We start from the raw sequence: 144,179 nt of genomic DNA, 5'->3' as shown, positions 1-144,179 counted from the left end.
TCAACTATTTATTTGTACATTCCCAGTCTTTATTACAGAATTTTTGCACATCCTTTTTCAGTTCCTTGAACATATTGAAAATTTCTGTTTTGAAATCATTGTCCTGTGTATCAACTGTGTTGTTTCTCTCAGAGAACGTTACCATAGGGGTACTAAGTTTTGGAACATATTGTCTTGTTATTCATGTTGTGTTTTTGCAGTGTGACCTAGGAACCTGGAGTCAGTTTCTTTGTATGGATAACAGGTCTCACCTTTAAAGACAGGGTGTTAGGATTTTTGTTTTCTGTTATCCCAACTTGTCAGGCTGTGGTCCAGCTGAATATCACCTGGGGTTCATCTATGGGCAATGCTATGTTTATATGTAAATAGATGTCAGAAATAGTCTCAACCCAGCCAGGGTTAGGTACAAATTCTGAGCCCAGGAGCAAAACTTCTTTTTATATATTTTTTTTAAAATTTTTTTTTATTAATCACAGGTTGTTTACTTTGTATCCCAGCCGTAGCCCCTTCCCTCATTCCCTCCCAATCCTACCCTCCTTCCCTCATCTCCTCCCTGCTCCTTTCCAAGTCCACTTCTAGGAGAGGTCCTCCTCCCCTTCCACCTGACCCTAGCTTATCAGGTATCTCTAGGATTGGGTGCCATGTCCTCCTCTGTGGCCTAGTAAGACTGTTCCTCCCTCGGGGTGGGGAGAGGTAAAGGATCCAGTCATTGAATTCATGTCAGAAATAGTTCTTGTTCCCCTAACTAGGGAACCCACTTGGTTACTGAGCTACCATGGGCTACATCCAAGCAGGAGTTCTAGGTTATATCCATACATGGTCCTTGGTTGGAGAAAGTCTCATAGAGGGTCCCGTGCCCTGATATATTTTGTCCTTATGGAGCTCCTGTTCTCTTCAGGTCATACTAACTCCCCCTTCTTTCATATGATTCTCTGCACTCTGCCCAAGGTTTGGTTATGAGTCTCTGCATCTGCTTTGATACACTGCTAGATAGAGTCTTTCAGAGGCCCTCTGCAGTAGGCTTTTGTCCTGTTACCTGTTTTCTTCTACTTCCCCTGTCCACCCCATTTGTCTTTCTAACTGAGGATTGATCATCTCATTCCGGGTCCTCTATCTTCTTTAGGTGAACAAATTTTAGTATGTTTATCCTATCTTATAGGTCTATATAAGTGAGTATATACCATGTGTGTCTTTCTGCTCCTGGGATACCTCACTCAGGATGATCTTTTCTAGATCCCACCATTTGCCAGCAAATTTCATGATTTCCTTTTTTTAATTGCTGAGTAATATTCCATTGTGTAGATGTACCATACTTTCTGTATCCATTCCTCAGTTAATAGACATTTGGTTTGTTTCCAGGTTCTAGCTATTATGAATAAACCTGCTACAAACATGGTTGAGCAAATGTCCTTGTTTTGTACTTGAGCCTCTTTTGGATATATGCCTAGGAGTGGCATAGCTGGATCTTGAGGAAGCACTAACCCTAATTGTCTGAGAAAGCGCCAGATTGATTTCCAAAGTGGTTGTACCAGTTTACATTCCCACCAGCAATGGAGGAGGGTTCCCAATTCTCCACAACTTCTCCAGCATGTGTTGTCACTTGAGTTTTTAACCTTTGCCATTCTGATGGGTGTAAGGTGGAAATCTCAGGGTCATTTTGATTTGCATCTCTCTGATGGCTAAGGACTTGAGCATCTCTTTAGGCATTTCTCTGCCATTCCATATTCCTCTACAGAGAATTCTCTGTGTAGGAGCAAAACTTCTTTAGCTAGAACATTCTCACTGCTGATTTTCAGAAATCTGTAGAGGGCTCACCATATTCTATAGATGGTCCTTGAATGGCAGGGGTTGGGATTACAGTGAGAGTGTTTGGTGATTTTGGGATGTGGGGCTCAGCATGCTACACCATTCTCGTCTAAGAGATGTTGGAAGCCAATCTAAGGGTCCCTACCCATGATGGTGAGAGGACGGTGTAGGACACTATAAAATCCATTGTGTCCTGGTGGGTGGTGTGGTAGATGGACAGACAGACAGGTAGGGCGACTAGCTTTGGAGGTCCCTACCAAGGGTTAGGGACTCACAGGATGTCATGCAGTCTACAGGAAAAAGAGCAGTGGGTAAACCAAAGTTGTTTGTTTGTTTTAATGGTCATACTTTAGGAATGCTCAGAGCATTATTCTAAAAAAAAAAGAAAAAACAAAAACAAAAACAAAACCTGCCTTTCCTGAATTAGCTATATTTCAGATTGGTGCAAGGCTGTACCATATGAAAGGAATAGTCCAGAGAAGAAACTAAGAAATATTACCATCTTGTAGCACTTAGAGGAATCAAGGGACCCGAGGCATGGTCAGCAATGGCTGCTTCCTCACAAAGAGAGAGAGAGAGAGAGAGAGAGAGAGAGAGAACCAGCTACAGAGGGCTCCAGACACTATGCCAACTATGAAGTGCTCCTGACAATCATAAAAAAAAAAAACAAGACTGACAATGAGGACATGTTCTGCAAACTCTTCTTCTGCAAATTGTAGTTTGCAAGAACCAAACAAAGCCTCATTAAATGTATTAAATGTCACCACAGTAAGATAGACAGACAGACTATCTTCACTCTCCGATGCAGGCACACGCAGCCATGCACAGCTTTGTATGTGATGCTGGGAAGTCACACTTAAGTCCCCTCCCTTGCAGAGCAAGTGTTCATGTGCACTAAACCATCACCGTAGGCTGAGAGTTCCCGAGTCTTTTGAGGAGTTCTGCTGTAAAGGGAACGGGAAGGAATACTGGCAATTCAAGCCAAATAGAATTTTTCTTAAGATGGGAGAAATTAGAAAATGATGGGAGGGAACCTGCGGCGAGCAATGATATGAGGCTGTAGGGCAGAACTTCTGGAGAAGAGTTCAGAGAGCAAGCATTGGTGGATTTTCTGCACAAATACCAGCCCGACACAATCGCTGGCTCCAGAAGAGACAAGAGCTGGTGTCCTGCTGGCACATGCATCACGTGGTATAGAACATGGGTGGCTGTGGACTATCCACTCTAAATGGTTGTGTCTGATGTCTCTCTGGAGTCAAAAACTGAGAACAGGAATCGGGAATCAGGTACAATAGCCCAGAAAGGAAGACAAAGGTATAAAAGTCATCCATGTGAGTGGAGCAAGCAGGAGCTCAACCTACAGAACACAAGTAGGATCTCAGGACCATATCTCTTCACCTCCTCTATAATGTTGCAATAAGAACTCAGATGAGTAACACCTAGAAAGCCCTTAGATGAATGCCTGATAGAGTGAGGGCACAATAACCATCTATTTGTTTTTCTTTCAATTTCCAAATTCCTTCAGACTCCAAGAATTGTAACTAGTCTATCATCAGAATTTTGAGTGAAGTGCTACCTTCTCTCTCTTATATACATGCTGAAATGAACCACAGGAAACAGCTCCTTTGTTTCACAACCAACAGAGACTTTACCTGCCAAGAACATCTTGCAACACTCTGGGAGGAACCATCCCTGGCAAGCGTCCCTCTGCTGGCAGCAGGCCGGAGCCTGACAGGAGCAATCTGTGTCCTCTAGAAGGGGGAGCCCTTTTAGACAGGTGGCTCTTTTGTTACTGATACCACGTCTGCCTGGGGATGTCATCAGGACCTGGTGTGGGGTACTAAGATCATACTTCTGAGTGTTTTAAAGTGGAAGTGCATGTACTACAAAGAAGAGGCAACAAGCAACCACCTGTGTGTAGATTCAGGGAATTCTGTGCAGGGCTCCCTTACGATGAAGTGCTAGCTGTGAAGATGGAGGTGGGACTTGAGATGTAGCCCAGTAGATGGGATGTTTGTCTGGTATATGCTTGAAGCTCTGAGTCCAGTTCCCAGCTCTGTATAAAGTAGAAGTGGAATGTTTCTATAATCTAAGCATTTGGGAGGTGGAGGTATGAGATTCAAAGGTCAAGGTTTTCCTCAGCTACTGTGGAGTTTGAGATCAGCCTGGAATTCATGAGACCCTGTCTGAAAAATAAAAAACAAGATGAACATGAATCACCCATACAGATAAAGAAGTCGGATGCCTGGGGAGGTATTGGGGATACTGATGAAAAGTACTGAACCAGCAATCCAAAGGTGCCTAATGTGATCCTTGCTCTGCCATAATGCATCAAAGTACCCTGTACTTTTCAGGTGCCTCTTGTACACATGAGTATAAAGAAGAAAAAGAAGGAGGAGGAGGAGGAGGAGGAGGGGGAAGAGGAGGAGGAGGAGAAGGAGAAGGAGGAGAAGGAGGAGAAGGAGAAGGAGAAAGAGAAGGAAAAAGAAGGAGAAGGAGGAAGAGGAGGAGGAGGAGGAAGAGGAGAAGAAGGAGAAGGAGAAGGAGAAGGAGGAGAAGGAGAAGGAGAAGGAGAAGGAGAAGGAGAAGGAGAAGGAGAAGGAGAAGGAGAAGGAGAAGGAGAAGGAGAAGGAGAAGGAGAAGGAGAAGGAGGAGAAGAAATAGTCCCCAAGTTTCCAAAGTCTGTATCCCAAAAGAAAAAGAGAGACTAGAAGAGCGCTTTTACAGCTCAAATACTAGGTGAATTTGTTCTCTAGGAGCTATAGTAATGACTGGCTTGGCAAAATGTGTCCACTGGTACAATAGTGGCATGAGTATTATGGGAGTAACCAAACACATTCTGGTTTGTCGTAAAATTTGCTCCACAAGATGGAAGCCACACCTGACACTGTTATTGGGACCAATGTCCTACAGCCAGACAGGTCATAGGGGAAATCCTATTACTAGTATTCTTTTAAGTGGAAATAGTATTAAACCAACTCCTATGACTTATCATTATAACCATAGATTAATACATCTCTCCTAATTCATGAGAGAAGCTTCTATTTGCAGTAGATGCTGATTGACACAGATTCCCACAACTGCCCAAGATGCAAAAATAAGAGACTGTGAATAGATACTGCACCTCCTCCTCCCAAAGTTCAAGAATCATCTCAGAAAAGAGAGTGCGAAGAGTTTTCAAGCCAAAGGTAGTGGATGGCCACAAGAAAAGAATATCATTTAGACACAGCAGGGCAACTGCACAGAGGAACTCACAGTTGCTGTGACAGCATTCTCAAGCCCAAGCCAGATGAAATCTCAGCATGGAGAGGAAGGAAATAGGCTTGAAGTCCTACCCCCATCTGAGGAGCTATTGGCTAAGAGAGGAAGAGGCAGTTTTCTCTAAAAGTAGTGCTTCTGCTAAATCAACCGTGCTCACATATCTCAAATATTTGGGCAACACAAATTTGTCTTGATGGATTTAATTTTTTAAAGGGACACAAACTTAAGTGGTTCGAGAAGGGAGTGAACCTGGAAAGATTAGAGGGGGTAGATACAATCAAAAGACAATGTTCAAAATTCTCAAAGAACTAATAAAGTATTTTTCAATAATATGGAATTGTCATAGTGGGGCCAATGAGTTAAGAACTGCTGGAGGAGGAGAGGCATGTCGGGAAGTCTGCCGATAGCACCTACCACAGGTGCCGGTCGGGAGTGACAATCTGTTCTAAGGGATTCGCTACAAGTCGCAATGGCTCTAGACAACCAAATTTCAGTGTAATGATCCAGTCGTGAAACTCAGGATGCAAAGAGTACTTAGCCTTAAGTCTTAAGTGTTGGGAGGATGCGCAATTGATGGAAACAGAGAGGGCAGTAGACATCAGGAGCAGGAAAGCGGTTACTTAGGGATAGCAGTAATGAAATGTGGATCAAAATGAACACTTAAACACGCACAGTGGTGAGTGTGTTACACACATTCACCCACTAAATCTTCTCAGTTACTGTTGAGAGGTACTACTCGTTCTCTTGTAAAGTCAGAGAGGCAGACATGGAAAGGTCAGGTGGCTTTTTCTACTTAGTCATCACTGTTTTCACTCATTGGCCCTCAACAAAATTGACCCCAGGCACAACTTGATAAATTAATTTATGTTCCATTCTTGATCTTAAGGGAATTTTTTTTTTCAAAAAGAAAGGCTAAGGTTCCCAGATATTAAACTGATAAGAAATCCAAGCAGAAGAGACAGAAAATAAAATGGAGTAAGGGGGATAAGAATAATTAAATATATGTCCTAGGATGCCTTTAAAGGATTTTAGCCTGGTCATTAGTATTCTGCTTAGATGGTGCAATAAGAAAGGAAAGATGCACTAGGTGAAATGGTATGTGCCTTTAACCCCAGCACTCAGAAGACAGAGGCAGTTGGATCTGTGAGTTAGAGGTCTACATTGTGAGTTCCAGAACAGCCATGGCTACATAGAGAGAGACTTTGTCTCAAAAAGGATGAGGGGGAGGAAGAATGGAAGCCAGGCATGTTAGTGCATGGTAAAGCAGGAATGTTACCAGGTGAAGGCCAGACTGGGCTACAGAGATCCCCTGTCTCAACAGGAAGAATAAGAGGTCAAAGGGCCATCACAGAGGAAAGAAGTAGATGAAAATAATGTTTTTAAGAAAATTGATATGATTATGGATAGACAGAATCTCATGGTCAAAACATTAGGAAAAACTTAATTTTTCTAAAGGATTTATGGGGACTGAAAGTGTGAAGCTAGGAAGTCACTGGTACCCAAGGTAATTCAGTGGATATTCTAGAAAAGCTGCCAATCAATACTTTCTAGGCCTTCCCTCCATGTTCCAAAGAGAACGGAGAGCCTACAGCAACAACTGGTCAATAGGTATATGAATACACCCTGGCCCAGCCACTGCCCGTAATTCAGCACACTACTCTATCAGGGGCTACGTGTATGGGAGGGTTAGCTAAGCAGAGAGACCCCAGTTTAAGAAAGGAAAATCGAAAAGGAGTGTCAAAGCTCATTAAGTTGAGTCTCACAGAGGTAGACACATGGATGCCAACATTTAAAAGAGCTCTGTGGAGCTGGAGAGATGACTCAGTGTTCAAGAGCAGTGGCTTCTCTTCCGTGGGACTGAGGTTCGATTCATAGCCCTCTATGGCAGCTCACAACCCTCTGGAACTCTAATCCTCTCTTCTGGCTTCCAAAGGCACTGCACACACGTGGTGCACAGACATACATGCAGACAAAACACTCATACACATCAAACGAAACTTATCTTAATTTAAAAATAAAAGAGCTATGCTTTAGGAAGAAAGAAACTGGTGCAATCGGTTTTGAATGGCCTGGGTTTGAGATGAAAAAACATCCAAAAGATGCTGTTGGACAGGCAGATCTGCAGTATAGGTCAGGACTTCACAGAGGTGAGAGCTGAGCACTGAAATATGATCATCCATTTACTGAACATGTGCCTGTTACAACATGTGTTAGTTATGGCATCTGTTACTGTGAAGAGACACTATGACCACAGAAACTTTTATACAGGACAACTTTTAATTGACGGCTGGCTTACAGTTAGGAGGATTAGTCCATAGTTCATGGTGGAAACACACTGGCATGTAGGCAGACATGGTGCTGGAGAAGCTGCTGAGAGTTCTACATCAGGACCTGAAAGAAGCAGAAAGAGAGCTACACTGAAATGGCTTGAGCTTCTGAAACCTCAAAGCCTGCCCCCAGTCACACACTTCCTCCAACAACACTTCCTCCTGCCACACTTCCTCACGCCAGTCCCTGTGAGACTACCAGGGTCATTTTCACTCAGACCACCACACTGTGGTAGTAGCTCCTGAAGATATGGCTCTGTTCAACACAGCCTACACTCCACTGACCAAGGCCTTGAAAGTAAATGAGCCTTCCACAACCACCTCACTAATTTCCTTTTCTTTGTGTGACTGTTTAATGCAAAGAGGAAGGTTGAGGGGCTGAGGATATAGCTTAATCAGTAGAGTGTTTGCCTAGAGTGTACCAGAGTGTTATCTCAGCACAGAATAAACTAGGAACCCCAGTGTACTTCTAAGCCCAGTGCTCAAGAAATAGAGGCAGTAGGTTCAGGGTTCAAAGTCATCCTTGGCTACACAGTGAATCCAAAGCCAACATGGGAGACGTGAGACACTGCCTCAAAAATATTAAAAACATAATGAAAGAAGAAGGATGAGTTGGGAGAGGGGGAGCAACAAACCAAGAAGCCAACTGTGGTGGTGCATGCCTTTAATCCCAGGAAGAAGCAGAAGGATCTATATGACTTCGAGGCTATCCTGATCTACATAGCAAACTCCAGGACAGCCAAGACTACATAGAAGGATCTTGTCTGGAAGAAAAAACAAAACAAAACAAAACAAACAAACAAACAAACAAACAAAAAACAAACCAAGAGGTAGACAAGAAGATAAGACAGGAAAAATACCATCAGATAAGCAGCTGAGTGTCATTTCCTAGAAGCCAAAAGAAGACTGAATTTAGCAAAGATATTAGTGTCAAATCACCCCAGGCCATCACCCGAGGAAAAGTTCAACATTAGGCCTGCCATTGCTGACCTTCTAACAGGGCTTCTATCTCCACTGAGCAATGGAATCACCAAAACCACACAGATACCTAGGAACTGTCCCCATCATCTGACTTAGTTGAACAGGTGCTGGGATATAAGCATATGTGTTTTTTTTTTTCCCCTAGCCCAGGTTCTGTGCAGGGGGAGTTAAGAACTACTTTAAAGAAAGTGAGTGAAGCATCTGCTTGGTAGACCAGTTAGCTATTCCACAATGTGTACAAATTGCAAAACATCATGACATACAGAATAAATTCATGCTAGTTTTATTCAGCAACGTAAAATTCAATCATAGGAAGTTTGACATACTTGTTGAAAGCTAGCAATTCTGGAAAAAAATAGTAGAGAACAGAGAAGAAACAGAGAGGAGAGATTTTCAAAAGGGGCACTGAACATTCTTAACATCTGGCATAGAGTGGAGCCTGTCTCCTGTCTTACTGTGTGATTTAACCTTTTGGTGTCTTATCTGTGAAATCAGGATGAAAATACTTGCTGTGCCCAACTCACAGTTTCCTTGGGAGGTCAAGATGGGATAATAGATGTGAAAGTACTTTGAAAAAAAAAAAGGATTGAAGTGCTATAAAAATGTAAGATTTATATGGCTGTCAGTTTCTTTTCCCCAAAGATGGCCCTAAAGATAGTGATTATCAACTGTAAAGACCTGCGAGGAGCCAGCATCCCTTTCCACAAAGACAGTACCCTTTGATAAGTGCTCACAGCTACTATCTGAAGGTCTAACGCTGTTTACAACTCCTGCTTGTTCGCAGCTAGCCTCACATCCAATCTATAATAGATGCAGTCTCCAGAGTCCCAAAAATCCTGCTTAAAATGGCTAAAGAGACCAGCCACCTAATATGAAACTAAACAGAGCAAAGATTTTACTGTTATGAAAGTTTAAAAAGTAAACTAATGTTATGTGGTTTCCATTTAGTTGTTAATGGTGTACTCATAGAGAAAGGAGAGGCTGAGGATAAGGGACATGCGTGAGAGCAGGTAATGCTACAAGTCTAGTTCCCCAGGTAGGAGATAAGGGAGTATCCCAGATCTGAGCCAAAGTCACCATCAGAATTCAATGACTGCCTTGAGGTCTCCCTGAGTACCCAGGGATGTCCATCGCCACCACAGACGCCACGCTGGATCTACAATAACCAGATCAGAAGCCTTCTCAGTTACCTGCTCCCAGGGAACAGTGACACTGTCTGTGGTGGTTGCTGAGGCCCCACAGAAAGGTTTTCTTTAATGATAGATGACTATAGATGTTCAGGCTTGGATTACATCTTACTTTGGGTTTCATGTTGTCCTTAGATTTAAAAATATGTATTAGCAAATGGAGTTCTTTGTCGTAGATACAGAATATTTAATACTTGATTTTTTTTCCCTAACAACTTAAATCTAGAAATAAAAATAGGATGATGGATCAAGTCTCAACAAGGAGTTAAGACAGGTGTCCGGTAACCAGTGTGAGCATCTGAAGGAGGATCAGTTACCCCAACCCTCACCCACCCACCCTCCGATGCTGATGCTGGCTGTGTCTGCTCTACTCTGGTTACACTCAGGACGAAGGTGCTAACACATTCTTGATCTGCACACACCTCCTCTGCACTTCTCAGAGAGAAGTTCAGAGCCCCAAAGCCAGCCACTCCTTCATCCTATGCCACCTCCACAAGACCATAAAGCAATAGAATTTTGAAACAAAGCTATAGTGGATACTTCTCAGATTTTCATGGGTATTTTCATCCACTCAGGAGTCTTTCGTCTTGTTCGTGGATCTTCCGGGGAAAGTTTGTTACGAAGAAGGTGACCAGAGTCTCTCTAGGCACTCCATCCTTGGCTCATTACCTAGTGAAAAACATCCGTACTGAAGAAGCGCCTTTCACATTCCTGTATCTGCAGTTCAAGCTTCTCACATGGGAGGTAACCGAGATCGGTGTAAAAGGACTAATTTTGTAGTCACTCTAGCACTTAGGAAGTAGAGGCAGGAGGCTCAGGATTCAGGGTCATCGTTAGCTATACAGGGAGTTGAAGCCCAGCCTAAACTACATGATACTCTGTCTCAAAAATGAGTAAACAAAAAAATAGTTGAATAGTTTGTGGGGCATTAGAAAAGCTGGATGACCTTCACCGATGTTTTTCCCCATTTATGGAAAGAAATTTTTAAAAAATAATATATTTTTTGGCACTCCTAGAAATGGAATAGCAAGTCCACCAAATAGAAGATGGCATAGTTCATTTGTCTGGCTATTACTGAGGCTGAATATCTCGGTGTAAGGAAGTGTGGGACCACCAAGTCCCCTGTGAGCAGAGGACAAGAAGTCTCAGCCAAAGGTATGTGCTTAGCATGGCTACCCAAGCCCAAGGACGGGATGCTGAGCAGCTCCTCTCCAACAATCCTATTGTCTCCTCAGAGGAAGCAGCACTCATCAATAAACCAGCAAGCAGCAATGCACTTTTCAAAATTACATGGAAATTTTACCACTCTTATCCTGCTACAATAACAAGCAAACAAAATGGTTGTTTCTTTTCCCCGTTCTCAAAGACATGCAGTTGACAATTACAGTTTCAGAAGCACAAAGCAGGGGAGAAAAAAAAAAAAACCCTACCCCAAAACACACTATGAAAGGTAAAATTAGACTTCCTTTTAAACCCCACCCTCTCCCAGTCTCTCGGTAATGCTTCAACTGCTCTAACAGTGGGTGATTTTCTATGCCCGTTATGAAGAGACATAATAACTGAATAGCTTAGGACTTAACTGTAAGATTATTTTTCAAGTAGCTTATCCAAGTATAACTTAGCTTGCAAAAAAGAGTAATGGCTGCAAATATTTGAGAAGTCGAAACTCTATGCAAGAGCCTGGGAGATGAACACAATGGAACATAATAGTCCCTTCCAAATCATTTCCCAGGAACTAGAAAGAAAAAACAAATGCAGCCCTAAGACAGCATTCCAAATATATTTTATTTATTCAAGTGAAGTACTTGTATTCCTTTCACAGAGACCCTTCTGAGCTTTAAGGGAAGCATTTATCCAGAGGCACAAAATGAGCAGTCCTTCAGCTCCCAGAAAGACGTAATTGCTGAAAACATCTGAAATGTTAAAAGCCATGTAAAAGGTCTTTGTAGAGACACAGACAAAAAAAAGAAAAAAAAAAAAAAACTTGAAACGAGAATCATTTTAAGTGGCTCTCAGCATTTACCTGAGTAAATTAGACACATCCCACATGCCTGGGATGGTTGTAGTCCCCAAGGAGCTCACTGAGACCCTGAGAGTGGGAGGGAGCTTTCCTGTTCACTGTCTGCCCTTTCTTTGTTGTATACATGTGCGGGTATTAATGTTAACCTAATTTAGTGTAGTTACTTAATTTCATTACCCATGGCTTCTTCAGCAACTCAGACAGCTCCTGCATTCCAGGGGAGCTGTGACCTACCTCTCAGTCCAGGAGACCAGCATTTTCCCTGGCCTGGCCCTCAGGCAGGCAGGTAGAGGGCTCCCAGTTGCTTTCTACACTGAGCTGTGAGCCTGGGGAGTTGTGTTAACACTGGCTGTGTGAATGAATGGAAGATAATGTTTCCAGCCAACATCCCAGGATAGTTGGCCCATGCTCCAGCCCCACTTTGCCTTCTCCCAGTCCTAGAGAAGTCTTCAGAGGGAGCATTTTGGTCTTCTCTTGATTGCCTTCGCCTTCCCAGAGCTGCTACTGTATACATCTTCCCTTAAGAGCCTGGAGATGCCGTAACCAAGGTAGTTTACTCTCCTCCTGTGGGTCCTGGAATCCCAAGTCAACCAACTAGAAATACATCCCCCTGGAGCAAACTAACTACCAAGTTTCTGGACTCTCTGAGCTTTGGATCTTCCTTCTTAAAATGTTGAAAGCCATTACAGAAGCTCCAGGCGTATAATAGGATTACATTCCTATAAACTCATTATAAAATGAAGCTATCAGGGAGTTAAATGTATTTAAAGTGTTCAGACACATAACTGACTGGGCATCATAGCCTAGTCTAGGCTACCTCAAAACCACTCAGAGTGCCTCCATTAAGGCAAAATCAACCAACATGAAGCTTATTTTAGAATGAAGTATTGACTGCCTTCTGTGATTTATTGAATGTCTCACCTGTTCTCCCTATGACTGTGTCTGTCTAGGAGCTATGACTCCCACTCAACCCAAAGGAAGGCCAGCCTCAGAAACAAACCAGAACTCAATATACCAGAACTTGAATCCATATCACTCCCGTGCCATTGTAAAGCTGAAACCTACAAGCTGACCCAGGGTTGTTGGTATGTAGAATGGATACAATTTACCCTTGTTCATTCAAATGTTGATTTCTCTACCCCACTATCTGGTTTCAATCCATACATTGCATTGTGATGTTTATTCTAAGCATCACTTATCTCAAGTTTGTGTAAATATGCCACCATTTGTTCTCTGTATTGTCATTAAACAATCAGCCAGTGTTGAGCAATGGAGAGAATAGGGTGGGATATCGTGGTCTGGAGGGGAGGAGAAGGAAGCGAGTGGGAGGAGTTGGAGAGCAGAGAAGGGAGGAGAAGACTTGGAACCACCAGGAGAGATGAACCAGACCTAAGGTATGATTAAAAGCAAGTATAATGTGGGAAATCTAAATGGGAGGAAACTATGCGGGCTTGGAGGTTTAGGATGGAGTAATTATTGCCCAGCATTGTGCTCTAGGTTAACTAAATAAATCCTAGTCTCTGTGTGGTGATTTGGGCATATGGGTGGTTTAGGAATAACCACTGTTTAACTAAATGATAAATCAATAATAAATATTTATATTCAACTACACAGGATCAATCAGGAATCTTCTGTGTGTCCTCAAAGGAATGAACAGACATTGAACAAGGTCAGTAATGGAAATGCCTAGTACCATACCCCACATAGTTAGTGAGACAGAAATGTTAGGTGAATCACCAGAACCATCATATTCATTATTATGGGTAGTCATAGAAATAATTAGTTCCTGTTTCCAGCTTCCCTGAACTGCTCAAATCTCTAATGCTCCACTGTCCTAGCACTTACTTATAAACTGTGTGGCCTAGCAGAAACTTCATATCCAGAGGGGTTCACCTTAAGCAAATCTTTAAGCTCTGGTCTTGTCTGTGTCGGCATAACATCTTCCTTTAGAGCTCAAGTCCATAACCCTCCTGCCTAAGCCTCCCAAGAGAAGAGATCATGGGAATGTGCCACCACATCCACCTCTTTTTTCACCCACGAGGTAAAGACAGTTATACCTTTCTCAGCATTTAAACACAACGAAGAAAAAGCGGTTGGTGCTTAAGAGTTCTGCATATCTTAGCTGTTTCCAGTTTGCCCTAAAGAGACTCCTTGTCTCCCCCCCAACCTTTGTTTTCCTTTGGCTCAGCCCAGCTGTTCATGACTGCGCTGCCCGCTCCATCCGCATCTCTGAGAACCTCACGCATCTTTCCAAGCTTTTGTGACACTTTCTCTGACCTCAATAACTTTTCCTACCAATGAATTCATACAGTGCTTATCTTCTATATTGGAAAATTAGAGATGAAAACCAGAGGACACCAAGAACCTTCCTCCATGGTCACTGCTAGATTTATTACAAACCATGAGGTCAGTCAGTAGCATGCAAAAAAATTTCCAGTCACATGTTGCAGAGACCAGTTTTCCAGGTCTCTACCTGAGTCTCCTTCACCATGATCTCTGTGACATCCGGGTAGGCTCACTCACCATCCTTGAAGTCAACTCCTCCACGCTCATTCAGGAGTATTTCACAACAGAAATATGTTCTCGTTCACCGGCAAACAAAAATACAGAGTCAACCACGAATTGTGGCACACACCTGTAATCCCAGAGAGGGAGAGGCAGCTGGATCTCTGTGAGTTCAAGGACAGCCTGATCTACAAAGTGAGTCCAAGGCTACACAGAGAAACCCTGTCTCAAAAGGAACAACAACAACAACAACAAAAAAAAAACAAAAAAAACACTGAGCCTTTTGCTGTGTCAACAGGCTGGAAAGCCATCAAGCACATTTGGGGGTATCTATATAGGCAGCGATATCTACCTGTCTCCAGCTGCCTCTCCAGCCACTCAGAGAAAACTACAGTCATTGTTGTGTGCAAACTCCACACACTTCTGAGCAGCTCTGCCCTACAAGGAATACCTGCCAAGCTAGTGTGACCCCTAAGCTGTCCACAATCTGATTTAACTCTTTCTCTAGGCTCTTCTTTTGAGGTAACTCTCTCATGAGTTACTGCTTACTAGTAAACAGTAACTCTCTTTCTGTCCCAAAACCTATTATACTCTTTCCTTCCTTCCTCACATCTCTCTACCTGCGATTTCTTCCTGCCTACTATGGCTAGCCTGGAATTCAATATGTAGACCAGGCTAGCCTCAAACTCATAGAGATGCCTTGGCCTCCACCTCTAGTGGATCAAAGGTGTGAGCCATAATGCCGGGCTGGGAGCGGTCCCATTTTAAACTCCCACACTGGTTAGTTTTGTTTATACTTGAAGGCCCAACCAAAGGGGCTCAAGAGGTGGCTCAGTAATTAAGAGCGCAGGCTGCTCTTCCCGAGGTCTAAGGTTTGACTCCCAGCACCCATGTGACAGCTTACAAGTGGCTGTAACACCAGTCCCAGGGAATCTGATGCCTCCTTCTGTCCTCCATGGACGTTGCACACAGATCAGTGAGAGCCCCATTCTCAGATGAGCTCACTGTTGCCTGGCTTTTCACACAGCACTTCCTCAAGTGTCCATCCTTTCCCAAAAGGCAGTCAGCACCATGAGGTCATCTTGCTTAGCATTACTATGAATAGACTATGCATGTCATTTAGTGAACTGAGGAAAGGAAACATGAATGAATGAATGAATGAATGAATGAATGAATGAATGCTGGTATTTATAATAAAAAGCACCCTTTTTTCAAAGCTTTCCAATGACGTGGTGCCTGGAATTCACTCTGGGTGAAGACACACGGCATAACAAAATCATGTTTGCAAAATGTGGACAGGAGGAAGGCAATACTCTGACCGATGTAACAGCTCCCCTAGAAAAGTTTAAAACCAAAGTAGGCTTTATTTCTTCTTTTTGCCCCTTTACTTCTAAATAGAGAATGTTTCCAAAATAAAATTTTGAAACTTTGATAGGAACTAGTTGAAGTCTTGATTATTTTTAACTTACTAAAGAGCTCCAATCCCAGGCCTGAAAAATCCAGTATCCAGGAGCTGCAGTTGTTCTCTGAATTACCACCATCACGGTTAGAAGGTTCATAGAGCTCTGCTTAGCAGAATAGAATAACCTTTTAAATTTTATGTGGATTGAGTGTTTATCTGCACGGACAGCTGTGAACTACCTGCGTGCAGTGCCTGCTAGAAACCAGAGGAGGTCCCCTGGACTAGAATTACAGATAGTTGTGAGCAGCCATGTGGATGCTAGAAGTAAAATGTGTGTCCTCCAGGAAAGCAACAAGTGTTCTTAACTGCTGAGCCATCTCTCCAGCCTCTAGAACAAGTTTTAGAATTCGTCTGTTTAGTTGTTGTTGCTTTTTAAGACAGAGTCTCTTTCTGCATAGTCCAGGCTGTCCTGAAACTTGATCTGTAGACCCAGGCCTTGAACTCACACAAGTCCTAAGGCCTCCACTTCCCAAGTGCTGGGATTAAAGGCATGTGCCACCACAGTTGGCACCTAGAAAAACTCTTAAATCCAAGTGAGGTGAATTGCTATCCTATGTTCCAGGCATGATTCCTTAAGGAAAAGGGAGTCTCTTGATCTTTGCCATTTTCTGCAGGAAATTGCCCCTCCCCAGGTACATCATTCCCTATGCATTCTGTAACAGGACACTTAGTGAACGATGTTAAAACCTTTCCCCATTTGATTTGATTCACTCATATTCAATAGTCACAATTAGGCAAAGATGTCTAATTTCACTCCAATCCCCGACAGGTTTTATCTTGGTTCTGCAAATAAGCAGCCTGAAGCACAGAGAAGCTGATAACTCAGCCAATGCTGCAGAACAGAGGTGCCAGGAGTCACCCAGGAAGTCACTTGTGGCCACTCCCCCTCAGCCGCCTACCTATGCCACACCCCAGCCCATTCAATAAGCATTTTTCCAACATACACAATTTCTGGATAGTTGTCATAAGATCACATGGGCCTTTTGGCATTTTATACTCATGCAATTCTCTCTCCTAAAAATACTAGAGTGGTTATTTAGAATTAGGATTTATTCATCCTGTTTAGATGTCATGTTCTCACTCTGAAATGGCCCCTCCCCCCACTGCCTGGTTTTGAACTCTGGTTTGTTCGAAGGGGTTGGAGACCTCTGGGAGGTAGGCCTGGCTGGTAGAAGTAGGTGAATGAGGGCAGGAGCTGAAGGTTGCAAACAGTCTCTGATCTCACTGTTCTTGGATTCCTGATTTGCAGGGAAGCAAAACACCTCTAAGGCCATGAACCTGCTCACCATAGTGGAAGGAAACCTGAGCCGTGCGTGAGCCAAGGTAGGCCTTTTTTTCCTCTAGTTGTTTCTGTTGGGCTTTCCGACCATAACAACACAAAAGTCGCATACATCAAGCACACAGCACTCTTCTTTCGTATGTGTACATACGTTTATGTGGGTATATGCACATGTGCCTATGAGCGCTCGTACATGTGCTGTTCATGTGCATAAGTTCCAGAGGTTGACCTCAGGTGTCATCTTCAATCACTTACCATTTTAGGTTTTGAGATGGGCTCTCCCACTAAACCCAGAATTAACCCATTGGCTAAAACACCTGGCCAGTGAGCTCCAGGGACCCACCTGCCTCCTTGTTTCTCTTCCCTTCCTACTTAGCAGGGCGGCGCCCAGCTTTTGTGTGACGAGTAGAGATCTAGACTCAGTCCCTCATGCTTGCATGGCGGGCGCTTTGCCAAAAGAGCATTCTTCCAAGCCCCTGAATCCCTTTAAGGAACAAAACAAACAAACAAAACAGCCCCATGAGAAAAAGATTATCTGTGTCTTCTTGACCCTCATCCTCGTACTAGGTAGTCCCCTTCGTCACTGGCAACAGAAGTATCCTGTGTGTTGCTGATCACAGCCAGACATGTACGTGGTGAGAGACGTTGCCTGGACTTCAACATTTAACTAGCATTCCATCAAGAGGAGACAGTACTACAGAGGATATGGTCCTTGTCCTTTAGGAGTTCACAGCCCAAAAGGCCTCCTTTTTGGTGAATTTTCACTCCCGAAGGCAAAGCATACCATTAGGTGCTTCTACCTTCTTAAAGGCAAGAAGTCTCTGGGAGAAATCTCAACTTGTTTTATGGAAAAGCCTCTCTTTTTTTGTTGTTGTTGTTGTTGTTTGGTTTGTTTGTTTCTTTGTTCAGAGAGAAAGGGTTTTTCTGTGTATCCTTGGCTGTCCTGGACTCGCTTTGTAGATCAAGCTGGCCTAGAACTCATGGAGATCCACCTGCCTCTCTGAGTGCTGGGATTACAGACATGTGTCACCACCCTTGGATGGAAAAGGCTCTCAAAAGCCAACTTCTCACCTTGATCTTCTTTTAGTGGCGCTGACTGATCAAACCATGAGGTGAGGGAAGAAAAGAACATAATCTAACTGCAAAGAGCAAAGCTAAAGAAACAAGTGAGTTTCCTCAGAGCGTGTCTGAAATTGGACAACTTGCATTTCTAATGGATATTAAGATAGACAGCCTGTGCGTGTAAGTAGACAAAATGGTCAAGCAATTCAAAATGTATCTTCCTACCACCCTCCAGTCAAGCCCCTCTTACCTAGGTCTTAAGTCCTGCAAAACAAAACAAAACATTTTGTGCCTTTATAGCGGGTCTGGCTTCTGGGAACCTTAGGCCAGAACTCTCCCGGCCAGAAGGCTGGTCTAAGGAGTAAGCAAAAGAGTATCAATCAGGTCTAACTGTTAACTATCAGGTCAAGCCTGATACTGGGATCCATAAGCCAACCACTGAGAGGGACGTGAGGGACACAGTCACGCCTTCCACACTTACAGATCACCTTATACCCAACCTTTAGGGATAAGTCTATAAGTAAGGAGCACACGATGAGACAACTTCGAATATTATCCAGAATGTCTTCAAAGGCTGGCCCAGCTGCCATTTGGATCTTCCTTGTAGAGAGAGGCTGCAGCAGGTGCTGCCTGTGGGGCTCAGAGAGAAGCCTGATGGAGATAAGAAAGCTTTTAAATGTTTGCCTTGCTAAACACCATTCTCCTTGCATCTCTGAGAAGTACCCAGCTGGCGTTTACCCTCCACGGTAGCAAATCAGGTTATTTATCGTCCTATTTCGTGATGTATTTTATAAAGTAATGAATGGTTCATTAAACTAAGTTTGTGCATCTGTCTCCTGACAGCCACCTACTCGGCTGTACCCATAGCGGGTCCTGAAGGCCCTTGGGGTGGGCTCCAGCCTCAGCCTCCTACCCGTCCCCCACCCCCCATCCCGCCACTTCCCCTCCTGCCCTCCCTCCCCTGCACCCCTCCTCCTGGTTATTTAGGAGATTAGAGTTCATTAATTAAATCCTGTGCCTAGATCGAAGTGTAACACTATTCCAATCACATTTATCTTGCAGGCGGCAGCGGAGATGGCAACCTCGCTGGAAACGCGCGGGGGAGCCTGAGCCGGCAGCCGGGGACGCACTGCTCCTTGTGCTCCGTCGCCAGCCACGCCGCCGCGCAGACCCTCCATCTTCCTGCTCGGCTCCAGGCCAGGCTCGCCCCTGCCCCCGAGGTGGGGTGGGGGTGCGGCTCCCGCTTCCCCCCGGGGCTCCAGGTCGCTCCCCACCTCCGCGACTCAACTGCCTGGGTCCCCCCTCCCCCGCCACACACACACACTCACAAGCGCCCGCGAGCACACACGCACGCACACACACACTCACACGCTAGCGGGCTGCTGGCCGCTCAATGGACCGATTTCCCCGGTTTCCCTAAACCCAGCCTTAGCCCGGGATGAGAAATTGCAAAATGGCCCGAGTCGCCAGTGTGCTAGGGCTGGTCATGCTCAGCGTGGCCCTGCTGATTTTATCGCTCATCAGCTACGTGTCCCTGAAAAAGGAGAACATCTTCACCACTCCCAAGTACGCCAGCCCGGGGGCGCCCCGAATGTACATGTTCCACGCGGGATTCCGGTGAGTGTGGGCCTCTGTCTGAGCGCCCTCGGGTACCTCGGGTCGATGGTGTGTTGGGGGACCGCGAGGGAAGGCTTCTCGGTAACTGCGTGGACCTTTCACTCCTTTTTTTCTGCCTCTCCCTTCCTTCTCCACTTTATTTTTTATCCCAAAGTCCCTAAAAGCCTTGGTCCTAATCGATGTGATTGAATTTCTTCTAGTCTTCCTCTGCATCCCCTCCCCCATCTCAAAACTGGGGTGTGGGTGCTAAGAGCGGGAGGCGGTGTTTGAACGGCGGGAGGGGGCGTTGAACCCAGAGATGGGCAAAGGCGTGAGGTGGGCGCCCTGGCCGAGCACTGGCGGCGGACTCCGCAGGCCTGGCTGGGGCGGTCTAATGGCGCAGGCGCCGACTGCTCCGCCACCCCTCCCCTCCTCCCCGTTCTCCTCTAACGATGCGCAGGTTTATTCTCTTGAAGTCCCTGGGGGTCCTTCCTCGACCCTTCCCCCGCTGCCACCCGCCCCCTCCTCTCCTGGATTTCTGCAATTCCTCAGCCCCCGCGGGAAGCAAGCCTTGGGCCGAGGGCCGCCCACCCTTGCCCGATCGAAGTCACCGCGGGGCACAGCCCCGCACAGCTAAACCGGAGCCCAACCCCTACCTGTGCGGGCCAGGAGCTGTCCCCCGCACCGCCTGCTGCCTGGTGGGTGGCAGCCACAAGCTGCACCCTGTGGGCAAAGCTGGAAAAGCCAGGCCTGGGCAGGAGGGCTTGGCTGCAGGCGGCCTCTGGGGGTCTCCAACTAAAGGCCGAGGGGGAAATCAGACTTGGGCTCGGGAAGGAAAAGGTTAAGCCCGGAGCCGCCCCCACCCCCACCCCTTTCGCCAGAGTCTCGAATTTCCTCTGCCCTTTCTCCAAAAAAATCAATTCTCGGGGCTCGGGGGGTGGCTGGGTCCGGCCGGGCGGCGGCTGCTGTCCGCGGTGCTGACTCGTAGTCCCTGACGCGCGGCGGACTGCGGCCCTGCGCCGGGCTCCAACCCTCGCTGGCGGCGTGAGCGCCATCTTTCTTACTGTCTCTCCTGCACCGGGAGGGCTAGACAATGGGGGGAAAGTTTCCCCCTTTCGTGCCTTCCAACGGGTACGTGCAGGAGCAGAGAATGTGCCAAAGGAGAGGGGCCGTTGGGTGGGCCTGCCCGCGTGCCAGCTGCCCCCTCCGGTTGTTGCTGGAGCAGTCGCTCTGCTCCCTGGGTTCTCCCCGCTGAGGCCAGCACCTGTCTGAACTCATGCTCCTCTTCAGGTCACAGTTTGCGCTGAAGTTTCTAGACCCGTCATTTGTGCCCATTACGAATTCTCTCACCCACGAACTCCAAGAAAAACCTTCTAAGTGGACATTTAATCGGACAGCGTTTTTACGTCAAAGGTAGGATAGGAAGAGAGGTTTTTATTGTTGTTTTTCATTTCGAAACTCAATAAAACAAGCAGTATAAAAGCAAATCCAAAACTACCACCACACACACACACAAAGACACAACTCATTTCACCCCACCTTCGAGTGTAGGGGCTTTTTCCTCCTGGTCTAAAATCGAGAGGAGGTGATGAGTAGCCATCCCTCTCAAAGGCTTAAAGCGCCCTCTAAAAAGGAAGAATCAGGAAGGTCAGTACCCTTTGTAATTTGGCCTTCACTAAGCAGCATGATGTGAAGTCTGGGCTGCATCAAAGCTGTCTACGAAAAAGAAAAGGTTTCATTGCAAGCAGGTGATCTCTTGCTTCATAATGTAATTATATAACTTTATTGAAACACGGAAAATATAATGCAACCACATCACATCACTAGTGAAGATGTGGATATATATATATATATATATATATATATATATATATATATGTATGTAAACTTAATTTTGTTTTGGTTTTGCCTGTTTGCTTTTATTAAGCTTTTGCAGCTTTTAAAAAACTAACTTCACTCTTATTAATTGTGGTAGCCTGTTTTTACACGTGAGGAAGGTTTGTCTTTATTGTTTGGTTTTGTTTTAGGTGGGAGGAGAAGAAGGAAATTAAGTTTCGGTGACTTTGGTCTCAGGGCCTTAGACACCCCCTTCGCAGTAGGATTGTTATGCCACTAAATGCAGTGTGAGCCATCTAGTGTATTCATTAGGCCTGTGAATATTTACTTTACAAACCAGTAAGGGAGCTGTGTTTTTGCTCTAGCATTACTGTCATTGTACTTAAAAAAAAAAAAGAAAGAAAGAAAGAAATTATAATCTACTGGCAGAATCAAAACAAAAACACATGGTGTCCGAAAAATATTGTGGGTTATTTTTAATTGGTATCATAGGATGATGGCTACAATTTTTAAAGTATTTGTGCTTAATTATAAACTAGTTTGTGGCCATTAATTCTAAACCATGGAAGTGCTTTTCAGTGTTAGCCTTTGGGAATTTTCATCTAAATTTAATTTTGCAGACAGTACAGTTTTCATTGTAGAATGCTGTATACCAGTCCCCTAAACACACTGAACACCTCTGTAACTTGATTACAGGATTTTCCTGCACTGGGTGGCGTATTTCTAGTGGTCTATCAAAAGAACACTTCCTTCCCAAAACTTCCTGCTGTTCAATCCATTTCTCAGGAAATCTATGATTAATCTTAACAGTATCACTTTAAGTTGCCTCGTCACTGCTCTAAGAATTGTGCTGAAAACTGAAGTGACTGCACCAGCCTACACTGTAGTGGAATTTGAGAATATTTCTTTGCACCCTGCTGTTGTTTAAACAGAAGGCAAGGGTGTTTCAATTGGCTTTCTTGTCACTGGGGAACCTGCAGCAAAGTTGCACATGACTTGTCTCTTAACTATTTTAAGTGCCTGAGACTTTAGAAGAGGACAATTTCACAGAAAGCTCAATGTGAAATCAAACTGAAGTCAATTCTAAGTATCACTTTTCTCTTACCTTGTTTTTTTTTTTTCAGATTTCAAAGGCATTTTTTTTCTGAAGGATTACCTATATCCTGCTAAATTGTGATTCCATACAATCGAACAGAAAAAAAAATTATGCTTGATTATTCGGCATGCCTTAATGAGATTATCATCTCATTTCTATTAACTAACCATGCCCACTGCTCTTTCCATTTTTATATTTTAATAATAGATAGTACTGTGTCATGTACTGACCCGTATCTATTTAGTTTTTATTTGGACACCTGTAGTACTTGATATTTCTTGACCAGCACAGTCCAATAGCAAACAAGTAGTCCCTAGTTACAAACTCTAAGTGACCAATGCTTGTGAGTTAATGCGAGCTCTTTTAGGCCTGTGTAAATTGTCTCCCTGTATTTTCTAACAATTCTTGACATCTGCCTCCCCCTAATCAAATACACTCTTCTAATAGACCACAAAACCAAGAAATAGTAGCCAAAACTGTGCAGTGAATTTACTAGCATCCAAAGGTTACATTCTGAACTTGACTGAGATATATTGTCATGCCTGTGCATTACAAAGCAGGCTTCCCTATGGAGCCCACGAATATGAATGTGTACTTTTACTTGAATTGAATGTGCTTAAGATTCTTGTCTGAGCGAAATGGAAGCATAAGATGAAAACTTGGTTCTTTTGAATGGAAAGTATTTAATGAATCTTTTTTTATTTTAGGCAAGAAATTCTTCAGCATGTCGATGTAATAAAAAATTTTTCTTTGACCAAGAATAGTGTTCGGATCGGACAACTGATGCATTATGATTATTCCAGCCATAAATATGTTTTCTCCATTAGCAATAACTTCCGGTCCCTGCTTCCAGATGTGTCACCCATTATGAATAAGCGTTATAATATTTGTGCTGTGGTTGGAAACAGTGGAATCTTGACAGGGAGTCAGTGCGGACAAGAAATAGATAAATCAGATTTTGTTTTTCGATGCAACTTTGCCCCGACGGAAGCTTTCCAAAAAGATGTTGGAAGGAAAACCAACCTTACAACCTTCAACCCCAGCATCCTGGAAAAATATTACAACAATCTTTTAACCATTCAAGACCGTAACAACTTCTTCCTCAGTTTAAAAAAGCTTGATGGGGCCATTCTCTGGATCCCTGCGTTTTTCTTTCACACTTCTGCAACTGTAACCAGAACGTTAGTTGACTTTTTTGTTGAGCACAGAGGTCAGTTAAAAGTCCAGTTGGCTTGGCCTGGAAATATAATGCAACATGTCAACAGGTGTGTATATTTTATTCCATTTAACTCATACCCCACCAGATGGCAAATCAATATTGTAATCTCTTGGGCATGGGAGCCACCCAGCTCACTAGTTGTTGGCTTAGTTCTTGAGGACAAACTCTTATCTTTGTAATGAATGAAAGAATCATTCTAGTTAAAAAGTTCAGTTTATCACTAACTCGTGACCAAGTGCCAGATGAGAAGACTTTTCATCACTCATCCCTTTTTATTTTCTGTCCCCTTCTTAATGCATAGTCATGGAAATCACCATAAATCAAGAATTTCTCTTGTATAAATAGGTATATTCCTGTAACACCAGTGGCTAAGTTATTCAAAGCAATTTTTAAAGGAATTAGTAATTTTAAAAAGAAAAAAAAATCACAATTGACTTTACAGTGCCCTTTTTGATTAATGCTTAGGTGTTTATAGATTTGCAACATTTGGAACCCACTTGGATAAATCATAAATGACATGATCTGCTTTTATAATTAGATATTTGAGTATTTAAGGAGCTCATTGCTGTCCCTTATGGCTTGATAAGGAGTTTGGCTAGAGATGCAACATTTCCATATAGTCCAGTAGCATCCAGTTCTGGCTGTTTATCAGAATCACTGAAAAACAGCACTACTCCCTGGGATGTACTTGAAAGACTCTAACGTGGTGAGGGAGGCAAGGCCCAAGCACTTGGTGTTTTTACAACCCTTTAGAAGACTGTAATAAGCAGCCAGAAGTGAGACAATTATCCAGGGCATTTAAAAAGGAAAGAGTAATTGTAAAACTTTTTTTCTTTAACTCATCTGTGCATTGCCTCAACTCCCATGCCCTCCTATGTAAGGAACCTCAGGATCATACCGGAGGACAGATCTTATAAGTTCCAGTGGGTTCTGGAAGGCCTGATACCCACAGGTGCATGCTGTAATAGAGATTCCCTTCCTGTTGCTTCCTAAAATCTTCCAAATTTAAGATCTCTTTCGTTGAGCTTCCATTGAAGGAGAACTCATAGTCTAGTAAATTGGTGTGTCTCCAAAAGGAAGGGTAACTGTGTTGTTTATAGTCCGAGCTGGGACCTTTTCTTTGAGAAGATGGGTGTGGTGAATAATTATAACAAGGGTGACATACGTAAACTGGTGCCATTTCTGAGAATGTCAGAGATAACAGGAGACCCCAAAGTTTAACAGCTGAATACACAGAGTTTGTTTGTCCAAAGTTACTACTAAAAATGGGCAGAACCTCAATTTGAACCTAGGTCGTTTATCAACCTGTCCAAAATTATTTTGCTTTATCATTTTGCTTCTTTCTGCTCCATTTTTATGACATTTTAAATCTCATCTGGAAGGGAAAACAGGCCAACATAATGGGACTGGAAAGTGTATCTATCCATGAAACCTAAACAGTCTAGAAAAATCTAGCTAGCTCCCAGCCCTGCCTGTTGACTTATCTCCCTGAAACCTTCAGTATCGGCCACTGAATCTCTATGTACTTATTGTTCTCCAGGTACTGGAAAAACAAACACTTGTCACCCAAACGGCTGAGCACAGGTATTCTGATGTACACTCTTGCATCTGCAATATGTGAAGAGATCCACTTGTATGGATTCTGGCCTTTCGGATTTGACCCCAACACCAGGGAGGATCTTCCATACCATTACTATGACAAAAAAGGAACCAAATTTACCACCAAGTGGCAGGAGTCTCACCAGCTGCCTGCTGAGTTTCAGCTTCTCTATCGAATGCATGGCGAAGGGCTCACCAAGCTCACTCTGTCACACTGTGCCTAAGAACTCCAGGTGGAAAGTGCCAAATGGCTGTTTAAAAGTGCCCCCAAACCAAATTGAATAGTCTCCAGAATAGAACCCCAGAGACAACCTGGCAAAGCTTGTGTGCCACTCACAGGAAAAGATATCTTCTCTTCCTCTTTTGCACTGCTCTTTGACTGGTCTTAACAAATGTAGGACAGGTGCATTGAAGCCACATGAATTAGAGTTGATTGGTAAAGGTAATAATGCATTTGGAAGTATGCTGCACAGAGAATGGCTTGAAATAGTTCTGAGTTTGTATTTTAATAATAAACTGACTCCCATATGGATGAGGACCATGGCTCTCGTCTCTTCAGCTCTACGCCAATACAGTCCTCATAACCAGAGAGCTCTGGCCAACTGCAGCAGGATCTCTTTTGCCAGGGGGATCAGACTCTTCAAAAACAAAAAACTGTGGTTTGCAGATTGCATATCCTCCCTTTCTTTCTCTCTCTTTCTCTCTCTCCTTCCCTCTCTCCATACCTTCCTCCCTCTCTCCCTCTCCCTTACCCCCCTCTGTCATACACACACACACACACACACACACACACTCACACACACTTCCTGTTGCCCTACTAGCATTGGATTTAATAATCTGTTAGGAACAATTATGGGTTTGCTTTGCTTGTATGTGTTTGCATCTGTACTTGATGTGTTCAAGGCTCTGGGTAACTTTTGATATTTCCTGACAAACTGAAAAAATCATGATGACTTACTTCATGATGAATTCTATAGGAAATGCCTCTTTTCAAATTGTCACTTGTCCATCCTGTTGTTCTACAGGAGGGTGGTCCAGCTGGGTAGAGCAGCATATGCTCTTTTTTGTCACAAAGGAAGCCCACGGTGTGGGTGGCATTGCATCTGTTGGCATGAGTGCAATTGTGGCAGATTCTACAAGGGCCTTCTAGCTTAGGCCTTCTGCAGTCTCTAGGCTGGGCACTCTCTCAGAACAAAGAGGCATTGGGTGTCATTTAAAAGCCTGGGGACTATGAAGAGAAGGGAAGAAGAGTGTTTGCAAGTTATAGACCCTACCAAGTGTTGTGACCATTTGAGAAGCACAAGAGTTGGTGTGGAAGACAAGCTAGAGCTTTGGCCAGGCTGGCCATTAGTCACGTCAGCTCCTTTCTGTGACATCCCCACCAACACCACCTAGACATGCTTGCTTTCTTTGAGACAGCTATAGAAACTATTCTCTGTTCTACTGAAACCAAGTCTGTGCGCCTATACATTGAGCATTTGAAAAAGAAAAGCCTTTATGCAGTGGCAAGACGTGGTCCTAAATAACCTTTGGAATTTGAGATCAGTTGGCCATTGTTCTCATTCTTTCAGCTGTATCAGTAGAAATCCCATCTCAGGCTTTTACACTGAGTAGCACTTTGTTCTTCCAGTTCAACCCCAAGTCTGGCCAAGTTGATGTTAAATTTTAATAAGAGTTTCTTTCCTCTTTCCAAGTGCCTGTGGAGCACATTTGTTATATGTCCCAGAGGGGCAGCTCATCCCTTTCCAGAAATCTCATCTAGATCGCTCGCAGCGTTGTAAATAACTTTAAACCATTGCTACAGTTCGATCGTCAGCGCATGGCCCCTCTTTGGGAAGAAACAATCATGTCTAAGTGCAGCAAAGAAACACACAGTCCTTGTACTTGGGTACCACATGGTCCTGAAGCTTCGCTGTTCTTCTCAAAAAGCTATTCTATGTATTCCCAGATACAATCTAGTGAAAGAAGACCATTGAGATCCAAACACAATACCAACTGTGGCCCATCTTACTCCCTGTGAATGTCAATCGTTCAGACAGATGAGATAAGGGTAAATATTTTAAAATATGAATCATTAACTCTACAGAGAATAAGAAAATTAAAAGTATAAGCTATTTTTAAAACACTTTAAAATTCAATGGTAATTTCACGGGCATGCAAAGCGCACCACGGCCCATACTCTGTCACTTTAAACCACACCATGGCTGTGCCCTGTCACTTTAAAGAGCACAGGACACTGAGAATGATAACTGACAGAACTACGTCAGTTGTTGTCATGATTGAAAGGCCTGGCTATTGTTGAGCACTTAGTTCATCTGGTTGCAGCTAAGGGATATTAATGCCAAGATTATCCAGGGCAGGTTCTGATTCCAGAGCTTTAATCTCAATGTGCCCATTAGGTCTTACTAAATATAAATCCGGACTCTTTGCACTGGGAAAGATAAAATACCCAAAGATCAGAAGATCCCCAAGCTAGTTAATTATCCAGAGTCTTTTTAAATTTGATCTCATCAATAATGGTTGTGGAAGATTTTGTTTGTTTACAGCTATTTTTACCATCAGTTGTACCCTGAACCTGTTGCTCCAATGGTTTGGAAATGCAGCCACCAGCTTACCATACATTTTTCTTTTCTGTTTTTCAAGGCTATTTCAAAGTGTAAACCTGTGTAGCTGCTTTCAAGATGCTCCCTTATTAGAAAGGCAGGCAGAGCTTGTTGGTTTCCCCAGTCTCCAGGCTTGTAGACTCAAGCACAGTGGACAGAGAAGAGGGACAGCTGAGCTTCCTCTATGGGTGGTGCCATTCATACCTCTGCCCTTCTTGGTTGACCTCATTTAGTTGGATCTGGCTAGCATATTTCTTTTGTTAGAATATTCTCTCTCTCTCTCTCTCTCTCTCTCTCTCTCTCTCTCTCTCTTTGCCTGCTTCGAACAGAGAACACCGTCAGCTATGTGAATGAATTTCACTGTAAAGCCCCCAAGGATGTCTGAAAATAACTAATTAAGTAGCAGAGGAGAAAAGGAAATCACAAACCCCTAGTGGCCTGCACATTGCTACACCTTTGGTTTCATCAACTGTTCTGAGGGTCATTTTGATCCTGGGAAGACACAGTCATAGGCTGGTTGTCCTGACACCCAGAAATTTAGGGGTTGTGTGTGAATACAACAACTTGGGATCCAACCTAGGACCCTGAACATGATAGACAGGGTACCATCAGTCTGCATTTCTAGATGTGTTCCTGTTCTAAGTAACTTTAACCATATAAAAATGGTTTAGTGGTGCTTATGTTGAGCAGTGCCAACTATGACCACTGAACCATCTGTCTGTGATCATCTGTCTGTGATCTGAATATCAGACATGGGCTACAGCAAGGATGTACAAAGAAAGACCCCACTCAGTCACCCAGCCTCCTGATACCAATGCTGTCAGTACTGATGAATGTGAGTTCCCGGATAAAACTAATGTTACAGGGAATTCAATGAATGTAAGTAAATGCTTTCTAACTGCAGGCAAGGTACCAGACAGGCAGACAGTAACTCGTGGGCCCCACTGAAGCAGGAACCATGGAAAGGGAGGCTCCATTGAGTTCTTTAGCCCTTCTTGGCTTTACAAATATAAAAATTGAGATACAGAGACTAGAGCGATTATTTTTCCAAAAATTCACATAGGTGATTTTTGAAGAAGTTATATTTCTACACCTTAATCTTATCAGGATCAAAGATAAGCTCAAAAAAGGGAGAACAGTTTGGATCTAGAATCTTTGGAGCACAAACATAATGGAGAGAGGCCATAAGGGAAGAAGGGGGAAAGATTATTAAATGCACTTGCCTGGGTACACAGCAATAGAGGAGCCGCTTGGCCAGGACACAGCAGTCTGCTGAGAACCACCCACTCTCCCTTAAAATAAGACAATCCTCTTGTGAGATCATTGTCTGATAAATCCCAGCTCAGTTATTGATGGTACGTAGCTGACAGCTGAAATCGTCCCGGATAACGTGTTCATCTTAATAAAAATCTTGTTTTAACAGTATGTATGCACGATTTAGAAGCTGAAGGTTGGAAGTGGCTGTGTACTTCTCCTTGTGTATAATTTTCAGCAGGGGAGCCTGGAGTTAAGAAACGTTCTCCATGTCCCAAGCAATTTCAACAACAGGCTTTGAATTATTGTATTAGTTCAGTTTGCTAAGACAGTACAGAGCATAATGAGTAACTTCGGTGGTTCTTTGTTCCTTTCAAGCGACATTCTGAGAACTTTTCTGTAGAGTTCTAGGTCCTTCGGGCCTTCCTTCTCATAACTGAATGTATCAGACAAACATTTGCTTAGCTCTGCTACTTCCCAAATGGGTATAACTGACCTTTGACCAGAGGTGGGGCTGTGTGTGTGACTGAAGAGCTCTGATGGACTACCATTGGTGCTGGGAATTGAGGGCATCTTGGCCAGTCTGTCTAAGCCGCTTAATCTGTGGCCCACTTAATCAAGGCCACTGGTGAGCTGACACCAAGGACCAAAATGACTAACCCTGCCTCTCTCACACTCTGACTGCTTTGCCACATAAAGATAATGTTTCGAATGGGGAAAAGTTTTAGAATGTTATTATTTGTTACGTAATATGGCTGAACATTTATTTTTATTGTGACGATTTGTTAAAGATATGTGTGGTTGAATAGGTGTTTTAACCCTCGATGAAGCTCAGTCTCTTATTGTTAGAATCGATGAGGAGCCAGTTGCTGAGCAACTGACTCCAGTTTCAAGTGACAGTAGGGAGTGGGGGTGGGAATTAGGACCTGGTGGATGCCGATGATGTGTGAGCAACAATGTACATAATGAGGAACACCTTGAGATAGAATTCTTGCTCCTTGATCCACATCTCTGAATCATCCTATCCTGAGACAAATCCAACCTAAAAAGACTCCTGGATGGTTCTGATGAGGCCTATGGAAACTGAGAGCATATTTCACAGAAAAATACACCTATACCGCTTTGACCAGAGCATCCCTTGTGTACGTAGTATCAAATATTCCTTAAAGTTATTATGGCACATGAGAATATATACACAGCATTAATGATTCTGCCTGTCAACGTCTGGCCACACTGACCATCTGCTAATTTTCAAGTGTGTGGTAGTAATCTGTCAGTGTAGTCAAAACAGATACAAGCCAGCAGACAAAATGAGGAACGTACTTTTGTGGACTTTGCTCCAAGGCTAGTTCTTTTTATTCCACTATCTACCTTTCAAAGAGGCAAATCTTGAGTCATTCATCTTTGTAAATGGATAGACCAGAAAAACAAGTTAAATGATTCGTTCAGATTCAATTTGGGATTCATTCCCAGAGGCTAAAGTATGCCTCAGGTGGTCTGATCTTGGCCTCTGAGCAATGCCTCAATGGAGGAATGTTCCAATGTTGTGATATTTGAGCTAAAATGAAACCTGTCCCCCGAGCAGAAGAAACTCATAGAACTAAAACTCTAAGACCAATGCACTTAAGCAAAGCGGTCAGCCATTACTAGCTGTCTTGTTCCACCCCCTGCTGGATAACATGCCACCATCTTCAGGAGGTTCGAGGACATGTTTTTTCTCCCCACTGTCTACATAAGAAACTCTTGATCATCCCAATATGCAGGAGCACCTTTGATTTCCTTCTGTGAGACTGAGAAACAGTTTTACCTCTGCTGTGTAGCTAGGTGTCTGACAACTGCTTTGGTAAACTTCTGCGTTTCCACGTGTACGCAATCTCATCAGAACCAACGTCCAGCTGCTAGCTTAACGTCAGCCGGCTCAAACGTGCCCAGGTTCCCCAGAGCCAGCTTTGACATACGAGCTGGTTTCAGCATAGCACTGCCCGAACAACTCTGGATCGGCGAGTAGCTGGTAGGAGTGGCTTTGGGAGATATTCAAATGCCCCTTATCAACAAGACAGAAAATCTACCTTGGTCAGTTAGCTAATTTCTAGAAAAAGAGCATGTTATTGTGCCCTCTAGGTGAAAGCTCTGAAGTATCCAAATATTTCTTAGCCATGGGCTGATGGGAGTTTCTCCACCAGTCTTCATCTTAGAAGATTGTCATCCATGGTTTTCCTACTGTCAAGGAGTGACCTTCCAGGTGAACACTCTCTAATTTAATTGGCAGTGACAATCATGTTCAGATGAGTTTTTACTTGTCCACTTACTTGTACTCTTCCGGAAACAAAAAATTCACACGCATTCATCAAACTGCAAAGAAGCAGGCTAACAAGATAGTGTTCCTAGTCCCACGCATCTGCAAAAGATCCATGGCTCAAAGTCTGTAACACAGTGAGGGAATGCTCAGCCTTGTGCCTGGAGCTTGCACAAGTAAAAAGCTGAGCATCTCTCTAAGATCAAGTCAGAATAATTCAAAGACACTACTGCGTTTCAGACTTCTGCTGAGCGAACAAGATTGATAGAACAAGGTGCCATGTTCCACTCTCTTCTCAGCTTAGCTAACTCTGTCTGGCCTCTGAAAAAAAAATCCTACTGAACAGCATGCTGCCCTGTAGTTCTGTGGCACTGGGTAGCAGAGATGCTGTCCCTTCACACCATTAGTTATGAATGCACTCCTTATTGAGGATCAAGACATCAAAAACAGTGATGAGATACAGAACAAGTCTGGTTTGCAAAGTGAGAGGTTTTTTCTGATGGGAGTCATTCTTGGATGGCTTAATGAAATCCTTTGAAAGGCAATGATGGGAGAAAATGTACTTAATTCCTCAGATGGTGAATGACCGTAGATTTTCGTTCTGCACAGAGTGAATTAAAATTAGATCCCAAAGACCAAATCTACTTTGCTCACATAATGAAATATCCAGCCAGTCCCATAGTTATTTCTACACAGTAGATGTTTGAAACTCTTGTTGGACATTTCTGCATTATGTTTAAAAGGCTAACGCGTAACTGTTTTCTAGGAGTTTGATCTGTTTATTGTTTCTGAGACAGGGTCTCATTGTATAGCTAGGACTGGCCTGGGAGTTACTATACGGACATGAGGATGGCCTCTGTCTCGCAGAAATCCACCTGCCTCTGTCTTCTAAGTGCTGGAATTAAAGATGTGTGCCACAACTCTGGGCACAGTTTTCTGATTTTCTTATCATCACTGAAATGAGCTTGTTTCTTTGTACTGAGCAAGCTACATTTTGTTTCAAATGAGTCAGGTATGTGTTCAAGGGGATTTTCAGTCCTCCCAACAAATTGTCTGTTGGCATAATGAGTGTCATTAACTTCTGTCTCTTTTTCTGACCAGAGGAGAAGTCCATCGCTACTATCACAAAAAAAACTTGACAGGAAAACTCAATTTTATTATGAACATATTCATTGCTACACAGCCTCCCCCTTGTTAGATAAAAAGGTGCAGGAGAAAAATGGATAGACAGTGGGAATGAGGTTTGGCTACATGAAATTACTGAGGCACTTGCAAAACTCAGTAGTTTTTGTGACCTTTGAGCCATATTAGAAATTCTGTTGAGCCACATTTCAGAAATACAGTCGCACATGTGTATATGAACTGAGTTTTGCCACTAGAGCTCCGTCAGAGCCTATGGCCAGTTGAGATTTACTCATCAGGCATCAGTAACTGGCACTGAAACCCTCCCAGGTAGGACGGTGAGTGGTTCTCAACCTTCCTAAAGCTGTGAGCTTTGAAACAATTCCTCATGTGGCGGTGACCCCCTGGCCATAAAATTATTTTGTTGCTGCTATATAACTGTCATTTTGCTACTGTCATGAATTGTAATGTAAACATCCGTTGTGCAGAATATCTGATACGCAGTTCCTGTGAAAGGGTCTGTTGACCCCCAAGTTGAGAACCACTGACCTAGGAAAACCACATCAAAGGACCACAATGTGAGACCACCATCTCAAAGGAGCTTAACAGCACAGGAGGCTTCATGGATCTAGACCATTTCTGTTTCAACTGTAGGTCGGCATCCTCAATGCTGAGATTCTGAAGAGACATCTCTACCCAGCTAGAATTAAAGCCTTGGATTTCATGCTATGGTTGGAAATCCGGACAGTTCACTGTAAAAACATAAATTAGAAGTCAAGAAAGACAGAAGGACATGTGACAATTTCTCACACTTCACTTGTTTTGTTTTATTCTTTAGTTTCAGTATCATTTTAAGGAATGGAATAGAATGATGTAGAATAGAGTCCTTTATATTGTGATGATAAAACCAAAAGGTTAAAATGTGACAAAATGGTGAATGTAAGTTATTAAAGAAATAAGCGGGATGAACAAACATGCCAGGTGAAAACCTCTTGTTATTGTCATAGCAGCCCTTCCCCCACCCTCATTGACCTATTTGTTTTGGGAAGTGCCATTGTATGTGGAGACACTTTACCCCCACTCAACCACACTGGACATTTTATGGTCTTCGAAAGACATGGGGGGGGGCTTTACCAATCAGAGTCTCATTTGTCTTGTGGGAGGCACCCTTACCTGTCTTTGGAAAGAAGCTGCAAGACAATGAGGGCCACAGAGGCCTGAAAGAAGCCAGCACGTCTGGGCTGAGCACCATGTAAATATATCCTGCCTTCTAGGTGAGCAAGAATGACCATCTTTCACAGAGATAACTCTGTGTGTGTGTGGTGTGTGTGTGTGTTGTGACTGTACTTTGCGAAGAAAATACAAAAGTTTGCTTCGACAGCTTCCGAAATGTACTTGTTAAGTATGAATGTGCCTGCCTTGTTGCGCCATGTGTCAAACACAGTACTGGATGCATTGCTTTTAAATAAACTGTTTTGTTGTGCATTGGGAAAATGCTGCTCTCTGTCTCTGCCCCACTCAGAAGGCCCACACATCTACCAATGTTAGCCTATACCCACTCACATGTAAAACAAACGAATCCTCCCCTTTTCTTTCCCAGTGAGACCGTCTTCTGGCAGCTTCCAGGACAAGTCCACACAGGTAGGTCCTGCCTGTCTATAGCCATGAACCAACAGCGAATGCTAAAAATGCATATATGCATTTTCCCCATTGGGCCCTTAAATGATGTAACTACCAATAATAGTTTACTCCTGACAATTACATTCTATTTAATCAATGATCGAGTGAGCCACAAGTCTGAGGATGGAGCCCAGTGGACTGAACACTTACCTAGAGTTCACAAAGCCCTGGGTTCAATCTCAGGAATCACATAAATTAAATATGGTATCATAGTCCTATAATCACAGTGACCTGAAGGAAGCAGGAGTACCAGAAGGTTAAGGTCACACTTGGCTACATATTGAGTTCAAGGCCAACCTTAGCTATATTGAATCCTATAGAGAGATGAGGAGAGTCAAAGACAGACAGACAGAGAGGCAGGCAGGCAGGCTTAAGAGAGCAGAGAGACAGACAGACAGACAAAGTCAGAAAGAGATAGAGACACACACAGGAAGAGAGAGACAGACAGAGAAAGAGAGCATAGAGTGAGCCAGATTTGGTGGTGTATGCCTATAAATCCCAAAACTTAGAGGCAGAAAGTTCAGGATCTTAAGGTCATCCTGAACTACATGAGATCTCTCTCAAACATGAAAGAACTGGGTGAAAGGGCTCAGTAGCAGCACATTTGTTCAGTGTTCACACGACTTTGGGTTCAAGCTCCAAGAGACGGGAAGAGGGGGAGGAGGAAACAGCAAGAGGGGGAGGAGGAAACAGCAAGAAAGAGAAAAGAGAGGGGGAGGAAGGCAGAAGGAAACCAAAGAGAAAGGGAGTTGAGTACAAATGAGAAACACTTAAGAACTTGGTCCCTGCTACACCTAAAAATGACTCACAGCGAGAACTCAGGCTGACCCTCGGCCTTGTGCCTTCTACTCCTAGAATGCCATTAGATCACTCTTCGTAGCACTGTCACCATCAGCCTTTTCTCTCTTTGTGCTATTTTTCTCCTCTGTGATTTTTTTCCCATCATGAGAAATAATCCTTCCATTGTTTAGCTGTGTTTTGCACTGTGTTATAAGTTCTACCTTAGGTAAAGCGGGAACCATAGCCAGTCTTACTTATGCTATGGCCTTAGCGCTGAGAACAGTGCAAGGATCTCAGTAAGCTGCCAAGCAGTATCTACAGGATGCAGATAGGTGGATAGGTGCACAGCACAGTGTATGTGCGTTTCAACTCTTCTTTTATTATCTCCCTCTACATCTTTGTATCTGTACCACAGACACCACAAGCCCTGTGCTTTCTCAGACAGCACTGTGAGCTACACTCAACAAGAAAGAATAAAAGAAGGAAAGGATGATGGAGGGAGGGAGGGAAGGATAGAGAAAGGAGAAGAGAGAAAAGAGAACACAAAATTGGTAAAATTACAATGCCTGTCTTGAAGAAATCTAAAGTCTTGTTAGGGAAATGCCTCAATGTATCCCAGGGGTGTATTTGATCCTGGGTGGCTCAGAGGATGCTGGAAATGCAGGTAAAGTTACACAAGCTCAGCAGGCCTAACACACAGGAAGCAGAGGCACGGGTTACAAATTATAGACCTAGAATACATAGTGAGATCCTGTCTTGAGAGAGGAGGGATGTGAAGGTGGGGGAGAGAAAGGGTTAATTCAAGGGAAGATAATCGAAGTTTCAGAGCCCAAATGCAATATTCAGGGTTTTTATTTTCTGAAAATCATATTTGATGATTTCTCTCCTACCCTGCACGTATGCACACTCAGAAAGAGAAAGAGAGTAGATAGGGGAGGCGGGACAGTCCTAAGCAAAACATTTCACCAACTTCAGCGAAACATGAAATCGACATCAAGCTTATTGCAGACTCTCTGCCTGGGGCTGATTAGTACAAATTAAATTTTTTTAATGGAAATTTTTTTTCCTAAGAAAATGCATTGCCACCACTTGATCAAGACAAAGAGGACTTAAAATGAGAGAAATAATCTCATAAAACAACCAATCTGACCCTACGGCCCCCAGAGCAGGGAAGTAGTACATCTTTCAGCTTCCATCTAAATAAGTGTTGGGAGAGCCTGTGCTAGCTGGGCTTCCTCAGGGAGCAATCACGGAGCAGGGGCAACTGGTGCCAGCCTCAGCTGGGGCCACTGTAGGTGTGGGATTCCAGTGAGTCGGTGAGCTTAAAGACCACACTTTTGACACTAGCTCACCAGGAACTCCGGTTCTCTGTGAACTCCTTGATGCTCCATACTGGATGCAGGTGAAGAAACTGAGACTTGGCGGGGGATGGAGTGGGGTGTGGGGGACCTGACTGTCCCAAAGGTGCTGTTCTAACAAGCCACAATTGAAGCACTTTGTCAGCTCCCAGAGAAGGGGGAAAGAACTTGGCTTTTACGTCAATTCACAATTTTCCACTCCAGGTAAAAATACTTAAAGAAGCAGACTGCCTCCTTTTCTTATTTTACAGTGATTAAAAACATTAATGAAACAGTAGAGAATGGAGGCAGGCACAGGGATGTCTTCAAACTACTCAAACCTCGCCACTGCTTCCCTGAACATGTGTCTGTTATGTACCACATATACCCTATCTTTCCCGCCTTTCTAGTTTTATAAAATTATACCAAAAGCATCTTTCTACATTATTAAATATTGAAGGATAACTCTCAGAATGAGCATTAGAGCACTGTAACTTACTTAACCAATTCTCTGCTATTGCTTAAAATGTAAGTAATTCGTAAATTCTCATGGCTACAGACAATGCTCTGAAAAATGTTGGCTATTTCATTATTTCCTTGGAGTAAATTTTCAAGAACTTTAAGTTTTATGAGAAAAAAAAATGTTCAGGGTCTGGGGAGATAGCTTAGTCAGTAAAATTCTTGCCATACAATCATGAGGATCTGAGTTCAATTCCCGGAGCCCACACTGAAAAGCTTGGCATGGGGCCAGAAAGTTGGCTCAGCAGGTAACTGTACCAGCAGCCAAGCCTGTGGACCAGAGTTGGACTCCTGGGACCCACATGGTGGAAGAAGAAAGACAACTCCAGAAATTTGTCCTGTGATCTCCATGTGTGCAACACACACACACACACATACATAAAGACAATAAACAAATAAATAAAATTTAAGAAATAAAAATCTGGGCATGATTGCATGTGCCTATAACCCCAGTGGTAAGGAGGTGGCAACAGGAGGAAAACTTGGTCCTTGCTGACTAACCAGTCTAGCCAAACTGGCAAGCCCCGGACAATGAGAGACCCTGTCTCGAAAAACAAAATGGACAGCCCCTGGGGAATGATTCCTGAGGGTGACATCTGGCCTCCACATGCACACAAATGTCAAGCACACACGTGCACACACATTTACACCCTCCTACATTAAAACATAGGAGTGAACACACACACACACACACACACACACACCAATCTTTTCAGAGCCAGGCAGAAATGTTCAAATAGAGATTCAACAACCGAATTTCTAAATGTTCTCCTAGAAAACTTGTGAAAAAAAAGGTTAGAAGAAAATCATGCATTGTCACTGAATATAACTTTCTTTATGGAGAAATTATGAATCTCATATGCAAAACTCAAGTCAGTAGCTAAGCTATTGAAAGCTTCTTACGTTCAGTCCCTGTGTCTCTCTTTTACGAGCTGGGAGATCTTCACACACTCAAGGAAAAACTCATCTGTTTGGATCCTCATTACTAATCAAGTAAGAGGCGCCTGGATCATGGGGGGAAAGACAGTCCTTCAATACAATGATAGATAGTCCTTTTCTTTACTCTAAGAGTATGTTTATTGCTTGCTCCATCTACCAGCCTAATAATGCTTCCAGTTTACGTAAAGTCCAGGAAGTCGAGTGAAGAGGTTGAACTAAATGATCCACCTTGACGCTGTACAAAAGGTGCAGGCCAGCTGGCTTTGTGGAGCTTCTCTTAGTCCATAACACCAGTGCTGTGGGAGAGATGTGCTCTAACCAAATTTAAAATATAACATCGATTTTTCAAGGCAGACATTAAAACTAGCTAAAGCAGTCATCATAAAATCCCAACCGGCAATTTCTTTCATAAGGAAGGTAGATTTGCATCCAAAAAAATTAAAAACTTCAGTAACATGTTCGTCTGTGTGTGACGTGTAGCTTCTGTCAAGGCAACTCAACTCTGCTGTTTGGGCACAAAAGCAACCAGATATGATATAAGCAAATGACAGTGGCTGTGTTTCCATATCAGACAGCAACTAGATTCAGGCCACTGGGTCCTAATTTGACAACATCTACTTTAAATAACAAGCCCCTTACTATGTTAACTATTTAGTTTGATCATCATCACATTAGTTTGTAAAGGTGGCCATAATTAATTTCTACAGTCTTGGTGGCTTAAAACAACACACAGTGATGGAGGACAAATCTATGCAGTCACGGTATCGGCAGGTTGGCTCCTTTGAAGGCTCTGACTCGTAACTGTTGCATGTGCTTCACCCTTGGTATCCCTTGGCTTGTAAATGCAGACTTCTGCCTTCATCTTCTTCTCCAATGACTCACCACTGAGCTTAGACCTCAACTGAGTCTCAAGCTGCTTGCTCTGCGTAGTTTTGTCTTGACTCCTGTTATAAATAAAGTCACATTATGACATTTTAGGTAGACATGTTTTGAGTAGCTACAATTCAGTTGTGTACATCCACTTAAAATAAACACATACAAAGTCATTCAAGAACTCATAGAGAAAGTGAATAAATTGTAATAAATTAATTAATTAATTAAAAAGGGAGAAAAAAAAACTCATAGAGAGCCAGAGAATACAACCAAATGATGCACCCAGGCTCTGATACACTCCGTGTATGATTATTACCTTTCCAGGTAACACATCCTTCTACAGAAGCTCAGCGGGATTATTGGGTGGCAGAAGTTATTTCTTCAAATTAATTAGATTTCGCAGAGCTCTCCATTGTCTGTTGACAATAAATGGGTGTTCTTATAACGGACGCTGAAGCAAATCACACACCACCAAAAATCAACAAATTCTAAAGACATTCCTAGAAGACAAGATCTCATTTCCCACACCAAAGAGCCGGTCAGCGCCGGTGGTATTGATCTTGTGTGACTGAGTTCTCTGGCTGGGGTACATGCACAGGGTTTAACAGGAAAACACGTGGATGAGGAAAATATGAAAGTTGACCAACCTATGACACAAAGTGATAAGTTTAAAAGAAGTATCTAAACTGTTTCAGTGGACACATTTGTTCAACACCTTAAAGATCAATTTAAGACTCATTCTCATCTTTGCAGCAGATAGCACAGATATATAGATATAGATCGCAGCAACTTTAGTCACAAACACTAATATGTCTGATTTAGCTTCCTGAAACCTTGTGACCTAATCAGCAAACAGAGTCTATTGGGAAGAAAAGTGGAACTTCAGTTGGTGATCTCTTTCTAAAAAAAAAAAGAAAAAAAAGAAATAAAAAGAAAAAAGAAGAAAATAAAGAAAAAGAAAAAAACAGGCTACGTGGAAGTCAACAATGTGTAGCCAGGGAGAGGTCTATAGGAAATAGAGCACAACACTTGCTGCCTTCTTTTAGACACACTGTGTCTTTCAAAATGGAATGTCTGTAGGAAAGTTTTCACCATTCGAGCACGTCCAGAGCAGAATGACTGTGTGTAATGTGAAGCTCAGGGTGAGAAAATGGCCTACTCTTCATGCCAGTATCCAGGGGTATCCAGATGGGACATACATCACGTCACTTACCTGCCACCCTGGATGTCCATACTGTTTCATGGCTTTTCCTTGCTCATTCCTTGATCCACCTCTGAAAGACATTTTCCACTTGACAGATCTAGCAAACAAAAGAAGAGATAGTGGACGAGTTAAGTTCACAGAGCTTTTAGTATAGAAGAAAGGAGGTCGGATTTATCTAGGTACTATATAGAGACTCATGAATCACCTATTAGGGACAAGAGAATTGTCATTCACCCCATCTTTGTTGGTCCTTCTCAGTGGGTACCTGGACTTTCCATCATATGGGTGGGGTTCGCACTCTGATAACCTTTCTGAACAATCTGCAGTGTTCTAAATATTTGTGTGCCTTCCAACTCTTACGTTGGAAACCAATTTCCAATGAGATTAGAAAACGGGCCATTGGAAAGCCATTAGACCATCAGGTCAAAACCGTGACAGAGATTATTAAACGGACTCCCTGAGAACTGACTTGCCCCCTTTCAGTCCATGAGGACATAATTAAGTGTACAAGATATGAACCAACAACCTGCCAACCCTAATGTGAGACTCTCCAGGCACCAAGATGCCCATTGTTCATAAGCTATCAAGCCTACAGTATTTTCATACAGCAACTCAAACCCACTGCCATTCTTCTGAGGCTGCCGGGACACAGTCCATGTGTCAGAGAAAGCCTCCTGGTTCTCTTTCTTCTGTTTACGTAGACCTTTCTTCTATGTTCAGCCCAGAGTCCTTCCCCTTGCCAGCTCCCATGGCCATACCAATGTCCCTGCCCTTGTGCATGCAAGTTTAAGTAATCTCAGCTCCAGACCCTGCACTATTTTTGTAATGAGACTTTTTCTTCAATATGTGTAAGTTCTGGCAGAGTGTACCCCTCCAATAGTGTACCCCTCCAAACGCAAACACAGCTCCTAGGATGACTCACCCAACCCATCTTTTTTTAAAAAATGTTCGGCTATCACACTATCTGGTTGAGAACTAGAAATCTGTCATCCTTGGAGTGGGAATCCCAGGTGGCAAATGGGAGGTCACAGTTGGACGGGGGGGGGGAAGTGAGAGAAATAAACCAAGTTCCTGCAAGGCAAACAAGGAGCGCATCAGTACATTCTTCACTAAGTCACATTAAAAGGACATCCTCAGGAAGTTGAGTCATGGTTTTTCATTCCCAGTCATGCCTAAGTGAGCCACGCCTACTTCTGTTCTTAAAATCACTGACTGTTGGTGTTCGTTTATGATCAAAGCCTGGCCTTGATTATCTACATGAATAAAATTTCCTAGACTTCAAAATCTCAGAAAGAAATACAACCACAAGATGCAATCCATTCAGAAAGTGCTCCAAATTACAGCTCCCTACCCCAAATAAGCTTGCATTCTCCAGATAAATGTCCTCATCCTGATGTGGGATTGTTTGTCATGACATAAAAATTCACACATTGAGTGTATTCTTTATGTTTTCTGATTCACTGACTTTTAGTTCCTCTTGCTTTATGTTTCTGTTCTGTATTGTATAACTCCATGAACATTTGTTCCTTAAGGATAAGAACCACATCCCATAATCCTCTGTGCCCTTTGCTCTGACCCATCTAGAGTAGGCAGTGTTTGTTGACTGCACAGTTGCTCAGACTTAACCTGCATCTCTTCTTCAAGTCATATCTTAAGGTCCCTGCAAAAGCTATTCTTGGGTAGTCTCATTTATTTCATCAGAAAGCTGTTTCATATATGTTCAAGGCTGAGCTGGGAAGACAGAGGGTGTGGCCTAGAACACAAGCTTTTCATTGCTGTCAGAGTTAGGAGGGTTTACTTTTCATTGATTGGCCTTGTCTAAACCCAACCAGAGCACTCTGTTGTCCATCCTCAAAAGTAAAGTCCTCTAAAGAACTAGCAGGTGGTTATCATTTCATGGTGAAGCTGCCTTGCAGTAACACCTTGCATTAGGTAATGTTTTTATCTCAAAGTTCAGATATTAACATGTTAATTAACCATGGATACCTCTTTATATTTAAATTTTGGCACTATTCTGTAATTTTCTAAATTTTCACCAATTGAATTCATTTCTGCCATTTATAAAAAATATTATTATTATTATTATTATTATTATTAATCATTATTATTCTCTTTACAGCTCTCCCTAGTAAGGTTCATGGCTATATTCAGAATGCAATTAAAAGCATACTAAAATTTTCCTCAAGCCTTCACATAGGGCTCAGTCCCACCAGCAAGTGACTACCCTGACTGGGATCCAGAGTGGCATTCTTTAGCCAGAATATTAAGCAATCAGAGCTAAGAAAAGCCAACAGGTTGACACTATTTTATAGCTACACATGGGACTATCAGTCTCCACAGAGAATTTTCCATGAGGGCAATGTGGTTTTCCTCAGTCAATGGTTCATCATTAACACCCTACAGGGTCCCATATGTGGAACCAGCAATTCCCTAAGTCACAAGTAATTGGCACTTTGACACCTAATTCTGATCAGGGAAGGGAGAGGAAAATGGATACCCAGCATCCTTCCTTTCCTCCGTGTAGAAACAGCCAGGCATGGTGGAGCATGTTTTTAATCTCAGCACTGAAAAGCAGAAATAGGTAGATCTCTGTGAGTTCAAGGCCAACCTGGTTTATATAGCAAGCTCCAAGATAGCCATGACTACATAATAGAGAGGCCCTGTCTCTATTATGAGGAAGAAGAGGCAAGAAAAGAGAAACAAGATGGCAAGAGAGCACTCTCTAGGTGAACAGGTATCAAAGTACGTTCTTCCCAAATGGAAAGCCAAGGACTAGAAGCATGAAAAAGAATGTCAGGGCATGGGAGAGATGGCTCAGTGGTTAAGAGCACTGGTTGATCATCCAGAGGACCCAGGTTCTATTCCTAGCACCCACATAGCGGTTCACAACCATCTGTAACTCCAGTTACAACAGATCCGTGCTCTTTTCTAGCCTCCTCAGACACCAGGAACACATATGGTACAGATATATAGGAGGTAAAACTCCCATAAGCTTAAATTATTTCAAAGAAAAGAACTTCGGAAGCACATAGGAACAGTCTTACTTCAGAGTTTGTAAATGACAGAGGAGAGGCTGAAATCTAGGTTCCCTGTCTCTGGATCCTAGTCTGTTTTGCTGAAAACAACACAGAGCATCAGAAACAAAGATCATCTTCCTCCTGTATCCCCGGCAGCATCACCTCCTTCCACCTTTTGCTACTATGGCCCTCCAGGCACTTCTGAGGCCACCCCTGTGTTGGGATCCAGAGATCTCTGACTCCCTGGCTCCAGATCAAAAGGCAGCAGCTCAGAGTTGAAATACTCCCATCACGCTGTAATTTGTAATTCACATATCTATGTCACAGTAGCAGCAACAACGGGTTCCACTAAAACTTAGAACAAAAAGAAAAGAAGAACGCAAAGTAGATACCACTTAGCAATTAGGATCATTGGAGCTAATTCTGGTTCTTCTCTAAGAGAAGGCAATGGTGAGAAATATAGTGTTTTTGAGAAAGACGCTACAGTATACCACAGAGCTCTGAGAACAGGGTTACTAGGGTTACAGGGTTATCTAGGGCCACTGTTGGTCAGCTGTCAGCTGAAAGTCCCAAGTGCTTGGAAATCCCTGTGTCTCTGGCAAACTGGTAACAGTTGATTACCTCAGACAGAATTCAAATGATCCTTGAATCTGTATTGGAAATGAAGAACACCTTTATTTTCACTTGCTCCTTATTAAATTGACAAAATTTAAAAGTAGGCCACGACCAAACTGCACGCGATTAACAATATCTGTGACTTCACCACTGGTGAGGGCCCTACATATTTCTAAGTCACATTCAGTTGCCCCTGGCATCTTTTAATGGTATGCATGCTTTGAGTCTTGGAAATGAGTGCAAAGCTACCACTAGACCTTATTGACTACATTGAGAAAGCACACATTACTATATAGAAACCTAGTTATACACCATGTAATTACATTTAAAGAATTCCTGAGACGAAGTCTGGTGGCTTTACCAGAGTATCGTAGATGTAGACACACACACACACACACAAGGCTAAAGTAGCAGGCAGAACCTTATACTAACTTCCTAGTGATAACAGTGATAAAATTGTGTACTAAGTATTATGTTATAGGATATAAACCCATTACTCGTTTTATCCTCCCTAAACTTCCTATAAAGTGGTAGCTGAGTGTATGAACTTTATCAAGGAGACCTTGGGAAGTTAGCCAAATAAATCTAGCCCTCTCAGGGTAGGTCTGGTACCAGAATCCTCTTTCCTGGTTTTTAACATAGGATAGACCCCTTGGTGCACGCTGAAGGACACAGAAGTCCTACTTAGAAATACAAAAGTGGAAGTCTGGGACTAAAGAGTGCTGCTCAGACACAAGGGTCAGAGTTCACCTCCCCAGAAGCTACATAAATACCTGGTGAGTTTTGTGGCCTACCTGAAATGTCAGTGCTCCAAAGGTGGAGACAGGGGATCCCTGGAGGAAGGTGGCTAGCTAAGCTAACAATCCCATTATCCAGCTCTAGGTTCCATTGGAGACCCTTCCTCAACGAGCAAGGAAAGGAACAATGAAGAAAAGCTTCCAACATCAACCTAGGGAGACGTTAACAAAGATAAACACCCATACATACCCCCCCTCTGTCTCTCTCTCTCTCTCACACACACACACACACACACACACACACACACACTCACAGATGGGGGCAGGAGACAGATAGACAACAAACATACACACACATGCTCACACATACACAGACTCACACACTTTTTTTAGAGCAGAAAGCTTTCTCCTTCTCCAACTATCAAAGAGGCTATGTTTATTAGTCTATCTTTCTAACTATGCATAGGGTACCTATTTCTTCATCTAAATCTCACTTCCCCCCATAACCTTGGCCCCTAGGTAGCATTTTCCAGTAATCTTCCTAATACCCCCTGTTACTTCTGCTCTCTATTTATTTTTATATGCAGATGTGTATTATTCATTGGATATTCCCTGTGACTAAATTGCAGTTATCCGTCTATTTTAGTAATTTGGATCCCATCAACTTTGTGTTCTAATATTTTACAATGGTCGAAATCTTGTCACTTAGCACCCTTTCAGACCCTTTAAGGTTTTGGCAGTGACAAGGTAATTCTTATAGCTTACTGACTCTGTGACTCATAAACGTAGGGTAATTGTCTTCAACATTTGGGGAGAAGTGACTATTGTAAAGTAGGCCCATTATTTTCATATTATCAGAGCAACAGAAAGCAGAATCCATTTTTCATCCTGTTGAAAAATTAGCTTCATCACAATAGTTTTTAACCTAGAAATGTCAATATTAGAAAGTGTGAATTATTCTGCCAGTGTGGAAAACAGCGACCCATTGACTGCTGTGGGCCTTTATAGACTCCCTCACTAGCCTGCAAGCAGCTGTGATGAACCTAGCAAAGCATCAAATCAGACAGGATTTCTGTGAGGTTACCCAGAACACCCAGCTTCCAGATGCACAATGTTGGAGCATCACACAGGCACTGGATGTTCTTCAGACTCTTACTGAATAGGACAACTATTTGTTTCCTTACAACACTTCTCATGTCATTATCCCTTGAGCTTTATTTCACTCTTTAAAATGTCATAATTCAGACAGCATGCACTGATATGATCGCCCTATTTTTTTCCATAGAGAAAAGTCATCTTTTTCCATAAAGGGTCCTAAATCCCAGAAAAGTGACTGACAGTAGGCTCAGTAGGCAAGATGATGACGCTTGTCTCATTTCCTTTCCTGTTACTGTAATATGTACTCTGACAAAACCAACTTAGTAGAGAAAGGGTTTATGCTGGCTCAAAAACGTATTCCCTTACTCAAGGCTGCAGGGTCTTGAAGCAACTTGTCACAACCAATGCACAATCCAAAAGCTGAAATCAATAAAAGCTTGATGCTGCTCAGTTGCCTTTCTCAATGTATACAGTCCAGAATCCTAAGCGGGGAATGGCACCACCCACAGTGGATGGGCATTCTCACCTCAAATAGCACAGTCAAGCTAACCCCCCCCCCCCAGACATGTCCAAAGGCCCACCTGCCAGGTCATTCTCCAGTCTGTCAGGTTGACAGTCAACACTAACTCTCACAACACCCATTCACTGCTCTGAAGAGAGTTGTCCAGGCTACTGCAAAGTCTCCATTGGTTGTTAACGTGATTATTAACATTTTTCTGGAAGTATGGCATTTTCCTATACTTATAGGCTGAATTTCACCACCCATAGAAATATATGCACATTAAGTTTATATATACATGGTAAGCTTACATATCTCCAGTGTTCAGTTCATAAGCTTTGACACCCCATGCGTTATATAAAACATTTCACTTGGTCCTAAAATTGTTATCAGGTCCCCTTCAGTCTCTTCTTCTATCCTAGAGGAAGCATATTCTAATTTCCATACCCACAGGATATTTTATCTGTTCTTGAATGTTACATAAAAGAAATCTTGTGGTTTATGAACCTTGGAGGCTGAAAAGAGTAATTTTGTGTAAAATATGCTCAGTGAGAGCCTTACTTGAGAGAATGGTCCGCTCTACAGGGAAAAAGACTTTGCCAGGACATTACACCCACTTCCTCCTACTCCAGCTCCATGTAGGTTTCTTATCTCACCCAAGAGGAGAAAATATAATCAATAAGGATCAAGCCTTCAAGAAAATATTGGTTGCATTGCTACAAGAGAAGAGAGTAGTGGGTGGGAATGGTGGGAAGGAAAAAAAGCCAATGGAGAAAAACATGTGCCAGACATATATATGTGTGTGTGTGTGTGTGTGTGTGTGTGTGTGTGTGTGTATGTGTGTGTGTATTTGTGTGTGTGTGTTTGTGTGTGTGTGTGTGTGTGTGTGTGTGTATAATTGGAATGCCAGAAGAAAGAGAAATGATGGGAAAAGTATAAGAATATTATAATGATTGCTGAGAACCCTCCCCAAAATGAATGATACTAAATCAAAGATCCAGGAAGCTCAGAGAACATAATTTTGTTCAAATTTCTTTTTCAATGCTGAATTTTGTCCCTAGTTTTTCTGTCAGTGGCTGAGAGGGTACAAAGGCACCAACAATGACTGTAGCTTTGTCTACTAGATATCATAATATTCAAGTTCTTTCATCAGGTTGTAAGCACTTCTCGGAGTATCTTCTACACCTGCTAAATAAGTTAAACTTTTACCCTCATAATGCATTCCTCGGTATCTCTTAAAGGACACATAATGAAGGCTGGACCTTACTACTCTGTCTAGAATGCAGTTACATTTCTGTTGTAATAGTTTCTTTCCTAGCATTTTCTCTTGTCTTTTTGATGCTTTTCATCTCTCTCCTGGAATTCTCCACGTGTTCATACATGCTGTCCTCTTTGTTCATTCCTTTACTTACCAGGTATTTTAAAGACCCTGTCAATCACTCTACTAACTCTGGCCATTCTCTCTAATCCCATCACAGTTCTTTCTCTTTACCACAGATCACACTACCTTCTAAGCAGCTCACATAGTTATAATATTTGTGTGTGCCAGATGTCTTAGTTACTTTTCTGTTGCTGTGATAAAACAGCATGACTGAGGCAACTTATAGAAGAGTTAATTGGGTCAGACAGTTTAAGAGAGTGAGTCTATGACCATCATGGTAGGGAAAGGCAGCATCATGGCAGCAGAAAGGCAGACATGGTACTAAACAGTATCTGAGAGTTTATATCTGACCCACAAACACAAGAAAGAGAGAGATATCTGGGAATGGTTTGGGCTTTTTGAACCCTCAAAGCCCATCTCCAGTGACACACCTACTTCAACAAGGACACACCTCCTAATCCTTCCCAACAGTTCCCCCAACTGGGGACCAAGCATACAAATATGAGTCTATGGGGATCACTGTCATTCAAACCATCACACCAGATACTGTGCCTTTTAAAAAAATGTATATTGAATCAATATTTACCCACAAAATGCCATAATCTTCCTAGCTAAACTTAGGGAAATAAGTCAATACAAAGTTAACTTGAGTCTGGGTTTTATCTTAGCTTCAATTTAGATTCGGTCCGCCACTGGGCTCCGGATGTTTTATGAATAGAATCAAGACATTCCACCAAATAGGACTTGATGGATTCAGAGGATTTCTTCATGCTGAAAAGTTCAGCTAGTAGTTCTCCAAGACAATGGAGGTAGTAGTCTTCTTATACAGCTCAGCTACCAGATAGAGAAGTGAGGAAGACTCTGCCTTCCAGATCTGACCTTAGCTTTATGTATATTGAAATCTCTCTGCCTGTTTCTCTCTGTCTCCTCTCCTTTCCTCCTCTTCTCCTCCATCTATTCCTCCTTCTCCTGCTGCTCCCCCTTCTCTTCTTCCTCCTTTCCTTCTCTTCCTTTCTTTTTCCCCTTCTCTCTCCTGCCTCCAACCTTCAGAAGGTCATTGTGAAGATCACAAATACTGTTTCTGCCCACTGTTTGTGAGCAGATCTTACCTGATAAAAATCTGTGTTCCTCCTCTTCTCTGCCCATCTACCCACAGATTTCAATAGCGTGGACCTATGGTGCCATAGATGGACTTCTCTCAATTCATCTACCCACTGCCACACCCATACACACACAACATATATACATATTCACAACACACACCATATACACTCTACACACACACACACACACACACACAAACACACCAAATAACACAAACAAAAATATAAAAAACTAGCTGCACAATAAAATACTATTCAGCAAGAAAAAAAGAGAATGAATTATTTGACTATTGATATACTCAGCCAAACTAATGAATCTGAAGATAATACTAAGTAAAAGAAGGCAAACCTAAAATAATACATACTACAATATTTTAAAACATATATTGCCAGGTGTAGTGACAAATGCCTTCCATCCCAGCACTCAGCAGACAAGGCCTGCCAGATCACTTGAGTTCAAGGCCAGCCTTGTCTATATAGCAAGTTTCAGAACAGCCAGAGCTACATGGTGAAATCTTGACTCCAAAAAAAAAAAATAATAATGTTTTCATTAGTGAATATTAACTATATATGCTAATGAGATTCTCTGCTTTCTGGTGATAACATTTTTGAAAATTCAAATCGTGTTAACTTATAGCAGATCATTGATTGTGTGGGAAGTGAAGAGATTATAGGAAAGAAGTAGGGCAGGGACAGAAAGAAATTTTTAGAGACAGTCAATAATTCATTGTTTTGATTTTGGTTGCTATGACTTGGACACAGTATAATCATGCCCAACCCCATGTTGATGTTTAATTCTTAATGTGTGGTTTTGAGAAATGTAAGAGAGCTCAAGAAGGGATTAATGTAGTTTTCCAATGTGAATGGGCTAGTTACTACAAGAATACATTGTTGTACGGTGAGCTTTGCTTCCTCGCAGAGGAACGACATTGAGAAAAACAGTTATCCTGGAGTAAGCAGTAAGAGAGTTAAAGTTGCAGCATCCGAACTCCCATGTCTAATGAGGCACTGTTGACAGATTTTAAAGGCTTAGCACTGCTTTTATATCATTCGCTGCCATAGAAAACCCAGAGGTAGGGCTGGGCAGAGATGGCCCTGGCAGTTCAGGGCTCTTGCTGCTCTTGCAAGAACCCAGAGTTTAGTTTCTAGCATCCATAGTAGGTGCCTCACAACTGTCTGTAACCCCAGTTCCAGGGGCTCAGGCACCCACTTCCGATCTTTGTGGGCACCCACACACAAGTGTCATATACATGTGGTACACATATATACACACATTAAGTAAACAAACACATACATGCATGCATGGATACATACATATATCTTTTTTAAAAAAAAAAAAAGAAGAAAACTTTGAGGTATGTTCTTCAGGTATTTCCAAGGCTAAAAAAATATTTAAAATGTTCTTAGTGAATATAAATGAAAGCCCACTTTCATTAAAAGTCCTTTAATAACACAAGATCACTTTAGATCAGTGTCATGTGAGCATATAATGTATTTGAGCAGGCTACTCCATCATGCATTTCCTTTCCCTCCCGTTGGTCCCTTTTGCACTTTCACAAGGTTTCACATCCACTTTTGTGTCTTCAGTAGAGGACACAGGTGTCTATAGAGGATTCCACATGTCTATAAAGTCTAGGACCTACAAATGAAAGAGAAAATGTGATGTTTGTTTTTCTGAGACTGAGTTTATTAAAAACTAAGCCCAAGAAACATTCCAGTTGTTGGGGCTACCGGAAATGGTGAGGGCCTGATTCCATCATCAAAATGCTATTTAACATGTCAGTTAAGTTGATAGAACATCTGCCGCCTGCGTCTCCTCTTTGTTTATTGTGAAAAACGTATCGTTTAAAGATAGTGTGGTTATAATCATGAAATGCCAGTTTAAAATCTAAAGGTCCAGGGAAAGTCTTCAACACAGGCTTTGCCTATTGATGAACTAAGATAGCTCGAATTATATGCCCATGGCTGAGAATGCTCGCTCCAGCAGATTTGCTGAACAAGATGGATCCTCCGGCTCCTGCACCCCCACCCCACAAAGCAGCCACAGCGGGAGGCTCTATCAAACAGAGGACCGAGCAGCCTCTCCCTGAACAAATCTGACAAGTTCATCGCATTCGGTTGTGACATACAAAATATGGCATAATTGTAGGCTCTAATCATCCTGATGATAGCTGGCTTGATTGGCGAGGTCAAATCCCATTTTTATACCCCGAATTTCTAAAATATTGTTTCGTCAAAAAAAAAAAAATCAATTTCTCATTTTTCTAGTGTTAACTTGAAAAGGGTATAATTGATCAAGCCTAAATCCCTTACATCACCCAGGACTGTGTGAAAGGCCCGCACACCCAGCAAGCCACTTGAGTTGGGGGCGGGCAAGCAGCCGTCGTCTCCGGCATCTGACACCCATGGGTCCAAAGGGCTGCAAAGCAAGGACACCGTTTACATCCTTTGGTTAAGACTGTGGGGAAAATATCGGCTGGTGGAATATGCTCAGCTGGCTCATTGGGGTTTTGTGGTCCAATTTGCGGATGAGATATTTATAAAATCCGGTGATTACAATGCCATCTCATTAACATTTGTTAAGTGAAAACCACAGAGGACAGCATTTGAGCTCCAGCCTGAGAGGAGAGAGGCTGAATAAGGGGCTGGCTTCCCTGCCTGGGCACTGCAGAAAGACACCATGATGGACCGACAGCCTCTTACGTCCTTTAAGTTTGATTTTTTTTTTTTGTCTTTACAGAAGGAAGAGACTGTGGAGAGAAGAAACATAGCTTTTGCTTTCTTTTGTTTGCTACCCAGTCATATCAAAATTAAGTCATGACCAAATCAATTTCCCATAAATTTGTATTCTCCACCCATTGTACTATTTATCCAAGAAGACGCCTCCTCCAGGATGTCTGCTTGGAGGCAGTCAATCACCTCACTAGGTCTTTGCCAACTCAAATGAGGTTCTAGACCTGACTGGACTCTCAGTAATTACACTGCAATTGTCCTCGCTGCCTTCTACTTTCCTGTCCCAGTTCCAATGAGATCCAGTGTGAAAAGGACTAGACTCTTGTCTCAGCTCTGGCCCATCTTGGCCCCAGAATCTTTAATAATGTCTATTGTGCAAGGATGTTATAGTGGAGGGGTGTGGAGCATTATATAAGCCCCACAGGAAGCATCCAATCAGTGGCGGCACAATTACTGTTATTTTACTGCTAGCTGACTTTCCTCTTCTGGCCATTGTCAGCTTCACAGGTGGCTCAGGTCCTGCATTGTACATGGAACCGGCCCACATGATGGACATCCTGTAACTACCAACAGAGCATATGCTATGTCCAGAGGAAACATTTGCAAGTCCGACTCCATGTTCAACGACAAATCAGATCCAGTGATTATCACAGTGATGCGTACAGCAGCTTTAGGAGAAAACTCTGCAAAACCTTCAGGCAGGTCTGCATTCTTTGTCAGTCATAAATGAAATCTAAACTTCTGGCGTCCCTTCCCTCCTAACACCTACTGTACCCTCCTCCCATCACGTGTGTACATGGGCATGCACATACATGGGGGAGGGGGGAGGGGAAGAAGGAAGAAGAAGAGGAGGACTTTCCTATTGGTACTTAGAGTCACTGAACCTACAGACATAAATTCCAAATAAGAGATGCCCAGGCACAGAGTTTAAGTGCCAACTATTGACAGGTACAAACTTTTTTAAATTATTTGTTCTTATTTTATGTGCATTGGTGTTTTTGCCTGAATGTATGTCCCTGTGAGGGTGTCGAGTCCCCTGGCACTGGAGTTCCAGACAGTTGTGAGCCACCGTGTGGTTGCCAGGAATTGAACCCGGGTCCTCTGGAAGAACAGCCAGTGCTCTTAACCTCTGAGCCATCTCTCCAGACCCCAAGAGCAGAATGTTTTATTTTGAGGTTTTGCTACAACTTTAATTCCACAGCACCTTCTTTGCTTGGCTTCTGCAGGACAGGGATCCAAGGCACGCTAACCCTTTACAAGCCAAGCGTGAAGCGTCAGGTTGCTATGCCATTTCCGATAAGAACAGAAGACTGACTCTGTGCTTCTGGGATCCAGAGACCAGAGTGTGAACATTTCCATGGAAACAGTCTTCCATCCTTACTAGCCCAGAAGCCAGCAAATGTGTGACTGAAATTCTTGAAATGATATCCCAGGGGTATCCCACTAGGAAGACGGGCCTGGCAAGGTTCTGGGTTAGGTCTCCCACTCAGATCTACAAAGCAACACTGTAAAAGGCTGGAGAGGAGCCGAAGAGATAGCTCAGTTGGTAAAATGCTTGCTGAAAAGCACAAGGTCCTGAGTTTGGATCCCTAGCACCCACATAAGAAGCCAGGCACAGAAGCGCGGGTCTGTAATTCCAGCACTGGGGAGGCAGAGACTAGCAGATCCTCCAAGCTTGCTTGTTGGCCAGCCAGACTAGATGAATACATGAACTCTGGATACAGTGAGAGAAGCTGTATCAAAACTCAGGTTGACAAAAAGGCTGAAGCTGCACCTCAGTGAGAGTGCTGGACTAGCCAGGATGAGGCCCTGGGTTCAGTTAATCACTGCTCCCTAAAATAAATAAAATGGGTGTTTGAGAAAGACACCCAACATGGACAGCTGGCCTATATATATATACACACACTATATATATATATATATATATATAGTGTGTGTGTGTGTGTGTGTGTGTGTGTGTCATACCAGAAGGAGAGGGGAAGAAGAAAAGGGAGAAAAGGGAAAGAAAGGGTGACAGGGAAGGAGAGTAAGGAAGAAAGCAGAGGTGGCATGCCTCCTCTGAGGAGACTATAAATCTTTGCTTATGATGAAATCTTTCATAAGATACATTGGGTGTTATTAATAGAGACGGTTTTTTAAATATTAGTTAATAGAGACCATTTTGTTGTGTTATTTGTAATAACTTTTACTGAGTTTGTTCTTTGACAATTTCAAACATGCATAAAATGCATTGTGATTATTGTAACTCCCCATGTTCTCTATCTGCCTCTCACTCCTATTACCACACACACACACACACACACACACACACACACACACACCTTTCCAGCATCTTAACTTGTTGCTGTTATTTTTCTTTATTTTGTTTTGGTTTTGAGCCCCACTGATTTAACCAGGATCATCTGTGTGGCCCTGGGGAGCTCCTCAGTGGGTTCACAACTAAAGACAATGGCTGCCCCTCCCCCGGAATCCATCAGAAGCCAATACTTTATCACAGAAGGATAGGGTACCATAAGCTCCTCCTCAGTCCATAATTGATTGTTAATAGGCCCAGACTTGCGCAGGCCCAGTGCAGGCAGCCACAGCTTCTGTGAAATCGTGACACAGGAATTGTTCCGTCTGCAGAACACAGTGAATTAAACCCTTCTCCTTATCTTCCCACCCTAGCATTCTGTCTGCACTCCCCCTCCCCCAGCTTCTTCAGTGATCCCTGAACCTTAGAGGGGCAGACACACACCCTTCCTATAGGCTAGGAAAACAAAACCTGCATTCTATCCATTAAATTCTTTCATTGAGAAAAGTTATCCGGAGGAGATGTTTTTGTCATTTTTCAGCATCAAAACCTTGAGTCCTTGTCTCCCAATGGCTCCTCCCCACAATTTTGAATCTTGTCAGCTTGACCAGATCAAAAGGCACCAAGGAAATTATAAGGCGAACGCTTCTGGGTGTGGCTATAAGAGTATTTCCGGAAAGGACTTTAGCTCATGAGGGTTCTGACTTAATGAATGTATTGATCATGATGGTTTCAAATTAGACTAGAGTGTGGCAAGGCTATGGTGGGTCTGTGGGTGCTGGGCTTAGCTGAACATGCTCTTAGGGGCTCTGTTCTCGGGCCCCTCCTTGCTACTGTTCTGGCACACTTCCTACTCACATGGTAGGAACTGCCCTGCCACACACCCCTTGCCCAAAGGGCAGAAACCTGTGAAACTGTGTGCAACCTAAAGGTATCCCTGTGGGGTGTTTTGGTTAACAGTGATGAAGCTACCCCTTTATTGCAGCAGAAGTATCCTAGATTCTCCATCCTCTTTCCCAGGCACACACTCTTACGGGGCGTAATTCTTGCTCTCAGTTCTCCAGCACTCTGTAGGGTTAGAAGAAACAGCAGAGAGCCTAAGGTGATTGGGAAGACATGAAAATTCCTTCCCACCAGAAATCGAGTTGTCTACTTATTTGCAGTTGCCCTTGAAGCAATGACCTTCAGAGGTAGGACTCTGGGTTGGAGCAGCTCTCCTAGAAAGACGTGGGGAAAAGCATGATGAACACCATAAGAGCTGAGGCAAATGTTACCTTTTGAGCTTCCTAGCAAATGTAGAGTCAAGAAAAAAAAAAGTAGAAAAAAAGACCAGAAGATCTGGATGGGGGACAAGCTGAGTGTTTAAGTGAAAGATGAGCCACAGAGGAGAGAATGGAAATCCATGTGGAAGCACGAGATTCAGGGGGTAGACTACAGCTCTGGAGTAGAATAGGAAGAAAATACCCAATTATGAAGGGCATAGAGAAAAAGCTTAGCCAATCTGGGCTCATTCATTCATTCATTCATTCATTCAATATGCATTTCCTAAGCGTCTTCCACAGCACAGGCACTCTGGACATTGCCTGGTTTAGTGAGAAAGCCCCAGTGTTTGGTCAACCAGGTCTGCTTCAGCCTGTTTTCTGGTGTGTATTTAAGCCTAGGCACACTGGCTTCCTCCTTTGTTGTGTGAAGAGGTTGAATGAAGTGATTGTGTATAACGCAATCTCTGGTGCACACCTGTCGTTCCTACCCACTCCCAGCTGCAGTTCTGCAATCTGGCTGAGGCTTTACTCTCTCAATCCTAGAAGTCCGAGCTGTTTCAGAAAACCACCCTACTCAAAACGCTCAGTCTGAAAAAGGTACTAAATTCCAACAACCCCCGGACCTCAAGCGCATGTCCATCTGTAGGCTGCTTTCTTTCCAAGTCCCCAGCTTACTTTGTGGCAAATAATATTTTTCTTTGAAAATGCTAACATATTACAGATAAAAGAAATGACTATACCTATGAGCTAACAGTCTATTGGGAGATAATATGAATCAACCAATGTGAGACGAAAAGGAATCAACTGAGTTTGCTATATCACCATTTTATATTTGCTCTGGCAGGAAGAGAAGACTGGTCCAAATCGCATCCACATTTGATTAAGTCCTCAAGTCATGGCAACAAGGGCGGAGCTGGCCTAGATCTGAGGCTATGAGAATCCACCATACTGACATAGAGGCCTGAGGAACAACATTGCAAATGCAGTGACTAAGCTGAAGGGCTTGTGCCACTTCACATTATCTAGCCAAGCTGTGCATGATTCTGCATGATTCTGAGATGAATTACAATAAGCTTTCTACTGGTGGGGTATGTGGCTTGCCCACAGGCCAGGCATGCTTGGATTTATCTAGTTGGAAGGATCTCATCTACTTATTAAACAAATATTTATACACGACCTGTTATGTGACAAGAAAGCTCTGGTATGAATAAAATGTGAAGCTCTTGGGGCTTACATATTAGTGAGAGAAGACAAGATGATAGACAAAGAAGACTAAAACAGAACAGAGAGAGGGGAGCAGCCTTCAGGCCCATCAGCTAAAATTAAAAACTGGGTCTTACATGAGAGTTACAAGGTGATGTATCATGCAGAGAAGCTGGGTGGCTGCAGATGAGTTATTGTGTCAGACTTCATAGACTCATGCATCCTTCTTACTGGAAGGGACTCTCAACACTCACTGTTTATGGGATGAAACTGGGGAGTAGTAACATGATGCTTTGAAGTCACACCTATAATTCTTTGCACAGAGGCTTTGCTGGTAATTTGCCAAATGTGTTATTTGACAAATGTGAATTGAACCAGTACTTTATATTTTCAGATCACTGAGGTCGCTGTTTCCTGGAAACCAAATTCTCTGCTAGCTATGGCCCAAGCGAGCAGAGGTCTATCCTGAGCTGTGACCCTGACTGTTTCATATCAATGTAAAGGAGAAGAGAACACAGAGAGAGAAATACAGGAGTGGGTTTACCTAACAAGGCTTGAATGGAAGAGAGAGGAGTGAGTGAAATCTCAGTACTCAGAAAAGTTTTAAGCATGATCTAGGCTCAGCAAATACCCTGAAAAGAAGAGCAACAGTGGGAAGGGGGACCTGGAGGAAAGCAGAGAGTAGCCAGGGAGAAGCAGGACATGTTTCTGCTTACCGTTCTCACCGGAGTCTAATTGCAAAGGAGAAAGGCTTCTATGATAGGCACAGTTAGGCTCCCTTTACTCTCTAAGAGCTGTCACTCTGCTGCTGTCAGGCAACTTTGGGAACTTCATGCTATGACACCAACAAGCAAGAAAGAAATCAACCAATCCAGCAAGGGTATTTGTGGTGGTTTGAGAAGAGACTTTCCTTCTGCTGTTATTTAATACAAGCAGAACACACCTGCTCTCCATCAGGCACTCCTCCAGGAACCTCTTAGTTCTCCCATGCTCAACATTGGATATCAGAGAGATAAGAACAGCTGCCATAGCCTGAGAGGGGCATGGGAATCTTGGGCTGTCACCAGAAGCAAAACCACTAGACCAGCACAGAGGCTAGTCAGGTTTAGAGTGGCACACTGAGTGGTAAAGAAGAGCAATAATGTTCCTTGAGGTCAGCTGACCAGCCCTGAGATCAGTGTAGCAACAACCGATTAAACCTTCACATGTGTGATCCAAGATCAACCAAAATTCAAGAGTAGATATCTCTAGTAGGGTAAGGAAGTTTGAATAGCGCTAAAGTGCTCCACCTAGGTCCTCTCATCAGAAAAGCACTCAGGACACCCAGGTGATATGAATTCTGAGTGCTGTTGACCCAAGCTGAGTGACCTTCATCTATAAGTTGCTTCATTATGAGCTCTCCCAGAGAAAATCATATGACCAGTGATTGGCCTTTGTAGAGCCAGAACAATGCTTGGGCCTTCGTGCTCCAATACAGGACAATGTTGAAAGAACATCCCAACTCCCTTCAGGATCAGCAGAGAGTGCCCTGATGCGGGAATACAGAATATTTCCTCCACCCACTCCTTTTTCATCACCACATTGAAGACACATATCCTGAAAAGACTATAAACTCCCCAGTGAAACTCTGTCTAGACATTTATTTCTGAGCCCATAAACTAAGAGGGTCGTGTGCCCACAAATACCACATGACCCAAGCCATCAGGACGGGGAGGAGGGTTCAGTAAACCCTTTTTTTTTTCTTGGTTCCATCTCCATTTCATCAAATCTAGAAATCTAGATGAGCAACCCTACACGCCTTGTTCTGAACTGATGAGACTATACTACAAGTTATCCAATCAAACTTCACATACAACCTGCTTCTTCTAACACAAGTGGTTAATAAAGAGGAAGTGAAAGACACTTCAACAGCAGAAAGCTAACATCTTGGTTTCATCACCAGAGACTAACCATAAGAAATGGTGAAGAAGAGGAGATCACTCACGGAGAGTGATCACTGAGTGATCTCAAATGAGTAGGGAATTCATTTACTCTCTTGATCTCTCAATCAACTTCCACCAGACTGTTTCCTAACCTATTGTTTGTTTGTTTGTTTTATTCTTTTTCTGTTTCCTAATCCATTTAAGAAGTTTTTTTCTGACCACCCTGAGAACTCCCTCTGCTAGGCCTATCTCCTGGGGTTCTGAGAATTAAATGAGGTCGTATAGCATAGCTTCTGTGTATAATGCACACTATGACACCTGCCTACACCAGGTGTCGAGACACTCTCAAACATACCCTGAGAACTCTAACAAGTAGCAAAAAGGCGACGGTATGATTACAACATAGCACATCTGGTGCTACGTCACATCTGGTATGTGACACTTCACATTTTCCAGAGCTTTAACCTTGTCTCCTAATAAGAACAGAACCTTTCTCTCCTGTTTCACGTAACTTCGAAGCAACCTGTGCCGTATTTTCCAATGGGCAAATTCTGTAGTGGGTTTCCTGATTTGAAAGGCAGGGGTCCACTGAGGAATACCGTGCCCTCCCACCCTATGACTGCCACAACGTTCAACTGCTTCTCTAATACCGCTTGAAGTGAGACTGAGCTTTTGTTTTGCATCAGACTGAAAAAGGAAAGAGAGAGCCGCCTTCCCCAAAGTCAGCAGAAGTACCATCCAGAGATCTGAAATCCATCCCTCTGTCTGAGTGTGTCCCAGCCAAAACCTACATCTAACTCCCTGGTGCCTCGGGCTGCTGGTGTATGTGACCCAGCTCCATTTGTACCTTATTAAAAAAAAAAAAAAGGAATTGGGACTGTGTCTATCCTACACTAAAACTTTTTAATGGAACAGAAATCCTTTAAGGATTATCTTAAATCTGGGCAATATTGTTAAGTGGGACCTGAATGTAGCCAAATAACTGCATGGTTAGAAAAAAAAGTGTCTTCCTCCTTCCAATGATCCCATGAATCAGGGTTTCTGTGCCGCTGATCCACTTCAGTGTTGGCACATGTACTGTGAGGATATTAATTGATGGAAATACGAAAACTACTCAGAAATGCCAGTATGTCTCAACATGAGAATGCTTTGCAAACTCCATCCCTGTAATCTATCCCACTGAATCTCATCTTTAGGAGGACTTAAATCATGCGCACCTTTTAGTCGAATAGAGTTAACTTGTCTCCTCGTTCACATCTTCTCCCTTTTCTGGGCCAGTGTCCTGTCCCTGCACCAGCCAAATGCTTTTCTTTCCCAGGGTTACATCAAGCCTTACTTCTTCCCACCACACATTGATTTCTAGAACCCAACTCATTTAGGAAACTGGGAAATACACCGCCCCTCCAAGTGAAAACAACTTTTACAGAGGCCAGAAAATGCAATCAGTCTTTATGCCTTCCTGAAGGCTATGCAAGGCATGGGCAGCTATAGATCATAAGGTTGTAATAATTCTCTAATGTACTAATTAGTTTTTGGTCTTTGAGTGACAGATCTCATTTTATAGAGAAGATATATCACCAAATACAATTCACTCATTCCTATTACAAAATACTGTTTCTTTCCATCAGTTGTCCACATTGACACTCTACTGGAAGACTCATCAGATGTGCTCAGAAAGTGAGCACAGATCCCCTTAAATTGCAGCAGTCATGTATCGTCTAAATTTCATGCAGCACCTGAAAACATTTCTGCCGAGTTCTACCCCTTTAATAACTTCTCCATGCTAAAACAGTGTGGTTGAAACCATATGCTGAACTCTTCTTGGTTGATTACTTGTGCCTTTGCAGGACGGTATCTGTTTCTTTTTGTGTGTTTGTTTCAAGGTATGAACTGGCTATCCTTAAAGAAATAAAAAGGGATGGAAATGTTAGAACTTAGGCAAGCCAGGGAAATAGTCAAATATGAAAAAAAGATTCAGAGACAGTGACAGTATAGGTGGTCACTTTTAGGTCAAGAAAAGTATCCAAATCTCTCAGATGTTGTTTGTTGCAAAGAATGAGCAGTACAGTTGTATGAATGCACTGGGGCTCATGAGACGGGTCCAAGCTAAGGAGCAACGTTTTCCTGGTTCCTCAGACCACAGATTAAGAGGAACAGGTCAAGTGCCCACCATGCTGCTGTCCAAGGTACCGTTCCCATCTTCTCCTTTCCCACAACCTCCTCCAGGATGTCATCGTGAACCCTGCTGCTTCTAAATAACTAGACTTGTAATATGCCAACCACATCGAGTGATAGTTGAAGACATGACCAATCATACCTACACTCAAATTCCAGCTTCACAACTTACTAGCAATGTGATCAAAACACTAGATCTAACACTGTTTTTCCTTCTATGAAATGGGAGGGGTGGTAGATCCACCTATTTCACAAGCTTATTTAAAGATAAATGAGACAAATGGGTAATCATTAAGAAAACACAGCCCACAGAAAAGGTTCAATCATCACATTATTCTAGCCAACATTTGACTGCCTAGGAATAAAGCCACTACCCAAATATACCAACTGAAAAAAAACATCATTAATATGTTGGGTTTTTATTTTTTGTTTTGTTTTGTTTTGTTTTACCACAATTGTAAGGACAGTTGAAGGTATGAGAAGGCAGACAACTCTGAGACAGAACCAATAGCTTTAACAGGTTTTGGACCTTGCTTTATCAATAACTGGGTGAGTTCATGAAACTAACAGGCCTTTCTCCAGGCTTCAAATTCTTCATAGACAAACCAGGAGTGAAAATATCACACGTGTACCTCAGTGAGTGACAGAGACAACTATGATGATATAACATGCTATAGTACACTGAGACTACAGAGTAACCGGAGAATGTGTTCTTTCTGTGGAGCCTGCAGCAAGCAGAAATAAGCAAAGCAACAGCCTACAGCGGTGGTTCCCAGCTTTCCTAATTCTGAGACCTTTTAACACAGCTCCTCGTGCCATATCAGGTTCCCAACCATAACATTATTTTTGTTGCCACTTCTTAACTGTGATTTTTTTTTTTTTTTTGCTACAGTTATAACAGAACTGTAATATAAATATCTTCTATTCAGGCTATCTGATAAGTGACCCTAAAGGGGTCATGACCCACAGGTTGAGAACCACTGTTCTATAGGGCGCTATTCACACTGGAGTCAGATCTGCAGCCTCCCATCTCTTTATATAGACAAAACATCGCTTCAGCCGAAGCAGAGATCCTTTGCTGAAGTCTTCTGCTATATGAATTGTAATTGCCTGTCCGATCACGTTTGGCCACAATAATCTGCATTGGTGGATTGTTCTCCTTATTGCAAAGCTATTAACATGGAACACTCACAGTCAAATCTGTCCTGTCTCGCTCATCTTTGTGTCCCAGGGATCAGAAGAATACTTTATACTATTTTATGTGCTGGTCAAATTGATGAGTAAAAGAGAAGGGGAGGGAGAGAGCAAGCCACCACGAAAGCTGACTCATTTCCAGTTCCCTTCTGAGCAACAAGCTCTATGCCTCATGACGTGAAATTGGATCTTACACACCTCATTTGTGAAAGATGGATAATTACATATCATCTCTTAACAGAGAGCTGGAAGGAATAAAATCTTGGTTTATAGACTAAACATGCAGCTGCTAGCATCATGTCAGTGACAAAAGTGGAGCCAAGCCAGGGTCCTAGGTTTAAGTCTTCACATGGTTTTCTGGGTCATTCCAGGATCTAAAACCCTCCTGAGCAGGTCGGATGCCTCAGCCTTATTTGATGAGAAGCTGCAAGGAAAAGGCACATGGTTCTGCCTAGGACCCAAACATGCTGATGTCTGGGCCAGGGCTTCTCTCTTATCAAGCCATTGCATTCTAACTTTACAGCTTCTGAGAATGAACATGAGCCTTCTCAGGAATAAACATATCTAAAGAGAGTGAATGTCCTACAAAGCCGGATCTGAATCCTTCTTCATTGATCTCTTTTATATTTATGATTTCACTCCTAATTTGAGCTTAATTTCCCATTAGTTCTGCAATCTTGAAATGGACATATAGATATATCGATATGAATATATATAGATACATATAGCTCATTTTCACTCTTGTCTAAGGCTTGCATTTAATGCTATAAATTTATTTCTAACCAGGGTTTATCCCTATTCCCCTAAGCTTTTGAGAAACAACATTTACATTAGCATTCAAAATAGTTTGTGATTTCTTCATTGACAGAACAGTTATTTAATAGTATAGTGTTCAACTCCAAAACGTTCAAGAATTTTCTAGTGTTTTACAGTTGCTTTCATCTTAAATTCCCTGTAGTTGTAGGAGATTAAAATTTTGAAATCAGTTGAGGTGTGATTTTTATCTTAGCATACAATTTTGGCAAATTTTCTGTCTGCACTTGAAAATAAGGTTCACTCTCATCATTGCTGCCTACCAAGGTTCTACCATAAATAAAGTTTGTCTAGATTTTCCTATATTGTATTTTTGTAATTTATTGTATTACTTTTTTCATTTACCACTATTCGGTTATTAACAAAAGTTATGTTAAAGTTTTCCACTATGACTATGCTTGCACCTATTCTTGCTCCATTACTTTTATCGACCTTTAGTAATGGTTGTGGTGCTTTGGGTTGGTTGGATGGCTGGTGTGTGTGTGTGTGTGTGTGTGTGTGTGTGTTTAGCCACAATGTCACATAGCCCAATCTTGCCTCAAACTCACTGTGTAGCTTTGGACCCTTCTGCCTCTACTGCCTGAGTGTTAGGATTATAGGCATTCACCATTGCACTTGCCTGTCTGTGTGTGTGTGTGTGTTGCGTGTTTGTGTATATGTGCACACGTGTTAAAGCCAAAGGAGGGGTTGTCTGTTGTCATACTCCACATTATCCCTTTGAGACGGGGTTTCTCAGTGAACCAGGAGTTTGACTGGAGGCCATCAAGCCCCACTGACCCTCTTGTTTCCACCATCCACGAAGCTGGAGATGCAGATAGGGTGGCTTTTTGTTATAACTCAGACCCTCATTCTGTGTGGCAAGCGCTCTTAACCACTGAACCATTCCCAGCTGAAGCATTTGCTTTTACATTTAGGGCTACGTGATTAGATGTGTATCTACCTGCAGTTCTTTAGTGTTTCTATCACGCTGTTTCTTTTGTCATTATGATTGTTAATCTTGGCTATAAACTTGGTTGGGCTAAGAGACGCCTAAGAATTAGCAAAGCACACTCCGGGGTATGTCTGTGAGAGCCTTATCTGAAGAGCCTAAAATGGAGAAATGAAGTTTCTCTAAAGACAAAATTCTGAGTCAAAATAACACCAGGTCCAGCCTGGGAGTCTCCAGCCTACTGCTTTGCCCTGGAGCAAAAGACTTTATAGCCCTTACAATGCAGAAGACAATTCCTTGAAATGAATTGCACTGATCATCCACAACCTGAAATAAATTCATATTTTATGCTTTCCCAAGAAATGATCGTTAGACATACTAATGTGCCCCACACCACCTTTTGTTTTACTAGGAGCTTTAATGCTACGTGTGCCTGTTGCAGTACATCGCCATTTTATGCCGTCCATGTTCACTCTCTTTCTCTGCATGTTCTTCCCAGTGCCCTTTGTTTCAGCTTGTATTTCCATGAGATTGGTTTTCTTCTTCCTGAAGCACCGGCAAAGCATACTAGTAACAAAAGATCTTCTATCTTATGTAAAACTTTCTTTTTATGCCTTCATATTTGAAAGAAATAATGGCTTGCCTACAGGAAGAGAAATTACTAAATAATAATGGATTTCTTTTATCAGAAACCATAGTGGCCAGAAGCAAACAAACAAAAATGTATAGTCCAATATTACTTAAGTGACAACAAACAAGATCTGTCTATCCAGGATGAATAGGTTATCTGGACAGAATATGCTTCAGTAAGGAGTTTCACATCCAGCATGGCGTGGTTTTAGAAATCTGACTAGGGAAGCAAGGGAATGAAGAAAGGACAGACATACAGACACACTTAGAGAAAAGCTGGGATTGGATGTATTGTGCTCTCAGTTGAAGTAACACAGACTATGCAACATCCTGGAACCTGTTTATTTACATGTTTATATACATTTGTATGTTTAAATATGTAGCCTGTTTATTATGTACAGAACGGGGAAAGAAAGAGTTAGCTGGCCCTTACAGGAGGCGTCTATAGGGTGATAGCCTCAGGCTCTGGCTAGCCAGGAAAAGGAAGCTGCAGTTGCTAGGTTTTGCACACACTGATCAATCATTTCTCAACACTCACCCTTGCACACACCATCAACATTTACACCCGAACCAACAGAAGTCATTGCCATCCCTTTGAATCTCACCCAGAGAAAGCTTTGCCACTTCCATGAGTCTGAGGCACTGGTCCTTGGCATGGCTATGTCTACACTAATACGTGGTTACTCCAACATTATCACCCCCCCCAATAAGTGAATAATAACTAAGTAAAATCAACAGGAAGAGAGGCATAGCCAATGGTTGCAACAACAAGGTCTACCTAACATTTATAGGCACATTCCCCAACAACCTTCCATGTGGGTTATATACACTCTTTTTAAGCATCCTTAGATGAACCTCGTGGAACACATTAATATAGCCTGGGCCATGGGAAAAAAAAAAACTTCAACAAATTTAAAACAACTGAATCAAAGTGAGTTCTCTCTGTCAATGTGGAACCAGGGTAGCAATCAGTAACAGGTAAAGGGACATCTTTAAACACTTGCACACTCAACCTCACACTTCTAAATAATCCATCAGAAAATCTCAGAAAGCTTTAAACACAGACACAGTGGAATGAAAACAGAGGGAAAAAAAAGACACACAAACAAAAATGATAGGATACAGATGAGGCAGTTCCGACAAGGAAATGTATGGCACTTGGCACATACATAAGAAAATCAAAAATGTAACAAACTATATAGCAAACCTGGAAAGAGCAGAGCAAATAAGCCAAAAGAAGAAAAGGTGGAGTGGGCAGAAAGCAATGGAAATTCAGGTTATTTTTAAAATAAATGAATAGAACTGGCAATCTCAAACCAACTAAAAGGAAAAAGACACAAATTTGTGATCTCAGAAATAAGATGGAGGCTATCCCTTAAGGCTGTAGATACCAAAAGGATAATAAGGGAATATTATGAACAGCTCTACACACATAAACTTAACAACTTATATAAAATGTGCCTATGCCTCAAAAATGATATACATGTAACAATGAGATGAACTAAATAGTGTTCCTGTTATAAGGGAAATTTAATTCGTTTTTTTTATTTTTATTAATTACAGTTTATTCATTTAGTATCCCCCTGTAGCTCCCTCCCTCCTCCCCTCCCAATCCCACCTTCTCCCTGACCCACCCACAACCACTAATAGGAGAGGTCCTCCTTTCCTTCCTTCTGATCCTAGTTCATCAGGTCTCATCAGGATGGCTGCATTGTCATCTTCTGTGGCCTGGTAAGACTGCTCCCCACTAAGGGGGAGGTGATCAAAGAGCAGGCCAATCAGTTCATGTCAGAGACAGTCCCTGTTCCCATTACTATGAACCCACTTGGACACTGCCATGGGCTATCTCTGTGCAGGGGTTCCAGGCCATCTCCATGAATGGTCCTTAGCAGGAGTATCAGTCTCTGAAAAAACCCGTGCACAAACTTTTTGGATCTGTTGCTCTCCTCATGGAGCTCCTGTCCTCTCCAGGTCTTACTATCTCCCACTTCTTTCATACGATTCCCTGCACTCTGCCCAAGTTTGGCTATGAGTCTCAGCATCTGCCTCGATACCCTGTGGGTAGAGCCTTTCAGAGGCCCTCTGTGGTAGGCTCCTGTCTGTTCCCTGTTTTCTCCCTCCTCCGATATCCATCCCATTTGCCTTCAAATTGCATTGAAACTTCACATCATTTGACAAATGTCTCCCCAAACCTCCCTTTCCCAATCTCTTGGTAGCAGCTGCTTACATTTTGTCAACTTGACCCAGATTGGCCAAAAAATGTTCTTCGTTAATTTGTCACGAGTTATTTCACCTGGAAAGAGGGAATGGAACATCAGTTGAGAAAACACTCCCATAGGATTAGCCTGCATACAAGGATATGGGGCATTTTCTTGCTTAGTGATTGGTGTGGGAAGGCCCCACTTGCTGTGAGCAGCGCCACGCCTGGGCAAGGTGGTCCTGGGTTGTACAAAATCATAATCTGAGTAAGTCAGGGAGAGCAGGCCTGTCAACAGCAACAGCATTCCCCCTAATCTCTGCTTCAGTTCCTGACTCCATGTTCTTGAGTTCCTACCCGACTTGCCTCAACAATTGGCTGTGATCAGGAAAAACAGGACAAATGGACCCCTTCGTCCCCAGGCTGCTTTGGATCACAGTCTTTGTCAGAGTCATAGAAAGAGAACTAGGACACCAGCCTACTCTGTTTCTTTGGGTTTTGAGGATTTTGACAGTTTTGAATTTTACACGTAAGTGCGATTACGTGCATTTGCCTCTCTGTGCCTGGCTTATTTAACATGCTGTTTTCCAGATTCATCTTTGTTGCCGCGGTTGACAAGATTTCCTCAACTTCTAAGGCTTAGTTACATTCCACCGTGAGGGTATGTGTATATAGGTTTGTGTACATTTACATATATATGATGGGTACGTGGAGGTGTACTTTCATCTACTTTATTGGGGTTTTTATACCTCTACCTCCCTTACAACCACCCCCCAACACTAGATAGGAGAGAAAGAATGTCAGAAGAGAAGGGGGACGTAGACCTTTTTAGACTTAGCTTCTTGGGGCAATTCCAAACTTTATAGTCAGTATACCCAGCAGTCCAGCTAACCAGAAAACCAGCAGACAGCAAACCATGGCAGCAGGACTAACCAGCAGCAGCCTTCTTCCTCCTCAGACACCTTTTCCTCTCTGTCTCTGGCATTCAGACACTCTCAGAGTCTTCAGAATTAAACTACCTGCAGCTGGCAAAAATCATGCCCCTCTCTGAGCCCGCACGAGGCAATCATAGTTAACAGCTGTGGACAAATTAAAACCAGCCCCATATCCCACACTTGGGATTAAAATGAAAACATACTTATATAGCATAACCGAGCTTTTAAAGACACCAACACTTTGACTGCAGGAACGAGTATGTACACATCTGTGTGTGCAAGTGCGTCACATTTTCAGTCAATTCCTCTTCTGTGGGACGGTTAGGTTGAGCCTGTAACTTAGCTATTGCTACCTATGGTTAGCTAGTACTGCAATGAACATGATCATGCAGTTAGTCATGCCTTTGACCTACTGATCTCATACCCTTTCACTGGATGTACAAACACAAGTCTGCTTTAAAATTTGTAAAGACCCCCCATGTTGTTTCTCTAAAATTTATATGAATTTACACTCCAGTCAATGGCACCTTACTGCTCCTCTTCCTATAAATCCTCTCTAAAACTTAGCTCTTGTTTGTCTGTGTATCACAATCATCCTAGTAAGTGTGGGCGATTAACACCAATCCTGTCATTGTCTTTAAGAATAAGGAAAGTCTTCTCAATTTATTTTATGAAGGGAAGATTATCCTGATATTAAAACCAGACAAAGACAATATTTAAAAAATAAATCTGTGAGCCATTATTCCTCATACAAGTAGATGCCAAAATATTTAACATAGTATTAGTGAATAGAGTCCATCAGTATATGAAAAAATTATAACCTATAGCCAAATGAGTTTTATTCCAGGAACACAACCTAGTTCAATACTAGAAAAGCAATCAATGTAACCCACTATACTAACAGAATAAAGAAGAAAATTATGCAATCATATCCGTCAACGTATAAAATGTATTTGATAAAACTGAACCTCTATCCTAAAAGTCTTATAACATAGAAATGTAAAGGAACTTCTTCAGATTAAAAAAAAAAAAAACTTACAGCTAAATTACAGTAACTGATAAAAACAAAAACCTAAATATGTTTCCTAAGCTAAAATCAAGCATGTCCACTGTCACCACTCATTGTATTAAACACAGAAGGTGCAGTGAAAACAATACAAAGAGAAAACAAATTATGCAGACCAGAAAGGATGAAATGAAAGCTGTCCTGATTTGTAGATGACATGAATATCTATACAGAAAATTCAAATGATTCTATAAAAAAGCAGAACTAATAAGTTACAAAAGGCAAGGCAAGATATTGATTGTGTTATACACAATGACATTACATGGCTATCAAAATGTTAAATATGATGTGATTTATAACTCTTACCACCCAGAAAAGTGAAGTTTTTAGAAAAAAAAAATGTGGATTTTCTCACTGAAAACCAAGTGACAGTTAGTAAAAGAAATTAAACTAGATATAAGTGAACATGGAATAGTCATGGAATAGTGGACATAGTAAAGATTCCACATGCCTCCAAAACACAGTCCTCATCAAAATCCCTGAAAGATTTTCATAGTTATAGACATCATTGTCCTAAAATTTAAATAGGTTAAAGGAAATGAAATGGCTAAAACAAAATGTTAAAGAAAATAAGAAGGTTGTAATAACTAGCCTACCTAATTTCAAGACTTACATAGCTAGAGTGATCAATAGTATGCGATAATAGTGGAAAGAAACACAGACTAATGGAGAACAGAGAATTCATCAATAGAGAGCCCACGTGTTTATGTCAAACCAATTTTTCAAAATGGCACAAAGACGATTCAGTGGAGAAAAGGTAGGCTTTCTGATGTATGGAGCTAAGGCAATTAAACACTCACTTATATGCAAAATAAAATACTAAAAACTATTATAAATCTCCCTTATACAAAAATTGGCTTAAAATGGATTACAAATTTGATGCTTAACACAAAACTATAGGAAAAAAAAAAAAACATGTGAGAATATCTTCAGATCCAGGGCAAATTGTTTTTACCCCTGAAGCCAAAGCCATAGTCCATAAAAGCAAAAATAATAAATTAAACTTGATAAAAAATTAATAATTGTTTTGTGAAAATTCATACTTAGCGGGTAACAGAAACACTAAAAGTGGGTAAAAAGTACTTATAAATAACATATGACAAAGGGCTCTTATCTGAAGCAAAGGGGGCTCTCAAAATTCAATAATAAAAAAAAACTACTAAACATGCTCAAAAAGCCCATTTTAAAAATGGGCAAGATACGTGAGCAGACACATACATATATATGGCACATACATGTAGATCACAAATAAGCTCATGAAAACATGTGTTGCATCATTAGGGGGGCCCTCTTATGTGAAATTATTGCACACTGAGAAACTTGTCAGGTCTCCAGCTAAAATAGCGTCCAACAACATCCATGCTGGCAATGAAATGGTGAAACTGAATTTCTCTCACGTTGCTGGTGGAAAACCAAAGCAGTAGTCACTCTGAGTAGAAGTTTCTTTCTACAATGAAGTAGGCAGAGCGCTTGCCTGGCAAGCTAGGTTCTGTCTCCGCAGCACTGCAGAAACTGAACCTTGTAGTTTATGCTTGTAATCCTAGCACTTAGGAGGTAGAAGCAAGAAGACCAGAAATTCAAGGTCACTTTCAGCTTAATAATAATAATAATAATAATAATAATAATAATAATAATAAAGAGGAAGAGGAGACAGGCCCTCCCTGGCAAGATAATCCACTAACTATGCTGTAGAGGTCTGAGTAAGAATATTCTCCATAGGCTCAAAGGTTTGAACACTTACTCCCCAGTAGGTGATGCTGTTTGGAGAAGTTTAGGAAGTGTGATATACTTGCTGGATGAAGTATATCACTTGGGGGGGCAGGGAGAGGCTTCGAGTGTTTATGGTCTCGAATGAGACCATATGCTATCCTCTTTCTCTCTCTCTGTCTCCGTCTCTCTCTCTCTCTGCAGAGTGCTTGCATTTGAAGATGTGAGCTCTCCTGCTCCTGCTCCTCACTGCCATGCTTTTCTGCCATGATGGACTCCTGTCTCCCTGGAACCATAAACCCAAATAAACTCTTTCCTATATAAGTTTCCTGGTTTCTGTTGTTTTAGCACAGCAACTGCAGAGCATTTATTCCAGAGAAACACAGACCTGTGCTCAATCGCACAAAAACATGTGTATTCATAGCACCTGTATTCATAATAGCCTCACCCTGGAAACAAGATTTAGAGACTCAAAGGTTAACATCCATGGTACATCTTCCCGTGAACTAGTACTCAGCATAAGAGAGAGCATACCATTCATACACCTCATAACCTGGGCGGATCTGCGAAGAATTAAGTGGGGTGAAAGTCTATCTCAAAAGGTGATGCACTGTATGACTGTGCCTACATAATAGTCCTGAAACCATTAAACTGCAGCAAACTAAAAATAATTGAGATGTGGGAGAGCTGAGTTTGTCTATAAAAGACTAACACAAGAAACCCTCAAGGTGAAATACTTTGTGTCTTGACTGTGAATGTCCAGATCGTGTGCTTAATTTTGTAGCATTTTCATTGGTGGAAATTATGTCAAGGGCACATCTGTATTACTTCTTGTACATATATGTGAATCTATACTCTTAGAAAAGGATCTGCTACTGCCGCTTTGCTAGACCAGCATAATTCCTTACTACATTCTAAATCTTACTCTTAGACCCACACATAAGTGTAGTTATCACCCCTCATTGACGTAGCCTCTCTTTACAGCAAATGGAGACCATCACAGAAAACCACTCTGGATACAATGGACCACTGAAATCAATGGACCACGGGAGGCTGGCCCCAACAGCTGCGTCTACTTCACAGAGCCTGCTTCTATGGTTCAGGGAACACGGAGGAAGATGGGACAGAAAGCTGGTAAAAAGCCAAATGCCAGGAAGTCTGGTGTGAAACAGACTTGGCTAGAAATGGCTACAAAAATAAGACCAGAACAACGGCAGTATCCCTGAACATGTAAACATGGAAGAAAAGTGTTCCTGGGTCCCAGTCCTAGACAAAGAACTTTAGGCAAGTAATGACTGCTGGGAGGAGGAGAATTTCCTCTCCCAGGGATGAGCCCCATTATTGCCTGTCCAGTGCAGAGTGGTCAGCCTTGAAACCATGTACACACCACCAACAAAAACAGACTCAGACTATCAACTTGGGTGGGGGTTCAGAGGGGGTTGAGAGAAGGCAGGTGGAAGGGGTAGGGGGAGAAAAGAGAGAAGGAAGTAATGTAATTCTACTTTGATTAAAAATATTAGAATTAGTGTTTTTTTTTTTTATCTCCAAACACAAAACATAGGCACAAATTATTCTGAGGAGCCAAGTTAAAAAAAAAAATGTCTATGATCAGGGGTTGATGAAAAAATGAGCCTTTTTACGTCAAACAGCAGTTCTCAGTAATGTAGGTGTTAATACAGTAAAAACGTAACTAGAATCCGAATTTTAAAGCCTCGGATACAAGTCTCATTGTGACGCTTTTTAGATGTATGATCCTTAGTGAGTCACATAAATTCCAAGCTTCACTTTTCCATCTTTACTATGGGAACAGCAAGGGCTGGAGGGCTGGCTCCGCAGCTTGCGCACTTAGCGACTTCTGCAGGACATTGAGGCTATTCAACACTCACGTATATGCAAAATAAAATACCAGTAAGTATTGTAAATCTCCCTTATACAAAAATTGGCTTAAAATGGATCACAAATTCCATGTTAAACACAAAACTACAGAAAAAAACAAAAACATGTAAGAACATCTTCAGGATCCAGGGCAAATTGTTCTTACTCTTGAAGCTGAAGCCATAGTCCATAAAAGCCAAACTCACAGAATCCAGATTGGGTGGCTCACCCCAGTAATTCCAGTTCTAGAGGATCTGATGCCCTGTCCTGGCCTCAGTAGTCACCCGCACATAAACTCATGCAGACACACGTGTGCACATGCATGCACACACACGAACACACACTCAAACACACAATATTAATAAATAAATATTTCAAATTTGAATAAATTAAGCGGTAGCAGTGCTATTTTTCCTGCCCACCTCACATGTTCTCCTGAAGCCCGGATGAATGTGTGATTACACTAAGTACAGTCTTAGTCTCATCCATCTCTGTGACACCCCTGCCTAGCTGAGGACCAGCAGGAACAGGTATTCCATAAATGTCCACAGAATGAATAATAGTTTTAGGAAGGATATGTAAAATGAAAGCCATTAATTAAGTGTGATACTAAATTCTCCTGTTCGGCCAGCAAAGCGTACCGCTGTCATGCGGAGCCAGCTTTAAATAATGTCACATATTCTTCGGGAGGAGACCCTCAACACCGACCATTTTGCCCAACCTCTTTATAAAATAAATATAGAAATGGCAGAACCACTCACTCCTCCATTATAGGGTGTAGATTCAGCTGAGAGAGTAATTTTTTTCTGTGGCCAGTTTTACAGCCTATATATTGTGTTTGAGCATTGTTCTAGCATGAGGGGGTAGTACTGTATGGTTTATTATCTAGATTTCAGGCCAATGAGTTCAAGTCACTCCACAAGAACAGGAAGTATCAACTTATATGGCTACTAATACTATATTAGGGCACAACCCTTGGGGTAGATTTTTGGAGATACCCTTGAGGTTTCGTAGATATCTGAAAACTATTCTTGGTAATTATCATATCCCTCTATCTTCCAGCGGGGTCAGGAGTCACTGAAGCACAGGTCAGGGTCACCTGTTCACTGAACACCATGTCTGAAGGACCAGGTCACTTGCCTCTCCTCTAGTCCGAGATTCCGCTCCAGCTCTTCCGCAGGAAACTCTTTTCTTTTTCTCTCACACGTGCGTGGATGTTGTTTTGCTAAGGATGTAGCCCTGGCTGGCCTGGAGTTCACTCTGGAGACTGGGCTGGCCTCTCCCTCGCCGAGATCTGCCTGCCCCTGCTTCTGAGTGCCGGGAGGGAATTAAAGGCTGGTGCCACCACACCCAGCTGGGTAACTAGTACCTGCAAGTGGAACAACAAATGATAAAAAGTTCTCACATCAGTTTAGGTCATTCCAACACGCAAACTCGAAAAGTGATTGAGTTTCCGTAGCTTTATTTAATTGTAGAAATCCAGACAGCCAATAAATAACGGATTTATACTTCTCCAAAGGAATGTTCTTGTAGTGCCCTGTGATAGGAAAGATCTCCGTCATGAATGTTTAAAATGTATAAACTTAAAAATATCCAGCATTGGTTTATTTTTTTTATTTCAAAGCTATCTAAATCAAATCACTTTCACTGTTTACTCTTTTTTTTTTTTTAAATATTCAAGCGGGTAAATCTGTGGTTCAGTTAGAGATGACTTACTTGACCCTGCTGCCTACCTGCTACCCTCCTAACCCGGCAGTCACAGCCTTGGCAACATTCTTTCCAGTGAAGAGCTCGCCCTGGTGTGTAACCAACCACTGTGCTCTCTGGAAAATGTAACTACTGGAGGCAAAAGCAGCCTGTGTTACCCTTTGCTCCGAAATCTGAACGGGGGTTGGGGGTGTAGGAAAAGCTATGTGGCCTGACCCTGCCATGTGACAGAGTCAAATATTTGAGAAGGCAGTCATGTAACCGGGTCACTTGCCTCTCCTCCAGGCTGAGGTTCTGCTCCAGCTCTTCCCCGGGGAAACTGGTTTCTTTTTATCTCACATCCTGAGGCTTTAATTTATCAGTGTCCGGATTAAAGTGAGGTGTCCAGAGTTGAATAAATCACCAGCTTCGAATATAAAGAGCCCATTATAAGCCGTACATCGTATTTTTCTTTTTCCTTTATTTTTATTACATTATTGTATTGTGTGAGTAAGTGTGTGTGTGTGTGTGAGTGTGTGAGGATGTGTGTGAGAGTGTGTATGTGAGTGTGTGTGAAAGTATGTGTGTGAGCATGTTTGAGAGTATTTATGTGTGTGAGACAGTGTGAGAGTGTGAGTCTGTGTGAATGTGTATGTGTGTATGTGTATGTGAGAAAGTGTGTGGAATGTATTGAGTGTGTGTGAGTGTGTGTGTCTGTGTGTTTTGAAGTGTGTGTAGAAGGTGGGGACTGGGAACAGCTTTATGAACTTGTTTCTCTCCATCTACAGCGTGACTTGAACTCAGATCATCAGGCGTGCCTTCAGCAGTCGTCTAGCCGATTCTGTACACCACACTTTTCATAATGCAGTCTAAAGTAAAGCATCATGCAGCAAAAGATGTTTGTACTACATCTGAGCAGGGGTTTTAGGTCCTTTCCATGCATGGTCCTGCTTAGATGTAGCCCATAGACTCAGTCTCCAAGTGGGTTCCCTAGTAAGGGGAACAGGGATTACCTCTGACATGGAACTCGTTATATACTCTTTGATCTCTCCTAATGGGGGGAGCAGTCTTACCAGGCCACAGAGGAAGACAATGCAGACAGTCCTGATGAGACCTGATAAGCTAGGGTCAGATGGAAGGGGAAGAGGACCTCCCCATCAATGGACTTGGAGAGGGGCATGGGAGGAGATGAGAGAAGGAGGGTATGATTGGGAGGGAATGAAGGAGGGGACTACAGCTGGGATACAAAGTGAATAAATTGTAATAAATAATAATAATTTAAAAATAAAAAAGATGTTTGTACTAACACAGATTGAGCATGTTTAGTCTGAAAATCTGAAATCTAAAATCTCTGCACACCAACATGGTACCAGAGGTGGAAAATTTTACACGTAAACACATGTGATAAGGCACAGAGTCACTAAAAGGATTGTGTAAGATTACTTACAGGTGACTCGTACATGCTGTATGTAAAGCATAAATGAACTTCATACTTCGACTTAGGTCTCGTTCCAAAATATATACTCTGAAATCCCAAATCGTACAAACTGAACACGTGGGCTAAGACCCTCAACCAGAGCACATTACCACACTGTGGTTTTTGCACATACCACTGCCACAGTCCTAGCCCAAGTTTATATTTAGAGCTTTCAACTTAAATAAGGTGTGTTCAATTCCTCTTCGCTAAGTTGGACCGTGTTGTTTCAGTCCCAACATTGGTATTTCATTGTGAACCGTTCTGAGTTTGTGTTTGGTGTGTATTGACTCTCTGCTTCCTACAGCTTTGATGAGCATTCCTTCTAACCCGCAGCAAAGAGTTTACTGAAAGCATTGCATGAAGAGAATCCAGCGCACTGACTTGCCGCTGGAACCTTCTTGGCAAGGCGGCATCCGGAAATATCAGCTAACAAAACGGTCAATATTACATGTGCAAACGGCAATGCCAGGCAAAGCCTCGGGTGGCCTGTACAAAATGAGTGTGGGGCAGCGAAGAAACAAAGGCAGAGGAGAAAAGAGCGCATTCCTGAACTATCAGAAGTCAGCTATGAGTTTCTCTACAAGAAGATGTTCAAAAGGTGTCTATCTCACTTAGAAAAAGCAAAAGAACTACCAGATGTCCCATACATCTCCAAAGGACACGAGATCAGTATGTTAAAGAGATATGCTGTTAGTTCTCATGTTAGCTGAAGCGGTGTTAATAGCTGAAACAGGGAACCACACTCAGTGTCACCGATAGATGAGTGAATTGGGAAATTGTGGTAGCTATGCAAATAGTCCACAGTGTACGCACAGCCTATTAGATTCAGCCGCAGGAAGCTCTGCGGGTTTGTGCAGATGAACCAAGTGGAACTAATCTAAGAGAAATATGCTGTTCACGGAAAGACAAATAGTGCATGGTCACACTTATATGTGGAATCTAAAAATGTCAAACTTATAGGAACAGAAAGTAGAATGATGGTTGCCCGAGTCAAGAGAGTCGCAGCTGGGAAGGTTTGGGGAGATTTGATGAGGGACTATAAACTTTCAGTTTGAAAGAGTAAAATCAAAACTTCTATTGTACTGTGGTGATGCAACATTGTGTGTGTGTGTGTGTGTGTGTGTGTGTGGTTTTTCAAGACAAGGTTTCCCTATGTAGCCTTGGCTGTCCTAGACTCACTTTGTAGACCAGGCTGGCCTCAAACTCACAGTGATCCACCTACTTCTGCCTCCCTGAGTGCTGGGATTAAAGGCGTGTGCCACCATGCCCAGCTGACTCCATATTCTTAATACACACAAAGTGAATCAACACATATATTATCTCCATTTGGCCATTCCATTCTACACAAATTTCAAACTAACATTTAGTACATTATAAGTATATAAAATTTTTGTCAATTAAAATATCTTTAATTTTTTTTCATATCAGGTAAAGGTACTTCCCAGCAGTCCCTACAGCCTGAGTTCTGTCCCTGGGACGCACACACTAGGACGGAAGTGACTTGCACATGTGCTCCTCTGACCTCCACAGGCCTGCACACACGCACACTAAATAAAGAAATGTCCTTTAATGGGGAACATTTTTAAATTAAAAGAAATCATTTCTGGAGAGGGAGAGAAGACAGACACACACACACAGAGAGAGAGAGAGAGAATGTCCTACTATGAATCTCATTTCCTACTATGAATCTCATCCAGGCAGTTGACAAATGCTATATTAAAGGGTGAGTAGGATTCAGAGTAGCTTAGAGAAGGAGTAAACAAACCAAGGCAAAAATAGATAGATAGATAGATAGATAGATAGATAGATAGATAGATAGAATCTCAGACCATTCAGAATCCAGACGCTCTTTTAGCATCTCCTGCTGCCAGCTGTCCTCTGCTCACTCCAGACCCCACCACTGTAAGTAACTCCACTGTGTAGAAATCAGTACTGTGTTTGTACCTTTAGATGGTTGTTTCATTATTCATGCCCCCCACTTTTTTTTTTTTTTTTTTTTGGTTTTTGGAGACAGGGTTTCTCTGTGTAGCCTTGGGTGTCCTGGACTCGCTTTATAGATCAGGCTAGCCTGATATATATATATATATATATATGTGTGTGTGTGTGTGTGTGTGTGTGTGTGTGTGTGTGTATACACACTAATGTGCAAGAACTAATACGCAAAGCAAGGACCTGGTTTAATGTATATCCATTTGATCTATGCCCAAGTTTTTTCAGTACACCAAGAATGCAAAAATAATGAGGACTGCTCTTATTTGCTTATATTGGGTAACAAACTTAATGTTAAACGTGACCTTTGCAACTGTTCCCCCATCTTTCCCAGGCAAAGTACTTTGATGCCTAGGAAATATCAATATAGTTCCATGTTGAGGAAACAGGGGTTTTATGGAAGGATTTCACCTTGTCAAATAGTTGGGGTTTTGTTGTTGTTGTTTTACAAACAGTTTAAAACTCTCTTTTTGAAAGGAATACATAAAGACCTGCCACAAATTCCAAGAAGTAGCATGAACTGAGACAGTCACTTTAAACTATGACAATCTCCTGTTCTCTCAGATTCTCTATCCATTTCTTCTGCCCTTTCAGTCTGAAAATGAGTGGCAGAAAAGAGCCAAAATGTTATCATTAGAGGATGGAAGCAGCAATCCACCCACTGACACATGTCACTTGGAACTAGAAATAAAATTCACTTGGGAAAAAAAAAGTCTAAAGGCTTTCCGGGATATGACGTCATTTCATATTTACAATTTATTCATCAGACACACTTTTTTTTAAATTTATTTTTAAGCCTGGTGGTGGTAGGCACTCCTTTAATCCCAGTGCTTGGAAAGGCAGAGGCGTGCTGATATCTGAGTTGGAGGCCAGCCTGGTCTACAGAGCAAGTTCCAGGACAGCCAGAGATACACAGAGAAACTCTGTCTCAAAAAGAGAGAGAGAGAGAGATTTTATTTTCTGTATATCAGCATTTCGTCTGCATGCATGTAACTGCATACATGTGTGACGTGTGACTGGTGCTGGAAGAAGCCGGAAGCAGGCATCAGATCCCCCGGAGTTGGAGTCATAATGACTGTGCGACATCATGAAGGTACTAAGAACCAAACTCAGGTCCTCTGCTAGAGCAACTAGTTCTCTTAACTGCTGAGCCAACTCTCCAGTCCCCCAGAAATAACTTTTTTTAAAGCCTTAAGTCCTAAAAGCATTTGGGCTCAAAATCAAGACAACTAAAGAGGCTGAAGAAAATGAGTCCAATCATGTAGACCCTATTTGCCCCACTCCTAAAGCTAGTTAAATAGCACACATTGGACTAGATGGGTAAAAGAAAAAAAAAAGGAAAACTCAATATTGGGTGTGGAGGAGGTAAGAATGAAGAAAGAAGGAATTGGGGGAGGGGTGAGTATGGTCAAAATACATTGTATAACATTTTCAAAAAATAATAAAAATATTTTTTTTAAAACATAAAAATATTTTTTAAAAAAATTTAAAGACATCGTTTTTACAATAGTTGACTTATACCAATAAGGTTTTAAATGCAGGGCACCTTGAAGGACTTCAAGGCCCTCCATCAACTAGCTGGCCAAGAAAAAGAAAGGACTGAAATGCAGATCCCTGCCCTCCTTGACCTTGAGATTTAGGGTCTTGGACTACACCAGTAATTTTTAAGTTCTCCTGACCAATAGCCAATCATACCCAAAATAACGAAAAGATAAATGGGATCTGAATAACTGTTTTATAAATTGGATCTGAATAATTCTTCGTTGTTTTACTCTTTTCATTTAAAAAAAATGAGTAGTTGTTGACTTACTGGAAATGCAAGGTCTGTGAGAACAAGGACCACATTCAGACCCCTCCCTGTTTTATCCACAGCATCTGTGTGGTTACCTAGTTCTGGAGGCTCTGTCATGTTCCCACTCTCCAAGCACTCTGCCATTTGGATGGGATATCCTGATGTGTCCACTGCAAGGGGGCACACAGTGGTGCTCTTTCCAGTCCTGATATTTGCACTTACCACACACACACACACACACACACACACACACACACACTGCCAGCTCTTGTAAACGATGACAAAAAAATAAATGAATAAGGGGTGAGTTGGAGGCTACTCTGGTGGAAGAAGCTGAGATACAGCATAAGCAAAGGCTGGCTGAACGGCCTCTGGCAGAGCAGGATCCTGGCTCTTTTCTGTGCTTTGTTGTGCTTGGTTCCTGCTTGGCTTTCCTACAGTTCTCTCAGCTGTCTGGCTTAACCCACTGACGTTCTTTCCCTGTGAAGTTGGTGTAAGGCAGCTTCTGTTACTCACAAGCAAAACCACTAATAAACTTATAGTAAACACTCAAATGTTTCTTAGGTGAAAAACCAGGCTAAAAGGATCAATTGCCTATTAGAATCTTATGTCTGAAACTGCAATTTCCACCGTTTGTATGCCTGCTCCAATTACATTTCAGATAGGTTATCATATTTAACAGGGGCAAGTTCTTCTTGATACGAGAGTTGAGTAAAAAATAAACAAACAAAACAAAGCAACAAAGAAAAAACTTTTAAAAGTCTAAAGTAGGCTTGATATTATTCCCCCAGTGTACTGTGAAATGTTAGTCTTCACTCACTTCGGATGGCATTGCTAAAGTCATTAGGAAACTAAAAGAGAGAGAGAGAGAAGCTTAGAACATTGTCTGGGGAATTGAAATCAGAAAGAAGGGGCAGGAAAGAGAGTTAAATGTTTTCCAAGCCAGTATCTGAAGGTGCAGTGAGTGGGAGTGGAGGGACCTGGAGGAAGGGGAGGGGAGGGGAGAAGGAATAGGAGTCTCTAGAAATGAAGACTTTAAATGTGGGCTGACATTCAGTGCGCTGAGGTGAAAGTAGCTTAGGGAACAGCTTACAAAGGCGAAAAGTACTAACACACACACACACACACACACACACACACACACACACACCTGCTTTCATGGTCTGGCTCTATCAAACCTGGACAGATCATCCGGTCTGTAAATCCTTAAAAAACGTCTTCACCCATCCCCTCCCAGCCTCCCTCGACCGTGTAACTGCCTCCTTGCTTTCTAATAGAATCTGAACAGAGAATGCCACAAACTTCCACGCATATAATTTAAAAAGGCTTGGCTGGTGTTCAGAATTACTCCAAGACTCCTACTGTCTTGCTATCAGTTTACCAGAGTGAAGAATTTACCGGTGTGTACCCTGCTGGGTTTGTGGGAGCACAAACCCCCAAACTAGGTTACCCCGAAATAAAAAAAAAATCCATTAAAACAACTCAGCTGAGGAAGAAAGGAAAGGCCATTTTCTGAAAACTCTGCTTGCTCAGCAGGGAGTTCACTGCTAGCCTACCCAGCCCCCACCTCCCCAGGTCTGACCTCCAGGGAGCTGGAACTCAACCCCACCTAAATGAAGCCGGAAGAACACACCCGCTAAAACTTCAGAGTAGTTTCTAAAAGAGTGGGGAGAGGGATGAAATAATTAACGTGGACGTCTTGCATACCGGGCCTTCTGCATAACGTGATTTCTGCAAAAATTAACTATATAAAGAAAGTTCAAATGGTAATGAAAATCCATATACATGGCTTTCAGTGGACCGACGAGGGGACGTGAAACCTATATATTGGCTTCCTGTGCTTCTCTGGTGCAGATACGGAAGACAAAGGCGTTGGGTCAATGGATTCATCAAACACGTTCTCTGTTGTCGCATCAATTATGCAGCCCTAACTACCCTTTAGCACGGCCGCTCCACTCGTGTTCCTCCGTGTTCTGAGGACACGGGCAACTCTCCCCAGGACAAACCCTCCTCCCTCAGGCTCGGGACTGGAGTGCCGGGCCACCCACCGCCCCGGCAGCAGCCGAGACTTGTTGCTGGATCCTTGGGCGCTGCAGCGTCAGGTGTGGGTAGGGACTGCTGCCCCGTGCCCCCCAGAGTGCCGAGAGCCCGACCAACGGGAGGAGACGCTCCCCTGGGTCCGGAGCTTCAGCTCAGGCGGTCCTCCCTCGGAGGTCGCATGGTCGGGGGCACCCGAGGGCCTAGCCACTCTGCTGCCTTCCCCCCGCCCCCCCCCCGCAGCCTCCCCACCCCCACTCGGCCCCGGAATCAATAGTGGGCGCTGATTTTTTCACAATTGCAGCTGTCTGATTCATCAGTGAATAATTAAATCAGAGGCAGCCAGGCCTGCCTGGCTTGGGAGTGAAGGGGGGGGGCCGCCCTGATCCGTTCAAACTGGGGGTCGGTGGAAAGCTGAGAAGGAGGGCAGGAGGCAGGCCGGAGCCCACGCCTAAGCTGGGGGAGCTGGCCCGCGGGGCGGCAGGAGCCCGGGGGAAGGTGCTGAGAGCTGGCCCAGCTCCTGGTGAAAGGGAGGGGAAGTGGGGCTCCCCACGGCGGCCCTTCACGTCGGTCTTGGGCTTGGGGTTCCACCACCGCACTCCCGGCCCGTGGCTGGGAGTCTCGGCCGGGTTTGGTGCAGACACTCTCCGAAGGGACAGGGAATCCGCCCCTCGGAGAGCGAGTTGCCTTTGAGGGAGATAGAAGCGCCTAGAAACGGCATTGATTTAGACATCAATCCTGACCGGCTCCCTCCTCCTCCCCCCTACCGGCGGGCCGCGCAGGCCCCCTCCCCGCCGAAGGCAACCTTCGCAGACCCCTGGGCCACCGCGTCCGGCGGGCTGGTACCCGGGCCCCGCTCACTCGGGCCCCACAGCCCGCGTGCCCGCTCCCCAGGGCCTGCGAGCTAACTCCTCGGCCTCAACACCCTCACCCACCGTCTCCACGTCCACCCTGCCTCCAGGACCTGCTCACCAGCACACACGCCCCCCGCCCCCCCACACACACCCTTGACACCGCCCCTAGGACCTCCAACCCATCCGACACAGCACCCAGCCACCGTGAGTCCGGCGGTCAGCACCCAGGGCCTCGGTGCCCAGGCCCTACCGTATCCCCCTTCTTCTGGAGGCTGCGGGGCTTCGAAGTCCCCACGCCCAGCCAGCCAGCCTGTCCGCCAAGGCCTCCACGCCAACCCCGGAAAGTCCTCCATCCTCCCCGGCGCGGCCTCCATCACCTCCGCCAGCTCCTCCAAGCGGTAGGCCTCCACGCTCGGCCCCGCCGACAGCCGGGCCCCACCTCGGGCGGTCCGCGGTGCAAAGGCAACTTGTCTGCGGCCAACAGGTTCTCCAGGCCCTCCAGTTCGCAGGGTGGCGGGTCGGTCCTCCCAGCCGGGCCTGGAGGTCCTCGGGGCTCAGCGTCCGTCTCGGCAGCCCCACCGACCGAGCCTGGCCCGGGAGCGCCCTGGGTCACAGAGCTAGCCCGGCTTCTAGAACGACCGCAGACCCCCTCGCCACCTGCAGCTCCCGCGGCCGCCGGTCAGGTTCCCGACAGTCGTTTCAAAGCAAAACGACTCAGAATTCGTAAGGGGACATAGAGACGATTTTGCGGGAGTGAAATTCTCCCCCAAACAACCTCAAGGTGATCTGTGGATTTTAATAGTATTACCCCCGAAAGATCAACTCAGGAGAATCTGATTCTTTAATGTCTTTGATAGCAGAGAGGAAAAAAAAAAAAAAACTATGATTTTAATAAACGGACCGAATTCACATAAAGATTCTTAAAACGCCGTTTTATTTTTTCCGACAAAATATACATATTTTTTAAAACGAAAAAAAAATCATTTCTCAACTTTCAGTTCTGGCCAGCGTCTAAAATACTCTATGCTAAAAATATATATATATATTCTCCCTTGTGGTACCTAAACAATTGAAAAATATTTTAAGCTCACGTTTTCATTGAGAAAGAACTAGGTATTCGTGGTAATGAATAAACAGTGCGGAGTCCTCAAATTTGGTCTTTCTAGAATAAATAATTGGTAGTTTTACAGGATGGTAAATTAAAAAGTGATGTCATACTTACTGTCCCCGGTAACTTAAAAACAGCTCCACTTTTAAGGAGCTAAATTTGTCCTTTTTACAACCAACTGCAACTTTTGCCTTTCCTTAGAAAGAACAACAAAAAGATTTCACGCACAACTTGACCTGGACAAAGGGACCTCACGCCCGGTCTCCTTTTGTAAGGTGACAACTGACAAAAAGGAAAACTTTATCTTCAGCCCACTTGAGCAGTACATCTGGAAAGCCTCTTTAATGAGAAAGTGCAAAGGGCGTTAGCCACCACGTGAAAACTGAGGCCGAGGGACTTTGAGGCCAAGGTGACAAGTAATCCTGGTAGGGGAACCGAAAGTCAGGGGGGTGGGGAGGGGGGAATTCCTCACCGTTAGGCTTCAAGCTTCTTCTTTAAAAGTACCACGTGGTTTTAGAGAAAACTACCCTTCTCTCATAGCTCAAAAAAAAAAAAATGTTTTCTGTAAGGGGGAAAGTGTTTCTCTAAGCAGCCTCAGCAATGTCGGCTGCTAAGAAAGCACACCGGGAAAGGGGTGCCGGCTGGAACTCTGGACAGGAAGGGTGTCCTGGTACAGTCTAGCTACCTAGATTAAGCTCTGGTCTGTCCGGCTCCGAGCTCCACTGGGCACTGACACTTGAACTCCTCCAGCTGGAAAGAAAGGGGCAGGGGCGAAAGAGACAGTGACCCGCAGAGAGAAACCGGGCACCGACCTTGAGCAGTCCACAGTCTGAGGGAACAGAGGTTAGGGTTGGTAGACTTGGGTTTCCTCAGGACGGAGCAGGTGGACCCCCTGGTGGGTCCTCTCAGCTGAAGGTGGATTCTGGTTTTGGCTGCCTCTGCGGACTGGCAGTCCCTGGAGGCTGGTGCCCATGTTCTTTGGGTTGGTGGCTACCCCTCCTCAAACACTCCCACCCCCCCCCAACTGCTCCAACTACACCTTTTAGGCTTAGGGTCGAACTTTTGGCTCAAAGGTGGGGTAGGGGGGATGCTTCTCCTGAAACAGGCACAGGCTTTCGCAGCTTCGGGTGTTTTGTTTGTTTGTTTTGTTTTTCATCCGAAGGGGACAGATAAACAGAAAGAAAGAAAGAAAGAAAGAAAGAAAGAAAGAAAGAAAGAAAGAAAGAAAGAAAACAAAACAAAACATGCAAACCCCAGCTAAGCAAACTTTCCTTTGCCAACCTACCTAACCTAGTCAGGGGTAGGCTTTTGAAGGATCTACTCGCCTAGAGTTTACTCTAACATGATCCATGGAACGAGGCAGAGGTTGTTTCTAAAGGACTGATTTGGCCTCAGCCACCAGAGAACAAGAAAGGAAGGAAGGAAGGAAGGAAGGAAGGAAGGAAGGAAGGAAGGAAGGAAGGGAGGAAGAAAGAAAGGAAAGAGAAAAAAGAAGGAAAGAAGGAAGGAAGGAAGGAAGGAAGGAAGGAAGGAGGAAAAAAAAATCTGTTTGTTTGTTTAAATTTGCTAGATCCAGTGAGACAGTTTAAAAGTGTTGGTGAATTTGCGTGCTGAGAACCTGAAGGGACTTGGGGTACGCTTTAGTTTTAGTTTTAGTCTTCCTGTGTTCAACCAGCCCGAGCTTTCAGTCAGAGGAAAATTGAAGCTAATGGAGATATCAAACAGAGCCACAATTCTGAAGGCTCCCCCTCTGCTACAAACACCCACCGAGCACCCGCACACGTAATCACAGAGACTTGCCTGGGTCTTCATTACCAGGGGCTCCGAGAGAAAGGGAAGCAAATTCTCCGTTGTTGAAAGGAAGCCTCTATTATCACTACTATAATCTGTGTACGGCAACATAAGAATTTCTTTCTCTTCTTGAAAATTCCCCCACAATATTGAAGCAGCATTTGTTGTATGATTCATATAAACGCTTGAGGCCTTACTGAAAAACCATTACCATTTAATGGCTAGAAAATTGCTCTCCTTCCTTTAAAAAAAAGAAGAAGAAGAACAAAAAGAAAGAGCGAAAAAAAAAAGAAAAAAAAGCCTGGTGCAGCAGCAGCTACACACAGACAACAAAAACTTTCTCCTGGATAATCCTCCCTTCCCCGAACAATGACAAAGAAATGATATTGACTTACCCAGGAATGGATGATGTGTTTGATAAGGGGGGGGTGTGACTTTTTTTTGTGTGTGTGAAGATTTCTGTCCCGGAGCTACACAGACAGCTGCAATTCATGGGCGATGCTGAGTCCCAGAAAGGCTATGGATTGGCATGGGGTCTGCAGCTCACAGTCCCTGATCAATACCCCTACACTCACACGCCAGATGGTTTGGGGAAGGGCAAAAATAAAACAGTCCAAAACAGCCCACCATTAGCCCCCCCTGCCCCCGTACTCTCTGACAGACCTAACTGTAGCACAAATGTGTTGGGCCAACATAAAAACCTGGATATATTTTGAGTGTTTTGGTGCTTTTTCTGGCCCTACGCCTGCCTAGACAGAGCTATGTCTACTGTTAGATTTTTTTTCTTCTCTGTTTTTGTTTTCTTTTACGTTAAAACAAAGCTGTTGTTATCCTATCCAGATTGTATTGACTTGGGGTCTGTTTATATTTTTTGTGAATAATTTATAGAGTTCCTGTTTTAATTGAATTCTCCCCCCCTTCAGTTTTTAATATGAAAAATACACAATAAGCACTGATAGTAAATATTTTCAGGGTTTTCATGAAATTTTCTAACTTAGGCTCAGAATCTTACTCTTCTACTGTGCAAATATCTAGCTGTCGAACACTTTTATCTGTGCTCATTTAAATTTCTGATGGTAAAGGATAGCCGACCTGCGCACGTGATATGCTGAGAAGTGGATCTCCTGGTTCAACACAATGCCTGACACAGCCCCCTAGACTCTAACAGGATACATTTCCATAGACTATTTGTGAACCAAATGCTGGAGAGCATATTTACATTAAAAGGCAAACCCCTGACCTAAAAAACTTGTTAAGCTTACAACCGAGCACGGTTTAAACAAGGGGTGACTGAAAAGCAGCTCTCCCTTTTGTTTTACTAAAAACACAGTGAGAAAGAAACACCGAACTATTTCAAAATTTTCACTAGTATTGCTACTGTTAAAATTATCTCCAGGTGGAAAACGAGGAGTCTTTCCATCTTGGAAAGGAAGGGAAAGGGCCATATAAAACCCAAATCAGTAAAAACTACAGTGCTGGCTAAAGAAGCGCTTTCATTTTTCCCTTTAATTGGGTTCTAGGTTGGAATGTAAAACATCAAAGCTATTTAAAAAAAAAATCATGGAAAAAAATCTGCTTTAATTTAACCCAATGAAATTATACACAAAGAAGCCCAATGCGATTTCATGAATTTCCTGAGATTGTCAATATTGATTGAGAGGAGGGGGTGGGGGAAGGAAGGGAGGAGGGAGGAAAGGAGGGAGCCAGGCATCGAGAAAATGGAGCTCACCTTGTTGCTCTCAGCACAGAAATGCAATTCCCAGGAGCAGAGTTATCTTGGTAGTCTGGCAAATTAGTTTATCATTTCGAAAAACATTTAAATGGGAATTTGTCTGCTAAGGGTTCTGTTTGTAGGAAGTGCCAGATTAGAGGTCACTTGAGCCTGAAGCCAGGACAGCAGCAACTGGAAGCCCATCAGGAAGACCTTTCCCAGCCTGGCCCTTCCCTGGTGTTTGGGGTCCTGTCACAGGCTGCTGTCTGGAGAACTTTTGTTTGACAAGGAGTGTATCTCAAACATTAGCTGGTTCAAATTATCCTGTGTCCAACCAGCGTAGATGCGGTGAAGGAGGCAAGAGGGGAAGAAACCAGAGGGAGAGAGAACTGCGTCGTTTTACCTGTCTCTTCTGTAACACTAAAGATGTGAACAGCTAGGAAGCTAGGGGTCTGCCGGAGACTGGGGTGTGCTCTTTCTTCCCCAAGCTCTGATGTCACGGTGGGTGCTATTTGAAAGAATGATTGGCAACATATTGACCAGAGCTCAATAGAGTTGACCTATGAATAACGTCATGAGTGGTGGTGGGATGTGTCTGTAGCTGGAAAAGAGAGCAGAACAGCAGAAAAGGTCACTTGGAGAAGAACCGTTTTCCAAAGGAGTTAAACCCTTCTCTAGCCTCGAGAAGGCACATACAGTGTGGTGGGCTGTCCTTGTTTTCTTATCAAGTTTTCTCTAACAGCTGGAAATGGTTGGAGGGGGCTGTCTTAAGAAGACCCCCTGCTCTTCTTTTGACAGCTGATCAAAAGAAAATAGGTCACGCTTCTCAAACTTATGTCCACCCTGTGCTTAATTACTGTCTCTTTAAACAAAGGCAACATCTGCGCAACCTCAGCCAGCTTGAATCTTCGGAGGCAAACGGAGCGCAACCTGCCTTGAGAGAATCTGTTACTTCTAAGGCTCTCAGTGCTGGTGGCTGGCCTCTCCGGCTGTGCCCAACCACCCCTCGACAACCCCCACACAGTTCGCGGAAATCACTACCTCCTCCACTCTGACCTCCGGACCCGGGTCTGTCAAACAACGGGAATTCTAGGTAGACCAAGGTGTACTTTTTAAAGCGACAGCTCCCACAGAGCTTTCTCCCACGTAGCCAACGTGCCAGTACCGGATCTTAAAATGCAAATGCCAGTGGACAGCCACGGCTACCTGCCCTCAGCGGTAACCTAGGCTGGACAGTCCTCTCTAGGAGAAAACCTGTGTGTGTGTGTGTGTGTGTGTGTGTGTGTGTGTGTGTGTCCGCCGGCGCTGTCTCCACTATCTCGCATACCCCGCGCCCTTAGGAGAAGTTTGCTGGCTGTGAATATCAATAACAACCTTCACTCCCAACCCCAAGAGTTCTGCACCCCCCCTTCCCTCTGTTCTCTGAAGGGAGCAAGCATCTGGTCACCTCGAAACCGCAGCTGCTGGAATTTTTAGTTTTGTTTTGCAATCTAGGAGGGGCCTTCTGGAGCCTCATAACCGAGAGATTTATGGGCTGGCCAAGTAATTAAATGATGTTATTGTGTTAACTTTGCCTGCACCAGGGCCGCCTGCGCCACCGTCAGTGTGAACCTTCCGCCGCCGGCCTCAGCTCTCAGGCAGCCGAGGCGTTCGGGCTGCAGTTGCCCGTAGAGGATGCACAGCACCAGTCTCGGAAATTCACCATGCATCAGGACACACTTGCGCCTGCATGTTTAAAAGCTAGACCGCCGGCTCCTCCCGGGAAGCGGCTAGCCAGGAGTCGTGCGCTTGTTTTTACCGCACCGCCAGCACACCAGAGTGAGGTGGGACCAAAGGAACGGAGGCAGTCAGCCCAAGCCGTAGCTGCCCAGGAGAGGCAGAAAGCGGCCTCTCTCACATCATCCCCTTCAGCCCGCCGCACTCTCGCTTCTTTCTCTCTCCTCGGAACCCCTTTCTCCTCCCTTCTTCTCCTTGACGCTCGGTTCCAGAAGAAAAAAAAAAAAAAAAAAAAAAAAAAAATGTGGGGGGGAAGCCGAGCTGTCAGCCAAACCTGAAAGGCTAGGCCCCGCCCCCTCCACGCCCATTGGCCAGCGCTCCTAGAAGGGCCGCCTTTCCGAGGCAGCCGCGGCCGCCGATTGGTTGGCCGTGACGCCCATCGGGCGCGGTCCCGCCCCGGGCCCGGGAGGATAGGTTGGCTGCTCCGGCAAGCGGCAGAGCCCTTCTGGACAGCTCCCGCTCACCCAAACAGAAGACGTCGGCGCCGGAGCGGGCTCGGACATGGCGAGGCGACGCGCCCGCACGAGCGGCGGGGCCCGGTGATCCGTCCCTCCTTCCCCGCCCCCCTCCCCTCTCCCGCACGCACGCCCTGTCCGCCCCCACCCCGCCCCCACCCCCACCCCGGGCGCGCCCGCCCGCAGCCCGGGGCACACACCCGCACGCGCGCCGCCCCGGCACACACTCCCGCGCTCCCACGGCCGCTCCCCCGCACCCACCGCCGCCACCACCGGAGCCCCGCAGCCGAACCACGCCACGCGCGCCCCGCCAGCCCGCCGGCAGCCCCCCGCCGCTCCCGCCGCCCCCGGGCCCCGATGGACTGAATGAAGGCTGCCTACACCGCCTATAGATGCCTCACCAAAGACCTAGAAGGCTGCGCCATGAACCCGGAGCTGACAATGGAAAGTCTGGGCACTTTGCACGGGCCGGTCGGCGGCGGCAGCGGCGGGGGCGGCGGCGGGGGTGGCGGGGGCGGCGGGGGCGGCGGGGGCGGCCCGGGCCATGAGCAGGAGCTGCTGGCCAGCCCCAGCCCCCACCACGCGGGCCGCGGCGCCGCCGGCTCGCTGCGGGGCCCGCCGCCTCCTCCTCCTCCGCCTCCTCCGCCGCCGCCGACCGGGCATCAGGAGCTGGGCACGGCGGCCGCGGCGGCGGCGGCCGCGGCGTCGCGCTCGGCCATGGTCACCAGCATGGCCTCGATCCTGGACGGCGGCGACTACCGGCCCGAGCTCTCCATCCCGCTGCACCATGCCATGAGCATGTCGTGCGACTCGTCGCCGCCGGGCATGGGCATGAGCAACACCTATACCACGCTGACGCCTCTGCAGCCGCTGCCGCCCATCTCCACCGTCTCGGACAAGTTCCACCACCCGCACCCTCACCACCACCCTCACCACCACCACCACCACCACCACCACCACCACCATCAGCGCCTGTCGGGCAACGTCAGCGGCAGCTTCACCCTCATGCGCGACGAGCGCGGGCTCCCGTCCATGAACAATCTTTACAGCCCTTACAAGGAGATGCCCAGTATGGGCCAGAGCCTGTCCCCGCTGGCCGCCACGCCGCTGGGCAACGGGCTGAGCGGCCTCCACAACGCCCAGCAGAGCCTGCCCAACTACGGGCCACCAGGCCACGACAAAATGCTCAGCCCCAATTTCGACGCGCACCACACTGCCATGCTGGCCCGCGGCGAGCAGCATCTGTCCCGGGGCCTGGGCACCCCGCCTGCGGCCATGATGTCCCACCTCAACGGCTTGCACCACCCGGGCCACGCTCAGTCCCACGGGCCGGTGCTGGCTCCGAGCCGCGAGAGGCCCCCTTCGTCGTCCTCGGGTTCGCAGGTGGCCACGTCGGGCCAACTGGAGGAGATCAACACCAAAGAGGTGGCTCAGCGGATCACCGCCGAGCTGAAGCGCTACAGCATCCCGCAGGCCATCTTCGCGCAGAGGGTGCTGTGCCGCTCTCAGGGGACTCTCTCCGACCTGCTCCGGAATCCCAAACCCTGGAGTAAACTCAAATCCGGCAGGGAGACCTTCCGCAGGATGTGGAAGTGGCTGCAGGAGCCCGAGTTCCAGCGCATGTCCGCCTTACGCCTGGCAGGTAAGCCCAGGGGCCGCGCGTGAGCAGCCTGCTGGGGAAGGGACTCCGGGGTGCCCGAGGGGCCGGTCCGCGCACGGCTCTGCTCTTCGCCTTGCTCCCCCTTCTGCCGTGTATGCGTCTCCTTCCCTCTCGCTCTTTTCCTTCCGTTTTTACTTTCTCCTCTCTCTTTTTTTCCATCTCTCGCTCTCCCACCCCTTGACGCCGAGCTGTTGCCGCCCCCTCCCACTTCACTTGCCCCATTATCCGTGTGCCAACCTTTCCCTCTCCTTCTCCTACAGTGGGAGGCAGGATCCAGGCTCAGGGTCCCCTGGAGGCCCTGTCTATTCACGAAAACCCAGAACTGCTTTCAGCCCGTGCAGCTGAACTCTTAGGACCTCATGTTTCAGTTTTCCAGGATGCCTAGTCTCCTTCTGTAGATGCTTGTGACTGTTAGTGGGCTTTGCTCCTTAGAAAAGAAAAAGTTCTCCACTAGCTTCCCACCCACCACAGCGGGCAAACTTCTTTGGGCATTGGCAGGAGGTACACCCTTGCGGCTCTGGAAAAAAAAAAAAAAAAAAAAAAACAGCCAGGATACTACACCGGTGCCAGAACCTATCCGAGGCTTTCGCGTTAGCTCAAGGACTTTATGACCCACCAAAAGAGCGGAGTCTGGCCAGTTCCTGTGTAGCTGCCTACAGAAAAGAGGGTGCAGAGACGAACGTTTTGGGCTACCGCATTCTTCGCTTTGGGAAGAAGAGGGAAGAGACGCTGGAGTGAAGAGCTCGCTGCCTCGCCCGCCTGTAGCCCTCACCGGGCTGCAGGCATTTACGAGGATTTGCCGAGGTCTGCCGGGTCTCCCGGAGAGGTTAGGGAGCCCTCGGAAAGAGGCGCTGAGAAATTAAGATGCGAGTTGGTTAATGCCTCTTGGCCGCAGCGGGCTGTAAGCTCCGCCTTTGCATTAAGCGGGCGCCGATTGTGCGCGTAGCGGAGTGGCGGGCGGGGAGGGCCAGCAGCCCGCGGCAGGGGACCGGTCAACGGCCGGTTACATTGTTCTGGAGCGGGCAGGGTTCTCTGTGCCTCCTCTAGCGGCCGAGAGGCGAGGTACAGCCCTCTATTGTTCTAGGAACACTGAACCCTCCCGTGAGGGCGGTGGGTGCAAAAGCGAAAGAGGCGGCCCAGGCTGCGGCCGACACAGCCCCGAGTTTTTGTGCACGCAGATCCCGCTCCCCGAGTTCCTCGGCTGCTCTGCCCCTAGGCCTGGGCCGCGGAGCCAGAGGGGCAGGGTGTCCTGGCCTCCCACCGGCGAGGGTATACAATACCCAGCTACCAGCCTGTCTGGGCGATTTCTCCGCGCCTCTTGGCGCTCTAGAACAATTAGCGTCGGCCTTAATTAGCATAAAGCCCGTACGGGGGCTCGCGTGCTTCTGAATCCGCGGCTCACTGCTCGCTAGCTCCGGATCTGCTAACTTAGGTGTCCATGTCGCTTCCCCGGGGACTTGCTTCCACCGCCGAACTGGGCTACCGTTGCTAGCAGAACTAAGGGGGATGCGTTTCCGCCTACAGCACCCCCCCTCCTTTGCCCACTGGTGGATTTTGTTCACTACTCAGTAACCTCCCCTGTCAATCAAAAATGACAAAGAAAACAAACAAACAAACAAACAAACAAACGGGATTTGTTTCAGAGAACTCCCCTAAAAAAACAGTGGGCTGCAGACACTTTTGAATGGAGTTGGAAGTCGACTTGAATCTTTTTTTTCTCTCCGTTAGTTTATTCTCGATCCTCCCCTACAGTCTGTTCGGATTTGCTCCTGGTACCTAGCAATCATAAAGCTGGGAGAGCCGGAGGCTTACTGACTGCTCTCACTGGAGCAACTCTTTGTTTTCGACTCCCTTCTCCCCGATACAGCGGGAGCTCCGAGGGGTCCCCAAGCGTCGCCTGGCTTCCTGCGCTGGGGGCCAGAAGGAACTTGGCAGCTGCTCTTTGGGGTAGAGGAAAGGGCTGGGTGACAGCTGTTCTAGTCTGGCCCTCTCTCTCGGAGCGCTGCCGCCCCCTCACGCCCATCGGGCAAAGGACAAGGCTGTTTGAGAACACTATACAGTTCTGCCCGCAGAGGTCTTGAAAGTTAAGCCTCGCGGTGCATTGAAAACTGCGGGTGGACAGCGGACGAGGAAGAGTGTGGTACCTTAGGCTCCCGGCCCCCGACTCCTGGAGAGTTGCCCAGTGACTGCTGGAGGCAAGCCTTCCGCACGCCACGCGCCGTGATTTTCCGCGTGGAACGCCGAGCGGGGAAGCGCGCTGAGGACCCGGCTTTGCTCAAACATTTAGGTGTGAGTGAGTCTGTTTTATTATCCCAGGTGAAAGGGGACAAGAGCCTTCACCTTTTTTTTTTTTTAATCTGACCGTTTTATCGGCAACTACAAGTGTGTTGAGTGGTTATTATTACAGAGGAGGCTTTTCAGCACGGGGTCAGTAGATCAGTCTGTTCAGACTCTGCGGCCAAAGCTGGGCCGAGTAAATAGGTATTATGTGCTCAGTAGAGTGGGGAACAGAAGCGCGCAGAGGAGAAAAGGGAGGCCTTTTGATTGTTATTGATCGCTGGGAAACCCCGCTGGGAAGCATCCGGGAGCCCAGGCCTTGGGGACCCTGGGGTTAAGCAAGCCAGCGACTCCCCAGAACGGCTGTCCCAGTCCAGCACCTACACGACCTGGGGCCATGTCTGGTCACCCATTCATATTCTGGTTCTTGTTCATTCATACAGTCGCATAGTCTCTCTCTTTCTCTCTCTCTCTCTCTCTCTCTCTCTCTCTCTCTCTCTTTCTGTGTGTGTGTCTGTCTGTCTGTCTCTCCCCCCCCACACACACCCTTTTAACGTTTTGGGTCCCATCTGGATGGACAGGGTTCGGAGATAGTCCTTGATTCGGCTACTATCTTCAAGCTTCGTCTTTAGGTCAAGTCAGCCCAAGGCTGGGTCTTCCACCCCATGCACCCTCCTGGTCTTTCTGCTGCCTGCACAGCCAAGCTCAGGTTACACCAGAGAGAACCCAGAGGTTAGGGAAGCTCGGATTGTCAGAGAAAGGAACTCTACACGCACTGGGTGGTGGGAGCAGCCAGGGCTTGCAACTAGCCAAATAGGCTGGGAGTGGCCCAAGACGGGGTCCCGCTGGGCCGTTCTTATTATCCTGGCCCCAGGACAAACTCACGCCGTCTGAGCACACTTTCTCCGGCTTTGATCCTCAAGGGCCTCCGCACAGCGCACAAAACGCAACTAGGAGGGACCTGGAGAACTCAGGGAAGAACCGGAGCCCATTGCCTGGTGGAGGAAAACTATAAAAATGAGGGTGGTTGTCTGCCTGCCTGCCTGCCTGCCTGCCTGCCTGCCTGTCTGTCTGTCTGTCTGTCTGTCTTTCTAACGCAGGAAAGCAATAGCGTGGCAACTGTTGCCTTCATAGCTGAGGTCCCTAGCTCTTGGGAGCTAGGCTCCGCGCTCGGCCCTCCAGGAGGGCCTCCAGGGCCAGCAGCGCAAAGAGAGCGCGACCTTCTCCAGGAAGCAGCCACCAAACAGCCAGGATGGAGCCCACTCAATCCAGGGGGTTTAAGGTCCTTACGCAAACCACGCAGCGCCCGCCACCGTGGTGTGGCCAGAGCGCCGAGCGGCAACGCTCCTGCCTGGCACACGTAGGCGCGCGTCTCCTGCCGCGCGGTGCAGGTGCTTCACACGACGCGGGAGACAGGTTTTTCTTTTGCCAAAAAGAAGGGCTGGAAGAGAGCCTGGTCCACAGGGTTCCTACTGTTCCGCACCCAGCCGTCCCAGCCACCTTGGTACTCCAGCCCTGCGGCTCCCAAGGCTTAAAGGTTCCTCAAAGTTTCGGGGATCCGAGCCAGGAAGCCAAACCCAACACAAACCCCAGCGGAACAGACTCGTCTGTTAGTTGGCGGGCTGATCGGATCAACAACTGAAAAGCTCCGCTGTCCCTACCGGTGTCAAGTCCCTGGTCCCCCAAAGAGCGCCTTCCTAACACAGATTAAGACAGGCAGGAGCTTGCCGAGAGGGCAGGACGCCAGGGAGCTGAGCGAGCCCGAGCTGGAGAAGCCTGGGAGGCCGCGGGCAGCGACGGATTAGAGGGGCCGCGCGCTTATTTTTATTCCAGGCTTTCCAGCGTGTGGTTATGTCACTTTCTCAAACAAATGTGTATATGGGGGGAGATCGATGCTGATAATGTTTAGAAGATTAAAAGAGCATTAATGCTGGCAACAATAACGTGAACGTGTGGACCCGGATTTCATTGATCTGGAACCTGATCCGGCGCGCTTCCAGTAAGTCCGAAGGCCCGCTCGCTCTTCCCAGAAGAGCGCTCGCCGGTGCCCAGGCTCCCTGGCGCTCCGGCCACGCCACTTCACCAGCTGGGGCCGCGCTCTCGGGTCTGACCGCAGCTCCTCCCGCGAGCAGCCGCCGGAGCCAGAACCAATCTCGCCAAGGGTTTCTTAGCTTCTAGGCTCCATTCCCCATCCCTGCGCGAACACCGAACACTCAGAACTCCCTAGGGTGACAATTGGTGATCTGGGGGGAGGAGCGCCTTAGTCCTCCCTGCATTTGACTATCGTACTTGTTCCAACGGAACTCTGGCTAGTCTCCTCTCTCTCTCTCTCTCTCTCTCTCTCTCTCTCTCTCTCTCTCTCTCTCTCTCTCTCGTTCTCTCGCTCTTATATCAAAACTGTCCTGGAAATCCCTTTAGTTTTGAAATTCGTTCGTTCTAGATTAAGTTTAGAAACAATGTGTCTAAAGCTGTCAGCGAACTTGGCTTTTTAAAGATCCGAGTATCCCCCACACACACACGCCCCCTTTCAGGTTTCAATACTGAAAGTCCTGCTTGCAGACTTTGCACCGCAGCGCTAGTTGGGCTGTTAAACGCAGCCTCAGTACCAAAAGCCTGGGCGTCATCCCTCAGAGAGCCTGCTCTGCAGCGGACTAACTGGGTCAACTTCTGGAAGGATCTTACTCTCAATCTTGATCCACCACATACTTTTCCACCTGACTGTGAGGCCTATCCTTGGTCTCTCTCTCTCTCTCTCTCTCTCTCTCTCTCTCTCTCTCTGTGTGTGTGTGTGTGTGTGTATGGGGTGCTGGCATTGCTCTGAGACACCCATCCAATCCACCAGGTAGCAAACTCCAGAACTTTTCCTTTCCATCTGTGGATGAGGGGGGAGAGTTACACTCTTAATCCCTTTTCTTGCTAAATGGTGGCTTGTTCTTTGAGAAGGAACACTGAGGTAAATTTTCTAGAGAGAGGTCAAGAGCTGTTTTGGTTGTTTGTAATTATATATGTATATATGTACATATATATGAGAATACATATTTTCCTTCAAGAGTGTCTTAGAGTTGATAGAAAAGGGGTATTTTCCTACTTTGTCCAAGAAAAATGGGGGTGGGGGAGAAGAAAAGATGGAGCTATAAACCTTGTGTTCTGCTTTGAATGTGGGAAAGAGCAGGTGGCTCTTTCCTACCTTTCCACCCGCAGCCTCCCTTAAAACAAGGGAGCAAAGTGCACTAGTCCCTAAAAGCCATGTGCTCAGCAGACACCCCAAGGATCGTAGATGGGTTCCTTTTGGAGTGGAAGGCAGCTACCCATAAGCTCTGGGTGACATCTGCCATCATCTCCCCTCTAAGGGGGGGGGGGGCTGAGTAAGCCTTTATTGAGTGGGGGGGGGATGTCTTAGAGTGTGTCCACCCATTTAAAATCTAAACAGCAAGATTCCTGCTGAAATGTGTAGGGTGATTACTCCACATTCTCTTTGTCCCCATAATGTCTTAGTAACAGCCACATTCTCAAGTCAAGACCATCCACAGAGCACCAGGACCCTGGACACTCTTTCCAGGAATTCATTATATGGCCATCTCTGGGTGCAAGCAGACCCTTCCCTTCGACTTCTCTGCCTTTAAAGTACCCATTTGCACAGGACGGGGGGGGGGCAGAGAAAAAGAGCTCTTGGGAAGAAATTACTGCTTAGGGCATGCCTGGTGGTTAGGGTTGTCAGAAAATGTCTTTGCAAAAAGTGGTACCATCCTGGGGAAACCTCCAGAGAAACAAAAATCTCAAAGGAAAAGCAGATTTAGTTTCTGGGTCCTTGCAGAAGGAAGAGAAACAAAGAAGGTGTGACTAGAAATAATTGTCTGGATAAACGGCCCTGGGGAAGAGAAGGAGATGGGGGCAGGTGGGCTTAAACTTCATCTGCTCCCTCTCTGGGTAGTATTTGCTTTCATCCTTTTGGGGACTCTTTTCTCCCCTTCTGAACTGAGGAGCACCATTTCCTTCAGAGAGATAACTCATCTTCATGGCTGAGTGCATCAAGAGAAAGTCTTTTGTGGTCCTCTAGCCTGTCTGGTTCAGAGACTTTCCTCCTGGTGAGAGACAGTGCCACTGTTCTTCAGTACAGCCTTCCCTTCAAACAACCTTAGTGCCTTTGAGGGAGGTGTTTTGATTGCCAAGTGTCAGTCAAAACAGTGACTGTAAAAATCACATGGGTGTGTTGGGGTAGGACAGTGGGAGGGAGGGGGGTTGACTGGGTATCCCAGACTTGTGATTCCTGACATAGAACAGACCGACCAAGGCACAGAGACAGAGATTGTCTCACTTGGGGAGTTAGGATTCCCAGAAGCTGTGGGCACTTATTATGAATACAAGTCCCCCACAAATTGTCCCAGAGGTCCAGGAGGCTCAGCATTTCTCCTTGGTGCCTTTCTCAGCACTTGAGGATCTATTACTCTTTCAGTAGAAGGCAGACTTTGTTTGGGTTGGAAACACACCTCCAATGTAATTTAATCAGCATTGGACTTTGGCTCCTGTAATCAAATATACATATACTTTCTCCTGTAGGAAGAAAAAAAAATTCTCTGTAACTGGTATTGACTTGAAATCATGTAATTTCTGAAAGGCTTCACATATTTTAAAGGGAAAGGGAAAATTAAGGGGGGGGGGACAACACACCGTTTTCATGGTGTGCTTTGTCATTACCACGACCCAGTTACCACCTAAGAAAGGGCAAAATGAGCCCTCATGGGGCTCAAATGTTCAGCCTCTCTAGTTGCAGAATCTCAGTACAGCGTCCGTACAGTCAGCCTCTCAGATCTGTATTGATAGGAAGCTGTATTGACTGGCTCACCAGAACCCAGAACACAAGCTTTCCATTGCCTGACATCCTTGAAGGAACCGTCTGTCTTGCATTTCACTCCCCTCTTTGGAGAGGTCACAGGCAGTGAGATGGATGTGTGGTAAGCCAGTTCTTGCTTGGTAGCAATTACCAGCATATGCCTCATTCTACCCCAGAGCATCTACCCGGAGCAGCTTGGTCTCCCTCATCTCCTAGGGTGAGGCTTTGGGCTTTGCCCAAGCTGAGTCTGTTAGGGAATCTGTTGTAAACACAGATCCATTGATTTGCATTTGTCAGAGAGTAAAGTTAAACCAGTGAAAAGAGAAGCCCTTACCCTTTTATGCAGGGCCAGGGAAACCTTTCATATTGATCCTATTGATCCAACCTTTCCCTTTAAGGAAACCACATAGTTAAAGACCCTCGTTCAATAGATTTACCCTTCGTGCTTATGATATTCCTCTAAGTGTTCTCATCTAGGATAGCTGGGCATTAAGCCCACATTCCAAGCCAAACAAAAAATGACAAGGGGGATGGAAGGGGAGGGGTCAGGAGGCAGAATTGTGGGAAGTGAAATTAAATCAGACTGAAATGTATAGTGACACAGCTGGGAATGTTCTGGTCATTCTGAGATGACATGCAGAGATAAAGATAAATTAGACGCATCTAGCATCTTTCCCCACACCCCCTTCCTTCCCCACAGATGAAAATCAGTTTATTTGCACAGACTAGCAATGTCTTAGGAACATTATTTTCTAATGTAAGGTGATTTCAATCAAACCACTAACTTGGCTTATTTAAACCAGTTCCTGTAAAAACACTATTGTTGACACAATAATTATTGTGGTTTGTTTGTAGAAAATCAAGAATAGAATTGGGCCTTAAAAATGCAATTTCTTGGATTCCATATATGATCATGGACACTAAAGCCATGTAAGAAGAAGGGGCTTCGAGCCATAGTGATGATAGCAGTAAAAGCCAGTTTAAGAATGAAGTACAGGGTTTCTCCTAGAGCACTATAGATGAAATGGGAGTTTCTACATAAGGCTTAGTGCTTCTCTTGCTTGCAGATATGAAAATGAAAGTCTTTTTGTCCCTTGAATTATTGGCACAATCCTCTTCTGGCCCCTTTTTTCGTTCTGCAAGTAACATCCATTCATGATTTTTTTTTTTCAGCATGGCACATGGATTATTCTCAGTTGGCTATCTCTTGGATTGTTTTGTACATTCATGTTTGTTTTATGTGATTGAAAAATATTAATGATTCCTTAGGTGAGCTAATGTATTTATCTGCTGAGCGAGTTCAAAGGGCAGAGTTCAGCTATGGTTCAGGTTAATTGAACAGGAAGCAGTGGACTCCCGAGGCTGTGTTGAACAAGGGCTAACCCCTTAAAAATATCACTTTTCGCAAACACACAATTTCACTGTCCTTATCCTGAAGTCTGATGTAAGAGGCTCGGATTGATGTGGATTGCCTGGTTAAAAACCCAAAGCAAAGGGCAGCAACTGCAGCAAAACCCGGAGTCCCCCTCCGGGAAGAAGACTTTTCTCATTGGCTAATTGCTTTATTGGTAGCCTGACCTGCAGAGCAGCTGCAGGGGCCTGGATGAAGGCTTAGGCCTTGGAATAATGTGATCCATTAGAACAGGGCAAGGCATTTTTTGTTTACTCAATTGAAGCTCCCTGCAAAGTGCCATTAACCCCAAACCAAATGTGTGTGTGCTGCAAAAGCCAAAGGTCACTCCAGTCATCTGCTGGTGGAGCCCGTCTCTGCCTCTACTGCAAGAGAAGGGGCATCTTGCTGGCACTGCCTTCCTTGGAATTTGGCTCAGTCTTTTGGGCCACTCCAGGGTTTTGACCAAAGCAAGCAGTTTCACCACTTGTTTACATTTCCCTGAATCATGTTATTGCTGATTAAACAGTTTTGATCCAAGCACCAGCATGTGTGCAACTCACTAGCACACACACACACCCTCCTCCCACTCAGCCTCTATTCTATTTTATGTTTCCTCTATTACTATACATTACAGTAAACAGAATTGTGCACACACTGCTTTTTAGCAGAAATGTAGCGTGGATATGTTACTTGGATCAAGCAGAAGGAACAGATAAGTACAGGAGCAGAATTAAGACTTGCAACTCTAGCTACAGTTCCCCGTGCTGGGAGTCTCTGATCGCTGTCAGCTTCACCACACCTAATGCCCTTCACTTCTTATCTGGTACTGATGCTTCATTCCTTACCTTTCACATTGCTGCCCATTGCAAACACTACCTTTTTTAGTTACATCACAAAGGGCCTTCCCATGCTCCTTTGAGAATCAAGCCTCTGTTCTTATAATTCATTGCCAAGAAGAAACCAATCAACTGTATTACCATGAGTGAGATCTTGGACCATGGAGCAGTTGAGGTTACAACATTCTGCTAAGATGAGTGGTGTTTTGGGTGGAGTGGCAGAGGAAACAAAAAATGTGTGGAGGATCAAAGAGAAGTGCTTACTTGTGGGAAAAGGCTGGCATGTATATAAGCTGATCTGCAATGGTAAAATATTGTAAAGGAGGCGGGAGAGAAGGCGATACAGTGAGGGCTAGGAAGAGAAAAGTAAAGACCTGTGCCAGGAAGGTAGACTTGAAGACAAAGGGTGGAGCTGGCTGTAGCTCTGTGGGATGTAACTGTTTCCAGCTCATATCCACCTAGCCAGGAGCATCAACCCCTAACCCCCAGCCTAGTGTCTGAGGATGCATTGCAGCCTCCATGCTTAAAAGGCTTCAGCACCATGAACAGCGCCATAAAGCCACCCTCTAGCTGCCTTCCCTGGCTTCCAGGACCCTCCCTCAGCCTAGACCAGAGAGTGTGCTGGAGTGAAATCTGAGTAGGGACATAACTCCAGACCTACAGATTTCTGTGCCCAGTGTGGGGAAAATTTGTCCTCAGATTTTCTTCTCATGTTGGATGGTTTCTGGGGTAAGAAGATGCTATAAAAAACAAACAAACAAACAAAAAACAACAACAACAACAAGAAAAACCCACCTTGCCTCCCAAGGGGGAAAGGGCAGGACATTTGTGCAAGGAAGCAGGTAGGGGTTCTCCAGAGTTACCTTTTTTTCTCCATGTCATTGTGGAAGGCAGTAATTGACACTATCAACATGGTTTTTAAGATCTAAGGTTTCTTCTAAGCTCTGTGCGCCTATGCCCTTTTCCCCCAGGTATATACACAAATGGACACTTTGGCTCTCCACCTGTAATGCTGTTGGTTTTTGAAAACGCAAGCCTTGTCATGTTAAGCAACATTCTCACGGTGAACCAGCAATGACGTTTCAGAGAGACCCAATTAGAAGACACCAGCTCCTATAAACCTAGAGTCCAAGTTTAGCTGCTCAAGGGTCGCTGGTGATGGGGCTGTGTGGAAGAAGCTATTTGCTTCCAGGTGCTCCCACAGTACAGAAAGAGCCAAGCGCCAAGATGTTGAGGCTGCTCAGCGGAGAGAGAGAGCTGACTTTAGGGGCTGACTTCCGACTCTGAGTCCTGTTGGTCAATAATTGCATATTTTGCATCTCTCTGGCTTTTAGTCAAATATCCATTGAGTTCCCCAAACTAACTAACATGCAAAGCCTTCTTTTGCTTTATTTTAAGGCATTCCAGTCCTGGCTTAATCTATCGCTAATTGGTGGTTGGGGAGGCAGAGCCTAGGGACAGAAAAGTGTATCCTTAACAAGAACACCAAGCGCATAAAGCATGAGTGTCTTTTCCTCTGGCAGTTCATTTTAAGGTTGCAGGCGGCTCTTTGTGAAGATGACTGGTCATATCTGAAAACTAGTCTTGAGCGTGTTTGGAAAGCTCTGACCAATGTGGTTTCTTCATGCTGTACAATCTCCATTTTCAGAAATCCCTTTCTAAGCAGGTACTGTGTTATGCTTTTAATCTTTTCTAGTAAAATGTCGACAGTCACCATAGCCCCTTTAAAGCTCTCTTCCTCTTCTTCTTCTTCTTCTTCTTCTTCTTCTTCTTCTTCTTCTTCTTCTTCTTCTTCTTCTTCCCTCCCTTCAGGTATAACACTGCAAGATGTAGTATGAATTCCCTGTCTTTGTGGTAGGCTCAGTATGGCTTTTAAAATATGCTTTGACAAGATGCCACATAATAGAGCCTTTTTTATAGTCTTTGACTCTAACCATGGAATAAAATAACTACGTATCTTTTCAAATCAATGGCACAGACCCTTGACTTTGAGATATATAATACATTTTTTTTTCACTTGTCTCATACTGTGTACCAAATTCCATCTCAGGTCACAAAGAAGGCACAAGAGCAGTTTATATGTTTATATTCACCCTCAGTGTCTTACCCCTGATTCTTTCTTCCATTTTTCTAAAGAGGGAGGAGAGCGGTCTTAGCACTGAAGGCTAAATCCTCTGACTTGTTCTGAGCTTCTGACTTTCCTCCCTTCTCAGGACCCTACCCTTTCCTCCACCTCTCCCTTTCCATTGGCACCATCACATCAAGCATTTTCAGGCTCCCCACTTCCGTCTCCTTTTTAAAATGCCCCAATCACATCTTAGTCTATCTCCTCCATTTCTATAAAGAGTTGTTGCAGCTCAGTTTGTCTCTTACCTGTGTGGTTAACCTCAGCCCTTGGCAATCTGACCCCAGTCATTCCCAAATCCTCAACCTGCTCCCACTTATCCCACAAGTATCTTTGTAACTGAGGTTCACACTGCAGTTCTTACCTTAACCTGGCCTCTCTGCAGAATTTGGCACTGTTGGCCACCCTCATCCGTAAACTTTTCCCCACTGATTTCTGACACTATTTTCGCTCTCCTCCCTCTCCCCTTCTCCCTTACTACATCTGGGCACTTTCCCAGCTTCCTTCTCTAGCCTCCTCTTGCTCTGTCCCTCTAGTGGAGTGTTTTTTGTTTGTTTGTTTGTTTTTATACTCATCAAGCTGGAAAACTGAAGATCTTTCTTTTTTAAAATATTTTAATTTAAGCTTTGAAGTCGAATACAAAACAATGATTTTCATTATTTTGAGTTTCATTGTAACATTTTTATAACTCATTTTATAATGAGTTTCATTGTAACATTTTTATAAATGTATGTCATTACCTTTCTTCTCTCCTCACTGCTCTCTCTTCCTCTGTTTTCACAGCCTCCCTCTCTCTCTATTCCTCCCATATAATTCCTACCATGTGGCATATATTCGATTACCCTCACTTGACTTCATTCCTCCTCTTCTAGTCCTTCTAGTTCATGTTCTATGTGTGTGAGTGTGTGCCTCTGAATATGTGTGTCTATGTTTCCATGTGTGTGTGCATGTCTGTGTGTGAACATGTGTTTGCATGTGTATTTGTATCTGTGTCTCTGTGTATGTGTTTGTGTGTGTCTGTGTGTGTGTGTCTCTGTGTGTGCTTGTCTGTCTGTGTGTGTACATATAAATCTACACTCCACATGATATTTGCCTTCCTCTGTCTGGCATCTCTGGGCTAATAATGCATTTGTTATCCATTTTTTAGCAAATATCACAACTTTATTCTTATTAGTGTATATGTGCTACATTTTCATTATCCATTTGTCTGTTGATAGTAATTTAGGCTATAATTCTTCAGCTATTGTGGCTAGTGCAGCAATTAACATATATGTGTATGCAGTATCTCTATAGTACACTGGTCTGAAATTCTTCGGTATATACTCACTCAGGAGTGGTATAGCTGTACCACAGCGTAGTTTTATGCCACATCCAGAATGACTCCGGGGATATATCTGACTGAGGTGACAAGGCAATAAAGAAAATACAGCACAGACACACAGACAGAAAGGCTGGGGTTGGGTGGTCTGGGCTCTCCAATGGAGAAGCCACAGCACCCCTGAAGCTCAGTGTTTATTACATGGAGCTGAACTGGGAGGCAGGGTTATTACATACAGGTGAACAAGGAGGTGAGGTTATGATGATGTACAACTGGATCAAGGAGCCAGGCTTAGCTGATCGTGGTGTAAGCAGTCTCTATAGGGAGCAGTCTCCAGGCTGTAAATATCCAGGGGAGACAAAGTGGACATTGTCTGCACACTTTACCAACATCCATACAGAAGCCAGAAGGAAAGGCTTTGCCATTTCCACATGGGTCCGATGCTTCAGGGTCTTTGGCAGAGCCCACTCACATCAATACACACCCACTCAGACCCTTCCACACTCAAGGCTTCCTACAGTTCTGCTTTCAGTTGGGCGGGGAGAACTCCACACTGCTGTCTGCTGTGGCCATGCCAGTTTGCACTCCCATCGGCGGTACATAAGAGTCCCTCTTCCCCCATATCCTCTCTGATATTTGTTACCATGTGTTTCCTTCATGACAGCCATTCCGACTGGGGTGAAGGGGATTCACAACGTAGCTTTAGTTTCCCTGATGGCTAAGGATATTGAACACTTTTCAAATATTAATTGGCCATTTGTGTTTTCTCACCCTGGAAGACCTTGTCGATGTGGTTCAGGTCTCTCCCAGCCCTGGTATCTCCTCTCTCCCAAGCTCTGGGAACCTGTTTCCATCTGCACTGGGACATCTCTGCCTAAATGACCTGGAACACAATTGATCTTTGAGTGAACTCATGTGCTTAATCTTCAGGCTTTCTCACCACCACCATCAAATGTGAGACTTTTCTTGCGTCTTTGAACAACAGTGCCACATGTACAAACTTTTAATCTACAAGTCAGGGTGTAAGCTCGGATTCTCTCTTTTTCTTCTTTTCCCATAAGTCAACCATAAATTAGCCACGTGGAGCATACCTTTTCTATCTGTCCGCTGCTCGCTTCTGCTTCTGGCCCAGTTGGGACTACCTCCACCTGCCAGTCAAGTAGCCTCTTGACTGGCTGGTCTCCAGTGTCGTCCTCTGCCATCCATGCTCCATGCTTTAATTAGAGTGATTTTTCTGGAACACAAATGTGACCCCATCTTTAAAACTCTTCTTATCTTGAAATGAGTTCCACATCCCTGAGCGGAACGCACGGCCCCTGTGTGTTCTGATGTGTGATCTCCACCTCTCACACCCCCACACACTCACTCTGGGTTAGACACTGCCTTTTCTGTGGCTCCTCAAATATCACATGGATGTTTTGGCCCAGAGTATGTTTCCCCTCACTCAACACACTGGAGCCCAACTTCAGGTCTTGTCTCTAAGATGTGCTCCCCGGTCTCCTTAATTGGGATGGCTATAGCTACCCTTTCTGTTGCATTTGGAGCACAGTGAGGACCACCTGTTCACTTGGCAGTGTGACCCTATTTGATTAGGTTTGAGAGGACAGAGGTTAAATACAGCATACACTAGGTCAGTAAATATTTGTGAAGTAATTTAGAAATACTTTATAGGATACCTCTTCTGCCCATATTGATACCCACAAGTTATTACATAATGTTCTGGGGAAAAAACACTTAATCAGAATTGTCCCATCATTTAGAAGTATTGAGTGTTTTTCACTATCAAGTTCTTAGCAATACCATTTTCCTCCAAAGCTAACACACTGACTTAAGAATTTTTAAAGGAAGTCTTAGAGCAAAGTCTTGTTTTTTCTGGTTTTTCAAGACAGGGTTTCTCTGTAGCCTTAGCGGTCCTGAAACTCACTCTGAAGACCAGGCTGGCCTTGAACTCACGGAGATCTGCCTACCTCTGCCTCCCTCTGCCTCCCTCCTGAGTTCTGGGATTAAAGGTGTGCACCACCACTGCCTGGCTTTAGAATGAAGTCTTAACCAGGACTTCAGATTATAGCAGTGGGACTAGCACAAAGTGACAAGCACTCCAAAGGGACCCATTTCCCCATGCCTCTCTCCCCCAGGTAACCAGCTCCAGCCAGGTGGTTTCTCCTGCTTCCACTGCCATGTTGTCCTGTTTATCATGCCCACATGTTTGCTTTCCTTACCTGGAATGGCTCACCTCCTCTCCATCCTTCCTGTCCTCCTCCATTCTTCCCTAATGAAATCATTCCGGCTGAGCTGACCTAGTCTTTCCTTTCACTTCCCTGCACGTCTGGATATAGTCATCTGCCCCAGATTGCACAGTACAGCTCCTTTAGCTCATCTTACATCGCTTTAGTCCCCCCGCCCCGAGGCTCCCCTTTCTGTGGCTCTAGGGGGAAAGTTATATTCTTGTTACCCACGGCTGCTGTCTGTGGCCTTACCCACAGGAGGCAACGTTTTTCGAATCACTCAGAGCTTTAGAATCTATTAACTGCAGTCATCCCGAGAGTAGGTTGTATATGTTTGCATGTGTCTATCATTGTAACTTTTCTTCTTTTTCATTACTGTGTATTGAACCCACACTCCTATGCATATCAGGCAAGCACTCTATACCGGAGCCATAGTCCCAGTCCTTGTCAATTTTCTAGCAGCTCCTTTTTAAACGGGTCTTCTTTTCTAGAGGTGGTAAGACGATTGATAGAAATATTTGCTTATATAATTAAAAACAGGTTTCGGTGTTAACCCACAATTAGATATAAGCCAATCTAATGTGCCAAAATAGTGCTTATGATGGCTTGGTTACTAGCAATGGCTGTTCTGCCTCTCTCCCAGGCTGCTTGAAATGGTTGAAAGCAGCAAACACCCCTCTGTCCATGCTCCTGCCCCTCCTCCTCCTCCTGCCTCTTTTCTTCCTCCCCCCTTGCTGATCTTTTGAATAAGTATATATCACATATATTTATTTACTCTGTGTATCTCTGGTGAATGTCTCCATGCACACGAGCACACACGTGCCATGCTGTGGACGGAAGTCAGAGGACAGCTAGTGGATTTGGGTCATTGTCTTCCACCGTATGGGTCTCAGGGGATATCTTGCTGGTCCTCCCCCTTGCTGATCCTACAGCAAGAGACAGTGAGAGCAGCAAGGTGCAAAGTGCAATGAATGTTCTTTGGTTTGGAATCACACAGGCTCGGGTCTAACTGAGCCTTTGCACAATTCTAGCTTCATCTCCCTGAACCTCAGTCTTCTCCTTTATAAAATGGGAATAATGGGTTCACCTTGGAGAGCACACGTTAGAATTAGACACGATCCATGGAAGGTAACTGTCAGGTGACAGAGTGACGCGTCTTCATGGTTTCCTCACAGAATCCCCTGCCTAGCATAATAGCCCAAGAGGCACAAATGCCTTTAGGTGTTGAGGAGAAAGAAAGTATCGAAGAAGGGATTTCATTGAAGGTCTGTTGCATAGTAACATGATGGGACCTGACAATGAGCACTTGCTTCTCATGTATCTGCAGGAACAAGCTAATACAGGGAGGTCCCAGATGGGTTTGCCCATGCACAGCAATGGCAGAGCTAAACCGCCCAAGCTACAACTGTCTCTGCCATCCCACCAATGAAAGCAGTTCACATGGCTGAACCCAGGGATAGAGGGGAGCCCGTTATTGGGTTACAAGGCAAGATCAGGGTACAGAAGAAGGCAGGGGATCGAGGCTTTCAAATTTGTCTTGGCACTCTACCTCACGACACATATTCTGGCTCATTTGTTCCCCTAGGAAGATACTCTCCTAGTGACATATGAACATCAAGGGATGTCTACCAAAATAGCTCTAATGCTGGCAGCAGAGAGAAGGTAAATATGAAAGCAGAAGCGTTTGATGTCCGTAAGGACAGCAGCTGTGTCTGTGGGCACTCTGCCGACGTAGGGCACTCCTGACCTTCCCTACCTGGATCACAGCAGCCAGAGACCCCAGGATTTGCCCTGCTTTATTTTCTCCTTAGCCTGCCGCAATGCCTAAGGCACAGTTAGTTAACACTCAGGAACTGCACATGGCTAAATGACCCCAAGGTCACACAACTGCAGTGCGCATTGGGTGTTGGTGGGACTGGAATTTCCTTCCAGCTATTACTGGGGTTGGAGGTTGTATTGCTAGATGCGTATTTTACGGTTATTCATTTTGGGAGTTAGATCGTGGTTATTCTGTACTGATAAAACCAAAACAAAGATGCAGAAGCTGTGTAGAGTTTTGCAATGACTATAGAAGCCTTTGGAGGCAGTATCCAAGAGATACACTCATTTATACCTCTACCAGCATCTTGAGTTTTGTTTCGTGTTTAAGCCTCAGGTTCTACTTCTGGACCATATTTTTTTTTTTAATAGTAAGCAGCATTAAAAAATGCCTTAGTGTTTTGTTGCAATTCTCCATGCAGGTGTTAAGGGATGTCTTACATTAGTGAGCATGCCCCCAGATAACGTGTTCATTTGCATTTTCTTCTCTGCCTGTCTCCTAATGGTCTGGTACACAGAGGGCTACTTGAGCTGATTTATATGGATGTCAGCTGCTCTCATTTGTGCATACTTAATTCAGAGAGGTGATCCCATTGATTTCCTAGACCTGTATTCCAGGACATGGTACAAGCATAGATATTTCAGCTGCTCTAACTACATTGTCTAAGAAAGGAAAACACTTTAAACCTCTAGAAGTAATTTTGACAGACATTTCACCATGCTCTATATTACTCACATAATTAAATTCTCTTTACTTCAAGTTCTGTTTAAAATTAAATTGGAGAATATTTTCAAGTTCCATTGGGTAGATAACTTTGTTCTGCACACACATGAAATGGTACCTCTGACCTATGAGGCAAAGCTCTCCTTTCCCACGTGTCCTTGCTTGCTTCTCTGCTGCTGTTGACAAACACCGTGTCTAGAGGCATCTTGGGGAGGAAAGGGTTTATTTGGCTCACAGGTTATCATCCATCATCAAGGAAAGCCAGGGTAGACACTCAAGGCAGGAACTGAAGCAGAGACCACAAAAGAACGCTGTCTACTGGCTTGCTCAGATAAACTTTCTGTACAGCCCAGGCCACCCACCTAGGGCTCCCACTGCCCACAGTGAGCTGGGTGGCTTTGCATCAATTCGCAACTCAGAAAATGCTCACAGGGCAATATGACCTGTTGTAAATATAATTTGTAAATTCTTTTTGTGGGACTCCCATTTGGTACACAAGGTGCAAATCCCAGTGTCCCCCATCTTTGGAAAGGAGACACAGGGGTGGCCTTAACTCAGAGCCTGCTCTGCTGCAGGCAACACTCTTTTATCCTGGTTCTCACCAAGATAACCATCCCATTGATCCTCTTTGGTGTTAGAAAGGTGATTGGGGGCTGGCATGCCTTAAGCACTGGATTTATACTTGAAAATAGTCCCAAAGAAGTGCCCCGTGACTTTCCCTTTGGACAATTTAGAATTCATTAGAATACTCGGTCTTGTAAGCTCTTTAAGGCTTATTATATTTGTCTCTGGGCTTAGATAAGATGAGTGGATGTATAGAGATGCTTAGAACAACCAATGTGTAGCAAATGGTTGCTGATTGCTAAATGACACTATTCATTGCTAACCTTGTATAGAAAGGGACTTTGCCTCAGTGGCTCCTGCTTGGGGGTGGAGGGGAGGGAGAGAGAGAGAGAGAGTTCTTTGGCATTGCCACTGAGAAGATGAGCATGGGAGTTAATCCCAGTTTTTCTCAGCCACAATTACTAACTCTGTAGCATCAGGTACACCACTTCTGCCCTCCAAAGAACTACGAGATTTTGGTGCCCACTTTGGTTGGTATGTAGATTGAAAGAGGTTATTTTAAGGATGCTTCATGCTGGCATATTCGTCTCTGAAAAGGCACCTGTTACACCTTGAGACATCTGTTCTCCTGAGTAATGAGTGTCACTTTCAGTGGTAACATGATGAATGAGATCTCCAAACTGAACATTCCCACTCCTTACATTCCCAATACCCCTTTCAACACTTTGCTGTATAGTTATAGCCTTTGGCTAATGGAGCTCACTGGGCTCACGTTTGGGCCCAGAAGTCAAATGTGCACACAGTGGATCCAGGCAAATTCTTATGGACTCTTGCTGGGAGGAAATAAGTCCATCTTACAAGTGTTCTGCCAATTGGACCAACATTCTCCACTTGACATATAGAATTTGTTACTGAGACAACAAGGTTCAGTTTATCCTCATCCATAATGATTCCAGCATAGGAATGAGGTCTTAATAGAGTGTAACTTTCATCAACACCAAGGGGGTCTTGGAGCTATTGGTTCTTAGGAGAATGGCTCCATCTTTCACATCTTTGCTGGTTTCAGCATGTCCAAGTCCTGCCTGTTTACCATGTTTGCCAAACCCATCTCAACTGTCTTTGAAGTGCTCCTGTTTGGGGTCTTTGTTTCCATGTCCACGAATCTCAACAAGGAAAAAAAAAATACAGCCATCATTTTTCTTGAAGCCACAGCTTATTTGCTTATGTAAGATTTTGAAGCCAGGGATTCTGAGTTGTCAGTGTTCCAGCCTGTGAAAACAGCCTCCAGAATCCCTGCCTGACCCTGAATTACTCCCAAGCATTAATTGTCCTGGTGGTTTCATGGCCACATTATTTCATATTCATTAGTGTTTTCATGAAAAATTACAACGCTAATTAGAGCAGCTTCTAGTTAATTCACTTGATGATTCATTACCTCTCTCCTCGCTCTGTGTTCTGCATGTGGTCATCCTGGAGAAAGCATCTGAAGGGTAATTACAGTTGTATTCCCTGAGTGATCGCCTAATGCCATTAGTTCTAGCCAACTGCACAGGCCAGCCGCTATGACGGGGTCTGGTTACAGCTGTACCCTGGTCCCTGCCCTGTCCAGAGAGAGGGAAGGAAGAAGGGAAGCCCACAGTGAGGGCCTGTGCTGAACAAGGCATCCAGGACAGCAGAGGGAATTGGAGCCTCAGAGAGAGGGAAACCTGGGGACTTTGGCAAATGAGCATCATTTAGTTCCTCTGCAGCCTGGATGGTAGGCATTCATACTTTGAACTAAGCTCACATGTGGCCAGCCTTGACTTTTTCTTCTCAAAGCTCTGCTGTTTTGTCCTTTTTAGTAGGAAGGTTGGGGAGGTCTATTAGCATGGCTGCTACTGAAAAAAAAAAAAAAAAAAAAAACAGCAAAGAACTGTTGAAAAGGATGTGGAGAAATTAGAGGCGTATGTACCACCAGTACGAATAGAAAATGCTGAGGCGGCAGTGGAAGCAGAAAGGGAGCTCAAATTAATAGTTTGCTTGGAAATGCCACCTCTAGATCCATATTTCAAAACAACAGAAAACAAGGTCTCAAAAAATGCACATACACACACACGTTTTTTGCAACAGACGAAAAGTCCATCAGCAAACGAATGGGCAAACAACATGCAGTACATACATGTGTATAACTATTACCTCGCCTTCGAAAAGAAGGAAATGTTGCCAGGCATGGTGGAGCATGCCGATGTGGTGGTGGTGGCGGGAGATTGTGACTTAGACACCTGTCTGCGTTACAGAGCAAGACCTTGTCTGAAAGAAAGAAAGAAAGAAAGAAAGAAAGAAAGAAAGAAAGAAAGAAAGAAAGAAAGAAAAGAAACTCTGATTCATGATGTATGGGTGAACCTTAAAGACTTAATAAGCCATTTCCTGGAAAGCAACTACTGTATGATTTTACTACTAAGTGTTTAGCACAGTGGGTCTTATAGAACCAAAAATCAGAAACCAGGTGGGGATAGTGTATGCCTGTAGTCTCAGCACTTGAGAGGTGAAGGAAGGCAGGATGATCCAGGAACTCAAGGTCATCTCAAGTTCAAGGCCAGCCTGTTCCAAAAAAAAAAAAAAAAAAGTCAGAAGGGAAGAATGTGAGAATGAAGAGAATGGTACTGGTCAGGGAGGAAGGAGAACAGAACTGCTCAGTGGGCTGCAGTGTTCTGCAAGACGGCAGAGCCTGCAGCGTTCACACAGGCAACACCGTTACTGTGTACTGAAAAACGCCTAGGCTGAGAGCTGAGTGTGGTGGTGTATGCCTGTAACCCCAGCACTGGCAGGTGAGGGCAGTAGGATCAAGTATTAAAAGAACAGCCTATGCTACATTAAGAGACCCCATGTCCCCCAGCCCAAGCATGTGTGTGCATATAAGTTGGTAAATTTTATATAATATATGACATATTTTACACAAGGAAAAATGTAATTATATTGTAGTGGGTGCTCAATTTTTAAAAATAGAAAACAAGGTTCTGTCATGGCATTACAGTTCTTTTTCAGCTTACCTACGCAATTGCATTAAAATCTCATTCTTGGGGGTGGAGAGATGGCTCAGTGGCAAAGAGCACTGGCTGCTCTTCCAGAGGAGAAGTTCAATTCCCGGAGCCCACGTGGTGGTTCACCACTGCATAAAACGCCAGTCCCAGGGACGCAATCCTGCATCCTCCTTTAGTGTCTTGGCCCTGCGTGCACTTGTGCTTATACATACATGCAGGCCAAACACCTATACACACAAAATAAAAATAAACAAAAATTTTGTTTGTATAAAAAAAAAAAAACATAGTTGTAGTAAAGTCCTCTTTGCCTGCTCCCCTTAATCCCTTTCTCCCAGGTTACTTCTCTGAGGTAAACTCTATTTGGCCTGCAAAGGTGTCTGCCAATCCAGGCATGCATTTATTTACCTATGTATATACATGTGGAGATTTTATTATGCAAATTGTGTGTGTTATTTTTCTATGAGAAGTTCAGACAGCCCACATCATTCCAGGACTCCTAAGCTTCATCAAAAAAATGTCTATCAGGAAAGATCTGGGGGGACTGGAGCTCCACAAGGAGAGCAACAGAACCAAAAAATCTGGACCCACGTTTTTTTTTTTTTTTTGTGAGACTGATACTCCAACCAAGGACCATGCATGGATATAACCTAGAACCCCCGCTCAGATCTCCAAGAGGGTTCCCTAGTAAGGGGAACAGGGACTGTCTCTGACATGAACTCAGTGGCTGGCCCTTTGATCACCGCCCCCTGAGCAGGAAGCAGCCTTACCAGTCCACAGAGGAAGACAATACAACCACTCCTGATGAGACCTGATGGACTAGTGTCAGATGGAAGGGGAGGAGGACCTCCCCTAACAGTGGACTGGGGAAGTAGCATGGGAGAAAAGAAGGGAGGGAGGGAAGGCAGGCTTGGTTGGGGATGAGGGGGGTTATAGCTGGGATACAAAGTGAATAAATTATAATAAATAAATAAAAATTTTAATGTCTATCAGCTTCCACTTAGAACAAGGGTCACCCAACGTCAGTCTGTAGCCCAGTTTAACATAGAATTAGTAATTTCACTTAGTCATTGTTGTACTGATAGACAGCAGGGCAACCTTTATTACTGTCCTTGTTTGAGATGGAGTCCTCCTGTTTGGTCTAGGTTTGCCTTGAAGATATCCTCCTACCTCAGCTTCCTGGGTCCTGGGATTGCAGGTGCAGAGCAACCAAAGCAAGTGATAAGGCCATTGTTCCTTTGAGTTCTTTTATTGATAGACCACTTTGCATGAACACCTTACATATACTAGTGTGGATGCTTCCTGTCTTAGACATGAAGAGATGAGATAGCCTGCTCCTCCACACCTGCTAAAGAATGCAGCCCCCTTTTCTCCTTCATGGTAGACCGGTTCAAATAGAGATTGTGGTTTCTGTGTGATTTTCATACGTTACTTTCATGCTCTCTAGTGGATATGGGGATATTTTCACACTTCCCAGCAGGACACATTTTCTTTTGACAATGTCCTAGTCCCACCCTTCATCTTTCTCTTTTTTTTCAATAATCTCTTTCTGTTCTTCATATATTCTTCATACAGATCCTTTGTATTTTTTAAATGTTTTCTCCCATGCTAATTGGTTTTGGTTGAGGTTGGTAATGGTTTTATTCACTTTACTTTTGATATTTTCAGATGAGCTCAAGTGGTCCTAGAACTTCCTATGTAGCCCACGCTAGGCATGAACTCAAGATCCTTGTGCTTCGGTCTCTAGGGTGCTAGAATTTTAAGCGCCTACCATTACACATGTTTCCATGCTGTTTTATGAAACCTAATGTATTACTTTCTTTTCCCTCATAAATCACCATAACCAACGCAACTTATAGAAGAGTTTATTTGAGCTCCATTTACAGAGGGTTAGAGGCCGTGATGATGGGGAAGCATGGCAGCAGGCAGCAGGTATGGTGGCCAGAGTGGAGAAAGCACATCCTCAAACACAAGCGTGAAACAGAGCAAATGAACTGGCAAAGTCTGGTGCCTTTAAATTCTCAAAGCCCCCTCCCAGTGATAACACCTCCTCCAATTAGGCTACACCTCCAAAACTCCCTGAATAGTGCCACCAGCTGGGAACCAAATCTTCAAATATACGAGCCCTATGGGAGATGATCTCGTTCAAGCCACCACATCTAAGAAGGTTTCTTTTTTACTTGGTTTAGGTCAAATTCATCTTGTTGTTATGGTTGTTGTTTTACTTTATGTTCTCTTCCTAGGTGATTTTTAAACATGTGGGTCTTTAATGTATCTCCAGTTTCATTTCATAAGTGGGATAAAGTTGAGATCAAACTAGCCTCCCTCTCAGATGAATTGCTGCTCCGTCTGGAACTACTTTCTGATCATCCTTGTCTTCCCTATTGTTGGAAATGCCTCTTAATTACACATTAAGTTCCCTTACACTCTCGGGCCTGTTCCCATACATCTGCTCTGTCCTGTGGATATGTTGGCTGCTCTGCAAGCATCATTCCTTTAATGACCTTTGCTAAAAATATCTTTAGCTTGGACAGGACTTATTCTTCCTATCTTTTGTTTCTGTGTTTGCTTTGCCTTCCATACCCTTCCACTGTTTCTGAGAATTTTAGAGCAAGGTGTAATTTATAAATGATTCAAATCTTCCAGGTTGTGTACAAGTCAAAATCTCATTTGTTCCAGTCTTTATGTCTTCCTTAAGTGAAAAAGAGTTTGAGATTTGTCCTTTCCACTTTTGGTTAAAGTCATTAGTAGTTACTCATTACTGTTGTGAAGGGCAATTTTTGTTATTAGCTGTTTCTGATATGTAGGGAAAAAGCTATAGCCTTTTCAAATGTATTATTGTGAAGTGAAATAGAGATTTAAGTACATAACACATTGGTGTGTAACATTGTTCCTGGGAAGAACAAACACCAGCTTGCCTCAGACAGAGAGCAATGACAAACCAATGACAAACAAAAGAACTCCACCAGATTCTAGCCTAGTGAAGAGTGAGCCTTGTTGGGGTCCTTCACAGGAACATGGGTAAGGGGTTACTTACAGGAGCAGAGATGACTCAGACAGTAACATCAGCAGCAGCCCATCCCAGTACTTGTGAGAGCTCACAAAATCTGAGAACCTGGAGCACACTGCACAGCCCACAGGCAGCTCGACAAGCTGGAGGGTGTCTTTTCCTTACAGCTCAATCGGTCTGAGCCTCTTTCAGGCAATGATACGAACCTATTCCAGGAAGCATTTGTATCTCATGCTGTCCTTGCTGTTTATCTACCCTTGCAGAGGGAGGAGCTTAGTGCTTCTGGTCATTTTCAGGGACTTTCAGAGGCCACTGCGTTGTTTACTTTCAGGAGCTGAGGACGTTATGTTGTTTGACCTTTTCTAACAGTTGGTGCCTTTACAAGCTTCCCTCTAACAGAGAAGTTTGTAATATCAGAGGAAACAGATAGACAAATACAAACACACACATACAAATGCATGCTTACATGCTAAAGCAGAGGGAATATTGCCAGCACTCTAGAAGGAATACATGATGTTCTTTGTCAGAACTCCTCAGAGACCAGCAGCATCCTCAGTAGTTCAGCAGGTATTGGCTCTTGATTTGTTTCACCACTTAACGCTCTCGTATGTATCCCTAACTACTGTAATTTAGCCTTTCTAGTTTTAACATTAAACACATGTATGTAGATTATCTTGGTGTATATTTTTATGTGTCAGCGTTATTTTTTATTTGAAGCATTTTTTTTGTACTGTTACACGTCATTTTATGTGGTAGTTATCCCTTCTTTCCAAAGCCATTCCATCAAACCAGCATGCCACAACCGAACCATTCTCCTGCTGGTGAACTCTTAGGTCATTCCTAACCTTATCATCAGTGGGGACACTCCAGATACTCTGTAATGCATGGATATACCCTAAATGTACACAGGCAGGCATGTAGTTCAGTAGAGTTTTGGATTTCCGCAGAAGCCCTGGCAGCCAGGACTTAAGGATAGGTAGTCTATCTTTGAGAAGGGATTCTAGAAAACACTAGTACAATGGCTCTCAACCTTCCTAATGCCACGGCCCTTTAATATAGCTCCTCATGCTGTGGTGACCCCCCCACCATAAAATTATTGTCTTTGCTACTTCATAACTGTAATTTTGCTACTCCCGTGAATCATAATGTAAATGTCTGACGTGCAGGGTGTCTGATGTGCAACCTCTGTGAAAGGGTCATTTCACCCCCGATGGGGTCGCTTCCCACAGGTTGAGAGCTGCTGCACTATTAGAAGGACGGAAGCTTGACAGAAATCCCAGGGGGAGGTGTTTTATGACATACATTCCCAGTGTCAGCAACTGGAGCTTGACCCTCAGCGACATTCTGTAACATGCCATAGAAACCACACAGTATGGATTTTTTTTTTTTCAGTTTTGGTGGTAGATGAGCACATAAAATATATTCAATACCAACTATAAAATTTAATGCAAATCTCCACAGCTTCTGTTCTGGATGCTCATTCTAACTGTATAGGAGTTCACTGGGTGGTGTAAATTTAAGTTTTAGGCCTAGTTAATTTTGTTCTGTGTTTACTTACTTCTATAAATAATAAAGTTTATTTAAGAAAGGAAGAAAGAAATAGCATGCATGCCTACATGCATACACACCTGAGAGATGTCCTAGCTAAGGGATCCAGTTCATCTGAAAACCCTCATTATTTACTGATTGGGAATTTTAGAAGGGGCACCCTGATCTCGCCTATGGTCAGGGTAGGGTCTGGCATGCACAGAAAGGCTTCAAGCAAGGAGACGACAGTGCTGGCTGGCACCTGTGGCATTTGCTAGTGATGCCAGCACGAACTATAGTGGTGGGCACCCCAAGAAGCATGTGTCCAAGCCCAGCACAAGCTGCTGAAGAGGAGTGTGTCCCAGAGCGGACTGCCAGTCATGAGGCCCACAGGTGTTCATCCCGGGGGAGTCTGTCCAGCCCTCCCCACACACATTCCCAGTATCTATTGGGTCAGCTCCCTCCTGGCCCCAGCCTTGCAGCTCTTGAAGATGAAACACTTTCACATTTCTTACTATTTTGGTGTGTGTGTGTGTGATTGACATTTTAATTTGTAATTCTTAGATTAGCAATAATTGTTAGTAACTTTTTATGTACTTATTGGAAACTCTGGTTTCTTCTGTGCGGTGCCTGCTGTAGTCCCTTGCCTATTTTCATATTAGGATGTCTGGGTTTTGCTTATTGATTTCCAGTAGATTTTATATATTCTGGCTTCAAGCCTTTTGCCAATAACATGTATGGCAAATATCCATGACTCACTCTCTCTACTCTTATTACTGTCTCCAGTAAATAGACAGTCTTAATTCTAATGGGTCCTAATACATCATTTTCTTTTTGACTAATACTGGGTCTTAAGAGATCTTTCCTGGGATTATAAGTTATTATCCTCTATTACTTTTTTCTGAACATTTCTTTTGTTGTTTTTGATTTATGTTTGTTTGTTTGTTGGTATTCATGCTAAGATTTGTGATCCATACAGAACTTGTGTCTTGTGTAAGAAATGAAGAAGAGGTTTAGAATGCACCTGGCATGGCATTGGCAGACAAATCAGTAGGTAAAGCACTCACTGCATAAGCATAAGGCTATGAGACCGAGTGTCCAGAATTCACACAAAGCCTAGTGCAGCCGCCCAAGTCTGCAGTCCCAATATCCCACAGTGAGATGGGGGAATTCCTTTGTGCTCTAGTGTGTGCTCTGTGGGTCTAGAGTTATGTGCTTTCCCCATGTGGCACTATGCCCTGGGTAGGTGGCATAATGTGGCTTTGTAAAAACACTGTTTGGGCATTCTCTCTCTTTTTTCTTTCTTTCTTTCTTTCTTTCTTTCTTTCTTTCTTTCTCTCTCTCTCTCTCTCTCTCTCTCTCTCTCTCTTTCTTTCTTTCTTTCTTTCTTTCTTCTGAAACAGGGTTTCTCTGTATACCTGGGTTATCCTAGAACTCACTCTGTAGACCAGACCAGCCTCAAACTAACAGAGATTTGCGTGCCTCTGCTGGGATTAAAGACCTATGACACCACAACTAGCTTATCTTGAGTATTCTTTATCTTAGCATTCCCTGCACATTTCAGAATTAGCTGATTAGCTCTGAAGGCTGCCAAGCATGAAGGAAGGAAAGGAAGAAGGGAAGAAGGAAAGACCACTGGTATTCTGATTAGAGGTAGCATTGTATTTTAGACCAATATGAAAAGAACTGAATTCTTTTTTTTTCTTTCAGAAAATACTTTATTTTTTATTTTTATGTTTTCTTTTTTAATTTTTTATTAATTACAGTTTATTCGCTTTGTATCCCAGCTGTATCCTCTCCCACATTCCCTCCCAATTCCACCTTTCCTCCCTTATCTCCTCCCATGCTCCTCCTCAAGTCCACTGAGAAGTGAGGCCCTCCCTCTGACCCTAGCCTATCAGGTCTCATCAGGACTACATTGTCTACCTCTGTGGCCTGGTAAGGCTGCTCCCCCCTCAGGAGGAGGTGATCAAAGAGCCAGCCGCGGAGAAAAGAACTGAATTCTTGTCATTACCAAATCTGCCACTCCAGTTATTTCGATACTCTGAAATTCCTCTAAGAAACAGCTGGGATACAAAGTGAATAAACTGTAATTAATATTTTAAAAAATAAAAATAAATAAATAAATAAGAAACGGGACATCTTCTTCCAGAGACTTGTAGACCTGTTCAAAGCTAGTGTTAGATTGTGTCTATCTACTTGTTTTGATCTTACTATAGATAAATAGTATTTAGACATGTGTATGTGTGTATGGTATGCATGCATGTGTGTATGCGTGTCTGCGTGCATATGGGCACATGTGGAGGCTGAAGTAGAGTGTCTAATTTCATCCTACCTTATATACTGAGGTGGGTTCTCTCCTTTGAACCCAGAGCTCACTGATTTGGCTGGTCTATCTGGCCACCTTTCTCCAGGTAGACTGCCACAGCCAACTGTCATTTGTGTGGGTGTTCGGGATCCGAACTTTGATCCCCATGTTCCCAAAGCAAGCGCATTACTCACTGACCCATTCCCCTATCCCTCATCCGTGATAGTTTTAATATTCTATGTGTAGCATCCTATCAAAATGCCATTGATTTTTGTCTACTAAGTCAAAGAAAAATTTTTAATTCTTGTATTATTTTTAACAGTTTGTTTACTTTCTTAGATTTTTTTATATAGATACAATATCGATTTTTTATGTTTATCTTGTTACTGTCATCTTATTGAGCTTTCTTATTAGTCCAAATAAGGGGCCCTTGGGTTTTCTAGGTAAAAATGAGATTATCATGTAATGAAGGTTCTGCTTCTGTCTGGAAAAGAGTATAGAGTAGCTGTAAATGCAAGGAGTTCTGGAGTCAGACTACCCTAATTTATTTTCTTTTTTCTTTTTATTAATTTTTTATTTATTTTTGAGACATGGTCTCTCTGCATCCTGTCTCTCCTGTCCAAGAAAGGGGCGACACCTGCTCAGTTTCTGACCTCAGCCAGTTTGATTATTTTCTAAATCTCAACATCTTATCTGCTTGGTTTTGTTGCTGTTGTTGTTGTTTATTTGTTTCATTGTAACGGCTGTTTTCCCAACAGTGTTAGAGAGCAGTGGGGCCTCATCTGTGAGAGATGTGAAGGCCTCATCTAGAAACACTGAAGCATTTCCTAGTGATTTTATTGTAGAAATAGATATTTGTTCAATAGTGAATTGGTGTTGACCTCTGAGAGCTTGTGTCATTCACATAAGAAGATGTTGGTGCTGAAATTGTCTTTAAACACCACTGAGATGGGAAAGCAGAGACCACCCATCCACGCACCTCCTCACCTACAGACCCATTAGTGCAACATGCTTTCCCGAGAACATTCTCTGTCACGTCATAAACCTCCTGAGGCTGTTCACGGTGAGATCACCACAAAGCCCTGGCCGTACACTGTTTGAGAACAGTATCAAATTCCCGAGCTTTTGCTCCTTACTAAACTCTTAGTAACTTGAAGTATGTCTTCAAGTTATTATTTTCAAAGAGAAAACACAGAGTGTGTTCCTACAGGAAAAACCAGCTGACCTGCGTAAACCCTCAGTATTGGTGTCACTGTGTCCATTGTGTCTCAGGGCTGTTACAACAGTCCTCATTGCCCTGCAGTTTTCAAACATTGTTCATTTAGTGTACACACACATATATACAAGCATAAGTGCACGCACACACACACACACACACACACACACACACACACACACAGGCATCCACCCCTCAGTATATAAACACAGCCTGCTTAGTCTGTCTAGGGATACCTTTCAGGGCTGACCACTTGGTATTAGATAACCCATCAGGGGACTCATCCCCAGAGAAGACTATTCTTCCCACTTTCAGCCTTTCTTAGTTGCGTGTAGTTCTTTGTCTCCAGGGAGAGCACCATGAGATTGTTCATGCTAACATGTCTGTTGGTGTTGTACTTCTTCGGGTCTTGTTTAGGCGGCCATATTGTTGAGACTTCATGGGTATAACTTCTCTGTCATTTCTAGAAGACACAATCTCACAGCAGCCTTCCCGATCCTTCGGCTCTTACGTTCTTTCTACCCCTTCTTCTTCAATGTTCCCCGGGTCTCAGGTGCATGAGTTGTGTTGTAAACGTATCCACTGGGGCTGGACACCCTGAGATGTATTTTCATGAGTGATGATTCTCTATAATGGCCTCCATCTGTTGCAAGAACTTTCTTTGGTAAGGAGTGAGGGCAATACTTATCTGTGCATATAAGGGTAGATATTTAAAATGGAGTTAGGTTTTTCAGTATCAGGAATGATTTCTCACCTGCCGAGAAGGCCTTAACTCCAACTAGAGAGTTGTTAGTTACCACCAAGATATGAGTGCCACTGTTAACGCTTAGTCTGGAGGTTATCATGCCATTCTGGTCATCATTGTGGTTCGTAGGTATTGCAGCTGGATAGGACCATTGGCTGCTCCCAGCCCTTGAAAATTTGCATACCACCTTATGGTATAACAAAAGCTAGTCCTCAGGGAAGGGGCTTTCAGGTCAGATCCAACTCAGGTCTCTGGGTCTTGTGTCCGAAATACATGGTGTCTTCAGCAAAAGAAACATCTTCAACCCTGGGGAGGCAATCAAGAGCAATAGCCATAGACTATGTTGTTTTGAGAGTCTTTTTTATTTTTCTGACCAAAAATGCAATGGGGGTTTTGCATGCCTGATATTCATTTTTTTTTTTTAGTAGTCTGTGGTCCTTGGAATGAATATTATCAGACCAAGTGGGATAACTTTATTTAAACTGTGTGTGTGTCCACATACAGACTTATATGTATTGTATGTAATTTAGGCAAATAAATAATTATATGATTATGTATGGATTTTTCAGACTTCTTTGGTGTTATTTTACCCTCCTTCCTCTCTTCTCTCTCTCCTTTGCTGACATTCCTCCCCTTACCCCAGTTACAGTTTTTTACCTGGTTAAGTTTTAGCTTTCCTTTTGGTCCTTGAAATGATTTTTTTTAATGGGAGGTTGAGCCTGCCCTGAATCCTCTAGCCATTTGAAATTAGATGTTCCTATCCAGAATCGCCTGCTGGTTTTTGCAGCTCCTGGCTTTCTGGGTGGCCTGCAGGAGTGCTATCCCTAGAATCTCTAGCTATGTGGAAAGCTAGCCATCTCTTCAGGACAGTATCCTGCCTGGACAGAAACGGATGGCCAACCACTGTGATTCCCAAGGGGTGGGTCCTCCAAAGATTTATCATAGTAGGTAAATGATAAAAGATCACTGGACCAGACGAAAGGACAGCTGGATTCTCAAAACTCTGCCGCTCTTCCAGGCAACGGTTATGACCAGGCAAATGATGCCACCTCTAGCAGTTGTCACCTTAGCTCACCCGAGTGGTCCCTAAATCCTGCTGTCTTTGAACTTTGAAATCCTGCAGCTAGGCCAGACCATCTGGCTTTAGCAACCTGCTCTTCTTGAACTGAAATCAGCCCCTGTGCTGTGAGATGAGAGATGGACATTGCGAGGTTGCCTTGGTGCTTATCAAGCCCAGCTTGCCTATAACTTGCCCAGCACTCATGTGAAAGCAGAGGATCTGGGAGGTACAGAAAGAGCAGAAGCTCATCATCTATCGCCTGCATTTTCCAAAAGAGCGGAGGAGGGAAAGCTCAAAAACACCCTTGTGGTAAGAAGGGTGCTCTGGGTCAGTGGGCAGCCTCAAAGCACAGCACAGACATGCATGGCAGCACCAAGCCCCTTTGGCCTCCTGAATCTCTGAACTTAAAGATATTATCCATACTGTTTAAGCTCCAGGATGTTCATATGTATACACATGTACATGTGTGTGCACATACCTGAAATCCAGAGGTCAACCTTGGGTATCATTCCTCAGATGCCATTCATCTTGTTTTTGAGGCAGCGTCTCCCACTGGCCTAGAATTCCAGATGTAGTCTAGGTTGGATGGCCAGCAACTCTCAGGAACTCCCCCTGTCTCTGCCTTCTTCATGCTGGGACTGGATTGCACGTGTGCTCTGCCATGCCTTGCTTATTTTCGTGTGGGGTTCTGAGGATCAGGCACATGCTTTCATGTTTGTAAGACAAGTAGCTTATAGACTGAGTGATGACAATCTCCCAAACTGAGCTTTCTCCTCAGCCCCTTCTGTGTAGCTCCCATATTCCTGCTCCTGCTCTCTCTTTTCTCTCTCTTCCCTCCCAGCTCTTCTTTCCTCCCACCTATATTTGCTCTGATAAGTTGGGCTGTCGCTCTGAGGCTGTGCATTGAATATCTGGTATGTCAAGGATGATCTGCCAAATGTTTGAGCTTCTCTTGACACATTTTTGCCCACATCCACAATTATAAGAGTATGAGAAGAGAGGAATCTAACAGTGATGAGTGCCCCACATCCATTTTGTTGTTGATGATCATCATCATTTCTTCTCTTGGCTTCCCAGACAGATATTTTTAAAGATATGGCTGGCAATGCCACTTTAGTGGACTGACATCAGGTCTGTAGAGACCAAGTTTCTAAGGAAAACCAACTTCCCCTTTGCAACAAAGCCAATATGCTTCCCACCTGGCTCTGACCAAGGTATTGGGAGAGCTGAGGTGGAGTTAAGGGTTTAGCTCTCCAGAGGGGTCAAGGACACCACAAGAAGACCTACAGAGTAAACTAACCTGGGCCCATGGGGGCTCACTGAGACTGAACCACCAACCAAAGAGCAGGCATGGGCCAGACCTAGACCCCTTACACATATATAGCAGATGTGCAGCCGCTAACCACAGGAGTAGGGGCTGTCTCTGACCCTGTGGCCTGCATTTGGATACCTTTCCCCTAGCTGGGCTGCCTTGTCCGTCCCAGTGGGAGAAGATGCACCTAGTCCAGCTGTGACTTGAGGTGTCAGGATGAGTTGGTACCCCTTAGGAGCCTCCCCTTTTCTGAGAAGAAGGAGAGGGTGGAATGTGGAGGAGGGGAACATGAGGGTAGGGCTGGGAAGAGAGGAGGGAGAGGGGCTGGGATCAGACTGTAAAGTGATTAAATGTATAAAATTTAAAAGAACAAAAGCATTTCGCTCTCAAAAACCAAGTTCACAGTACTGTCAGTGGTCATCTGAACCTAGTATGTGTTCATTGATAAGCCAGAATCATGGAGGTGGGGAAAACTTGAAAACTATTTATAGTTTCCTAAATCCAGGGAGCACAAAATAATAAAATAGTGATTTTTCAAACTGCCTTGTCCCCAAAGTCAGCCCTTCCCAGGTGAGCCCAACTGGCTCTCAATAGCCAACAGGATATTTTCGAGCCTGAGACCAAGTCTCTTGTGTGTCATGTCATCCTCTTTTCCCCATGTCCCTTTAGCAACGTGCTGACGCCTGTCCCTCTGCTGTCCCAAGCAGCCTACAAGACTCAGATTTACCAGCATTGATGGCTGAATGAACATTAAATATGTGCCAGCACAGCGTGTGAGTCCTACTCGCTTCCTCGTTAGAGTGCAAGGGATCCTAGTCTTCTTCCTGTAGGGATTCTTGACTGCGCAATTTAGCTCCAAAGAAAGGTTAGCTTGCTATTTTGTCAGTACTGAAGAGTCACCTCTTAAAAGCAAAGAAGTGAAGGTGGTTAATCTCCTTTCTTCTTTTCTCAAAAGCCCACAGTCTTTGTAAAGAATGAGACCAGTGGCACAAATGTGAACTTTTTGCCATTGATGTTTCCCAACCCAATCCCCCCCCCCCGCTCTCTCTTGAGCTGTGCCTCCTTGCCAGAGGTCAGCTCTCCCCTCTTTGTACAATCCCTAGCTTCAGGCTCTTCAGCTGAAAAGGAAAAGGCTTTTCCTTCAAGCTCCAGCTCTTGTGGACGTGCAGGTGCTGACAGATCTGCACCTTTGACGGCTTCCTTCCCCCACCTCCACCCTCTGCCCTGGCACGATCATAATAAACACTTCAGGGGGGAATTTACTAAAAGCAAGGTGAACAGCGCACCGCTGCGTGATTTCTTAGGGACTAATGAGACCCATCCCAGATGGAATGTATTTGAACATAAGTTAGTGATATCAGGAAATACCAGTGGTTGAAAGGTTGAAAGCCTTTTAGGCCCTCCGACACAGGCAAAAAAAAAAAAAAAAAAAAAAAAAAAAGTCCACCATGGTCATACCTTTTGTGCAAGGCTGGGAGATAAATAAGGAAACAAGAAAAACAAAACCCACAAACTTTTATTTGCCTTTAGTTGAATGGCAAATTTGTGTATGATCGAGTAAGGTAAGAACTCATTTGAAATAGTGAATTTAAAAAATAATTTAAGTTTTTTGAAAGTGTGTGTGTGTGTGTGTGTGTGTCTCCTTGTTGGGTGTATATCACATGCGTGCAGAGGCAAGAAGAGAGTGCCTGGAGCTGGCGTTACAGGCCATCAGGGGTGGTCTCACATGGGTCATTTTCTAGCACTGCAAAAGCCTTCAACGACAGAACCGTCTCTCTGGCCCTTCAGATCGTGAACTCTAAACCTCACCTTCTGAAGCCACTTTCCTTTTTCTCTATGAAAGAGAAAGAAGAGTCCCATTGACTGACCATCTGTGGACTGAATGTGACAGCTAACACTGTGCGTGCGTGTGGAGGCCAGATGCTGTGGTCAGCTGTCAGGTGCTCGCTACCTTGTTTCTTGAGATGGGGAACCAGGAGCTCATTGATTTAGCTAAGCTGGCCAGCCAATGAGCTCCAGAAACCCTCCTAGCAGTGGGATAATAGACACCACCAATGTGCTTGACCTTTACATGGGAGCTGGGCATCCAAATAGGTCTTCATGTTTGCATCATAGGCATTTAACTGACCGAGTCATGTCCTCAGCCCACAGCTAGCCTGTTGATGCCCGGTGGTGGTGGGTATTAGAGTCTCCAGTAGGTAAAGAATCTAAGGTTAGTGGCCAGTGAGGAACTGGAATCGGGCTTGGTCATGAGATGAGGTTTCTCCCTTGCGTTTGACTCATCCCATGAGCAGAAAGTCAAAGGTTGTTCTTGGCTTTAGTGCCTGCTATCTCTCACCACAATTAGGTTGCATAACATAACCACAAAGCAGGTAGTGTAAGTCAGCATTTATTTCTGTCCAGGAGTCTGTGGGTTGGCCTGGCTGTTTTGCTGATCCAGGCCACACTTGGCTGATCTCAGCTGTACTTACCCAAGTGTCTGCAGTCAGCTGGTGGGTCAGCTGGGGGAGATCTAGCACAGCTGGAGTCGGCTCTTCCTCCTACAGCCAGCCTCAGTTTGTTGGTAGAGTTCTCAGACCCTAGACAAACTTCCCTCTAGCCTGATTAAAGACGAGCCCTTAATCACAAACCGTCAGACTAGCTCCTGTCACCCAGCCGTGAGCATCTTTTGGCTGGCACCATGTTTTGCTGATGGAGCCAGGGCCTTGTCTCAGCTCCATGGGGTGACCACTATTTTTCTTTGCTATGTTGAAATACCTTGGGTTGGGTACTTTACAAAGAAGTGGGGTGCATCCAATTCATTTCTGGAGGTTCGATGACGTGGTTTTGGTGTCAGTGTGGCATTGATGTGGACTGTGTAGCAGAAGCTGTATGGCAGGCTTTATGACAAGTGAGAGGGAAAGCGGAGCAGGAAGCTGGAGGGAGACGTGTGAGATGAACAGGAATCCTACAAGAATTACCTTAATTACGGCGATGGCGTGCTTCAGTAACCTCAGGCCCTCCCACAAGTGCTGCCTCTTAGCGTCCTGCACCAGGCTTCCACACATGGACCCTTAGGAAAGCAGAACAGACTTAAAAACACAGCAAAAACTATTATAAACCCCTTTTTGGAATGTGTGTTCATGGCTTCAGAGGGGAGAGGGTTAAGTGGAAAAGCCACTTATAAAGACTCTGGGTATTGCTAGATCTACACAGGAAGCAGTGCTGTACTTGGAGGTGACACAGGAGCTGTGGGAGGAGATAGGAGCGAGTGCCGGATGCAAGAACAGAAAGGACAGGCTGGATTCTTGAAGGACAAGGGTGGACAAGACATTTCCAGAAAAGATAGATGAGGACAAAAACAAAATAAAAAAACAGAAGGGAGTCTGGAAGAAATATAGATCAGAGATAAAGGGACAAACCAGTGTCCCCAAACTTTGGGATCCCCCTTGAACCACATTCATCTTGCTGCTGCTTGGTGCCAAGGACTTGCTCAGGCCACTCTCTCCAGCAAATAATTCATGAGCCTCCACTAAGACAGTATGTTTCTCTGCACACTCATCCCCTGAAGCTGCTAATGTAGGAAGGATGAAAACGTATCTCTTCCTGTTTAATGAGGCTGCTGCACAGGGTTTCTATCATTATTTCATATTAATAATTCTGTTATAGATCTCCAGGCTTAAGGAGGGTCTCCTCCCAATACAAGAAGGGCACTCACTGGGGATCTGAATTCATGGTGCCAAATCCAGGTAATGTGGAGTGTTTCTGCTCCAGAAAGGCAGGGGGATCCGAGAACTGTCACTTTTACTTCAAGGTGGTACTAGGAAGGTTGAGAAGGGAGTCCCCAAGCCAGCTGACCATCAACCACAACAAAGAGGGGCTGCTGAACTTTTATGAACTGTAACAGGAATCCATGCCTCTTCTCTGTCTTCCTTTACAAAGTGTGGAAATAAAAGTTCAAGGGGACATCTTGGTACTAACTTTGATTCTGTTGGTATTCACTCTTCTGGGATCCTCAATTTCCTTCTGAAAGTGACCAGACAAGGTCACTCTAAAGATCTATGACTATGACAAAGACCAGGCTACAGGATGTAAAAGATACTCAGGTGACCAGGCATGGTAGCTCATGCCTAGAATCCCAGCACTCAGGTGGCAGAGGCAGGAGGATTGCCCCAAGTTCAAAGATAGCCTCATTAGAACAGCAATCTCCAGGCCAGCCAGGGTTACATGGAACTTGTATTAAAAGCAAAGCAAAACCAAACAGTGTTCAGTTGTTTGAGAAACTAAAGGCATTGAATCTATGGGCTAGATCGTGAGTCAAGGTCATGTATGATACCAGAATGATCTCAACCACCTGTACCTGCTTTCAGAGCTAGACAGACACTACCACACACACACACACACACACACACACACACACACAAGCATGTTCCCACACTCCTGCTGTCTTCCACAAGATGCAAATTGTCTGACCACATTCCTGCAGGTTGCCCATGGTGAGCAGTGGGTGGAGGTAAAGACCTGAGTATCAGAGGACAACTGAGACCCCAGGGTTCCATGAGCAGTCCCCTCGAAAAGCAAGTAAGACATGGCTATCGAGGGAGTTGGGATGGAGATGTGTGGAAAGAGGATCAGTCCAGACAGATTTCTCTTTCCCTCCTGGTGAAGGATTGGCTACATGGAAGTACCACATCCCCAGCCTTATCTTGTTAATATCCTTGATACAAGAAGGAGACAAAGTAGTGACCAGGTAAAAGGCAAGTTGACATGTTGAGATGTGAGACCTGGCTTGTACCAGTACTGTGCTTCCCTTAGAAACAAATGGTAAAAAAAAAAAAAAAAGAAAAAGAAACAAATGGTTAAAAACTCAGTCTACCAATGAGGTTTCATTCGTAGGTTTTTGGCTGACTGTTGTTCTTTGCTATTAGTCACAGGTTATGGACAGATCTGTGAATCCTTGTCTGTCTCTACCCTGCTCCAAAATTACCAATCTGTGTCAATGGAACTCCTTCTGGAAAGAGGGGAAAGACATGGTGACCTAAGTGGCTCACCTCATGGTAGGTAGACAAGTGATTATCCCCCTTTCTGAGCTAGGAAGGGAGCTTGAACCCCCTCACACTCCCGCAGAAGGGGGCAGGGTCACAAATGGCTGGAAGCGTTCTGGATTCGCACCTCTCTCACCAGCATGTCATACAGCCATTGACACCTATGTTCTCCCTTCTCCTTTCCCTTGAGAAGGGGAGGAAGAGAAACAGATACAGTTACAGAATGATGTTGGGCCCACCAACCAGTGTGAAATTTCCCTCAGGTGGCTGGAAGCTGGGCAGGACTGAGCAGCATTCGGCTGTGGCAGGACTCTAGCAACACTGACTGAACATCTGCCATTATTTGGGGTCTCTGGCACATTCTTTAGTTGTAGAGAAGCCCCTTGGCACTTTCCCAGCCGTTCAGAAATGGGTACATATTGACTGTAGAGTGTACTGTCTTAACAATACCTGAACCATTTGCAGACTACCTGTGTCTCTGGGGGGTAGCTGGTTCTATGGTTTGTTTTAAGAATACTGAGGGTCACAACCTCATACCACCTGTCATTCCATCTGTTGACTTTGTTTTTCGTTTGTTTGTTTGTTTACACTTTCAAAGCAAGTAAAACTTAATTCTGTTCTGTTTCTAAGCCACCAACCAGTTTTTGCTTATTTTAATATAATATTTTCATTTGCTCTGAGAATTTAATATGTCCATATGATGTAATTTGATTTTATGTCTTCCCCAGCCCTGCTTGCAGTTCCTTCCATATACCTCCCTTTCACATCCCTCTCCCAACTTCATGCCCTCATTTTTTTTGTAGCTCACTGAGTCCAATCCCTGCTGCAAATATACCATGGGGGTGAGGGGCCACCCACTGAAGCAAGGTCAACTTATCACACCCCTAAAGACCGACTCTCCATCTCTTGGCAGCCGTCAACTGTCATTAACTCCTCAGCTAGGGATGGGGACTTGTGAGCCCTTCTCCCACCCATACTGCCATCTTGACTCTTGGGTGGGAGGGCCATGAAATAGATGTCCCACTTATGGCTGAGCCCTCCACAGATACATCTTCTTCATACTGGGACCACAGTCCAGCTGTGAGTAAAAATCATGAGTTGCCAATGTCAAGGTTAATTTTATAAAACTATGTTTGTTTCTCCCAGATTCAGGGTCCAGAGCCTTATCAACTGAGCTATCCAAGCCTTCTCTGTGTTTGTTTCTCAGTTTCTCTCTTAATGGCTATCAGACAAATATAAGACTTTTTTGATATTTGTTTAATAATAAGCTTCACAGCACAAGAACTGAGCAGCTAATACTCTATTCTTAACCCTCTAAGCTAATTTGGCTCCCAGTCTACAACCTAGAAATACTTGCACTTTGTAGTTTTCCTCCTCTAGCTCTTCTGATGATATCACCTGGACAGCTCCTCTTAGCTCAATCCCCTACTTCCTCCTCTAACTTCTCCTCTGACCTATTCTCCTCTGTCCAGCCCTATTTTGTCTTCTGCTCAGCGATTGGCTGTAAGCTGCTTTATTGGCATATCAGGGGACGATGTGTGTGTGTGTGTGTGTGTGTGTGTGTGTGTGTATGTATGTATGTGTGTATGTGTGTACGTGTACAGAAACCAGCATTTGAATTACACAGTAACCTTATGCCTATATGCAGACTACAACTGTTACTGCTTTGAGCAAGTTTGATCCTATTACTTCATTGTTTTGGCTCTCGACTTGCTCTCCATTGACAGATTCCAGGATGTAATATTCCATTTGCTGGTGTGGAATCAGGTGACTTTAGAAAGCAATTGGAAGGGAATAGGAAGAAACTATTGACCTGCTATTTCTCTGCAGTGCTGAACATTTTAAGCATTTAATGTTTTTCTAAGTATATAAATATAATATCTACCTATTTGTATCTGACCAAATATAATCTGATAAACCAATGTGTACTCCTCCCGCACAAGGTAATCACCCTCCTAACACAAACAGGCTTATCTGAAGGGTGATCAATATTGGTATGAAAATTGAGGGCTATGTGACTAATCCAGAGGAGGGTGAGTTGACAGAAGATGTCAACTATTGTTTACAGAAGCTGTTTGCACAGATCTTATCAGCTGATAATTGTGCATCGTCGCTATCTATTAAGAATCCTCCAGATGAAGGCTCCACCTCAGGAGGTCAGGGCAGCGCTGGGGTCTGAGCACCTGAAGTGGCAGTGTAATCCAGCTCATTGTTTCCCACACCCCAGAAGAACCTGTGGGTAGTGTAACCAGCACAGCCCCCTCAGAATCCCTACAGAAGAGTCATAAGCACTGCCCTGCACAGGTGCCCTTGCAACCGGTGCTGTTTTTTTAAAAAGAAGGTGGAAGCTTGGCCTCAGTCAGGACCATCGCTTTCATTTCCTAGACCACTCATTTCCTTTAAGATGACAGTTACCCTGCCTGGTGGGCCTAGATCAGAGTTGCTGGGGTAATCCCATGAGTGGAAGCTGGCACTGTGGTTTCCTTATTTGGAGTACAGGTCCTGAAAGTTTAAGAGGTACTCTGAGGTCCCAAGCCTTATGAGTCACTTTTCTGAGAGCCAATTTGTGATGGCTAGTTTTATATCAACCTGAGACAAGCTAGAGTCATCTGAAAGGAGGGAGCCTCAAGTGAGGAAATGCCTCCATAACATCCAGCTGTAAGGCATTTTCTTAATTAGTGGTTGATGGGGAAGGGTGCAGCCCATTGTGGGTAGTACCATCCCTGGGCTGATGGTCTTCAGTGCCATAAGAAAACAGGCTGACTACCCACCTAGGGCTCCTGAAAGACTCTACCCTACACGGTTACAAAGTAGATGCTGAGACTCATAGCCAAACTTTGGGCAGAGTGCAGGGAATTTTATGAAAGAAGGGAGAGATAGAAAGACCCAGAGGGGACAGGAGCTCCACAAGGAGAGCAACAGAATCAAAAAGTATGGATACTGGGGTCTTTTCTGAGACTGATACTCCAACCAAGGACCATTCATGGAGATAACCTAGAACCCCTGCATAGATGTAGCCTATGGCAGCTCAGTGTCCAAGAGGGTTCCCTAGTAATGGGAACTGTCTCTGACATGAACTCGGTGGCTGGTTCTTTGATCACCAGCCCCTGAGGGGGGAGCAGCCTTACCAGGCCACAGAGGAGGACTATGCAGCCAGTCCTAATGAGACCTGATAGACTAGGGTCAGATGTAAGGGGAGGAGCACCTCCCCATCAGTGGACTGGGGGAGGGGCATTAGAGAAGAGGGATTGGGAGGGAATGAGGGAGGGGGCTACAGCTGGGATACAAAGTGAATAAACTGTAATTAATAAAACATTAATTAACTAAAAATAATAAAGCTTAAGAAAAAGAAAAATAAAGAAAGAAAGCAGTGTGAGCAAGCCATGGAGAGCAAGCCTGTAAGCAGCACTTCTCCATGGCCTCTGCATCAGCTGCTAAGTCCAGGTTCCCATCCTGCTTGACTTCCTACCCTAATTGATTGTGAGTGGAAATAAAACTCTTTTCTTCCCAAGCATCATGAACACTTAGTACACTGACTAAGACAAATTGGTACCAGGAGTAGGGTATTGCTGTGACAGGCCTAACCATGTTGATTCACGGAGGATTGTGGGAAAACTTTGGAACTTTGGGCTAGAAAAGCCATTGGATGCTTAGAGCTCAGTGTAATTCTCTGTGGGAGCTTGGGAAATACTGATGTTGAGAGCAGTGCAGACAATGGAGGCCTGGCTTGTGAAGTTTCAGAGGGAGGAACCTAAATCCATGAGTCAAGATGCCATTTGTTTCCATATAATCTATATCCCTGTATCCTATGTAACCTATATCCTATCCATGTAACCTATATCCCTGCTCCAAAGAGTCAGTTAGGAATATCAGACAGAACTGGTCACTGGCCTCTAAATGTCTTAGACTAAGGGAGAGGTGCTGATGGGTAAAATCATATCTTGGTCATACATGCCATTTACATCTAGATGCTTATTTATACTAAATCAAAGAATATGACAGGAGATGGATCCAGGACCCTAAAGAAGACTGTCATTATAGCTTTGGCTTCTTTTCCTATCCCAAACCCACTATACACACACACACACATACACACACACACACACACACACACACACACACCTACACACACCTGCTTTCCTGTATTGGCTTCATTTTAAAGTAGTTTTTGTTTGTTTGCTTTGCTTTTTAAATGTCTGCAGAGACAGGATTTGGATCAGGATGCTTTCACTCTGTCACCTTGACTCTCATCCTGTTCACAATTTTTGGACTCATGGGAATTGAAACCTTGTTTGTGTGTCTGGAGTGAGTAAGTGAATGATTTCAGCCCAACTGAGAACAGTTCCAGAGGGTGAATGTGAAAAGGGTACCCCCTCACCTGCCTTCCCCCAGTGCGTGCAGGGCTTCTTCACTTCCTTCACCACAACTGATTCCAGAGCCAAAAATAAAAATAAAAATAAAAGTTATAAATGTTGAGAGAGATTAGAATAAAAGAGAGAAGAACAAGTTGAGTCAGATCCGAACTAAACTGAGTGAAGCGGCCCTGACTCTTCTTTCTCCCACTCCCTGCTCACTAGCTGATGTCCTCCATCACAGCTTGGTATTGACAGGCTGGACAGCCCACACAACAAAGCTGAACTCTTTCCATCCCCTGTAGTACTTTGTCAATGTTTCCAATGGATCGCCTTCCGTGTTGGGTCCTCACACTACCACTGACTCCTTTCCCTTTTCTGTTCTTCTTTCCCTTCAAGCGTGCAAGCGCAAAGAGCAAGAGCCAAACAAAGACAGGAACAACTCCCAGAAGAAATCCCGCCTGGTGTTCACGGATCTCCAACGCCGGACGCTCTTCGCCATCTTCAAGGAGAACAAGCGCCCTTCGAAGGAAATGCAGATCACCATTTCCCAGCAGCTTGGGCTGGAGCTGACCACCGTCAGTAACTTCTTCATGAATGCCCGGCGCCGCAGCCTGGAGAAATGGCAAGATGACCTAGGCACAGGCGCCTCCTCATCCACCCCCAGCACTTGTACCAAAGCATGAGTCAAGGTTTTCTCACCTGGGCACAAGTCACCTCCAAATGAGGACAACAGATACCAAAAACAAACAAACAAAGACAAAAAAAAAAAAATCACAAAGACATCAGATTCTTAGCTGGGGCCCTTCACTGGTGACTTGAAAGCACAATTCTCCTGAAACGTCTAATCTAGCTGTAATCATAGGCCAGGTGTTCGTTTTGTTTGGTTTGGTTTTAAATGGCTACAGAGTCCAAGGGCGTGCTTAAAATAAGTCTTTTTGAACTAGATGCTATCATCTGATCATGCTAAGCATCCCAGAGATCCAAATGGGGCCTGCTTGGAGTGAGTTAATTACAGCAGGATGTCAGCCAAAGCTCAGTGTGGCTGTAAGCATCAACAGTCCCACTCAGGTCCTGTCAACCTCTTGAATCAGTTTCCCGTGAGTGAGAGTGGGAATTCAGCCTGAGTACAGACACAGTTCAGGATTCCAAAATGCTGTGTTAAGAGAAGAATTTAACAACAAGAAAGGCCTCATTTGCTTTCCAAGTGCTTAGCCTCCTTCTACCACAATACACTCAAATTCTCAGCCATAGCATTACAAAGAAAAAAAAAATCAAAATGGTAATTACTGAGCACAAGTTTTAAATATGGAAATCAATAAAAAAAAAAAAAGACCTGTTTTTCCAACTCAGGCATCTTTTCACTGGATAGTTTAGAAAGCTTTAAGTCGTTTTCAGTTTACAATTTTTATTTTCCTTACCTCCTGGAAATCTCATGTGGTCTTTTGGATCCGTAAAAAAAAAAAAAAAAAAGGAAAAAAAAAAAAGAAAAAAAAGTTCAGTTGAGCTCAAAGTATCAAGCACAACGAAGACAAACAAATATAAGGAAGGTTCTGGTTTCAATGCATCCAGTTTGACAAGGCGGTTTACAACCGTCTCTACTATTGCGAAGTCATTAGGGAATCACTGGGAATATGGCTTCAAGCACATTTTGCAGTTTGTTACAAATTCTGTTTGTACACAATGCAGATGCACACTCAGGAGGCCAATTTAACTGTTACAGTACAGGAGCAAATGTATCATTTGAAAATATATAGATTATTTTTTTTATTTTTATTTTTTCGATCATTACAGTGTCCTTGATTTTATTAGTCATCCAGTTCCTCCTATGTGCATTCCGACTGTGGTCCATTCGCATTCTTGCTGATTTGTGTTTTTCCTTATCTCATCCCGATAGTTGGGATATTTCTATTGTTTTCTACAAAGAAACGGTTTAATAAGACACCTCCGTCATCTCTTCCTAACTCTCTTTGATTGTTGGCTCACCCTTGTAAAAGAGCCGACGGGATCGGAGGGAGCACAATACACCAAAGAAGCAGAATACTGCAAACCAAAGACATTTATTCCCTGCCGTTTTCTAGCCTACAAACGCTGTGATTACTTTTAGAGATCAGAGCACCTCTGTAACTCGGAGCGGCATTAGGCTCTTGTCTTTGGCTCACCATCTGGCTGAGCAGACCAGCTACGTCAATGACATTAGCCAAACATCCAGGCAGTGGCTTCACCGTGCCAGCTCTGGTTGTCACCTTCCCCGTAGGAAGAGGGCCCACAGAACTCTGGGAGATTACAAAGGTCACTATGTGCATATTTACCAGTGAATGGCCCCAGGTGGGCACCGTGGGGTGTTCAAAGCAAGCCAAACGCTGCAATGATTCTTTACAGACACTTAAGACTGACTTTTGTATGAATTACTTAATTGAAACCAAAGAAACTTTTTCTGCACCTACTTCTGCAACAAACAGAACCGTCCCATTAAATGAGTAATGATTCCATCAATCACTGGAAATCGCCACCAACAAGAAAAGCACGCCAGAATAAAGAAAAAAAAAAAAAAAAAAAAGCAAAAACACCGAAGACACACTGTGTTCAAACAGACCTCTTGGGACATTTTTTTTTTCTTTTGGAAGCAGATTTGAAAGAAAGGGTTAGACAAGAATCAAAATACAGAAGAGCCTCAGTGGCTGCTGCTTCATTTGACAACTCACTCGGTAATCTTAAAGTTGAAGATTGTCTTTAATTTGTGCCTATGCAGTTTTTCAAAAGAACATGGAACAGAGCAACAGAAACCTCAACAGCTACAATACCAAAGATGAGGATTCTCACACCTTTTGTCTCAGTTCATCACCTTCTTTTGCCTGGCTAAAATACTTATAGCGTCATTGATCTGTACAAAGGTAATTGATTTTGTTTCTTTAAGCAACAGAAGGAAAGGGTCATTTGTCTGATTTTATTGTTTCCCTTTAGTTTTGTTTTATGGCTTTTTACCCAACATGGAATGCCCCCACCAAAGGTTCCATGGACTCCAAATTTGAGATGTTGGGATACTGAAAGGTGTTCCCCTCTCTCTTCAGCAGAGTATGGGAAATACTATTTTTTCACTTGAATGTTCATTGCTTAGCCCTTAGACTTCCATGTTCTAAGTCTCGTCATTGGGGGAGGGAAGGGGAGCAAGGGTCAGGGGTAGGATTCTGGGTGATCCATCCTCTCCAGAACCAAAGAATTTATAGAGAAATTTATAGAGAAATTTCATGTGATTGCCACATATTAACACCGCTTCATTTGGGGGTGGGGAAACATGTAAAAAGAATTGCCAGTTTCTACTTTTCTATTAGCTTTTTTTTTTTTTAAAAAAAAAATGATCAGCTGTAAAATTGCATTTCTAAAGAAAGATATATATATATATTAAATGTATGGGTACATATATAGATCAACTGGCATTGGTGATAACCGTAAATTAATGCTGTCCAAATTCATCCCATCTTTTTGTTATATGCTCCATTCACTGATGTCCAAATTCATCCCATCTTTTTGTCAATGCTCCATTTGCTGAGTATTCACTTCACAACTGTTCTCGTTTCTCATGCCATTCCAAAGTTAACCTGCCATTATGGTGGTCTGGCAGTATTCATATTTCTATGTCAGTTTATGGGAAAGGTTGAAGGTCACATTTAAGCATTTCTACATGTAACCTGTGGATGGATTCATGGTGTAAGTGAGTTTTATTTGTATTTAGTAATCTCTATTCTATGCCTCAACCATGATAAGCAAGGTTTATCCACCAGACTAGCCCAGAGCCATGCTGCCGGCAATGGGAAACTCACCTACCATCATTGCCGGGAATGCTTAGTGGTGGAGCAGAACACCCAGAAATCAATTTTCCGGGAGATGCCCTTCGCATCAGGGTGTTCTAGATTCCTCGCAGTGAGTAGATCCAACACGGGTTTCTCATGGGGAAGTCCAGCTCCTGTTGCGATAGGTTGATCAGCCCTCAGGGTAGTAATTACCAGTTTGCATTGACAAGCTTGAGTGCAACCGCAGCTGGTGCTGGGGTGGAGCGGGAGACATCTCAATCCTGGAGAGAAGACACACAGCAGACTGTGACGTGAGTCGCAGATTCCTGTTCCTGGATAGCCACAGCATCTGCTGTGCTATCTCTTAAGTCACCCAAAGCAGGCAGTCCTGGGGGGGAGGGGGGTATCCCAGCTAGAGCTGAGACAATGTGGCTCTGTATGAGTTTTGTAATCTGCCCTACCTAAGGAGTGATTCTTTCTCTTTTCTCTCTGTCTCTCTTGCTTATAATCCATTGGACCTTTGGTCAAATGACCAAGAAAAAGTTCTATTTCCTCAGGAGATTGCTCCCTTTCAGCTTTGGTCAGATGATTTTTAACTTGGGTATTAGTAAATGAGTCCTTGTGATTTGTGGACAGTAGGACTGGTGGTTCTGTTTGAACCTTCGAAACCAAGCATCTTGCTCTGATTGGTGACTGACATACTAATTAACAGCACTTGGGTGTCTCCATTCTTGGAAGATGATGGAGTAAAAGAAAAAGGCAAGAATTTCCCTCCAGGAACTCTATAAATGTCTCACATAGCTCAGAACATAGCAAAGAGAATACTTTCTTTAAACAGTTATTTACGCACACACATATAGAAATACGTATGTGTAGCTATACACGTATGTGTCAAAATTTTAGGTTGTACAAAGTATTATTTTACTAGATAGCTGAAAGGAAAAGTACCATACTGAAAGGTTATAAAAGTTAATCCAGTGTTTTTTCTCAAAGACTTTAAATTTTTATTTTAAATCTATAGACACAGTTAAAGCATAGAGTCTACACTTTTAATACAAAAATGTTCCAAGCTGCCACCACCATCAACAACAGCAGAACACTGTGAAAGAACAGTGCAGAACCCAATTTCACCTTCTTGGGGTGACTGAAATTCAAATGCTAAAAGCTATTGAGTGAAAAATATTTTTCCTCAAGCCTTCATATAACTAAGCTTAATTTTTTTCAGTGTAATTTTAGTATTAAGGATTCAATTTCTTCATTTCCAGAAAGGAGAGCTAATATATTTCTTTTTTAAATGTACAACAACAGTAATAAAACTTAATCCTAGTATTTAAAATAATTTCCCATAATGTAATATAGCATTTAGTTTGTGCCACATAGTGATACAGGCTCTTCTGAGCCAAGAAGGAAAGATCAGAGTTGCATATATAGCTCTTGCTTTTCCAAAGATTCTTGGCAGCTTCAGCTTTGAAATTCCAATCTCATTGTCACTTCAAGCTAAAGCAAAACAAAAGCTAGGAAGATAAAACTAACACACACAGACACACACACAGACACACACACACACACACAGACACACACACACACACACACACACACACACCTTTCCTAAGGCAAACAGTGGGTTTCGAAGCCAAATGTTTATTAGAATTTAAATAATCAAACATTGTGTATGTTGGGCATCCATGTCTTAGTACCAGGAAATTAAAACTGGATAATTTTCAAATAGTCACCATTCAGTAGGTACAGAGAAGAACTTTTCCATTATCAAAAATGCCAATGGACGTGTCTGTTAGCTTGGTACTGTCAAAACATGGAAGTACACGTTTGGAGGAAATTGATCTCTGAGAGCTTGTCTAACTGGAAGTTTTAAAAATATACAAACAGACTAAGTTCCAAGATTGTTAAAAGGTAATACTGAAAACTGGTGGAAGTAGATCTCTGTAGTTAATGTTGACCAACAGACGCTACCTTGACAATACTTTTTCTAGATTCCTACCCAGTCAGGGCTGGGTTTTTACTGTCCTGTTGCTGATGCGCCGATTCAGACTTGCTAATCTAACCAAGTGAGTGAGTGGGAAGTGGCTGAAGGGCCTTTCTGATGGTTATATATAAAGCTGGGTACCATAACAGTTCTGTGCCATTGGCTAATCAGAAAGCCCAGTGAAAACTAAACTAAAAAAAAAAAAAAAAAAAAAAAAAAAAATCCCACATAACAAGAGCAGTGTCCCACACAGGTAGTTGCGTGAACTATGGATGACCTAATTCCTATTTCTGTCAATGCTTTGTTCCCTTGCAAGGTAGTAGATAAGGGTAGATGATTGATTGGTTTGTTTTAGAAGTCCCAAGTACTTAAGAAACAAACAAAAATAATAATTCTTAAAATAACAAAGGATCTCCTATACATACATAGATAGATGCGCAAGTTTTCACCAAAGCCCATGGATTATGTTTAGGACCTTAAGTGCTCCTTGACCTCAGTGACTCAAGTGACTCTGCCAGTCATAGGGAGTGAAAGGTGGAGCCCAGGCTCTGCCCCCCCTAGGCTCTGAGTTAGGTTGGTTCACATTACCCAGGTTATACGTTTTTAGTGGAGAGAATGTATGTAAGAAAAAGAAAAATCCCCACAGGTTGTTCATTCCATGGGAATCTTCCATCTGGCTCCATTTTTAGCAGCAGGTATTTTACGTGGCATAGACCTTGGTAGATTAAGTTTTGCCTGACATTTCTACAATCTGTGGGCTTGGATGTACACAGATCTAGATACAGCTTTCAACACACATCCTCACAGCTGACTTTACATCCACATACATTGCCTAGAGGTGTCTAGACTGTGTACATGCAAGCCTGTACAGACGTGCTTAATACTTATATATATTGTAATCTGTTACAATAAATAAATTTCAAATCATCATGCAACATGTATGTGATACTCTGACAATGTACCTTGTCTTTTTTTTATTTATTTCTTGTAATGCTGAAAACCAAAGGGCAGAAATGTAAGCAAATGTATCCCAACATCTTCATTCATCATGATACTTGAAATTACTTTCATTTGGGTTAGTAGAACTTTGGCTATTATTTAATTATCTGTTAGATGTTTGATGACTTTGGTTGAACAGCTTTATTCTGGATCTCTCATAAATAAAGCTAAATCCAAAGACCTTAAAAAGAACAAAAAAGGGGAGGCACGGGGGGGGTGCAGAGTAAAGTGCAAATCAATGTGAGGATGTGGGCACTGGTTTCCAGGGTTGAGACAATGGTGGTGTGTCTTATGGAGGTTACATTAGCTAGTGTGGGGGGGGGGGATGATTTTCTTTCCCCTCATGTTTGTCACCTCAAAGTGGTCTTTAATGTGATAAAGCTTTAGAAGTTATATTTTGCTGCTTTATTTTGACTTAGAATATAGAATGAAATGACCCATTCTGTCCACCATCCCAAAATGAAGACAACCCCTTCCCACCCCTCAGATATATTTTAACTTGTCTCTTTCAGTTGTGACCCAACAAGCTGTTAATATAATTAATTTATTTAAATGAGTTTCTCGTGTGCTAGTGTGTAAGATTCGGGTAATTATTTAATTCTCTTTTGTTAGTTTGATTGTTCTTCGTTCTTATTTATCAGAATCTAGAGCCGTGGTGTCTGCATCTGAGATGCAAAGCCTGGCTGCTGTACTCCTCTAGTGTAGTCTGCTTCATAAAGCGGTGAACTTCTGTTACAGGGAAGAAACATAGGTTACAATGAAAATGAAAAAACAATCTTGGGGGATTTCCCCTCTTGGATTAACTTATAAAATGGTTTAAATGGTTGTTAAATTATTTAATTTAAGTTCACAGCCCCACCTGGTACCAGGCGAACCTCACCTCTTAATTGCTGGGGCCCTCGGAGCCTTTCTCTTGTAACTTATTTATTTAACTTATTGAGCGTCTGCCACAGATGCGCCGTACGGTTTGTGTTTGTTATTTAAGATGGCGGCGGGTACTGCAGTTGGTTCGCTGTCAGAACAGCAGAGCGGATTCATGGACAAGCGCTGACTGGCCAGCCTGCACCTGCTTTCAGAACCTGAGCTGAGATCCAACGTCACCAGCCCAGACTTTGGGGCTGCTATACGGAAACTGGAAAAATAAATAAATGATAAATAAATAAAAATCATAAACCAAAAAGAGAGGACCCTTACACTAGCTGCTTCCAAGAAAGAACTCAGTGTGCGTGTAAAGCAACAAAACAAAAAGGGGGAAAAAAAAAAAAGCAGAAAAAAAAGGAAAAAAAAAAAAACGGAAAAACTTTCTATTTGTAGTGAGAACCAAAGAAGGCTACCTCACTGACTTTTCCATTTGTAATTTTAATCGTGTTGATGACACCAAAGATACCAAAGATTCCTTTCTCTGTGCGGTCTGCATTTTGCTTGTGCTCTTTTATGATTTGAACTCTTCTTTCTGACATATGGTATGGACAGCCACAGCTCAGACTCCCCAAAGAAACAATGATGTGTGTGAAGGCGGCTGCTAACCTGGAAAGGGGTATTTTCTGTGTCTCTTGCATTTGTCTGCTGCCCCCTCCCACATATTCTGGATGCAAGTTGGGATGCTGCTTGTCACTGGATTCCTTAAAGTTCCAGTTCAAATTTGGTGAAAAAGCCTGCTTGTAAATGGTCTGCAGTCCTAGCCAGGGACCTCTGAGCCCTGGAGCTATCACAGGCAAAAGTGCTGAGCTATTCAACTACAGAAATAAGCACTGGCTGTTAAGAGCTGGAAGGGGCCTGAGGACCAGTCACTCCTCCTGAGGCCAGGTTGGAGTAGTTATCTGAGTCTAAAGGGAAAATAGTAATTCTTCAGCAGTGAAAGCAACTATAGCTTATGGATTAATATTGTCATCCTTTAAGAACATTTTCAAACACCCACATCTCATATAGAGTCATGTATGATCCATTGCTGAGTAACATGACCAGCCTTGAACTTCTAGGGCTCACTCAGGGGTTCTGCCCTGGGAAGGACTTTTGAACCCACCCATTACAAAATTTTAAATAAATAAGCTTGCAATCAGTGGAAGGAGAAAGCTCAGTCTTGACCCATGGTACTTTAATTACTATGGCAATTCTAAAGTCAATATTTAGCAAGGACGGCACTTGGCTATTGCTTTTGGTAGGATATTTCAGCTGTCAGGTTTTTCTTAAATTGTTTTTTTTTTTAAATTTTTTAACCTAACCGTGTTCTCATTTCATTTTTAAGTCAATTCTAATTACAAGATAAACGTAATAAGCCTTGCATTATTTGATGATAAGGTATATTCCTTGTAAACAAAAAAATACCCTAAATAGCAGAGGAATGGATATAATGGTTAAAGTTACTTTCTCTTTCTCTTTTTTTTTTCCCCTTTTCAAAACTTAATTGGTCTTGTTTAAATTTCTTTAGATTCTATTAAATGACTAAATCACTATCAGGATCATTCACCAAAGTGATTGGAATGTTAGCCAGTGAATCTTTTCCAGCATTTGGACAAGTGGGATTTAGATTCACACAGACTCCCAGCTCCAGTCTACTGAGCTCTTTATTGAATACTGCATTTTAACATTTCACATAATAGTTATCACTGAGCTTTTAAAGAGACTACTAAATAAAGCTAAGAAGGGAAGATCAATTAACACATCAGTTCCACACACCAACAGAGTATGGCCAATAGAAGAATTTACAACAGATGTGTAAACTACAAAATACCCATCCTTTCTCCTCTTGTATTTCCTCCTCCTCCTCCTTCTTTGAAAACGGGGCTTTATGTGTTCCAAGATAGCCTTAAACTCGTTGTGCAAATAATGATGGCTTTGAACTCCCAACTCTCCTACCTCTATGTTCCTAGTGGTGGAGTTTCGGTTGTGAGCCACCATGTACAGCCAGTTATCTTCTTTCTGAAATTCCAAAGTGCCATCCTGCCATATGTGAAAGCCCTTTCCTACCTAGATAGGCCTAAACTCCCGTGTTCTTCCTATTGAAGGCAAAGCTCCAGGGCCTTCTTTCCAAGCAGCTGATCACCAAATTCCTATTGGAAATTAAATTCTCTGAATACCTGGGAGACAATAAATTCACTAAGGAGCAGAGTACTTCCCCTGTAAGCAGCAGCATCTTCTCCAGCCTCCGTACCACTAGGAAAGAGAACGTAGAAAGAGAAATAGCAGCCTGAACACAGAAAATATCTCAATTAGCAGATCACTCTTCAGCGACAACCCCTACCCTCCAGCCTCATGCTTCACTTGCAAAGTGGGACGTAACCATGGGACGAGTGCCTTGCTTGAACCAAAGCAACGATTTAGCCAGTCTGGACCTCTCTGTGCTTTTTTTAATCCTTCCTGTGAATACCTCAGCTTCAACTGGGCCTCCATACAGTAACTTGGTAGGCTTATTGTACTGTGGTGCTTTGCAATGCAACCCTGCAAAGAACAAGATTTGTACTAATACCAAAGGTTCTTTCTCTACGTCTCTTCCTTCTGTCTCCCCACTGTCCCCCTTTTCTAGTCCCTCATGGTTCCAAAGCTTTAATATGAACCTGGGCATGTTGGCAATGCAGACCGCGCAATTCCTTACCGAATTTTCTCAGATATACCTCATAGATAATAGTGTTTAGAGTAATGTTATTATAGCGTATGTAATAAATTATTCACTGTTTCTTTTGGTAACTGTGATTTAAAAAAAGAAAAAAGAAAAAAAAAGCTTTATACGGTTTAGGTTGTGCTTTTGTAATAGATGAAAATGTGCGCTTATAAAGGAAATGTACGTTCTTTTTATTTTCTTCTCCCCCCCCTTTGGATTTTATTTATTCTGGATTGGGGAAAGTTGCAGAATGAGCCCAAAGTTTACAGTTTCATGTTTTGCTGAAGAAACAATCTGTGTTCATTTGCTCTGTTGAAAAAAAAAGGAGTTATTTTCTACATTTGTGCTAATCGTTCTGTGATAACAGTGTAGTATTATAATTAGCAACTGCCAATCAGTGCTATAATTTTATGCATGAGGCTAAAAGTTTAGCAGTGTGATGCATTGTGGTCTTAATAGCAACATCTTTCATTTTGTACTAGATCCTCCCCTTTGGTTCAACGGACATTATGTATGCATGGGCGCCTATCGTTTGTTTGTTAGCAGTCGTGACCAGTTGTGTATACATTAAACTGTGAAAGATGCACACAGTTTGGCCTCAGATGGTGATAATACTGGTTTTCTTGGGAGATGTATTACCTTGAAAAAAAATACCTTTCCATCTGTTGGGATTTCAAAATGAGTCAGATTTAATCGGGTTTGAATTTTATCATGAGAAGGGTCATCCAAGCTGGCGTTAGCCTACTTGAATCCCACAAATTGGGATCCTCATAACCCAGATACATCACTACATCTGAGTTGAAAATGAGCAGTAGAGAAGCACTCACCTCTGCATTTTTAATTTCCACTGAAAGGAATTGCAGCTTTATGTTCCTGACCTCAGACCCATATAAAGCAATGCTCGTTCATCTAGCTCTGACTTTTCTGCTTTTTCCCTCAAGAACTGGCTTCCTCTGGGACTCCGTTGTCAGTTCTCAGTTGAAATGCACAGAGTACAGATATCAGTAATTCATCTCTGGTCTTTTTGTACACTCTCGCAGATAACCCCATCAGTTATTTGGACAAAAATATGTGGTCGCTCCCTAAACTTACACTCATGTGGCCCTATCCTGCTTTTCCTCCTTAGGGTCAGAAATAACTCTAGATTACTCTTTATAAACTTATGCCTATATTCTAAAGGGGAACATAAGATTATTTTTTTTTTTGAGAACCAATTTAGGAAAACCATCTTGGTTTGAATTCCCCAATCTTTGAGGTCTCTCTATCTCAAAAAGTATTTTTCTGTCCCAGTGGATTGGCAAACACATTCTTATATTCTGAGATCCATTCTTGAGTTTCATTCCTGTTTCCTACACCAGTATGCTCCCCATAAAACCAAATCAACTGCCAAGTTCTGCAGAAGAAAATGAAGACGAGGAAGCAACGGTGGGAACACAGCAGTCTGCCATGCAGAATCCTGGAAACCACCAACAGACAACAGTGTCGCACCTGTGTCTGTCAGTAGGACGTTGGAGATGTTCTTTCATTAATGATGCAAAGGAACGGCCTTATAAGTAGGTTGTGATAATGACGGCTTTGTAATGTCATCTTTTGCTTGTTTATTTGTTTCCTTTTATCAATCTGCCAAAGATGGGAATGGATACAAGAACTTTAAAATCAGCTTTTGTAAGCCAGTTGTTGATTGTAATGGTGTTTGATCTTCCAGAAAGCTTTACGTATTCTTCTGCAATAAGTCAAGTCACCGTTTGTTTCCATAAGTTCTCCTCACACTCATAAGCCTGAAAACTGTTCCTCATGGCACAGATGCTGTAATGCCTACAATGTTCTAATGTGTTTTTGACCCAAAGCAGACAAAGGTATGTGTGAGACACGAGCATGCCTGGCCCTTTTTACTACAAGCAACACAGGGGTCTGGCTCACTAGAATTTGCCAAGAAGACTTGTCTTATGAAATTCAAGGTATATTTTGTTATGCCGTTTCATTTTCTTTTTTTTTTTAACTGTGGAAAGTGATATGTTGAATCAAGTGTAAGCTGAGTTCTCCAGACAACTGAAGTAGCTACATTGTGAATGTTATTTTGTTATTAAAGGGTTTTTACTCAATCTTTGTGCCAATGAATGTCCTTTTCCTTGGAAACACAAGAACCTCAGAATCACCTCTACCTGGCCTGGATTTTCTTCTTGCAGACATGTGTGGACCTGGCCTGGAAAATAAATGGTAATGTCTGAGCTTAGAAGGTAGGTTTGGGGCACTAGGAAGACATCTCCATGTCTTTCAGCTTTAAAGGGACCGGAGGCCAAATTTTCCAGCCTCAATCTTACAGGACCTCAACACTTCTCTAAGAATCCATGCAAATGCCAGCATGAAGGCAGACCTTAATTTCATACAGGAAAGGGAAGGGAGGGAAGTTGGTGCCCTTGCAAGATCTCATTTTCCATGAGCCCCTAAGTAGCCCCCCCCAAGGCTCCATCCAGGGTAGGGAGCCTGGCTTCCATGAAAGCCTCTCTTCCATCTCGATTTCTGCAAGGGGTTCATTTACTTGTGGAAGCCAGGAGGAGGCCCT

At 43.9% G+C, this 144,179-nt stretch overlaps 2 protein-coding genes and 1 long non-coding RNA gene across 5 annotated transcripts; 2 read left to right on the top strand and 1 right to left on the bottom strand.

Annotated features, from left to right (window-relative positions):
- The first annotated feature begins 18,939 nt into the window (after nucleotides 1-18,939).
- On the top strand, nucleotides 18,940-34,005 carry St8sia3 (ST8 alpha-N-acetyl-neuraminide alpha-2,8-sialyltransferase 3). The gene is made up of 4 exons (XM_021641800.2): nucleotides 18,940-19,507; nucleotides 20,777-20,899; nucleotides 23,126-23,683; nucleotides 25,178-34,005. Exons 1-4 carry the CDS (start codon nucleotides 19,329-19,331, stop codon nucleotides 25,458-25,460), a joined length of 1,143 nt encoding a protein of 380 aa, XP_021497475.1. The 5' UTR covers nucleotides 18,940-19,328; the 3' UTR covers nucleotides 25,461-34,005.
- Nucleotides 33,329-65,735, bottom strand: LOC132652290 (uncharacterized). Its single transcript, XR_009589776.1, has 3 exons — nucleotides 65,674-65,735; nucleotides 39,853-39,940; nucleotides 33,329-38,710 (listed from the first exon to the last, which is right to left on the bottom strand). It is a non-coding gene; the product is annotated as an uncharacterized LOC132652290 (long non-coding RNA).
- Nucleotides 65,736-87,887: 22,152 nt separating this feature from the next.
- On the top strand, nucleotides 87,888-143,718 carry Onecut2 (one cut homeobox 2). Of its 3 annotated transcripts, XR_009589775.1 has the most exons (4): nucleotides 87,888-89,544; nucleotides 89,823-91,849; nucleotides 126,776-126,904; nucleotides 131,644-131,767. XR_009589775.1 is itself a non-coding variant. In XM_021641805.2 (2 exons), exons 1-2 carry the CDS (start codon nucleotides 88,269-88,271, stop codon nucleotides 131,928-131,930), a joined length of 1,563 nt encoding a protein of 520 aa, XP_021497480.1. In that variant the 5' UTR covers nucleotides 87,906-88,268; the 3' UTR covers nucleotides 131,931-143,718. The 3 variants fall into 3 exon arrangements, 1 of the variants encoding a protein (XP_021497480.1); XR_009589774.1 differs by lacking the exon at nucleotides 126,776-126,904; XM_021641805.2 differs by lacking the exons at nucleotides 89,823-91,849; nucleotides 126,776-126,904 and having other exon boundaries at nucleotides 87,906-89,544; nucleotides 131,644-143,718.
- The last annotated feature ends 461 nt before the right edge of the window (nucleotides 143,719-144,179 follow it).

Source organism: Meriones unguiculatus, chromosome 2 (assembly GCF_030254825.1).
Source record: "Meriones unguiculatus strain TT.TT164.6M chromosome 2, Bangor_MerUng_6.1, whole genome shotgun sequence".
Taxonomy (NCBI): domain Eukaryota; kingdom Metazoa; phylum Chordata; class Mammalia; order Rodentia; family Muridae; genus Meriones; species Meriones unguiculatus.
The sequence above is the reverse complement of the archived record's forward strand: the minus strand, read 5'-3'. Positions and strand labels throughout refer to the sequence as shown.

What these genes read in the sequence shown, in the direction of transcription:
- St8sia3 (XM_021641800.2), top strand. Translation starts at nt 19,329, where the DNA reads ATGAGAAATTGCAAAATGGCCCGAGTCGCCAGTGTGCTAGGGCTGGTC. An exon ending in ACAGCGTTTTTACGTCAAAG is followed by an intron (nt 20,900 to 23,125) that starts GTAGGATAGGAA and finishes TTTTTATTTTAG; the next exon opens with GCAAGAAATTCTTCAGCATG. An exon ending in ATAATGCAACATGTCAACAG is followed by an intron (nt 23,684 to 25,177) that starts GTGTGTATATTT and finishes ATTGTTCTCCAG; the next exon opens with GTACTGGAAAAACAAACACT.
- Onecut2 (XM_021641805.2), top strand. Translation starts at nt 88,269, where the DNA reads ATGAAGGCTGCCTACACCGCCTATAGATGCCTCACCAAAGACCTAGAA. An exon ending in GTCCGCCTTACGCCTGGCAG is followed by an intron (nt 89,545 to 131,643) that starts GTAAGCCCAGGG and finishes TTTCCCTTCAAG; the next exon opens with CGTGCAAGCGCAAAGAGCAA.